The 143,699-nt window shown below is 40.5% G+C and overlaps 8 protein-coding genes and 3 pseudogenes across 16 annotated transcripts; 8 read left to right on the forward strand and 3 right to left on the reverse strand.

Annotated features, from left to right (window-relative positions):
• The first annotated feature begins 3,550 nt into the window (after positions 1-3,550).
• Positions 3,551-9,674, forward strand: LOC143860881 (cytochrome P450 CYP72A616-like; annotated as a pseudogene). Its single transcript, XR_013239825.1, has 5 exons — positions 3,551-4,037; positions 6,943-7,163; positions 7,343-7,587; positions 8,178-8,565; positions 8,849-9,674. The product of XR_013239825.1 is annotated as a cytochrome P450 CYP72A616-like (transcript).
• A 1,342-nt stretch (positions 9,675-11,016) lies between these two features.
• On the forward strand, positions 11,017-16,618 carry LOC143861013 (cytochrome P450 CYP72A616-like). Of its 2 annotated transcripts, none has more exons than XM_077371897.1 (5): positions 11,017-11,449; positions 12,544-12,764; positions 12,898-13,142; positions 15,148-15,535; positions 15,826-16,618. In XM_077371897.1, the coding sequence occupies exons 1-5, from the start codon at positions 11,176-11,178 to the stop codon at positions 16,249-16,251; spliced, it is 1,554 nt and encodes a 517-aa protein (XP_077228012.1). In that variant the 5' UTR covers positions 11,017-11,175; the 3' UTR covers positions 16,252-16,618. The 2 variants fall into 2 exon arrangements, with proteins under 2 accessions (XP_077228012.1, XP_077228013.1); XM_077371898.1 differs by lacking the exon at positions 11,017-11,449 and adding an exon at positions 12,196-12,271.
• Positions 16,619-18,719: 2,101 nt separating this feature from the next.
• LOC143860376 (CDPK-related protein kinase-like) lies at positions 18,720-43,228 on the forward strand. The gene is made up of 5 exons (XM_077370963.1): positions 18,720-18,968; positions 21,209-21,271; positions 21,376-21,543; positions 22,010-22,099; positions 42,680-43,228. The coding sequence occupies exons 1-5, from the start codon at positions 18,720-18,722 to the stop codon at positions 42,728-42,730; spliced, it is 621 nt and encodes a 206-aa protein (XP_077227078.1). The 3' UTR covers positions 42,731-43,228.
• A 1,898-nt stretch (positions 43,229-45,126) lies between these two features.
• On the forward strand, positions 45,127-46,831 carry LOC143860709 (rosmarinate synthase-like). Its single transcript, XM_077371501.1, has one exon. It carries the CDS (start codon positions 45,241-45,243, stop codon positions 46,603-46,605), a length of 1,365 nt encoding a protein of 454 aa, XP_077227616.1. The 5' UTR covers positions 45,127-45,240; the 3' UTR covers positions 46,606-46,831.
• A 3,240-nt stretch (positions 46,832-50,071) lies between these two features.
• LOC143860670 (cytochrome P450 CYP72A616-like) lies at positions 50,072-54,686 on the forward strand. Of its 2 annotated transcripts, none has more exons than XM_077371438.1 (5): positions 50,072-50,462; positions 52,195-52,415; positions 52,548-52,792; positions 53,167-53,554; positions 53,849-54,686. In XM_077371438.1, the coding sequence occupies exons 1-5, from the start codon at positions 50,189-50,191 to the stop codon at positions 54,272-54,274; spliced, it is 1,554 nt and encodes a 517-aa protein (XP_077227553.1). In that variant the 5' UTR covers positions 50,072-50,188; the 3' UTR covers positions 54,275-54,686. The 2 variants fall into 2 exon arrangements, with proteins under 2 accessions (XP_077227553.1, XP_077227554.1); XM_077371439.1 differs by lacking the exon at positions 50,072-50,462 and adding an exon at positions 51,436-51,669.
• A 1,307-nt stretch (positions 54,687-55,993) lies between these two features.
• Positions 55,994-73,408, forward strand: LOC143861998 (cytochrome P450 CYP72A616-like). The gene is made up of 5 exons (XM_077372987.1): positions 55,994-56,409; positions 71,148-71,368; positions 71,504-71,748; positions 72,132-72,519; positions 72,815-73,408. The coding sequence occupies exons 1-5, from the start codon at positions 56,136-56,138 to the stop codon at positions 73,238-73,240; spliced, it is 1,554 nt and encodes a 517-aa protein (XP_077229102.1). The 5' UTR covers positions 55,994-56,135; the 3' UTR covers positions 73,241-73,408.
• A 2,123-nt stretch (positions 73,409-75,531) lies between these two features.
• LOC143861997 (pentatricopeptide repeat-containing protein At5g46460, mitochondrial pseudogene) lies at positions 75,532-77,871 on the reverse strand (annotated as a pseudogene).
• Positions 77,872-83,166: 5,295 nt separating this feature from the next.
• LOC143861999 (cytochrome P450 CYP72A616-like) lies at positions 83,167-92,662 on the forward strand. Its single transcript, XM_077372988.1, has 5 exons — positions 83,167-83,567; positions 90,286-90,506; positions 90,642-90,886; positions 91,267-91,654; positions 91,944-92,662. Exons 1-5 carry the CDS (start codon positions 83,294-83,296, stop codon positions 92,367-92,369), a joined length of 1,554 nt encoding a protein of 517 aa, XP_077229103.1. The 5' UTR covers positions 83,167-83,293; the 3' UTR covers positions 92,370-92,662.
• Positions 92,663-93,033: 371 nt separating this feature from the next.
• On the reverse strand, positions 93,034-97,815 carry LOC143862345 (pentatricopeptide repeat-containing protein At5g46460, mitochondrial pseudogene; annotated as a pseudogene). Of its 4 annotated transcripts, none has more exons than XR_013240268.1 (3): positions 94,558-97,815; positions 94,346-94,433; positions 93,034-94,259 (listed from the first exon to the last, which is right to left on the reverse strand). The product of XR_013240268.1 is annotated as a pentatricopeptide repeat-containing protein At5g46460, mitochondrial pseudogene, transcript variant X4 (transcript). The 4 variants fall into 4 exon arrangements; XR_013240266.1 differs by having other exon boundaries at positions 93,035-93,401; positions 94,094-94,433; XR_013240265.1 differs by having other exon boundaries at positions 93,035-93,621; positions 94,094-94,433.
• An 11,982-nt stretch (positions 97,816-109,797) lies between these two features.
• On the reverse strand, positions 109,798-111,806 carry LOC143861158 (eukaryotic translation initiation factor 3 subunit D-like). Its single transcript, XM_077372086.1, has one exon. The coding sequence runs from the start codon at positions 111,718-111,720 to the stop codon at positions 110,026-110,028; it is 1,695 nt and encodes a 564-aa protein (XP_077228201.1). The 5' UTR covers positions 111,721-111,806; the 3' UTR covers positions 109,798-110,025.
• A 12,312-nt stretch (positions 111,807-124,118) lies between these two features.
• Positions 124,119-136,593, forward strand: LOC143862666 (solanesyl-diphosphate synthase 2, chloroplastic-like). Of its 2 annotated transcripts, XM_077373736.1 has the most exons (7): positions 124,119-124,409; positions 124,587-124,927; positions 125,119-125,243; positions 129,193-129,320; positions 129,439-129,542; positions 135,557-135,684; positions 135,774-136,593. In XM_077373736.1, exons 2-7 carry the CDS (start codon positions 124,690-124,692, stop codon positions 136,320-136,322), a joined length of 1,272 nt encoding a protein of 423 aa, XP_077229851.1. In that variant the 5' UTR covers positions 124,119-124,409; positions 124,587-124,689; the 3' UTR covers positions 136,323-136,593. The 2 variants fall into 2 exon arrangements, with proteins under 2 accessions (XP_077229851.1, XP_077229850.1); XM_077373735.1 differs by having other exon boundaries at positions 124,119-124,927.
• Positions 136,594-143,699: the final 7,106 nt, after the last annotated feature.

Genomic DNA, 143,699 nt, shown 5'->3' on the forward strand with positions numbered 1-143,699 from the left:
GTGAGCTCTAAAACCCAGAAGTGCAAACTTGGGCCGGGCTCAAACCGAAACCGAATGGTTCTTCAAACCACAGTTTTCGGCTCCAGTTGGTCTGGTATATTCCCAGATTGGGTTAGGATTGGGAAAAACAACCTGAGGTTGGATTAGTGTTGAGGACTTGGACAATGTTACTGTCCAAGTAGTGTCCTATATGGATATGAGACTATGTGGGACCCAACTTGGTATGGGACCCATCCTGAACAGCAGTGGTTTAAGTTACAAATTGCAATAATCAAGTTCCAAATGGGTGGCAACATCTTTGTGGACCTGTCTTCTAAGTGAAGGACAAACAGAAATATAGAAAGACTTCTGTTCTGAGGATTACAGGCTACAAGTTCGAAACTGCGTGACTTCAGCCATGACGTGTGTTCGAGTGCTGTTTTCGAAAATATTTCGAAAATATCAAAATCGATATTTCAAAACCATGGTTCGAAAACGATAATTTGAAACCGATCTTCCATAACGGAGATACGTTTACAAATTAAACACTATGATTCGAAACACCCAGAGTGATCGGGTATGAAAAACAGCAGCCAATTAGCTGTCGACACGTGACCCCAGAGGGCCCACCACAAATCCAGCGTCAGCCCAGGGGTAGTCTGGTAATTACCTAAGAGTAGGTAAACTTAAACCCGTAAGAGGCCGACACGTGTCCTGGGGTAGGTAATCCAACCACCCTAAGCCGGACAGAATATGACGCATCCGCTACGCGACAAAAATCTGTCCGGCCCAAGCCAGACAGAATATGGCGCATCCGCTACGCGACAAAAATATGCCCGGCCCAAGCCGGACAGAATATGGGCGCATTCCCTAAACGACAAAAATCTGTCTGGCCCAAGCCGGACAGAATATGGCGCATTCGCTAAACGACAAAATTTCCGGACTGATTTCCTGGCCGAACAGACAAAATTTCGGGATTGATTTCCAGGCCGGACGAACAGAATTTCCGGATTGATTCCCAAGCCGGACAGACAGAACTTCCGGACTGATTTCCTAGCCGAACAGACAGAATTTTCGAACTGGTTTCCAGGCCGGACAGACAGAATTTTCGGACGGACTCCCTAGGCCGGACAAACGGCTTCGCCGGACAAATTTTCCGGACAGACTCCCCCCGTTCAGGATAACTCATCACACTTCCCCAAATCACTGCAATGACTTGGAGAACTGGGGGGGCAACTGATGGAGTTTGAAAAACAGCAGCCAATTAGCTGTCGACACGTGGCCCCAGGAGGGCCCACCACAAATCCAGCGTCGGGCGAGGGGTAGTCTGGTAATTACTTAAGAGTAGGTAAACTTAAACCCGTAAGAGGCCGACACCTGTCCTGGGGTAGGTAATCCAACCACCCCAAGCCAGACAGAATATGGCGCATCCGCTACACGACAAAAATCTGTCCAGCCCAAGCCGGACAGAATATGGTGCATTCCCTAAACAAAAAAAATCTGTCCGGCCTAAGCCAGACAGAATATGGCGCATTCGCTAAACGACAAAAATCTGTCCGGCCCCAAGCCGGACAGACGGCTTTGCCGAACAAAATTTCCGGACTGATTTCCTGGCCGGACATACAAAATTTCGGGACTGATTTCCAGGCCGGACGAACAGAATTTCCGGACTGATTCCCAAGCCGGACAGACAGAACTTCTTGACTGATTTCCTAGCCGAACAGACAGAATATCCGAACTGGTTTCCAGGCCGGACAGACAGAATTTTCGGACGAACTCCCTAGGCCGGACAAACGGCTTCGCCGGACAAATTTTCCGGACAGACTCCCCCCGTTCAGGATAACTCATCACACTTCCCCAAATCACTGCAATGACTTGGAGAACTGAGGGGCAACTGATGGGGTATGAAAAACAGCAGCCAATTAGCTGTCGACACGTGGCCCCAGGAGGGCCCACCACAAATCCAGCGTCGGCCCAGGGGTAGTCTGGTAATTACCTAAGAGTAGGTAAACTTAAACCCGTAAGTGGTTGACACCTGTCCTAGGGTAGGTAGTCCAACCACCCCAGGTTTCCCTCTATAAAAAGCCTTTCAGGGCTCAGACCGAAGGGTAATAACCTCTCGACTAATACTCTTAAAAACTCGCTCTGCACTCTACTCGTACTGACCTGAGTGTCGAAGGGCCTGTCCGGAGTAACGACTCCGGGTTGGTCTTCTGACCTCGTGTGCTTCTGTGCAGGGCTCAGCTCCTTCACTTCGGCTCCTCGGGTCCTCTAGCTCAGCTCTGACGTCACTGCCTTATCTGTTACCGATTTTAGGCGTAACACCCAGGATACCCTTGGATATCAAGCAAACAGCACTGTTCCCCGGACAGACTCTCGTTGGAACAGGGGCATTTTGGTTATTTTCACAAACGCTCCTTCGACCCCAACTTTTATCTCAGCTTTGTAGCCGCTAATATTTGCACGGCCCTATTTTAGTAAGGGAAGTGTTATCAGCACTACTGTATTTTGATAAGGGCACTCCTCAATTTCTTAAAAGTACCGTATGGCCCGCACAATAGGATGATCCAAACCGTCCATTAGATGGGCCACAACCTAAATAGGTTGTGCCCCATAAATCATTTCCATAGGTTGATCTTAACCCTCTGTAGATCGGAGGGTATTTAGGTTGTGGTCCATCTAAAGGATGTTTGGATCATCCTATGGTGCGGGTCATACCGTACTTTTAATAAATTGAGGAGTGCCCTCATCGAAATACAGTAGTGCTGATAAGATTTCCCTTTAGTAATGGGGCTAATTAACCTTGGTTTACATTGTTTAAGCAGCGGTCAAAGGCTATTACAATTCCCCTAAAGCTCCCAGGGAAGTGTAAAATAAAGTGAGTCATCAATAGAAAATAATACAGATAAGTCATATGTAAAACAGAGATTTATGTGGGGTACGCCCATATAGCTCATATTTTCAAAAAGAACTGTATGGACCACACTATAGGATAATCCAAACTGTCCATGTGATAGGCCACAACATAAATAGGTTGTGCCTAAATAATCATTTATATAGGATGGTGGTCCCAACCCTCCGATCTATATAGGAACTGCGTATTATGGAAACCTCTTCTATAAAGGGCATGGCCCCTCTGTTTGGTTGCCGGGTTTTTTTTGGTTCCTGGGATTTATGTGGGAGAAAAAAAATCCAAGGAGATTGGTGGGAAAAAAAAAGTCCTAGAAGTATTCTGGTAAAATAAAAATCCCATGTTTGGTTGACCGGACTATGGTGAGGAAAAAAACTTTTGTTTGGTTACTTGAACTGTTGGGAAGAAAAAAATTCTTCTCAAGCTTATTTTTGGTTCCTGGGATTATTTTGGGATGGGATGAAAAGGCAAGCATTACAAGAGTGGGATTAAAAAAATTCACCACACAAGCAGTCTTTACATGAGTGGGATTAAAAAAATTCTAGTGCTAAAAGGCAACCAAACATGGGATGGTACTAAAATTTTACTTAAACCTCCTAGGACAAAAATTTTACCGGCAACCAAAGGGAGATATATATGTGCCCGTTTTCTATTTCTATGACTGCAAAGACGCAGCTGTACATCACATGGGATTATGGGAAGGATTGAGGGGCCTTTATTGGCATCTTACACTGCACCTTCCAGAAAGGGCATGTCCTTCATTTAGTGAAAATGGAGAGCTGTTTTCATTGCAGTCGATGCTTAAACACAGAGACCAACTCATGGTTATTTAATTCGGGTGTCCGTTGGGGATCTTTCTCTTCTTAAGAAAAGATGGGTGATTTTCTGTTCATTTCTCTGTTGATTTCTTGTGTTTTGCTGGTTTCATGGATCTCGAGATTAGTTTACTCGATTTGGTGGAAACCCATGAAGCTGGGGAGGTATTTGAAGGAACATGGGATCGAAGGCCCTCCCTACAAATTGTTGTACGGCAACATGAAGGATATCCTCAGCACTAGGATGAAAGAACAATCAAAACCTATGAATCTGTCTCACCAGATCGCTCCACGTGTCTTTCCCTTCCAATATGAAACGATGAAGAACTACGGTAATCTTTCTATTTTTCTTACTTTTTTATTTAAATTTTTTATGGGTTTGTTTGATTTCTTTCATTAGACTCATTTCCATTCTTAGACTCCTAATTTCAATTTGTGGGGTTTTATTGGAATCTGCTATCTGGTCCACTACTTTTGTTCTTGTAATATGTTATTTTGGTGAGCATAGGATAGCAACTCTAACCAAGCATACGAATTGAAGAAAAAACCAATTTGCTAGCTATAATTGGGGAAATATTTTGGTGTGAAACACCCACAGTGAAAGCTTTCTATGTGTGAATCTGATCACCGTCCAATCAAACCTAGAGGGTAGAATTTTATAAAGCTTGGAGCCATGGTTTTAGAGACATTTGATGATTTCCTTACTCAATTTTCAACCATCTTAAAATCACTCAATAAGATGGGTGATTTTATTAACTTTGTCTCCACCTTTAGTAAGCAAAGGTGGGTGTGTTCCGCACATGGTTTTAAATTTCGACCGAAATCCGGATTTCGGTGGGGACCGAACCGAAATTGACCGAAATTTGATATTTTGCGAAATACCAAATTTGAGTCCCAAATTTTGAAGCTTAATACCAAATTTAGGACCGAAATTTCAGATTTAGCCGAAATTTTGGATTTCAGTGGGGTCCAAAATAGGTACCGAAACTGAAATTTAAAACTTTGGTTCTGCACCCATTATTAAAATGGTCTTTTCCGCTTTTCGGGTTGAGGGCTTGGGCAACCTGACCCAAGTGAAACCCGATATTGCTTATCAATTTTATTTTTGTAAGCTTAAAAACTCATACAGGGTTGGGCTCAGGTCGGAAAAAAGGGTTCCTCAAGTTGGGTCGGGTTGGAAATCTTGTCAGTTTCGGGTTGGCCTCAACCGGACCCAAGTTGCAACCCTACTTGCCGAAGACGCCCAAAAGGAGTGGAAAACTGGAAAACAGGGTGCAACCATTATCATTTTCCTACAATGAATGATGTACTGCTTCTTTGCTACACAATCCAAAAAGAAGTGTGGATCTAGATAAAATGAAAGGGAACTGATATATTTTCCCATTTTCCTAAAATGAGCGATGTAATGCTTCTTGTCATAAATAAATGATGTATTGGTTTGCATTATTTTCCTACTCTACCCCACACTAGCAGAGTGGGGTAGCCCGGGAAACAGGGGAAGAAAAGGGGCAAATATATCCATCACTTTCCAAAATGAAATTATTGAAAATAATATCTTTTTTGAAAAATTATTCCATGGAAACTAAACTTCTAGGGCCCAGTAGGTTTGCAGTTTTCCTTGAAAAATTATATAAATTTTCAATTTTAGATAAAAAAATCTTGGAAAATGATTTACCAAACGCTGGCAAATTCATTTTCCATGGAAATTGCAAGAAACAAAAGCAAAAAATAAAATAAAAAATCCCTACATCCAAGCAGCCACTAAAAGGCATGTTTGGTCATATGGAAAATTTTTGTCGTCAGCATTTTCCTTAACGAAGATTTATTTAAGCAAATTTCATTCCCAAGAAAAAGAATGACCGGTAGAGCATAGATTGCTTTCTTTAGGCGTAAAACAAGCTTTATACCTATTTTTAAGTGAAAAAATGGGCAAAAAAATTGTTTTATGCCCATTTTACATGGAAAACATTGAAAATTTTCCTAGAAAACTTACCTAAAAAAGTGCATCAACAAGTACTTCAATAAATGGCCCGGCCTATTTAGATTGCACATCTAAACTAGCCATTAGGCTTTGTTTTGCCTTCTTTTTTAAATTGGATGGATAGAAGTTTCTTGGTGGGTGATTTGGAAAGAGAGAAATTCTAGAGTTTTTTAAGGGATTGCCAAATCGCCTCATTGTCTGTACATGAAAATTATTGCACTATCGATATCTTGGGTAAAATGTCTTCCATCCTTCCGCTTTGTATCGGCATTTGGTCTATGGGAGGGATGGAGGGTAGTTTGCTTCAGTAGGGAAAATCGACCTCGGATTATTCAGCATTGGGAGGCTCCTACTTTTAGGAAGTGGAAATTGAATTTTGATGGTTCAAGTATTGGAAATCCGGGTCCGGTTGGGGTTGGCGGTTTGTTCCGTAATGACAGTGGAGAGGTTGTGTGGGCCTATTAAGGTCCTTTGGGGAAATGTGATGCTTCGGAGGCAAAATTGATGGCGGCATATCATGGTATCATGAGATTAGATCGAGAGCGCTTAGATAATACCATTGTGGAGGGTGATTCACTCAATATGATTCGTTGGTTGAAAAGGGTGGCATTGCCTCCTTGGAGATTTTTATCCTTTTTGATGAAATTGAGGATCTAATATTGAGTTTGTCTATTGCCTTTGATCACGTGAGGAGGAATGCTAATGGGGAGGCGGATGGGGAGGCTAGAAGTGGAGTTGGTCATATGGAGTTGGAGTAGTTTGATTTTCTCCCTCCGTAGTATATTTTGTATTTTTGTTTTTTGCTTTATTATATTTTTCTTTCCTTTTCCTTCCCTGTACATTTGGGTGTGGTCCATCTTGGTCCCCCCTTATTTTATAATATATCTTTGCCATTTCAAAAAAAAAAAAAAAAAAAAGGTTGGATAGTTGATTAATTCTGTAATAGCTTATTCTGTTCACTCAAGTTAGATTTTGAAATGGGTTTTGATTTTTAAGGTCTTGCCCATATGACAATGTTATCTGTTCTCTTCCACTTGAAATGGTTTTCAACATTCTCTATTGCATATTATGTGAGCAGAACTTCAAAGAAAAGGATTTGTTCTGATGTCTGATTGTGTTGGGCTTTCTTACTTTCCATCGCAGTTGTACTAGAAGTCTCTGTCTTTTAATATAATGAGATTTTCATCAGTCTAAGTAGTAAAACTCTTCTTCTTTCATCGGTCCAATTACTAAAATTCTTAGACCGTAAAGTGCAGGTAAAATGTCTGTTACTTGGATGGGAACAACAGCCAGGGTGAACCTCATGGATCCAGAGCTGATAAGGGAAATTCTGTCGAACAAGTTTGGTCACTTTGGGAAGGTAAAAGCAAACCCAATCACAAAGTTGCTGGCAACAGGGCTTGCAAAATACAATGGTGAGAAGTGGGCCAAACACAGAAGGATCATAAACCCAGCCTTCCACCAAGAGAAATTGAAGGTTATTTCCCATCTCATAACATTAACATTCCCTGGAACATCTACCAAACAAGACTTGTGATGACAAAAATAAAACTTGAAGAACAAGCGACTTGCTCCACACTTTGTGGTTAATGACAAACCACACATTCTTGTTAGTTTTCGCCTGTGGTTAAATTTTATGTTTTTTGTTTGTTACAGCGGATGCTACCAGCATTCTCCACTTGCTGTTGTGAATTAATTAGCAGATGGGAGCAATCGGTTGGTTCTCAAGGTTCCTGTGAATTAGATGTGTGGCCAGAACTCCAGACTTTAACTGGAGATGTGATCTCTCGGACGGCATTTGGTAGCAACTACAAAGAAGGAAGGCGGATTTTCCAACTCCAAACAGAACAGGCTCAGCTTGTGATCGAAGCAGCCCGGTCCGTATACATCCCTGGCTTCAGGTTTGTTCCTTTTACTTGCTCTCTCTTACAGTCTTACTCATGTTCATAAACCATAAGAAAAGCACATCAATAACACAATTTCATGGAATAGGAATCCTAAACTAAAGTACCATATAATCTCTTTGAACTACTCCAGAAGGTAATGACAGGAAAAACTTCCAGTCCTATCATTGGATTTTAGTGCTAAAATCCTCTATATATGATTGTTGACAAGTGATACCTTTAGTTTTAGAAGCTGTATGATGTCATCTCCAATATTCCCAGGATTGATTGAATCTAAACCTTCATTTTACACAATATGTTTCCGAATTAATTATCTCTGTTACTTCTGTTCCAAGGCTGGTCCCATTGACAGTACTAGAAACAGCAGTAGGGGTAGCAGCATTGTAGCAGAGGCAATAAATGCTATGGTTAAGGTAAATGAAGTCAATGCAGATAGGGCCTTCAACTTCTAGGCTATTCTGAGGAACCCTTCTAATTCCATTATCAATGGAAAATAGAGAGGTATAAAGGGTGAAGTAAGAACTCTATACGATAATTATCATAAACTGCATATTCTATTACTTAACCAACATTATCTATTCATACAGGTTTCTGCCCACAAAGAAGAACATTAGGAGAAAAGAAATTGAGAAAGAAGTGTGAGCTCTGTTAACGGGTATTATCAAGAAGAGAGAAAAGGCTATTAAATTAGGAGATACCAATAATGATGACTTACTGGGAATTCTGATGGAATCCAACTTTAACGACTCTCAGGAAAATGGGAACTCCAAGAACAGTGGAATGACGACTGAAGACGTGATAGAGGAGTGCAAGCTATTCTACTTTGCTGGGCAGGAAACGACTTCTGTTTTGTTGGCTTGGACAATGGTTGCATTGAGTATGCATCCAACCTGGCAACAACAAGCAAGGGAAGAAGTTTTACAACTCTTTGGGAAAAATAAACCAGACTTTGATGGCTTAAGCCACCTAAAGATTGTGAGTAATTGCTTGGTACATTCTCTTCAATATTTTAACTAACACTGATAGCTGCAAATCCCAGTCTGATGAATTTAATCCCATAGACTAAGAGGAGAAAGGATTTGCTTTCCTTACCCTAATTTGTTAAATGCCACCTACTTGTTTAGTTCTTCCATTGAATCTAGACATATTAACATATTAGATGTTTCGGCATACAATGTCACAATGATGTGTAACACTAGGATGTGTAACACTAGAGGAAGCCATATGGTGTCTGAAATTCTTGAAATCTCTTTTGCAGGTAACCATGATTCTGTATGAGGTTCTCCGACTATACCCGCCTTTCACTTTACTTATTCGGCGCACTTACAAGAGAATGATACTCGGAGGAATCGACTTCCCACCTGAAGTAGAATTCTCTCTGCCAACGCTCTTTATTCATCATGATCCTGAAATATGGGGCGACGATGTGGATGAGTTCAAACCAGAGAGATTCTCAGGTGGTGTTTCAAATGCAACGAAGAATCAAGTTACATTCTTCCCCTTTGGTTGGGGCCCACGTATATGTATTGGGCAGAGCTTTGCCCTAATAGAAGCTAAGCTCACTTTGGCCATGATTCTACAACACTTCTCGTTTGAGCTGTCGCCCACATATGCTCATGCACCTTACACTGTCATAACACTTCAACCCCAACATGGTATTCAGATTATCTTAAAAAAACTCTGAGATCATCTTTTCCATCAACATCCTTGATTACTGTCAGAATCACTTATCATTATTATGAACAGTGTTATTTCATATGGGTATCCTTCAGCGGAGTTGAATTCAATGTCTATTTGGGATGTGTTGTAACCCAACTTCATGTCATAAAACTTAGTGCAGAAGGAAGATACAATTATCTTAGTTTGAGGAACGAATTTGCTCGTAGACATTGTATGAGGTAGATATTCTAGCCTTGGGTTGAACCCAACACATCTGCTGTGTTGTTGCTGTACTTCCATTTGTGGGCATTGGTAACTTTGTTAAGGGTGTAGCCTGCACTTGTGTTCCTTCCCTAATAGTTATATTGGGTGTTGCTCTGTCTTTGATTGTCTGTCAATATATTCCTTCTATGGCTTTTTGTTTATTGAGTTTGTAGCTCTGTCATTGTAAAAGCTATCTTGGGAGTGCCTAGTTTCTACTAGTTGAAGTAAGTTTGGTAGCTTAGACTGTTACCGTTTCATGCTTAAGAGTAATTTCTGTTACTTGATGACAACTCATCCTTAGTAATCTGTAATTTTCAGTTGCCATGTGATTAGCTGTCTCAAAAATAAAAAGAACAGCAAAGTCCCCTTGTAAAAGGAATAAAATGTTATTCATAAGGAATTTAAATTCAAAAAACCAATCCAAACTAATTGAACACAGCACAAAAATTTTGTTCTGCCGATGGTCTGCAACAATACCTTACTCCTTACTATATTGATTTGGGGTAATATCATTGGAAAATTAATTTATGGTAGAAGGTGTAACAAGGAAGCCAGGGGGGTAATTGCAGAATCGTGTACATCTTAGAACAAATGCCCTCCCCCATGGGCTGAAGGAGTGGGTAACTTTCTTTCACTGGTAGTGGACGGAGAAAAGAGATGGATTTTCACGTCTTTTTCCCTCTGAAGTGCATTTTTCTCTGATCATTACAACAATCCCACATTCAATTCAAAATACAATGTGTTATAGATTGACCTTCTATGTGCAAATGTCGCTAAATTGCGTGTTTCTTTTGTATAATTCGTTCTTTTCATGAAAGTTTTTGTTGGCAAACTTTTTTATGGAAATTTTTTATTGGAATTTTTTCTATGATTGATTTTTTAAACATTTCTCGCATAGCATGGGTGGAGGCAGGCACACATTTTAAACCTCATGTTTTGATACGGTAGGACCCACCATTTTACACCCATTAGTGGGCCCACCATCTCTATCCAAATCCTTTCATAGAGTGGGGCCAACAGTTTTACATCGATATTTTATTAGGGTGGGTCCCACCAACTGCACTCAAACTTAACAACTTATGCATAGGGCGGAGTCCACCACTTTACCACAAGTTTTGATAAGTGGGGTCATTTAACCTCATGTTTTGATGACTGGGTTCCAGGATCTCCACCCAAGCCAAGTATAAGAGGGGGGGGGGGGCACCATTTTACCTTTACACTGCAAGAGGGAGGCCCAAGGAAGAAAAATGAGCCAATATATCATTTCCCCACGCTTTGATGAGTGGGGCCTATTATTTTACACTCATGAGTGGGCCCCTATTTAAGAAGTAATGTAACCGCCCCTTTTTTTAGTTGGACAGCCAGCTGCAGTGTATCTATTACTGGAGTGGGGCTGATGTACTTCACATGGGACGGATTCAATGGACCTGATCCTGATGTCTCCTCCCATTTAGAGTTTGATTATTGCGACATAAAAGACAAATGCAACAAATACCCCATTAGTAGTATCATCCATCTAATGAAAAGGAAGAGCTGTTTCATTGCAATTGGCACTTAAAGTCAAAGAGACCGACCCATGGCTATTTATGTCGGCTGATCTGTTCTGATTTTTCTCTTCTTAGGAGAGAGCACTGAGCAGAGACTGTAAAAGAAAAAGAAAAAATGGGTTATTTTCTGTCCATTTCTCTGTTGATTTCTTGTGTTTTGCTAGTTTCATTGACTTGGAGATTAGTTTACTGGGTTTGGTGGAGACCCATGAAGGTGGAGAGGTATTTGAAGGAGCAAGGGATCAAAGGCCCTCCCTACAAATTGTTGTACGGCAACATGAAGGATATAATCAGCTTCATGATGAAAGAACAATCAAAACCTATGAATCTGTCTCACCAGATCGTTCCACGTGTCTATCCCTTCCAATATGAAATGATGAAGAAATACGGTATTTTTCCCATTTTCTCTTACTTTTTTATTTTATATTTTTATGGGGTTTCTTTGATATATTTTCAGTCCTGTCCTGCCTCATTAAAATTATTTCCGTTTGTGGGTTTGCACTTTTCCTTGAAAAAATTAGCTTTCTACTTGTAAATTTTATCACTGTCCAATCAAACTGAAGAATCCCTTATACAATATTGGAGCCAGCCATGGACGCTTGATTATTTCCTTTCACAATTTTCTTGTTTCTGATTTTGTTTCAGAAGCTGTTATTTCTACCTTGTTGCTTTGATCGATACACCCCTTCTCTGTACATTAGAAATGATAGCTGCTAGAAAGAGAACAAACAGCATGGATAAGCCATTTTCCACCCTATGTATTGATAAAGAAAATGACTAGGTGGATAGTTGCGGATGGGGATCAATTCTTGGGTCCCACATTAGAAATTTACGTGCATTCTAGACCGTTGATCTTGTAGAACATAACTACGTCTTTGTCCCACGCGAAATAGACACGTGATACCATGCATAAGATAAAAGGAATACAAAAATCTACGGTTGATCTTAAGACAAAAGATGGAAACAAAGTTAATAAAAAATTATGACTGCCATTTTCACGAAAAGTAAACAAAACACGTGTTCCGTGAGTTCCGTCCAAGGGTAATTCCGTGACTTCCGAAAATGGATGGATTGAAGTTGGATAGTTGGTTAATTCTGTAATATCTTTTTATGTTCACTAGAAATAGATTTTGAAATGGGTTTTTATTTTTAAGGTCTTGCCCAGAAGATAATGTTATCTGTTCTGTTCTACATGGTTAATTCTGCAATAGGTTTTTCTGTTCACTCAAAGATAGATTTTGAAATGGGTTTTGATTTTTAAGGGCTTGCCCAGATAATAATGTTATCTGTTCTGTTCTACTTGAAATGGTTTTCAACATTCTCTATTGCATATTATGTGAGGACTTAAAAGAAAGGATTTGTTCTGACGTCTGATTGTGCTGGGCTTTCTTAGTTTCCATCGCAGTTGTACTAGAAATCATGTCTTTTAATATAATGAGTTTTTCATCAGTCCAAGTACTAAAACTCTTACTGTAAACAACAGGTAAAATGTCTCTTACTTGGTTTGGAACAAATCCCAGGGTAAATATCATGGATCCAGAGCTGATGAGGGAAATTCTGTCAAACAAGTTTGGTCACTTTGCGAAGCTGAAAACAAACCCAATCACAGAGTTGCTGGCAAAAGGACTTGCGAACTATGAGGGTGAGAAGTGGGCCAAACACAGGAGGATCATAAACCCAGCATTCCACCAAGAGAAATTGAAGGTTATTTCCCATTTGATAACAGTAAAAAAATGACTTTTTCCATCCTTTGTGGTTAATAACAAACCACACATTCTTGTTAGTTTTCACCTGCATTATCGCCTACAATTAATTTTTATCTTTGTGTTTCTTACAGAGAATGCTGCCAGCGTTCTCTACTTGTTGTAGTGAATTGATTAGCAGATGGGAGCAATTGGCAGTTTCCCAAGGATCCTGTGAATTAGACGTTTGGCCTGAACTCCAGATTTTAACTGGAGATGTGATCTCTCGGACGGCATTTGGTAGCAACTACATAGAAGGAAGGCGGATATTCCAACTCCAAACAGAACAGGCTAAGCTTCTTATCGAAGCTGCTCAGTCCTTATACCTCCCTGGCTTCAGGTTTGTTTCTCTTTTTTACTTGCTTTCTCTTACCCATTTACATTAACAATAAGAACCGCATATCAATAATGTAATTTAGTGGAATAGGAATCTGTAAACACCTAAAATTTACAAAAATGGATTCTTTAAATAAAAATTAAAAAATCTTGCAAACATTTGAAAGTATTATAATATTACCAAAATAATTTATTTCCTTCCATTTGATGATTAAAATGTCTACTTAATTTAAATTTGAAAAGTTTCCTTACATTTTTAGTGGTCAACTATGTCTTTCTCATTTTCATTCAAGTGTCTCTCTTTTTTTAGCATTTCATATCTCTTCCTCTCTCCTAGGGGTGCAACAGGGTCGGGTTTTTCAAAACCCTAGCCCAACCCTGGATCCCATTATCTCGGCCCTGACCCTGAGTCAGGGCCGGAAAACCTCAACCCATTACCCGCCCTATAGGGTATTGTGTTGGCCCTGGCCCGCCCTGATTGGGCAGGGCCGGGTCAGGTTAGCCCTAATTGACCCTAGTGCAAATACCTGTTAAGAGTGCCAAAAATAAAGCAACCACTTATCATATGGAACAAAATGATCAATAAACAGAGAAAGGGAACAAAATAAGACAATATGAATTCAACAACATGTGGGCAACATAGACAATTAATAATAATAATCTAAAGAAACATCAATCCAAGATAATAGAAAACATTAGCAAAAGAAACATGCACAGATGGATCAATTCTATAATAGAAAACTCAGGGTCGGGCCGGGTCACGGTACCCGAGGCATTAACCCAAAACCCGCCCGACCTAAGTCAGGGTAAAAAAAAATGAACCCTGACCCGCCCTCAGGGTTAGAAAATCCATCCCTGACCCTGTTCGGGTCAGGGCGGGTCAGGGCTGACAGGGCCAAACTTGCACCCCTACTCTCTCCCTTTCCAAAAAAAGCCACACAAAATCCAATTTCAAGAGGGATCTTTTTCCTTGATTTCTCCTTTCCCTTTTCAAGAAAAGGATGTCAACCAAAGTGACTCTCTCTACCTCCAACGCCTCTCTTCTCCCTCTTCCTTTAAAAAAAAGCACAAAAAACACTTCTAACACACTCTTCTCTCTCATTCTCACAAGAAACAAAGTCTCTTCTTCCAAGACTCTCTTACACACTACTTTTCTCATCTTCCTACAAGAAAATATATCTTCTATTTTCCTCATTTTTACAAAGCATTTTCTCTACAATTCTCCCTTCTCACCACCAACAAGCATTTTTCCCAAAGGATTCTCTTCCCAACAACTTCACATATTTCTCCTCTCTCAATTCCACTCATTTTCTCTTAAAAAGACACAAGAGAAAAGAAACAAACAAAGCTCTCTTCCTCATATCACTTTTCTCACCTAACTCCAAAGCCATACACTTTTATTTCTCTTTTATTCCTCAAAAAAAAAAAAAAAATGCATTCTCTCTATAGTTTCACCTCTTTCCAAGTACTTTTTTTACCGGGGCAACAGACCGACTGCCGGCATCCATCTTGGTCTTCTCATAGGGCCTCCACGGTCCGCCACCACACTTCCCCCTCCGCTTGCAACGGCTCCGCCATCAACAATCGGAACGAAGGATCGCAAAAGCAGGGAAGTTTTAATTCCTTTTGTTTATTTTTTTTTATATTTTACTTATAAATTGATCATATTCACTTTTCTTGCCCAAAAACAATATTTTATATTTTTGGTATTTTCAAATCCAACACTAAAGTTCCATAGAATTTCTTTGAACTACTCCATATGTTAATGAAAGGAAAAACTTCCAGTCCTGTCATTGGATTCAAGTGATGTATGAGTGTTGACCAGCTCGATCCGCAGGGCTCCTCCTTTTTTCTATGATATTTACTAGAACTTCTTCCTTCAACTTCTAGGTTATGCGGAGCAACCCTTCTAATTCCATAGCAAGGAAAAACAGAAAGGAAGAAATACATATGACTATTATCATAAACTGCAAGTTCTATTACTTAACCAACATTATCTATTGATACAGGTTTCTGCCCACAAAGAAGAACCTTAGGAGAAAGGAAATTGACAGAGAAGTGCGAACTCTCTTGACGGGTATTATCAAGAAGAGAGAAAAGGCTATTAAATTAGGAGATGCCGATAATGGTGACTTACTGGGAATTCTGATGGAATCCAACTTAAACCACTGTCAGGAAAACGGGAACTCCAAGAGCAGTGGAATGACGACTGAAGATGTGATACAGGAGTGCAAGCTATTCTACTTTGCTGGACAGGAAACGACATCAGTTTTGTTGGCTTGGACAATGGTCGTGTTGAGTACGCATCCAAACTGGGAACAACAAGCAAGGGAAGAGGTTTTACAAGTATTTGGGAATAACAAACCAGACTTTGATGGCTTAAACCACCTAAAAATTGTGAGTAATTGCTTGGTACATTCTCTTCAATATATTAACTTGTGCAGAGGCATAGGTAACCAATCACTAAAACTGGTAGCTGCAAATCCCAATCTCATGAATTTAAACCCATTGACTAATAGGAGACATGATTTGTTTACCTAACCCAAATTTGTTAAAAGCCAGCTACTTGCTTATTTTTTCCATTGAATCTAAACATATTAACATATTAGATGTTTTAGCATGCAATGCCACAATGTTTTGTAAAGGAAACCATATGCTGTATGAAATTTATGAAATCTCTATTGCAGGTAACCATGATTCTGTACGAGGTTCTCCGACTATACCCGCCTTTGACTTTACTTCTTAGGCGTACTTACAAAAGAATGACACTCGGAGGAATCAACTTCCCACATGATGTACAATTCTCTCTGCAAACACTCTTTATTCATCATGATCCTGAAATATGGGGCAACGATGTTGATGAGTTCAAACCAGAGAGATTCTCAGGTGGTGTTTCAAATGCAACAAAGAATCAAGTTGCATTCTTCCCCTTCGGTTGGGGCCCGCGTATATGTATTGGGCAGAGCTTTGCACTGATAGAAGCCAAGCTCGCTTTGGCCATGATTCTACAGCATTTCTCATTTGAGCTGTCGCCAGCCTATGCTCATGCACCTTGCACTGTCTTAACCCTTCAACCCCAGCATGGTGTTCAGGTTATGTTACAAAAAATCTGAATTCTGCAGATACAAGGAACTCCCTTGTAAAGTGGTTTAATTTCATAGGAGTATCCTTCAGCTGAGTTGAATGTGTATATGGGATGTTCTATAACCCAACTTCACGTAATAAAACCTTGCGCAGAAGGAAGATACAATTCTCTAGTTTGAGTAAGGAATTTGCTTAGGTTAAACGCAACACATCTCCTGTGTTGTGGCTAGACTTCTATTTGTGGGTGTTGGTCACTGTTTAAGGGTGTAGCCAGCACTAGTTTCTCTTTGGGCGTTGGCTATATTCGACGGAATGTATGTTGCTTTGTCTTTGATGGTCTGTCAATTTCTTCGACGGCCTTTTGTTTATTTAATTTGTTGATCTATCATTGTCAAGGTCATCTTAGAAGTGGCTGGTTTCTTCTAGTTGGCGTAGCTTTCGTAGCTGAGACTCTTATGCACGGTTGTTGCAAACACAAATCCCAATCAAACTAGAAGTAGTAAAGAAAATAAAGGAAAAAAAACAACCAGATTTATGTGGCTTGACAAACTAGAGTGCTACTTGCTGGTTTTCACTAGGGGTGGAAAGTACCACTTGAGTTGTGTTTAGAATCCCTCACAAATCTATCGTGTAACTGAAAACACAAAATCTCTGTAGAATACACCATAACATGACCCCCTCGAGATACCTTTTCCTGCACAGTTCCTGCGCAAGTGAACAAGCGCGGGAAACCTTTTCCTGCACAATTTTCCTAGATTTCTTTTCCTAATGCCATGTCAGATTCCCAAGAAACCTTTTCTTTTCCTTTTCCGGGAAAACAAGTGATCAGAGACTTAGGGTGCCTACGATTTCTACCCAAAACTATTCATAGCGTGGGGCCTAACATTTTACACCGTGTAGAGGGTGGTTCCCACCAACTCCATCCAAATCCTTGAATAGAGTAGTCTCAATATTTTACACTTTGGTTTGATAGGGTGGGGCTCACCATTTCACCTCATGCTTTGATGGGGTGGCTCTCACTATCTGCCACCAAGCCACACATGGTGGGGCCCACCATTTTACAACTCATGTTTTGATAGTGGGGCCAATTATTTTACACTCATGCCACGAATGCTAGTATATACGAAGCTTGTTTCTTTTCCATCATTCGTTCTTTTCATGAAAGTTTTTGTTGCTCGACTTTATTTGGAAATTTTTTATTGGAATTTTTTCTATGATTGATTTTTTTTAACATCTCACGCATAGCATGGGTGGAGGCAAGCACACCATTTTAAATCTCATGTTTTGATATGGTAGGGCCCACCATTTTACACCCATGAGTGGGCCCACCATCTCCATCCAAATCCTTTCATAGAGTGGAGCCAACAGTTTTACATAATTTTTTGATAGGGCGGGTCCCACCAACTCCACTTAAACTTAATCATGGGGTGGGTCTACCATTTTACCTCATCTTTTGATAGGTGGGTCATTTTACCTCATGTTTTGATGACCGGGCTCTGTGGCAATTCTATGTGGTAATTCAATATATTTCAATTCGTATTGAGTGGCCAAGAAACTAGGAAACTCACTTCAACTATGTTTGTTCACTTTGCAATTTCCTAAGGAACCATAATCTCTCCAACCTTAGGTTGGTCTATAACATGTCTAGACTCTCATATATAAATTTGAGGGCAACTCACTCTAGAGTTTGTTCCTTCGCTCTTTACTATACAATACATCAATGGTTGAGTTTATTGACATTTCATATTATACTGTTCATAGGATATTTCAAACCAATATGGGTGCACTTTTACCTAATTAAATTGTCACATCTTAACATGTCTAGAAACGCTTTGCATATCTTTATCCCTTTTGATAATGGATCGATGTTGGTTGTGCTAGATTTATTTAGCAATAACCTTTCGGGAAAAATACCACTTGAGTTGCTGATAAAAAATATTGTTGGAATATCTAGCCTTATCAATCAACAGATTAGATAGTGATATATTTTCAGCATGCAACAATATAACAAGCTTGAAGTATTCACTTCTAGATGGCAATGCTTTCAAAGGCACAATCTCAGAGGGATTATCTAATATCACATCCTTAATAGGGCTAGATGTTAGAAGGAACTTTTTGCCTGGAACTATCTCAACTTGGTTGCCTACCCTTAAAAGTCTTTCATTACTTATCTCGAGTGGAAACAAATTATTTGGCTACATTCCCAAGGAGTTATGTCAAATGAAAAATTTATATTTGCTGATCTTTCAAATAACAATATTTTTGGCATTATTCCCTCTTGCCTTAACAACATATTATTCATTGGAAGGAATAACATAATATCGAATCAAGTTACAAGACTGAGATCAATTCAAAGGCTAGAATGTATCATACTTAGACTATTGGCGATTTTAAGTATGTGTTTTATACTGAGTTCAAGGACATGATCAAGGTTAAGTTTACTACAAATGGTGTAAAGTACAATTATGAAGGTATTCCACTTTCCTTAATGACAAGAATGGATTTGTCTGTGAACCAATTGATAGGCAACATTCCATCAGAAATGGGGCATTTGAGTATGCTTCGCTCGTTGAACATATCCTACAACCACATAACTTGTCATATTCCTGAATCCTTTCAAAACTCGGAGAGTATTGAGAGTTTGGATCTCTCTTATAATAGGCTAACCAGGCATACGCCTGATGTGGGACATGGCTCCCATATAAACAATTCTAGCGTGAAGACAAGGCAGAAGCATGACTTCGAGGTGGAAGATGCTATGATTTGGCTTGGACAATGAAGCTATGAGGACAACCATGCTGTACGGCTTGGAATGTTGGGCCACCAAGATGCAACATGTGCATAAGATGAGTGTAGCAGAGATGCGAATGCTCAGACGGATGTGTGGCCACACAAGGTTAGATCAAGTTAAAAATGAAGACATCCGTAAAATGGTGGGAGTGGCACCAATTGAGGAGAAGATGAGAGAGCACCGCTTAAGATGGTTTGGGCATATCTAACGTAGGCCTTTGGATGCTCCAGTGAGAATAAGTGACTCGTGCCAAGTTGATGGAATAAAAAGACGTAGGAGCAGACCGAAAACAACTTGGGTAGAAACAATGAGGAATGACTTGAGGGCTTGGAACATAACATAGAACATATCCCTTGATAGGATAGAATGGAAGAAAATGATCCATGTAGACGAACCCAACTAGTGTCAGGATTAGACTTAGTCAATTTGAGCCGGGTAGATCCTTTTACCTTCTTCATGAAAATTTTCTAAAGGATTCATTAGCCGACCCCAACTAGTTTGGGACAAAGGCTTAGTTGAGTTGAGTTGAGAATGAATCTATGATGTGGTGTGGTAGCGGTGGATATGTGTAATTGTGTTTTAAAAATGTAAATGTGCGCAAGCAAGTGTGTGGATTGCTAATATGTGGGCCACTTAAAGGGGCTAAAATGTCTATAAATAGGGGTTGGGATAGAGCTTAGTTTACAGTTTTTGAAAATGTAATTTTTGGAGATTTTGGAGTTTGGAGGGGGGGTGGAGGTGTTCAAAGACAGGAGATGGAGGTTTCATCCGTTAGAGATTTGCATAGTCCTGGAGTGCTATGCATTTCTTCTTCAGATTGTTGGTTCATCTGTAAGATCCGACACCTTCAAGTGAAAATCTTGTCGAGTGCAAGATCACATGGAGAATGTAATTTCCATTTCATGTGTTGGGAATTTCTATCCAATTTTCTGCGTATTGTTCTTCTTTACTGCTCTTTAATTTCTACTCATAGATCTCATTTTTGATTCATAGTTTGTTAAGAATGAATTTCCAAATCTTTATTTTAGACATTTTTATTCCTAAATTTCTTGCAAACCAGCCATCTTTTCATGAAATTTCTTGTATATTTGCCCGGAAATTTCAGATTTTAGCTCATATTTCCAAACCTAGATCGCAGCATAAATTTTTATTTTTCTGATTGCTTTCACCGCTTGGAAATATAGAATTTTTTAAATAATAAAAAAATAATATTTTAATGAAATTTCGGTTTCGGATTTAAAACCATGCTTATACGGCTGAAGAAAAACGTCAAGCCATAATGAAGGGATTGAAGGGTATAAAACGTCGCTAGCAGATAATAACGGATTGGAAAAAGCTTTCAAAAAACGAGTACAGCAAAAAATTAGAAGCAGTAGGAAGAACAAAATGGCCAATTTCAGCTTTATATTAAAAGGGCGGCCCAGTGCACGAGGCTGCCGCCATTACGGGGTCTGGGGAGGACTAGATGTACGCAGCCTTACCCCTTCTTTGCAGAGAGGCTGTTTCCGGGACTCGAACTCGTGACCACCAGGTCACAATGGAGCAACCTTACCATTGCGCCAAGGCTCGCCCTCTAATTTCAAATTTATATTCAACTTGGAAAATTTAGACAAGCTCGGCTGATTTGTTATTTGTTGTGTCGGATGAATAAAGAATTATTATGTTTTAATCTATTTGTTGGTTATATATTTGTGTGCACATGTAAATTTTATTTCTTCCGCATCTTTCACAGGCTTTGTCAAAGACGTTAACTGCAGATGAGCTCGTTTTTCTGAAGGAGCAGTACACACTATAGGAGCCGAATAAAAACGGGTGCATTTCTATAGAGAACATCAGGATGGTTAGTTCTTTCACGAGGAAGTCTAAACTGAAGGGTGCCCTTACAAATATAACGTGAAAGCCGCCACCCCCACGACACCCCCTCCCCCCGCCGCCCTCCTTCATGGTTGAAATTTGCCAAAGTGCATTTAATGCGTTTGACTTTTAAATTTCGATGGTATTGTAAATGTGCTTTGGTGAGGTTCAACCAATGTGAGCGCCCTTTCACCGTGTTTATGCAAGGGCACCGTTCAGTTTAGACTACCTGTTCTTTCACATACTGTATAGATTTTGTTACTGCATATGAATGCTGTTTTCTTTCACAACTATGGTTCTTAGCTACTGCTTTTGATGATTCAAACTATTAATTCTGTCAGGCCTTGATGAAAAACGCAACAGATGCAATGAAGGAATCCAGCATTCACGATTTTCTTGCCTCGGTATCTACTTTGTTGACACCATCTGGAGCTAATCTCGAATTTGACATGATTTTAGCTTGTACAATTTGTAACTCGTGTCAATATCTGTTCCTCATCTGTGACAGCTGAATGCTCTTCAATACAGAAAAATGGATTTCGAAGAATTCTGTACAGCCGCATTAAGTGTGCACCAGCTTGAAGGACTGGATAGGTGGGAGCAACATGCTCGTTGTGCTTATGAGTTTTTCGAGAAGGATGGGAACAGGGCAATCATCATTGAAGAACTTGCTTCGGTATTTTAATTTTTTCCTCAGTTGTCATTTGAAGTAGTTTCTGATTCCCAAGTATCGGATAATTTGAAAGAACGCTAGATGCTATAAAGGCAAGTGAATGTAGAAGGGCATGATACAGTAATTCACAATTCCACTGTTGTCATTTCATTTTTGACACATAAGGATAGGAATCAATCAATAAAATTACAATAAAGTACTAATTTGTGAATCCTTGCAGTGTTACTTTGGCAAAGGATGCAGTCATAATTAGTGAATCCATACAAAAGTACCATATTTACCAAATTTGCAGACATATTTTTAAAAAACAAGCAAAATACCAAATTTCCTTTTGTTATTTTTTGTTTTTTTCCCGTTTGTGTGCGCGCGGGGCATGGATATCAAAATTAGTATCCTTCCTTTTATTGTCAAACCATGAACGCTCATGCTAATTTGATATTTTCGGGTGTTGGCTTCTGGGTTATTTCAGGAACTTGGGCTTAGCCCTTCTGTCCCTGTTCATGCAGTTCTCCATGACTGGATCAGACACAATGACGGGAAGCTGAGCTTCCTGGGATTTGTTAATGTTAGAGGTAATTAGGTTTAAGCAAGGATGCTTGAAGCATTACCCCCAAGGTATCTAGTTTGGAATACCAAGTTTGTTGCCTCCAGCCCCTATATATATTAGATACACTAGGGTTTTAATAGGTTAGTGGGCTCTAGCCCAAGTAGGCCCACTACACCGGTCCATTATCTTATTGGGCTTATATTAGAACATACATGGGCTATATTATATACCCAACAATCTCCTCCTATGTTCTACATATAGCACAATCCAATAGATAGATAGTGTAATGTTCAAAACAAAATATTGAAACATCCACATCACCATATGGTGTATATCATAAAAGATCTGTAATCCAAATGAAAACATGAATCCTTTTATGACAAACCAAGAGTTCTAGATATACAACAAGCTAAACTCAACCAAAAGGTAGTTTCACATATAAGTGAACCCCACTAATCTTAGATGAATTCATTCATGAGGTATGATTCTCATCGAGATCCAAAATAAAGTTCCACAAAAAAGTGAACTCTATGCATACTGAAATGTAAGCATAGTCTTTATGACTTTAGAAGATTTACTCATCAAGTAAGTCATCTTCATCAAAGTCCAAATGAAGACAAGCTCCTCCTTTTTGCCAATCCCTGTGAATTACCAAATATGGATTTCATGAAAATGAATCCAATCATTTGTGTAAAACACTAAAGTGTCTAGTTCTACCAGAAGAAGAACTTAGTACAATTCCATAATTCACGAAAGTATCTAGTTCTACCTGAAGAAGAACTTAGTACAATTCAAATGGCTGAAAAAGTATCAGTATCACTCTCACCATAAGCATCATTGTCAAGTTTCAATAAAGAACAAGACCTAAACAGCTTCTTTTGCAAATAATCATTCCTAATTGTCAAGTTTCATTAAAGAACAAGACCAAATAGTTTCTTTTGCAAAGAACCATTTCATGTTTCTTTTTGGAATGTTATAGTCATCTTATCCATATTTGAGTTAAGCTGTATCATCAAGTTTGGAATGTACAACCTTTCCCAAAAAGGACATGTCATCAAATGTGGAATGACACACAACAACTGTAAACATCGTCGAAACATATCAAGTGCTTATCTTGGCCAAAAGGGAGATTCGAAAATTCAAAATAACATGAATGTAGGTTAAGTCATGTCTATAAAGACTTTAACCCCATCTCCCCCACAGTTTTGAATATTCGATCTTTGTTCAGTCCCTTTGCGAGAGCATCGGTCATATTATCCTTCGATCTCACATCAATCAAAGTGATAATCCCGTGTTCAATGAGATAATTCAGCATGGCATGTTTTAGCCTAAGATGTCTCCTCTTACCATTAAAGAGTGAGTTCTTCACAATCGTAATTGTAGCTTGATTATCACAGAACATACTTAAGGAACTAAACCTTAACTGGGTTAGTGGAATGTCCATAACCATAATCAGAATCTTTATCTCCTCTGCTTTCATTTGTAACTGTGGTACCCTGATCCCGCGAGAGGGGTGTGGGGCGCGAGCCGCCGCTCTCTCTCTCTTGGTCTCTCGTATCCACGCGATTGGCGTGTGTTTTTAATTATTGATTTGAATTCGTCTTTCATGTGAACTTGGGATCACTAAGGCAATCCGAATTCCACACGAAAGAGACTGACAGAGTCGCCACCTAGATGTGGGATCTAGGACCCGAAATTAACCAGAAATCTAGACTCGCTACCTGGTTACGAGAATGGAAGGTATGGGGAGTTATCCGCCACATGCACCATTCCTGCCCGATAATCGGTCTTCGATTCCAAAAGCTAACTCTTTTAAATTTATTTTAAATGGCTCATTCAACTCTATGTTAATGTGCGAACTAAGTGACATGCATCCTATGATCTAATTTCAATGTGAATCCTAAATGTGTATCTTGATTTATTAATTTGTCTGGATTCAATCTAAGTGAAAGTTCTCCTAAAATTCTAATTTCATGGAAAGTCCTAAGTGATTTGATTAAGCATTTACAAGAAAATTAATATACAAAACACCACAATTTGTTTGTGGTGCCGACTCGCGGGTGGTATGCCATCAGACATCCAAGCTGCCTACGTACCCAAGCCTCACTGGGATCAGAGTCGACGTAGTTCGGTGCACCTAAGCTAAGCTACATATGCCTAACTCAACTAGGACACCGATCTAGACGGGATTGACTGTTTCAACAGTTTTAAGAGAAGTTATTTAATTCAAGTTGAGGATTTTATTATCTTAGGATTTCATCGAAGATGCTATATGATTCTTATCTAAATGCAAGTTGTCCCTTAAACTAATGCAGGTTAGCCTACATCCTAGTTTACTAGGCTTGTCCTAGGGAAAGATCGGGTGACTAGTGTAACTAGACCTATGGCACGGTTGCTATACATAGCAAACGTCCGTGATGAGGCTGGACTCCTAACTCTAGGACTCCCTAAAACTTAGGACACGACACGACACCAGTGTTCCTAAAGTGGGCTCTAATGGTTCTTAAGACGGAAACCATAATCCAATGGTTCCGAGAGACACAAGACAAATCGATTTAAATTCTCGAGGTTAATGAATTTTAGATTTCAAGGATTTTCAGTTTTTGGACATTCAAGGATTACCAATGGTTCTAGGGTTCACCAGTTTCGGCCCAGGATAGCATCCAAGGAAGGGAATCGTGCGCTCTTTCCTTGCGCAATTTAATACTTAGGTTATAGCATCTTATTGCCTGGCATATCTCAGGATTTTCGTGGACAGTGAACCTCGGAGCCAACAACGTGCTATAGCTTAAGTATTCAAATTGTCAAAGATCGGTTGCAATTGGGATACGATTATGGATGCATTGGCCATTTTTCCAGGGAAATCTAAAGATCCTAAGATTTCTGTTTCAATGGATTAAGGATTTAATATATGACAAAGATTTAAGGTTCTTTAGAGATTTTCAGGTGATTTTCAATTAATTTCGGATTTTCAATGGATTTTATCAATTTTAAGCATATGAGTGATTTTACAAGTGAAATTGTTGCAAACGAATTCGAAATGAGTTGAAACTTATACAGAAGCAAGATATGATGAGATGTAGCTTGCTGGAAGATTTTTACAGATTTTTACATTAAGCTCATATTTAATTTTGATTTAACAATTAATTGACCAGATTGCAAAAATAACACAGAAACTACTAGAAATAGAAATCTAAATTCCATGAAATTTCTACATTAGTAAGATATAAGTGAAATTAGCATGCTGTGAGATTTTCATGAATTTAAAAAACTATTTACTATCAGTTTCGGATTTTTCAATTGTTAGACCAGATTATGAATTAACACTACATCCCATGTAAAACAAGATCCAAAGTAATTGAAACTTTTATAGAAGCAAGAAATTTGAAATATAAGACTACTGTAAAAATTTTAAGAATTTTCTTTGTGATCTGATGTCAGTAAAAATTCCCCCAAAATCTGCTGATTTTCAAAGAAAGCATAAAATTATATACCAAACAAAATCCAAAAATTCTCACAAATTCATGGTAGAATGTATCATTATCATATTATTTTCCCACGAAATTTCATTATTTTTGGAATCTGTTTAGTATAACGTTTAGTTTTCTTTGTTAAAAATCATGCAAAAATCCGAAAATATACCAAATAATTCTAAAAAAATTCCGAGAACGGTGTACCTACCTGTGATCGAAATCCTCGCCGAATCCGAGAGCCGAAAAACTCGAAAATCCCGCCTCCGTGCGATCGCTTCCGCTTTCTTTCTCTTTTTCCTTCTTTTTTGTTTCTTTTTCTTCTTTTCTTGTTTCTTTTTCTTTCTTTTTTTCTTTTCAACCCCACATAGCCACTTTGTTAGAACTCATGATAGAAGAGAAATGAGTTCTCTCTCTTACTCACCCTCATTGAACCATTTATAGCAAAGGAATGGGAGGGTGGTGGCCACCATTGTGGACTTATTCCATGGTAGGTGGCCACCATTGTGGACATATTCCATGGTAGGTGGCCACCATTGTGGACATTGAATTTTGACATGTGTGTGGCCCCATGCATGTTTTTTTAAAATCCTTTTGAGTAGGTAAAAGATAACCCAAGTGGGTCCCATATGTGACCAAATTCCCAATTGTGCATAAAATCATATGCCCCACTCCAAAGTATGATCGGAACCGTTCATTTGATGGGCAACAATGTGATTTAATTTGTGCTCCGCTAATCAATCCTATGGGCTGATCCAAGCCATCCAATAGATCAAAATGTGAATATGTTACCCCATTTTTAAATCACTCCCATTTGATGATCCGAACCGTCCATTTGATGGGCGACAATTGATGATCTTGACCGTTCAAATAGTGGGCTGCGATGTGATTTAATTTGTGCTCCACTAATCAATCCTATGGGCTGATCCAAACCATCCAATAGATCAAAATGTGAATATGTTACCCCATTTTTAAATCACTCCCATTTGATGATCCGAACCGTCCATTTGATGGGCGACAATTGATGATCTTGACCGTTCAAATGGTGGGTCGCAATGTAAATTGGTTGTGCCCCCTTAAATCATTCCTCTATGACGATCCAGACCATCCAATTGATGGGTCCCCTACCTAAGTAGGTTGTGTCCTCCTAAATCATTTCAATGGGCTGATCCGAGTAACTCAACCTGATGATCGTAACAAAATTGGTTGTTAAAACGACTTCTCTGAGATCTTGACCGTTCTCTTGATGATCATCTTTAGGTGTTGGATCGAAGTAGGTTCAAAACTCATTTTTCACTAAAACAATGCGCGGGCCACCCTGTTTGATCCAAATCTAAACAAATGCTCAAGACGGGCCCATCAATCGGATCCAAATTCTCTCTTGCTCGGATTCTTGGGAATAACCTTTCTCAACAATTATCAGGACGACACAAAACATGACAAAAATAACCAAAAAGATCGAGAAAACAAGAGGAGCGGACACGGGAATGGAAAACACTAAAGGAGACTGATAACAAGAACACTAACTTCTTTGTTGATTAAAACAAAACAAAATGGGGTGTCTACAGATGCCCCTCTTTGGTAGAGATGACGTAGTCATTGAATACCAAAGTTAAAAATGACAGAACCATTTTGCGTAGCTTTAATCGACAAAGGACTCTACACAAAACGGAACCGACGCAAACATTTACTACCTAATGCAAGACCCTAAACGAAGTCCTAGAATTGGAATGCAATAAAAAAAAATCCCGCTGCGGTGCCGCTCACAAACGGGCAACGAGAGAATGAGATACCGCTCACAAGCGGGCTCAAGGAGAAGACGAGACCATTCGCAAATGGACTCGAGAAATGAGGCACCGTTCACAAACGGGTTCAAAGAAAAGACGAGACCATTCACAAATGGACTCGAGAAATGAGGCACCGTTCACAAACGGGCTCAAGGAGGACCTGAGACCATTCACAAATGGACTCAGAAAATGAGACACCGTTCACAAACGGGTTCAAGGAGAAGACGAGACCATTCACAAATGGACTCGAGAAATGAGGCACCTTTCACAAAAGGGCTCAAAGAGGACCTGAGACCATTCACAAATGGACTCAAAAAATGAGACACCGTTCACAAACGGGTTCAAGGAGAAGACGAGACCATTCACAAATGGACTCGAGAAATGAGGCACCTTTCACAAAAGGGCTCAAAGAGGACATGAGACCATTCACAAATGGACTCAGAAAATGAGACACCGTTCACAAACGGGTTCAAGGAGAAGACGAGACCATTCACAAATGGACTCGAGAAATGAAGCACCTTTCACAAAAGGGATCAAAGAGGACATGAGACCATTCACAAATGGACTCAGAGAATGAGACACCGTTCACAAACGGGTTCATGGAGAAGACGAGACCATTCACAAATGGACTCGAGAAATGAGGTACCTTTCACAAAAGGGCTGAAAGAGGACATGAGACCATTCACAAATGGACTCAAAGAATGAGACACCGTTCACAAACGGGTTCAAGGAGAAGACGAGACCATTCACAAATGAACTCGAGAAATGAAGAACATTTCACAAAAGGGCTCAAAGAGGACATGAGACCATTCCAAATGGACTCAGAGAATGAGACACCGTTCACAAACGGGTTCAAGGAGAAGACCATTAACAAATGGACTCGAGAAATGAAGAACCTTTCACAAAAGGGCTCAAAGAGGGCATGAGACCATTCCAAATGGACTCAGAGAATGAGACACCGTTCACAAACGGATTCAAGGAGAAGATGAGACCATTCACAAATGGACTCGAGAAACGAGGCCCCATTCACAAATGGGCTCGAAGAATTTAGAGAATTTTTATGAACTTGAATTTGTCGTAGGATTGGATTTTTTTGAATTAAGGATTTGGATTTGATAAATTTTTTATTTTTGGGAAATGAGGTACCGTCCGTAAACGGGCTCAAGGAGAAGACGAGACCATTCACAAATGGACTCGAGAAATGGGGCACCTTTCACAAAAGGGCTCAAAGAGGACATGAGATTTTTCGTAGGATTGGATTTTTTTTTTGAAGTAAGGATTTGGATTTGCTAAATTTTTTTATTTTTGGAAAATGAGGTACCGTCCGTAAACGGGCTCAAGGAGAAGACGAGACCATTCACAAATGGCCTCGAGAAAAGAGGCGCCGTTCACAAACGGGCTCAAAGAGGACATGAGATTTTTCGTAGGATTTGAATTTTTTTTTGAAGTAAGGATTTGGATTTGCTAAATTTTTTTATTTTTGGAAAATGAGGTACCGTCCGTAAACGGGCTCAAGGAGAAGACGAGACCATTCACAAATGGCCTCGAGAAAAGAGGCGCCGTTCACAAACGGGCTCAAAGAGGACATGAGATTTTTCGTAGGATTTGAATTTGACGTAAGATTGGATTTGTTTTTTATTTTTTTTTTGAATTGGGATTTGATTTGATGAATTTTTTATTTTTTGGAAATGAGGTACCGTCCGTAAACGGGCTCAAGGAGAAGACGAGACCATTCACAAATGGCCTCGAGAAAAGAGGCACCGTTCACAAACGGGCTCAAAGAGGACATGAGATTTTTCGTAGGATTTGAATTTGACGTAAGATTGGATTTGATGAATTTTTGATTTTTCAGAAATAAGGCACCGTCCACAAACGGGCTCAAGAAGGACATGAGACCATTCACAAATGGACTCAGAAAAATGAGACACCGTTCACAAACGGGTTCAAGGAGAAGACGAGACCATTTACAAATGGACTCGAGAAAAGAGGCACCGTTCACAAACAGGCTCAAAGAAACAAGATAGCTTTGATTGATGAATTCAACAACGAAGAATTTAGAGATTTTTCATGAACTTGAATTTGACATAGGATTGGATTTGATGAATTTTTGATTTTTCAGAAATAAGGCACCGTCCACAAACGGGCTTAAGGAGGACATGAGACCATAAATGGACTCAGAAAAATGAGACACTGTTCACAAACGGGTTCAAGGAGAAGACGAGATCATTTACAAATGGACTCGAGAAAAGAGGCACCGTTCACAAACGGGCTCAAAGAAACAAGATAGCTTTGATTGATGAATTCAACAACGAAGAATTTAGAGATTTTTCATGAACTTGAATTTGACATAGGATTGGATTTGATGAATTTTTGATTTTTTGAACTTAATGAAATCGGGGATGTTATAGATCGTGCCTGACAAAGATATCGGAAACTAGGACTTTGACGAATGATGAAACGGCAAACCTTAGGAACGAAGAACCATTACTAACAAGAATGGATCAGAAACACTTTTATGAAACTTCAACAAGATTTTTCTCAAAGAGACTGCTGGTCTTGTCTTCTGGGGATTTTGATAACTGAAACCTTGAAGAAGATATTTGAGATTGGTAATCTAGAACAACGGCTCTCTTGGATATAATCAAACTAACTGGAAGGAAATTCTGAATTTTAGCGGTTCATCTTTCTGAGAAATTGGCTCAACCATCTTTGCATCTGAGGTTCTTCCAAGCTTAAGGTGCCTTCCTGGGGTATGATCTTTTTACGGAAGCTGGGCTTTCTGATGTTTCTACTTCTGAATTTTTCTGAGCTGATCTTCTTTGAAATGAAGTTGTTTGACTAAATTCTCGAGCTCTTTCAGGTATAATTGCAGGGAGCTGCCTAGGCCTGGCCTCCTTCACCAAGACAGTTACATCATTTGGACATAGGAACGACAATTGACTCTTTCTAAAGAGAAAACTTAGATGAAAGGCACTACTCAAAGGATTGAGCAGCCCTGAAGGAGTGAACTTAGAATAATAAAGATTGACTGACTATACTGACAAACATAGTGATGCTTCTGACTTAGTTAATGTTTTGTTTGGTAAGTCTATCCTTGCAAGGAATAGTTTTTCAATTGGTAAACACCGGACTTCTTCCTCGAAACAGTAATGCCTCAAGAATTTAATTACGACCCCTAAGATTGCTTAGCTTCAATGCCCCCAGTTTTGAGGATATCACTTGAATTTGCTTGAACTTCAGTTGATCTTCAGTCTTGATACCGGCTGTAGCCTTCTTATAATGATTCTCTTACCGTGACCAAGTCACCTCTTCAGGGTTTTTAACTTGGCGGACCGCGCTAGCCTTAACTTTTGCCTGAACCACCTTTCTAGGTTTTCGATCCAGCAGGCTATCCCCTTAGCTTTTGCCTAAGCCGCCCTTTCGGGTTTTCAACTTAGCAGGGGAATGATCTTAAATTTTGCCTAGACCGCCCTTTCAGGTTTTCAGTCTAGCAGATCTTCAAACTCCGTTATTTTTCTTATTCATCATCATTTCATTTTTTTATTGTATCTCAGGACCTAGCTCATTAGTTCTGAACACCAGAAGGACTTTTATAGGTAAGATAGGGCTTTTCAAAGAATGGCTTAAGGCTCAACAAAGATTTCGACCGAACCTGTGAACAGGTCGCCTACATATCCCAAGGTAGGAATCAGGTCGTGTGTAGTTCAGGGCGAATGCCCCTAGTTTGAAGATAAATTGTTTGATTTTTTTTTCCTTTTTTCTTTTCTTTCTGGAACAATTAACTTCTCTTCTTTTGGAACTTGTCCCTCTCTTTTTTTTTTTGAAAGGATTGAATTTCTTTTCCTTTTTGAATCGACCGAACTCGGTTCAACCGAGTTGCCTACGTACCCCAGTATAGGGATCAGGTCTCGCGTAGTTCGGGGAAATGCCCCTGGTTTGATGGGTTTTCAAGAAAATTTTACTCAGGCTCGAAGGGTTTGCAATCGGTATTCTTTTGACGTTGGGTTCTGATTTTGGGATTTATTCGGCCAAAGGAGGCCTTCTGATGTTCAAATTGGGAATCGATCTAGGTTACTAGAGTCCCTCTGGTACTGATTATTTTTTTTTCTCTTTTGTTTTTTTTTTCGCGGAGTTTGACGGCATTTCCAGGTAAGAGATAATGGATCTTCTTCTTTCAAGATTCTAATACGTGCTTTTGACTTTCATAGAGCGAAACTTGTTCTTTGACATCCTCCATCTATGGATTCGTACTCTCGATATCTGATGATCACTTTTCATTGTTTGCTTTTGAACTTTTCATCTTGAATTTGTTGGCTTTATGAATTTGAGAACCAAGGTCATTGATTGGAAATATGAAAGTTGTTTCCACTCTATGCCCCTTGTATAGCATATATCTTCTCACTTTCTTCATATTCTTTGAGCTTTCCATCTATGTCTTGCCCCTGGTATCGGTTGTAGCTTTTCTAGACAATCTTCTTATTCTTGAAATAATTTTATCAATTCTTCACACTCTTTAGAGGGTAATGTATTTTCAATCGGCATTTACTGGATCAAGGTTTTAGTGCCAGTGTTTACCACTTCAATTTCATCTTTGAAAGGCTGAGATTGGCGCTCCTCCTCTTGTTCAAGTAATTGCTGTGACTCAAGTGGAGTTTCGTCAATTTTGTCCTCATTTGAGGAGGGAGTCTTACTTTAAGATCAGAAGCATACTTAAGAAACAGACACAAGTGAACTATTGAAACTTGGAATTTTATTTAAAGGAAAGGCTGTTACATCTGACGACCTATCCTGAACATGCTCAGGATTCACAACTCTGAATAAAGAGAAAAGCAAACGATAACTTGCCTGGACTAGGCATTAACCTTGAACTGTAAAACCGGACTCAACAATTGCACTGACCATGATGACTGACTCAACATAAAATAGTAAACGACTAAAACTTTAACTGCCGCAACTGTCTAGCTCCGGAGGCTCGGCGAAAGCTGGCTCATAAGTGGTACTTTCAACTTCTGATTCTTTTCATGGCAACCGGGCCTGTGCTTCTTTGAACCCTCAGTTATCTAAGCATTGCGATCGGCTGGCGGCAGTACTGCATGATTCGGGTAGGCTAATTTTTTTTCATCAATCAACTTTTGGATCCTGAATTTTAAGGCAATGCAATTATCAGTAAGGTGGCCAGGGCCTCTATGGTATTCACAATACTGGTCCATTCTCCAATTTGCTGGTAAAGGATTAGGAGGAGCCCTAATGCCGGGTAGGGTAATGTGACCTGAAGCTAACCCTTGCTGCAAAATGACTGATGGTGGAAATGGGAGAGGGGTAAATTCCTTCTTGAGCGCTTGCTTAGGTGTTGCCGTTAACTGATTGTATTTGAATACCATAGGGTTTTGTAACTCCTTGATTTTTTTCGAAGTAAAATTGCCTCTGTTATAAACCCCATGTATTGTGGCCACTTTGATTTCCTGACCTATGGAGACCGGGCTCATCACTGTACATTGCTGGTCGTGATTATCGTGAGACTTTCTCTTCATTTGCTCAAACCACGGTTTGTGGTCATCAGGAAAGGATGAAGCTTCGCCGCTTGACAAAAGATTTTGAGGGTCGAGGAGCCCCATGTCTATAAGGTCTTGAATATCATATTTCAAGCTGAGGCATTTATCAGTTGCATGACCATGACGTAAATGATAATCACAAAATTCTTTCATTTGGAAGGTCCCAGGACTGGGAAGAGGATTAGGAACAGGCTCTGATTCCAATAGTGTTATCATTCTTTCCTTGAGCAACCATTTCAAAGCATCAGGTCGCGAGATCGGCAAGTCAGTGAATTCTCTTTTAGTAGTCTCAGATGGTGGCTCTTGGTTATATTCAAGAATTAAGGGCCCAATAAAATCCTGCTGGTGCTGAGAGATAGAGTTTCTGGTAACAACACCTTGGACTTTGGTATTTTTGTCAGCGAAATGCTTCGAACTTTGGGACTGACAATACCAGGTTTGCATTTGTTGCTTCATCTGATGAACTTCTTCTGTTAGCGCAGCCATTTGTCTAGAGAGATTCACAATTAGTTCTTCCAAACCCATAACCATGGAGAGGCTCGGATTTTTGCCCTTAGAGACAACAGTGGTTGGACCAAATTTCTCAGTAAGTTGAGCTTTGATGAATTGATTTTCTTCCTTCAATTCCTTCATCAGTTGGACGAGCTGGGCCAGGGTTTCTGTGACATGAAAGAGCTGAAAATTTTCCATAGAATCGGCCATCGGTAGGAAAAAGTGGATAGAGAGACTTCCAAAGAAAATGGGGAAATAGCTTCTTCACTGGCCACGAATAGATTCAAACCCAAGAAGCTTTCCTGGATTTTCAGCAGTGAGCAATCCTGACATAGGAACAATAAACACGAGATGCGAGCTTGAAATTCAGGGAATTTCTCCTTTCTATGATTGACATGATAATTATGATACGACTAGATAAGGAACGAGAGGTAAAATGATGGTTCCTCAAAACAAATACACACAGCAATGATGACATGACAGCACGCGGGGAATGCCCCTCGTTCAAGGATTATGAGAGTAAACTCTGAAGGATTCAGCAGAAATATTCTTGAAAAAGGTATCCCCTAGAGGAGGAAGAGACCAAGGGTACAGGCAAGATTGGATCATCAAGATTGCATGATCAAATGATTGAGACACAATTTCCGCCAATGAAGACACAATCGAATCCCACAAGAGACGAATGATAGACACATGATCAAAATGTGAGATTGCATAGGATTACTTTCAACGGGTAGATTAAGAATAACTAATCCTATGAGATCTTTAGAAATGATGGGATTTATATCCTAACCCCAAAGGAAAAGTTTTTAGTCTTCGCACATTTTAACAGTGTTACCTGAAGGCATCAACCCTAATCCTAATCTAGCGGAGTGGAGAGAGGATCTCGACTCATGACTTTGTTTGTGTACCTAGGACCGATCGTAGCCATTGGAAGATGGACTACGGCCTAATCTAGACACAAATAGGTAGAATATCCTAAACTAGGCTCACACACGTGATGCACATGTGTTCGTATATTACATGCATGTGTGGGTTAATCTAGGGGTAAGGCCAAGAGTTCCCTTAGCGCGAATCCATGTTCGATATACTGTACCAGTGTCCGGCGTATCAGTACGTGAACAAGGGATCCGTTTACGTACCATAAAGGTACTAGGCTAAGGGTGGAATGCTTCTCTAGCACAGAGGCACCAGGTGATGAAATCCCAGTCAACCATGCTAGATAACACTCCGGGTTCCTAAAATAGGATGTGTGTGCACGTGAGATGCATGGTTTAGATGCAAGTGATGTAAGTGTGTGCAATATGTTTGCGCAATCTATGATGCCTTCAGGTTTTGTTAAATTAAGTTTGAGTAAAATGTGATGAGAAAATAAAACAAGACAAACTAATCTAACAAGTATAGAGTTTTTATGAGCCATTTAAAATTAAATTCAAATGAATTATCTTTTGAAGTTTTAATGAAGTTAGGTGATCCCCAGCAGAGTCGCCAGACTGTGGTACCCTGATCCCGCGAGAGGGGTGTGGGGCGCGAGCCGCCGCTCTCTCTCTCTTGGTCTCTCGTATCCACGCGATTGGCGTGTGTTTTTAATTATTGATTTGAATTCGTCTTTCATGTGAACTTGGGATCACTAAGGCAATCCGAATTCCACACGAAAGAGACTGACAGAGTCGCCACCTAGATGTGGGATCTAGGACCCGAAATTAACCAGAAATCTAGACTCGCTACCTGGTTACGAGAATGGAAGGTATGGGGAGTTATCCGCCACATGCACCATTCCTGCCCGATAATCGGTCTTCGATTCCAAAAGCTAACTCTTTTAAATTTATTTTAAATGGCTCATTCAACTCTATGTTAATGTGCGAACTAAGTGACATGCATCCTATGATCTAATTTCAATGTGAATCCTAAATGTGTATCTTGATTTATTAATTTGTCTGGATTCAATCTAAGTGAAAGTTCTCCTAAAATTCTAATTTCATGGAAAGTCCTAAGTGATTTGATTAAGCATTTACAAGAAAATTAATATACAAAACACCACAATTTGTTTGTGGTGCCGACTCGCGGGTGGTATGCCATCAGACATCCAAGCTGCCTACGTACCCAAGCCTCACTGGGATCAGAGTCGACGTAGTTCGGTGCACCTAAGCTAAGCTACATATGCCTAACTCAACTAGGACACCGATCTAGACGGGATTGACTGTTTCAACAGTTTTAAGAGAAGTTATTTAATTCAAGTTGAGGATTTTATTATCTTAGGATTTCATCGAAGATGCTATATGATTCTTATCTAAATGCAAGTTGTCCCTTAAACTAATGCAGGTTAGCCTACATCCTAGTTTACTAGGCTTGTCCTAGGGAAAGATCGGGTGACTAGTGTAACTAGACCTATGGCACGGTTGCTATACATAGCAAACGTCCGTGATGAGGCTGGACTCCTAACTCTAGGACTCCCTAAAACTTAGGACACGACACGACACCAGTGTTCCTAAAGTGGGCTCTAATGGTTCTTAAGACGGAAACCATAATCCAATGGTTCCGAGAGACACAAGACAAATCGATTTAAATTCTCGAGGTTAATGAATTTTAGATTTCAAGGATTTTCAGTTTTTGGACATTCAAGGATTACCAATGGTTCTAGGGTTCACCAGTTTCGGCCCAGGATAGCATCCAAGGAAGGGAATCGTGCGCTCTTTCCTTGCGCAATTTAATACTTAGGTTATAGCATCTTATTGCCTGGCATATCTCAGGATTTTCGTGGACAGTGAACCTCGGAGCCAACAACGTGCTATAGCTTAAGTATTCAAATTGTCAAAGATCGGTTGCAATTGGGATACGATTATGGATGCATTGGCCATTTTTCCAGGGAAATCTAAAGATCCTAAGATTTCTGTTTCAATGGATTAAGGATTTAATATATGACAAAGATTTAAGGTTCTTTAGAGATTTTCAGGTGATTTTCAATTAATTTCGGATTTTCAATGGATTTTATCAATTTTAAGCATATGAGTGATTTTACAAGTGAAATTGTTGCAAACGAATTCGAAATGAGTTGAAACTTATACAGAAGCAAGATATGATGAGATGTAGCTTGCTGGAAGATTTTTACAGATTTTTACATTAAGCTCATATTTAATTTTGATTTAACAATTAATTGACCAGATTGCAAAAATAACACAGAAACTACTAGAAATAGAAATCTAAATTCCATGAAATTTCTACATTAGTAAGATATAAGTGAAATTAGCATGCTGTGAGATTTTCATGAATTTAAAAAACTATTTACTATCAGTTTCGGATTTTTCAATTGTTAGACCAGATTATGAATTAACACTACATCCCATGTAAAACAAGATCCAAAGTAATTGAAACTTTTATAGAAGCAAGAAATTTGAAATATAAGACTACTGTAAAAATTTTAAGAATTTTCTTTGTGATCTGATGTCAGTAAAAATTCCCCCAAAATCTGCTGATTTTCAAAGAAAGCATAAAATTATATACCAAACAAAATCCAAAAATTCTCACAAATTCATGGTAGAATGTATCATTATCATATTATTTTCCCACGAAATTTCATTATTTTTGGAATCTGTTTAGTATAACGTTTAGTTTTCTTTGTTAAAAATCATGCAAAAATCCGAAAATATACCAAATAATTCTAAAAAAATTCCGAGAACGGTGTACCTACCTGTGATCGAAATCCTCGCCGAATCCGAGAGCCGAAAAACTCGAAAATCCCGCCTCCGTGCGATCGCTTCCGCTTTCTTTCTCTTTTTCCTTCTTTTTTGTTTCTTTTTCTTCTTTTCTTGTTTCTTTTTCTTTCTTTTTTTCTTTTCAACCCCACATAGCCACTTTGTTAGAACTCATGATAGAAGAGAAATGAGTTCTCTCTCTTACTCACCCTCATTGAACCATTTATAGCAAAGGAATGGGAGGGTGGTGGCCACCATTGTGGACTTATTCCATGGTAGGTGGCCACCATTGTGGACATATTCCATGGTAGGTGGCCACCATTGTGGACATTGAATTTTGACATGTGTGTGGCCCCATGCATGTTTTTTTAAAATCCTTTTGAGTAGGTAAAAGATAACCCAAGTGGGTCCCATATGTGACCAAATTCCCAATTGTGCATAAAATCATATGCCCCACTCCAAAGTATGATCGGAACCGTTCATTTGATGGGCAACAATGTGATTTAATTTGTGCTCCGCTAATCAATCCTATGGGCTGATCCAAGCCATCCAATAGATCAAAATGTGAATATGTTACCCCATTTTTAAATCACTCCCATTTGATGATCCGAACCGTCCATTTGATGGGCGACAATTGATGATCTTGACCGTTCAAATAGTGGGCTGCGATGTGATTTAATTTGTGCTCCACTAATCAATCCTATGGGCTGATCCAAACCATCCAATAGATCAAAATGTGAATATGTTACCCCATTTTTAAATCACTCCCATTTGATGATCCGAACCGTCCATTTGATGGGCGACAATTGATGATCTTGACCGTTCAAATGGTGGGTCGCAATGTAAATTGGTTGTGCCCCCTTAAATCATTCCTCTATGACGATCCAGACCATCCAATTGATGGGTCCCCTACCTAAGTAGGTTGTGTCCTCCTAAATCATTTCAATGGGCTGATCCGAGTAACTCAACCTGATGATCGTAACAAAATTGGTTGTTAAAACGACTTCTCTGAGATCTTGACCGTTCTCTTGATGATCATCTTTAGGTGTTGGATCGAAGTAGGTTCAAAACTCATTTTTCACTAAAACAATGCGCGGGCCACCCTGTTTGATCCAAATCTAAACAAATGCTCAAGACGGGCCCATCAATCGGATCCAAATTCTCTCTTGCTCGGATTCTTGGGAATAACCTTTCTCAACAATTATCAGGACGACACAAAACATGACAAAAATAACCAAAAAGATCGAGAAAACAAGAGGAGCGGACACGGGAATGGAAAACACTAAAGGAGACTGATAACAAGAACACTAACTTCTTTGTTGATTAAAACAAAACAAAATGGGGTGTCTACAGTAACCGAAGCTAGAGCATAAAGTTCCAATTCGACTTCCACACATCAGCAGTAGATTTGCTTTCCCCTAATTCTGATCCCCATGACGCATCAGAATATTCTTCCACAACAAGTGGATGGCCATCATAATTTAGAGTATACTCTTGAGTACACGAAAGGTATCTCATCTGCCTCATAAGGGCATTTCTATGCTCATGGCTAGGATTGCTAGCAAAACAACTCAGCATGCCAACTATAAAGGCTATGTCTGGCCTAGTGCAACATAAAACATACATGAGACTACCAATCAGTTTAAAATAATCGAACTGACTCACACTGTCTCTTCTTTAGAGATCAGCTTCTTGGTATAATCAAAATGGTGTCTCAATCGGTTTGCACCCACTGCATCCTCAAAAAAAAAAAAGTAGTATTTCATATAATGGGCTAGGCCAAGGGTGATTCCTTGCCTTTCAAAAAACTTACTTTCAAACCAAGAATGGTGTTTACAACACCCAGGTCTTTTCATGTCGAATTCTTTACCCAAGGTTAGTTTCACATAACTCACCACAGAGAGATTGGAAACAAGAATCAACAGCTACATACAAGCAAATAAGCATAACCTTATTCCACACAAAACGATAGTAAAGGCATTTATCCGAGTAATTGATCAGAAAACCCAAAGCTCATTACTACTTTGTCAAATTTCTGATGTCACAATTTAAGTGCTTGATGAAGACCAATACAAGGATTGTTAGATCTTAACATCCATACGAGCTGAGTAGAATCACATACAAACAAATATCTACTTACAACCCATAGTCTTAGCCTCATTTTGGCAAATCGACTAGTTGCCAAGTTAGATTTTCTAACAGAGAGCTCATTTCATCATGAATGACTTTTGCCCACAACATAGAGTCCTTAGATCTCATCACGTCCTGATAGGATGATGGATCATTCTCCAATTGGTAGGTCACAAAGTCCTCACCAAATTCTTGGGTACTCTATCACATGGAGGAGCATATAGAGATTTAGGATGTGATTTGCAGTCAAAGCTGCCTCTCCCCAAATGCAACTAGGCATGCCAGCTAACATTAACATGGAGTATAACATTGAAGTTAACGTCATGTTCTTACACTCAGCTATGCCACATGATTGAGGCGAATGAGGAACAACGGTTTCAAGGATTACGCCCTGAGAGGCACAGAATTCTTTGAACCTTGTCAATGTGTATCCTCCTCTTTTATCACTCCTAAACTTACACTTCGTCAAACTTAATTGACAACTTTGATGGTATCATTACGAGTGTTAGTAAGTTGGATCATTTTCTGATAGTTCACGTGTCCTAATCGGTTGTTTAACAACTTAGGATCATCAACGGTGAACTAACCTGACTAACAGTCTCAATTGCTAAACTCAACCTATACATACCATTTATCAAATATGCACAACCAAAATAGTATGAGTAAACAGCCAACTTTACTCTACCATACAAACAAAAAATGCATATATCACCATTGTCAAGCAGACTAATGGAAACCAAAATAGTAGTAACTACTTTAACATCTTATAAAGTAAGCTGTTCATCTGAAGAAAGGGGCAAGGTCTCAGTACCAGTGTGAGTGACCTATATGTCTACTCCACTAGCCACTATACCTGTCTCCTTTGCTTCGGTAACATAGTAGTAAAACTTGTAGGCTCAGCCTTATCCACAAGCTTAGTAGCTTCCTTATATGGTGTGTCAGGGTTAACCAACTTAGGTAGTCTATAATCTGCAACAAAGTGACCATATCTCCCACAGTTGTAGCACTTGCCCTTCTTTTTCTTAAAGATAGTCTTTTTGGCTTCCAACTTAGGGATATCACTTTTAGGTGACTTAGATTTCTGAGAAAATTTCTTGGGATATATCACCGTTGTTAGCAGCAGTTTGTTGCTGTCTAACCATCTCCAAGTTATTCCTAGCTCTATTCTCATCTTCGATTCTAATGAATCGTTTGAGATCATCCAGTCCCACTTGCACCTTCTTTCTATACATTTCTGTTTTGAAAAAGGGCCATGCAGATGGTAACTTATAAATGAGTGGCTACTATTTTCTCACAAGAAACGGATCACACACTACTATTTTCACATTGGCTAATTTAGATCTCAAATTCTCTAAATCAGTTACTTGAGAAGTGATTTCCATATCCTCCTGGAACTTGAAATCCATGAATTTGTCCACTAAATGAGACTTGGACAATTCCTCCTCCTTTCTCAATTGAGAATCTAAATTATCCAAAATCTCTTTAGCAGTGTCAAACTTGCTATAGGTTTCTGCAAGACGGTTTGACAGACAATTTAACAAATAGTCTTTGCAGAAAACCTCATTTCAAATCTATTGAGATTCCTCAACACCTTCAATCGTATAAGCAAAGGTACTCAAAACGGTGTAGAAAACATTTAAGTACTTCAGACTGAATTGAGTCTTTCACTTCCAGGAATAAAATTTTGAGCCTCCAAACGATTGAAGTTTGACCATCTCAAAGAGAATTGCAGTCTTTTCCATTTTATTTTCAGATTAAAACACAAAGTGGAAAGAGTGCACCTGATTTGCGAAGCGCGAAAGCCAAAGCCAAAGCCAAGAAAAACCGCAAACCAAATCTAATACCCGATTCCGAGATAATAGCGAACCAGCCAAGACGAAACTCGAGGCATGGTGATTGCGATATGCAAATCCAATAGCCAAGGCGACACCCTTCAGCAAAAGATTACCACCAAGGTAATAACCCAAACCCAACCTATTGGGATTTACAGGGGGTGAACCAAGAACAAAGAACCAACCAAGGCAAAACTGAGGCGAGGAACTATCCAGCCAAAAATTGGTTTCACGTCAAGAACCGAACCATTGCAAGAACTCCAAATTGATTTCTCACAAGTAACCAGCAAGAAATGGCCCAACCGTCGGCAAACCAACCAAGAACCGGTTCAAAATATCAAAACCAGTTGCAAGATTTCCCAACCGACAAGGACTGATTGGTGAATCACAAGAACCCAATCCGAGAGTCAAAGCCGAGAATCGAATCGAACCGCAAAGAACGATGGCGAAACAATTACCAAAGTAATCAGCCCCAAAGAAATTCGGCTCCAAATGACTTGATGTCGGCACCCAAGAACTGAATCCAAGAGAATTTCAGGACTACCTACTGCCCAAGAGGGTTTCAACAAGAATTTCGAGTCAAAACTAGGATGAAATGTTACGAACCTCAACCAAAGAAAAAGAGATATCCAATTTCACCGACCAAGAGAGAGGGAATTACACCCTACCAGTGTGTATATTCTTCTCTTCTTGATTCCAACTGTGGAATTTACCCACGCCCAATCGATTCAATAACTCAGGGAGAAACCCAGTTCAATCACGGATTCTATGGGTGAATAAATTCACACCTAGAAACTAACGTCTTCAGTGAGAAGGGAAAGAGCCATGTTAGATCCTTCACAAAGAGAAAAGCAGAGAGAAAGTGAGAAACCCACTCCAAAACAAGTTATGTAATTAGAGAAAAACTCTAATCAAATTGGCGTGCCCTTTTTCTCTTCAAGCAGATATGATTCGAATCAAAAAGAAAAACAACAGTGGCTATCAAGATGGATCCCTCCCCTCGAAATCAAAAACGAAAAACCAAGATTTCCAACGTCCAAATTGAGCGATTTAACAGAGGAATCAAGAAATTTCAAGAAATAGAAAGTTAGCCCTCAAATTTTGGCTTAATTTCGATTCAAATTTTCCAACCAGACCCACTTTGCAAGCAAGGATTGAAATCAAACCCTCACTGTTCGGAGTTTTAGGAACACCGATATTCCTTCACCACCATGCTCCGAATGGATGTTGCAGAGAATACCAAGCAAGAGGGTAGAAGCAAACGCTCCAAGCTAAATTCTTGGACAAGAAACGAGATAGTAATGTTGCTGGGAGAAGAAACTCACGACAATTCATGATCCAAAATATCAGCCGTCCTTCTTGATAGAAGCAGACGTTCCCAAGAGAAACCCTAAAAAAAAATTGTGATGCTTCAAGATTGTTAGAGGTAATTAGGTTTAAGCAAGGATGCTTGAAGCATTACCCCCAAGGTATCTAGTTTGGAATACCAAGTTTGTTGCCTCCAGCCCCTATATATATTAGATACACTAGGGTTTTAATAGGTTAGTGGGCTCTAGCCCAAGTAGGCCCACTACACCGGTCCATTATCTTATTGGGCTTATATTAGAACATACATGGGCTATATTATATACCCAACAGTTAAATTATTGCACGGCGTATCCAGTCGATCTTTTGCAAAGTCTCAATAGTTTTCGCTACGGTACTGTGGGGAGTCTCAAGGAACCTATCCTTCGCCTCAGAGTCAAATGTGCTACAAAGCCGGTGAAGGTGACCTTACATTTGCGGCCATATGTCGGGGTATTCCGCATGGGAGCATGTCTCACTATCTATTTGGCATTATCAGGTATGTAACAAAAGTTTGCGCTCACCGGAATTGTTAGATTAGATGTGGGGAGATTCTGCTCATCCAAATCTATATTTGCAGTCTCTTTCACATCTTTGAACTTTGAAATCCATTGTTTCCGTTGTCCGGTGTAAAATCAAAGCGCAGTCCCGTGCTTTTGCTGAATATATTCCGCTGCTTATCCGATGTTAAAACAAGTTTTCAGACCCCTTTATCGGATAGTTGACAACATTTACATAGCACTATTTATTGTTGTTTACCACAAATTTTAAGAAATCTTCTTGTATTTGCTACGTTGCCTTTGAAAGGCGATTCAATGAATTTATCTCTATGTTTTCATGTATTCTGGAATGGCTCTTCATGGCTTCTTTGGGGACACCAGTTTCGAAGTTCCAACGGTTAAGATCGGATCTCTCCATCTTTAATTTTGGCAGCAGTATATTTTGTTCAATCTGGAGTTTTTTTTGTGTGTTTGTGCAAATGGGTCTGTTTGCATGGGAATAGCTATCTTTGCATGGGAATAGCTATCCTTGGCAGCAGCTCTACCCTGTTTACTGCTCCGCCTTGTTTTAGTTTTCACAGAGCTTAATGGTACTACAACTGCTAGTAAGAGAAGTCAAAGACAGGATGCCAATATCAAAACAAGCAGTTGTGAATTTCATTTTCCTAAAAAAACAAGTGGGTGCGAAGGGTGTCAATATCTCGCACGATGAAATTGTAAGTAGGTTCATCGTTCATTGCGCCTCCTCTTCTGCGGTATAGAGGGCTATCATCAGAAGTTTTGGATTCTCTTGGGTTTTTCGCAGATCCATCACAAGAACTTTATTATATTGGCCTGGTAGCTTCTTTGGAGAAATGGACCGATCTCTTTGGAAATTAGTACCCCACGCTATATTGTGGCATATTTGGCTAGGAGAATATTTGAAGAAATAGAAAAAGCATATCAATATTGATCTCATTGCATGGGCAAAAACAGAAGACATCTTAGCAACGTACTCAGTGGCCAAGATTTTGAGGAATTGGCAAGCAATGACTTGGGAGAGAAGTGCTAAAAATCGTCCTGCCCTATCTTGGAAGCGTCCCCTAACAACTGGCTCAAACTCAACTTCGACGGAAGTGTGAAAGGCAAACCGGGCCCGGCCGGGTTTGTAGGGCTTATTTGGGATGTTGAGGTCAACATACTATTTTCGTATTCCGGTCCGACTGGGATATGAAGTCTAATGAGGCGGAAGCAAGAGCTTTATTGCATGGCCTTAGACGTGAGGTGGTTCATTACTCATCTATGCGGCCCCTTGATCTTGGAGGAGACTCAGGACATCAATTTTGAAAGTCAAGATTGCTGTAAGTTCATTTACCCACGTTTCTTGCATATGTACAGGTCTGCTAAATGGCATGGATGGTCCCCGTTTGATAATTAAAGTCTCATAACTCCAATCCACTGTGGTTGAGATCAAAGGAAATTGCAGGAAGTATCCAGTAAATGACTTCGTGTGTAGCACATGGTTGGGTTCCCATTTGGGAATCCTACTCGCTCCATTTCACCTAATACCACCTTTTAACCAATATTCAGTTCCCTTCGGATTTTTACTCTTGTTTGTAAATGCAACACTGCCTTTTATATGGCGTGGAGTTTCATGAAATGTTATTCCCCTGTATACTGTTGAAGTAAAAATAATTAAATAACACACTCCAACAGCTTAAGCTTTTGGAGTATTTGGTTGTTCACGTGAGGGGGCATGTTGAAGTAAAAATAATTATAGAACACCAACTCCTAACAGCTTAATCTTTTCGAGCAATTGGTTGTTTCAAATACACAACCGCCAGGTGTATAGTGATCACAGCCGTTGATCCGATGGGCCACCTGATGGACGTCTAAAACTGCAATCCGAACGACCTGATCAGTGTAAATTTCGCCGTTGGATGTTTCCAACTGCTCATTCCTTACTGAATTCCTCTCCAGCCATCCACTAGTGGCCCTCTGATTGTGGCTAAGTTAATTCAATGGCTGTGATTTTCAAATTACGGGCCCACCCCAAGTGGGTGCTCAAAAAATCAATGGCTAAGATCACCACACACATGCTGACAGTGGAGAGATGGTTAGAAGTCAGAGCACGGTTCTTTTTTTATTCCAGCCATTTTCTTTGAATCCCATATTCTAAAAGAATCAAAACAATAGACAAAAGACATTTGCCAAAGATAAGCAGCTCATGGTTGAAGCTTCGTCAACATTAAGAAAAAAGAAATATAGAGAATTCACTTGGCCAACTATCAGATGACTACATATAAGAAACACTCATCACTAGAAAAGCTTACAGAAGAGAGATAAATAGAGAGAAGAAAGAAGCTCTCGCCCAAATGGAAGAGATGGGAGCTTGCTCAAAGCCTTCATTGAAAGTGAATTTAGTAAGCATTGAAACTATTACACGCATTACTCCCTCATCTAATGATTCTCCCCATCCATCTCGCCTTGATCTCTCCAACATAGACCAAATTCTCTTCAACCATGAATTGGGTCTGCTCTTCTTTTTCAACAATAACACTCTCCACTCACAATTCATGGACCCCAATCTCTTAAAACCAGCTCTCTCCAAACTTCTTTCTGAATTCTACCCCTTCGCCGGAAAGTTAGTCCCGGCCGGCCCACGAAACCGCCTACATGTAGAGTGCAACGACGAAGGCGTCGAATTCACAATCACCAAAGTCGAATGCCGATTATCAGACCTCCTACTCGAATCCGTCCAACCTGATTTCTCTCCCCTCCTCCCACCCAAGTCCGCCGAGCTCAAGCCGTGGGAGGGTCCGATCTTTCGTTGCCAAATCAATTCATTCGAATGCGGAGGAGTTGTCTTAGCTGCAAGTGCCAATCATTCTCTTGTAGACTTAGAAGGAATGCTCATCTTTCTAAGCCGTTGGGCCGATCTTGTCCGAAACCGAGACGATCATGCCAACCCAATCAAAGCAAAATCCCCGATCTTTGATCGGACTTTCCTACTCCCAAACGACACCCCGATTCGTAATTCGAATTTAAAACACATTGATGATCCACAAACAGACCATGATATCATCCAACTGAAGACTGTGCTACTAGAAATTACTAAAGAGAGAGCTGAAGCACTAAAAAATGAAGTGAAAGCCCAGAAACCAACACTCCCCGCAACTACCTTTCAATGCCTAGTTGCACTTCTATGGCGAAGTGTGACCCAGGCACGAAAATTCGATCCTTCAAAAGAGATTACACTTATTATGCTAGTGAATTGTAGGAAGTTCTTCTCAATCAAACCTCTCACATTTTGTGGTAATTGTTTTACTGAAGTTCGAGCGCGAATGAAAGCTGGGGAAGTCGCGGAGGGAGCTTTATGGGAGGTGGTGGAAAAGATAGGGGAAGCATTGGGAAAAGCCGACAAGGAGGTGGCCATGTCGGAAGTGAATTGGCTAGAGAGTCAGGATCAAACTCCCTTCGATTCGATTTCGATCCGTTCTGAGGGGGCGGCGGACGAATTTCGTGTGGCTAGCCTTATGTTTCCACTTGTTTATGAATTGGATTTTGGTTGGGGTAAACCGAGCGCGGTGAAGCCACTTAGCCAACAGAATGGTGTGGTTGTTATGTTCTATGCCCCGCCTCAGAAACCGGCCGGAATTGAGATGGTCCTCACTCTACCAGATGAGCATATGGAAAGTGTGGAGAAGGATGAGGAGTTGAGTGCCCACATCCATGGATGATCTACGCCGTTGGATCGGATGGAAATGTTGAATAAATGAATGTGAAGTGTTTTCAATATTTCATGGTTAGTAGGTTTCTATAGAGAGTCTCTGTGATTGTTGTGAGTCTGGTAAAAGATCCATTCTTGAGGGGTCTTCTTTACCTCCTGATGTGTACTTGTAAAGTAAAAGTACTTTTTACTTTTATAAAAAAAAAAGTCCAAAAAAGGATCCATTTATTAAAAAATTTATGCTAAAAAAATTAATGATTTGCTAGCATTGATTGCAAAAGGCATTTTGCAGATGGTCTGTTGCACGTGAGAGCAGCCAGACAGGTTCACTTTTCAGCAGATTTTGTCTTCATTCACTAGGTGAGTGCTCTCACATGCAACAGACCATCCGCGAAATGCCTTTTGCGATAGACACTAGCAAATCCCAAAACATTAGGGGCCGTTTGGATGTACGGATTTTAGAATCCGGAATTTCTTCAAAATTGTAGGTAAAAGACAAGAGAAGAAGCAGACCAGCCGTCATTTTTTACTCGTGTCTGACTTCTCGCCCTCCTTTCCGTCAACAAGAGGGTAGCAGATCCTCCCATATTTTCAGCTTTTAGAAATCTCAGGATGCAGGAGAGATTTTTAAAACCTGAATTTCTCACTTAAAATCCAAGAAACGTTGTCAAGACAACATGCATCAACTTGATCATGAACCCTCTTTTACACTGTTTTCAAACTAAAAACCTGGATTCTAAAATCCGCGTATCCAAACGGCCCCTTAAAGTTAAAAGGTGACCTATACGAAACAAGGGTATGTTGAAATAGATAATAGAACTATGAGACTGTTTGAAATGGATAATGGATACCTTCTATCTCTTTGTTTTGGTGTGGGACCGATACCGATTGAGATGTATCAAGTCCTGATTTCTTTTTTGAGGTGTCCAATAGATTAATAGTCCAACTTGGGGTCTCTTTCCTTCGTTGATTTGATGTGTCCCAAAGCCACCACAATTGATTAATTTTTTCCGACGTCATTTTCCTAGCTCCAATTCGTGCATCTATGACTATGACTTGGACTTGAATAGTTGATTTATCTATTTGACAAATGAGATGAAAAAGGAAAATGTTATCAGCACTACTGTATTTTGATGAGGGCACTCCTCATTTTATTAAAAGTACAGTATGGCTCGCACCATAGGATAATCCAGACCGTTCATTAGATGGGGCACAGCCTAAATAGGTTGTGCCCCAAAAATTATTTCCATAGGTTGATCCTAACCCTCCAATCTATAGAGGGTTAGGATCAACCCTCTAACATTCAAATCGGAGGGTTAGGATCAACCTACGGAAATGATTTTTGGGGCACAACCTATTTAGGCTGTGGCCAATCCAATGGACGGTTTGGATCATCCTGTTGTGCGGGCCATACCGTACTTTTAATATAGTGAGGAGTGTGCTGATAACATTTCCCTTTATCTAATTAGATTTATTTAAAGGGCAGTGATAAATCGACCCCCCGAAATGATAAATCGACTCCCCATGTGTCTATCTCTCTCCTCTTTCTCTCTCTAACCCAGAGGAGAGAGAAAGACACATGGGAAGTCGATTTATCATATTTGGGAGTTGATTTATCACTCTCCTTATTTAAATTAACCGACTATAGGATTTGTAAATATTTGCATTAACTAACTTATCAAAATAACAATAATAATACGCCTAGACAAATAAATTTAATTCATAGAGAGGTTTAGGCCATGTTTGGCAACCATGAAAACAATAATATTCCATGGAATATATATGGGGCCAATTGTTAGAGAAGGGCATTGGGCCCACTAATAGTGAGATGGAATAGTTTTTCATGGTTGCCAAACATGACCGTTGCTTTGCCTGTTGACAATGGAATCCTCCTTGTTGATAGAAATGGAGAAGTCAGGTGAGGATGGGCTGCAAAAGTCTTGTGTGAGGGTAGCCGTGTGGATGCCGATAATACGATGTGATGAGTGAAAGAGAGAGATGGCCCCATCAATAGTTTTGAGCTTTCGAATGGCATAGATGCACCTACCTGAGTGCTCACCCCTATTAAGTAATTCAACAACCTGACGCGCTTCGGCCCTGCCTGAACGGAATGGCATTACGTGGTCCTCAGAATTACCTCCGGTCAAGTCGGGTCTAATTTTTTATAAGAAAACTCGAGATTCGTAAACCAAACCCTACCCAAGGTAGTTTCTGGGGTTGGGACGGGTTTTCATTTTCAACGTAGGATAGTGACTAATTTTAAAGATTGTAGGAAAATAAAAAACCAATCTTCACACCAAAAATTTCTAAATTTATACTATCAAGTGTATAAATTTAAGGACACTATTTTCACATAAGACCTCAATCAAAGCAATTGTATTAATTCATTGGAAAATAATTTGCTACGCTATTCAAGAGATATTTAAAAAAGTCACAATAAATCCATGAGTCAGGTGGGGTTTCGGGGTTTGTTTTTTCTTTAAACCCGGCCCTACCCAAGATTGAGTTGGGTTTTCCAGTTTAAAACCTGACCCTTTTTAAACCCGACCCATGTTATTTTCGGGTCAGGTCAATGCGGGTCGGGTTTTGCCTGATCCAAGTTGCAGCCCTAAATGACCGGTTGTGGTTGTTAGCAGATAAAAACAGGGATACTGGAGATGGGAATGCCGGCTGCTGAAATCGCAATCCTGGGATAGCAAACCCAGTGCCGAACAGCCCCTTTTGTAATGCCATGTCCGTTCTGCATAGGAGAAAGGAGGTGGGATGTGGGTTGCCGCATGATGGTCAACAAGATCAATGGCCACGATTGCAGCCTATTAGTGAGACCCAAAAATTGATTGTTAGGATTGATCCCAACATTGCAGTGGGACCCTGTCTCATACGTATCCCAAGCGGTAGCCTACTACTCTTAGCCAATAAGAGAAGACTCCGAAGTAACTGTTAGAATCATCCGATCAGAACAGTAATTCAACTAAAGAGGGATCACTTATCATCACCGCCCAATCTTGATGAGATGGTGATATCAGATGTGTGTGCTGTGGCGGTGGGGGCGTCGAACACCCTTGAGAACATTTATGACGCGACAGTGTATCTATGACGGTGATGTATTTCACATGGGACGAAGTCGACCGACCTGATGTCTCCTCCCATTTGGAGTTGAATGTAAGACCAATGCCACGAATACCTTTCCATTAGTAGTATCATCCATTCAAAGTGGGACCCACGATCGTGAGATGTCAGTGGTGTTGGTGTAGTTTGTAACATAGTGTAAACTATAATGTAGGAATTCAATCGCACATCGAAAAAGAAAAGATTTTAGGCATTTACAATTTCTTTTACTGTATAGACATGACGCAGATAGTGATTAATCATGCCTCGGAGTCTTTGTTTTGTTTCTATTTAATTTTATTCCAACAAGTGGGACCTATGAGACGGATACTTGGGCCAATGATATTAGAACTCACCGGGAGAAGGGCCTATCCGTAGTTAATGAAAAGGATGAGCTGTTTCATGGTTATTTATGTAGGCTGAGATTTTCCGATTCTTTCTTCTTAGGAGCAAGCACTGAGCAGAGAGTGTAAAAGAAAAAAAAAATGGGTTATTTTCTGTCCATTTCTCTGTCCATTTCTTGTGTTTTGCTAGTTTCATGGACTTGGAGATTAGTTTACTGGATTTGGTGGAAACCCATGAAGCTGGAGAGATATTTGAAGGAGCAAGGGATCAGAGGCCCTCCCTACGAATTGTTGTACGGCAACTTAAAGGATATCTTCAGCGCCAGGATGAAAGAACAATCAAAACCTATGAATCTGTCTCACCAAATAGCTCCACGTGTCCATCCCTTCGACTATGAAACGATAAAGAAATACGGTATTTTCTCCATTTTCTCTTGGTTTTTTATTTTATATTTTTATGGGGTTTCTTTGATTTTTTTTTTTTTCATTCGCGTCCTGCCTTATTTCTCTTGATAAAAAAATTATTTACATTTTTAGACAATTTTCAATTTGTGGGCTTTTCCTGGAATCTGCTATCCTGCTTCATAATTTTATAATGAAATTCCACCAATTTTGTTCTTGTAATATGTTTTTTTCGTGAACATAGAAATAGGATAGCAAGTCTAGCCAAGGGAAGAAAACCCAGTTTGCTATAATTGGGGAAATAATTTGGTAGATTTTCAAACTTAGAGGTAGAATTTCATAAATCAGACATTATCCAATCTCGGAGCCTTGGTAGATTTTCAAACTTAGAGGTAGAATTTCATAAATCAGACATTATCCAATCTCGGAGCCATGGACGCTTGATTATTTCCTTTCTCAATTTTCTTATTTCTGATTGTGATTTGTTTCAGAAGCTGTTATCTGTACCCTGTTGCTTTGATAGATACACCAAAATGATAGCTGCTAGGAAGAAAACAAACACCATGGATAAGCAATTTTCCACGACGAGTAGGGCCCTATGTATTGATAAACAAAATGACTCGGTGGATAGTTGCCGATGGGGATCAATTCTTGGGTCCCACTTGGAGAAATTTTCGTGCATTCTAGACCGTTGATCTTGAAGAACATAACTACATGTCTTTGTCCCACGAGAAATAGACACGTCATGCCCATGCATAAGATAAAACAATACAAAAATCTATGGTTAATGGATCTAGGGCTGAAGATCATACGGTCAAGATTGTGTTTCAAAAAGCAAATGCGAATTAAAATACAGCCAGAGCAAATCCTAGTCTCTGTTGAGGTCTCCATTTACGTGATGGAATACTCAGTTGACTACGCAGTCATTATTTTTTATTAACTGTGTCTCCATCTTTTGCCTCTAACCATTATTATAATGGTTTTTACCGCTTTTTTCTAGGTGGGGGAAACGAGAGAAACGAAAAAAAAAAAAAAAAAATGAGAGAGGGAGAGAGAAAAAGGGAACTGAACATAACCGATTTCCAAGGAAAAAATTGCAATATAGTTGCATCGACTGGGTATGCAATCTGATGGGATTGAGGGTGCAATTCATGTTAACTTATTGCAACTTTACAAGCAAATTGCACTTGAAATCTGATTAGATTGCAGACCTAACCCAGGTGTGCAATCTGGTACAAGTTTACACAAATTATACCAACCATTCTATTAGATTGCACATGCAAACTAACAATTAGGCTTTGTTTTGCTTTGTTTTTTAAATTGGATGGATTGAAGTTGGATAGTTGGTTAATTCTGTAATATCCTTTTATGTTCACTAGAAATAGATTTTGAAATGGGTTTTGATTTTTGAGGTCTTGCCCAGAAGATAATGTTATCTGCTCTGTTCTACCTGGTTAATTCTGCAATAGGTTTTTCTGTTCACTCAAAGATAGATTTTTAAATGGGTTTTGATTTTTAAGGGCTTGCCCAGATAATAATGTTATCTGTTCTGTTCTACCAGAAATGGTTTTCAATATTCTCTATTGCATATTATGTGAGCAGGACTTAAAAGAAAGGATTTGTTTTGACGTTTGATTGTGTTGGGCTTTCTTAGTTTCAATCCAAGTTGTTCTAGAAATCTTTGTCTTTTAATATAATGAGTTTTTCATCAGTCCAACTACTAAAACTCCTACTGTAAACAACAGGCAAAATGTCTCTTGCTTGGTTTGGAACAAATCCCAGGGTGAACATCATGGATCCAGAGCTGATAAGGGAAATTCTGTTAAACAAGTTTGGTCACTATGCGAAGCCAAAACCAAACCCACTCACAAAGTCGCTGGTACCAGGACTTGTGACCTACGAGGGTGAGAAGTGGGCCAAACACAGGAGGATCATAAACCCAGCATTTCACCAAGAGAAATTGAAGGTTATTTCCCATTTCATAACAGTAAAAAATGACTGTTTCCATGATTTGCGGTTAATAACAGATCACACATTCCTGTTAGTTTTCACCTGCATTAGCTCCTACAATTAAATTTTATCTTTGTGTTTGATACAGCGGATGCTACCAGCATTCTCTACTTGCTGTAGTGAATTGATTAGCAGATGGGAGCAATTGGTAGTTTCCCAAGGATCCTCTGAATTAGACGTGTGGCCTGAACTCCAAACTTTAACAGGAGATGTGATATCTCGGACGGCATTTGGTAGCAACTACGAAGAAGGAAGGCGGATATTCCAACTCCAAACAGAACAAGCTAAGCTTCTGTTCGAAGCTGGTCGGTCCGTATACATCCCTGGCTTCAGGTTTGTTTTTCTTTTTACTTGCTTTCTCTTACTGATCTTCATTAACAATAAGAACAGCATATCAATAACGCAATTTAGTGGAATAGGAATCCTACACTAAAGTACCATAGAATCTCTTTGAACTACTGCATAGGTTAATGACAGGAAAAAATTCCAGTTCTATTATTAACCATTGGATTCAAGTGTTGTATGAGTGTTGACCAGCTCGGTCCACAGGGTCCCCCTTTTTCTGTCATATTTAATAGAAATTCTGCCTTCAACTTCTAGACTACGCTGAGCAACCCTTCCAATTCCATAGCGAAAGGAAGAAATCCATATGATAATTATCATAAACTGTATGTTTTATTACTCAAGCAACATTACTATTGATACAGGTTTCTGCCCACAAAGAAGAACAATAGGAGAAAGGAAATTGACAGAGAAGTGCAAGCTCTGTTGACGGGCATTATCAAAAAGAGAGAAAAGGCTCTTAAATTAGGAGAAGCCGATTATGATGACTTGCTGGGAATTCTGATGGAATCCAACTTAAAAGACTGTCAGGAAAATGGGAACACCAAGAGCAGTGGATTGACGACTGAAGACGTGATACAGGAGTGCAAGCTATTCTACTTTGCTGGTCAGGAAACAACATCCGTTTTGTTGGCTTGGACAATGGTTGTGTTGAGTATGCATCCAACCTGGCAACAAGAAGCAAGGGAAGAGATTTTACAAGTTTTCGGGAAAAACAAACCAGACTTTGATGGCTTAAACCACCTAAAGATTGTGAGTAATCGCTTGGTACATTCTCTTCAATATATTAACAACTTTTGCAGAGGCATAGGTAACCTATTACGAAAACTAGTGGCTGCAAATCCCAATCTCATGAATTTAAAAACCCTTGATTAATAGGAGAAATGATTTGTTTTCCCAACCCAAATTTGTTAAAAGCCACCTACTTGCTTATTTCTTTCATTGAATCTAAACATATTAACATATTAGATGTTTTAGCATGCAATTTCACAATGATTAGTAAAGGAAGCCATATGCTGTATGAAATTCTTGAAATCTCTATTGCAGGTAACCATGATATTGTACGAGGTTCTCCGACTATACCCGCCTGTGACTTTCATTACTCGGCGCACTTACAAAAGAATGACACTCGGAGGAATCGACTTCCCACCTGATGTACAACTCTCTCTGCCAATACTCTTTACTCATCATGATCCTGAAATATGGGGTGACGATGTGGATGAGTTCAAACCAGAGAGATTCTCAGGTGGTGTTTCAAATGCGACAAAGAATCAAGTTTCATTCTTCCCCTTCAGTTGGGGCCCACGTATATGTATTGGGCAGAGCTTTGCACTGATAGAAGCTAAGCTCGCTTTGGCCATGATTCTACAGCACTTCTCATTTGAGCTGTCGCCCACCTATGCTCATGCACCTTACACTCTCATAACCCTTCAACCCCAACATGGTGTTCAGATTATCTTACAAAAACTCTGAGATCATCTTTTCCATCAACATCCTTGATTACTGTCTGAATCGCTTATCATTATTATGAACAGTGTTAAACTCTACGGATCCAAGAAACTCCCTTATAAAGCAGTTTAATTTCATACAGGTATCCTTCAGCAGAGTTGAATTCAATGTCTATTTGGGATGTGTTGTAACCCAACTTCATGTCATAAAACTTTGTGCAGAAGGAAGATACAATTATCTTAGTTTGAGGAAGGAATTTGCTCATAGACATTGTATGATGTAGAAAATCTAGCCTTAAGAAGAACCCAACACATCTGCTGTGTTGTTGCTATACTTCCATTTGGACCATTTGTGGGCATTGGTAACTTTTTTAAGGGTGTAGCCAGCACTTGTGCTCCTTCCATAATAGCTATGTTGGGTGTTGCTTTGTCTTTGATTGTCTGTCAATTCATTCTATGGCTTTTTGTTTATAGAGTTTATAGCTCTTTCATTGTAAAAGCTATCTTTAAAGTGCCTGGTTTCTACTAGTTGAAGTAACTTTGGTAGTTTAGACTGTTATGCATGGGTGTTGCAAACACAAATCACAATCAAACTATATGTAATAAAAACAATAAAGCAAAGATACAGAACACAATAATATTTAGGGAAAAATACACTTAGACCCCCTGTGGTTTCTGACACATTCAACTCAACCCCTAATGTTTAAAAAGTTATAAGTAGACCCCCTGTTGTTTCAATTTGTGTAAGGTAGACCCCCTCAGTTGACGATTCGTCCACATATTGAAGGGTTAGGATGATCTGGATGGAGCTGATTTTTTAGGCACACCCTATCTATGTCAGGGCCCATCAAATGAACACTTTGGATCATCCAAACAATGTGGGCCCACAGTGTTTTTGGTAGTGTTTGGATTTGGGTATGGGCCCACATTGTTTGGATGATCCAAAGCGTTCATTTGATGGGCCCTGACATAGATAGGGTGTGCCCAAAAAATCAGCTCCTTTGGATCATCCTAACCCTTCAATCTGTGGACGAATTGTCAACTGAGGGGGCCTACCTTATACAAATTGAAACCACATGGGTTTAGTTGTAACTTTTGAAACATTAGGGGTTAAGTTAAGAATGTGTCAGAAACCACAGTGTATTTTTCCCTAAGATTTATGTTGGTTGACAGTGGGGGAAAAGCTAGAGTGCTACTTGCTGATTTTTACTAGGGGTGAAAGTGGGGCCATAAAAGTTGGTAACTATCATCGTGGAAATTTCAGATGCGTAAAGTGATCAATCCATATCTACAAAACCAAGGGCATTATTAACAGCAATGTGCTAACTACAGTGGAGTTTTTTGTTCCGTTTCATGCTTAAGTGTAATTTCTGTTACTTGATCACAACTCATCCTTACTAATCTCAAAATTTTCAGTTGCAATCCAGACTAAAAAGAACAGCAAAGTCCCCTTGTAAAAGGAATAAAATGTTATTCATAAGGAATTTAAATTCAAAAAACCAATCCAAACTAATTTGAACACAGCATAAAAATTTTGATCTGTTGATTATTGCGATTTGTAAGTTTCACCAAAAAAAAAATGAAAATTTCCCGAATAAAAGACAGAAATGCTACGAATACCTTTCCATTAGTAGCATCATCCATTAAAAGTGGGACCCAGCCCACAAGATGAACGATCGTGAGATGTTCAGTGGGACCTAGGAGAAGGATACTTGGGCGAATGATATTAGAACTCACCTGTAGAAGGGCCTACCCGTAGTTTAATGAAAAGGAAGAGCCGTTTCATTGCAATTTGCACTTATGTCGGCTGTCCTGTTCGTTGGGGAGCTTTTCTGATTTTCTCTTCTTAGGAAAGAGCACCGAGCAGAGACTGTAAAGGGAAAAAAATGGGTGATTTTCTGTCCATTTCTCTGTTGATTTCTTGCGTTTTGCTAGTTTCATGGACTTGGAGATTAGTTTACTGGATTTGGTGGAGACCCATGAAGCTGGAGAGGTATTTGAAGGAGCAAGGGATCGAAGGCCCTCCCTACAAATTGTTGTCCGGCAACTTAAAGGATATCTTCAGCGCCAGGATGAAAGAACAATCAAAACCTATGAATCTGTCTCACCAGATCGCTCCACGTGTCCATCCATTCCAATATGAAACGATTAAGAAATACGGTATTTTTTCCCATTTTCTCTTAGTTTTTTATTTTATATTTTTATGGGGTTTCTTTGATATTTTGTTCCATTCGTGTCCTGCCTTACTGTTCTTGAAAAAAAAAAATTGTTCCCACTTTCTGGTCTAATTTCAATTTGTGGGTTTTTCCTGGAATCTGCTATCCTGCTTGATGATTTTATATTGAAATTCCACCAATTTTATATGTGTTTCTTAAATCAAACGTTATCCAAACTCGGAGCCATGGGTTTTGACACTTGATTAGTTCCTTTCTCAATTTTCATGTTTCTGATTTTTGTTTCAGAAACTGTTATTTGTGCCCTGTTGCTTTACGCCTCTTCTCTCTTCTTTAAAAAAAAAATGAGTTTCGGAATGTGCCAAGTTTTCTAATACAATTAAGGGTGTCAATTTTCGCTGGGCTGGGAAGCTTCGCTCGAGCTCGGCTCGAATCCTTAACTAGTAGGCCGGCTGGCCAGGCTCGTTAAGCTTAACGAGCCGAGCCCGAGTTAGGCCAGGCTCGGCTCGTTAAGACTCGTTAAAAATTTGATATATTTAAATATATATATACTAAAAAGAGTTGTCCAGGGAGTGAAAAGGGGAGGCAATATATGTCACTTTTTTTTGAAACCCCATATGACTTGGACTATCCCCTAGTGTAAAAAGAGTAGTCAAAAAATACTAGGTAGGGCTCTTCAGGGAAGATGAGGGGTGTGAAATTAATATAATCCGAGCTCGATAAGGCTCTTATCTTGCGAGCCTGACCGAGCCTGAGCTAGGCTTTTGAGCTTAACGAGCCTAGCCGAGTAGGGTCCTGTGATAAAGAAAATGACTAAGGCTGGTCGTTGCGGTGATCAATGCTTGGGTCCCACATGGAGAAATTTACGTGCATTCTAGACCGTTGATCTTGTAGAACATGCACATTTCTTTGTACCACGCAAACATGTCATGTCATGTCATGTCATGCCATGCGTAAGATCGCTGAGGATTATCCGATCAAGATTGTGTTTCAAAAAGCAGTTGCAAATCTAATGGCTGTTGATGTCTGCATTTATGTGATTGAACATTCGGTTGACTCATGACTCTGAGTTTTTGTAGGTGGGGTGAACGAAAGAAAGGAATATATATATATATATATATATATATATATATATATATATATATATGAAAAACAGGGAGGAAATAATCATTTTCCTAGAATCCATTTGAAAAATAATCATTTTCCTAATTTGTTACACAATCCAATAAGAGGATGGCCGTTTGGGACAATCCTGAAAAAAAAATCCCTACATCCAAAACAGCCCCTGAAAGTGCATGATAGGGTCCGGACTCAGCACTGAGGGAATCCGAACTCAGCATCCAATTAGCTGCTGGCACGTGGCCCTCACAAGGACCGTTGGAAGGCCAACACCTGTCTCCACTAGGTGTGGCACCTGGACCAATCAGGGACCTCCACCTGCCCTCCTTAGGTATGAAACCTGGTCCATACAGAGGCCACCACCTGGCTCAGAACTACCACCTGTCCTAGACAGGTGGCTCAGAATCACTATAAATAGCCTTCACTTGTGCTAAGGTGAGGGTCCTGAAAAACTGAGAACCAAAACTCTAAGCTTTTTGCTCTGACATTGCTCTGCACTCCTGCTCATACTGACTTGAGTGTCGAAGCGCCCGTCCGGAGTATCACTCCGGGTTGGTCCTCTGACCCTTTTCTTTCTTGTCTGTACTCTTGTGCAGCGCAGGACTCAACCAGCCCCTCAGTCGTGGCTCGTTAGTTCGGACCACCCAGCCCTACCATAACCTGTTACCGATTTTAGGCCTAACAGAATTGGCGCCATCCGTGGGACCACGCAACAAAAAGCTGTTCGAAATCTCACCCAGATAAAAATGGTAGGACAGACCGGCAAGCGAGCACCTCCGACTTCTCGGGCTACCCGGGCTACGGCCCCCCGTGAAGGACAAAGTGAGCGTCTGGCCTCACAGGTGGAGGTCGGGGCGGCCGTGGAGCGAACTTCGCCCCACTCGGACCACTCAGACCCTACCCCAACCCCAAGGGAGATGCGGGCCCTTTTTCAGGAAATGACTGCCGTAGTTGCGCAGTTCAGGAATGCGGCCCCCGCACTCCAGCAACACCCAGTCGAGGTTTCTCGACCCGTTCAGAGGGGAGAAAGCTCCCGCAGAGAACGCGCGTCTCCACCCCGCGACCAAACTCGTCACTCCACAAGAAGAGACCACCGCTCGCGGGACAGGAACGTGCGCCCTGAGCCTCGTCAGCATCACCGGTCACGATCTCCCTCCGTGCAGAAACGTGGCAGCAAGAGAGACCCTATGCACGGAGAGGGATCGCGGCACCGGCGAAGGAGTCCCCTCAGCCAGTCCGGATCCGCAAGGAGCCCATCAGCCGTAAGGAGTAGACCTGCCCGTCTGGCCGAACAGAGGGATGATCCGATGTTACTGAGAATCCAGAAGATCGATAATAGAATCGAAGAGCTGGCTAGAGATCATGGCCGCCCTGCTTCAAGGATCTTCAGTAGCAATCCCCCTTTCACAGACAGGGTACTCGGTGCGGCAGTCCCCTTGGGCTTCAAGATGCCGCAGATCCCGCAGTACGATGGGACCACCGATCCCGTGGATCATCTGCAGACCTTCAGGACTACGATGCTTCTCCACGGGGCGTCGGACGGGTTCCTTTGCAGGGCACTCCCCACCACATTAACTGGAGCCGCGAGAGACTGGTACTCACGGCTGAAGCCCAAGTCTGTGGACAATTTCGACGACTTCGGGGACGACCTGGCCCGGCATTTCATGAGCAGCAGAAGACCTCGAAAGACAACGGCTTCACTGATGGCCCTGAGGCAGGAAGACGGCGAGGCCTTAAAAGCGTTCGTTGGCCGGTTCAACAGGGAGGCCCTGCAGGTGCCCAACCTGGATCCCTCCGCGGCAACGAATGCTCTTCTGGCCGGAGCCCGGTCCACCGACTTCAGAAGAGCAGTCGCTCGACGCAATCCGCAGTCCTTGGCAGATCTGATGACCGGGGCGGAAGAGTACATCTCCGTCGAGGAGACTCTCGCTGCCCTGGATTCCGTCAGCAAGAGAAGACCAGAGGAGAAGAACCCCGCCAAGCAGCGTAGGGATGACAGACCCCAGAGGAAGGAGAGCAGCCCGTCCCGGAAGGAAAGGAGCTCCCCTCGGCCTCGAAAGGAGAGGAGCCCCCCGACGAGGGAGCGCTACACGCCGCTCACCGCATCTAGGGCTCAAATTTTGGCAGCCATTCGGAAAGAAGACTTCATCCGATGGCCGAAGAAGCAGACGCCAGAGGCGGGCACCCAAGATATGTCCAGGTATTGCCGGTTCCATAAGAGCCACGGCCACGACACCAACGCCTGCATTCATCTCAAGGAGGAGATCGAGCAGCTGATAAGCAGAGGGTACCTTGGGAGGTACTTAAAAAATAATGACAACAGAAGGGAGCGCCAGGACAACCCGAGGCCCAGAGACCGAAGCCCTCGAGACGCCCAACCCCTGGGCGACCGCCTCCAGGCTCCTGCCCCGGCCGTTCTCCCTCCTCAGGTACCTCAACCTCAACTTCAACCTCATGGTGTTATTGGTACCATTTCAGGAGGGCCGACCGCGGGAGGGACCTCTTCATCGGCCCGCAGAACCTATGCCCGGCAGGTCAACGCCGTCCATGCCTGCAGCAAGAGGGCCGAGCCAGAAAATGAGATATCCTTTTCGGAGGCAGATCTTGACGGTCTGATCCTCCCGCACGATGATGCCCTGGTCGTCACAATGCTAGTGGCGAACTGGGAAATGAAGAAGATCCTGGTCGACAACGGGAGCTCCGCCGACATCCTCTACTATCACGCCTTCGAACAGATGATGATCGGAGCTGACCGTCTGAAGCCGGCCAACTCAGATCTGTTCGGGTTCTCAGGAGAAGTTGTCAAGGTCGAAGGGCAGATTGAGCTTCCAGTTCTTATCGGGGAGCCGCCCCGCCAGTCCTTCGCAATGGTGACCTTCCTGGTGGTTAAGGCCAAGTCGGCCTATAATGCCATTCTAGGACGCCCCGGCCAGAACCTCCTCCGAGCTATTCCCTCCGCTTATCATCAGAAGATGAAGTTCATTACGCCAGGAGGCGTAGGTGAAGTCAGAGGGGATCAGCCTCAATCAAGACAATGCTATGCGGCAGCGCTGAGAGGGAAGAATGCGTCTGAGTCTCTTCCAATCGAGCTGTACGATCTGAGAGACGAAGCGCAGGTCACAGTCAACGAGCCCGCAGAGGACCTCATCTCTATTCAATTGAACATCGATGACGAACAGAGGGTTTTCCAGATCGGCTCTGCCCTGCCAGAGGCCGCGCAGCAGGATCTCGCTCAGTTCCTCAGAACCAATGCAGATGTCTTTGCCTGGGCTCCTTCAGACATGCCCGGCATTGACCCGTCGATTAGCACCCACGAGCTCGGTGTCGATCAGACCTGCAAGCCCGTGAAGCAGAAGCGGAGACACTTTGCGCCAGAAAGGCGGAGAGCCATCAGAGAAGAGGTGGAGAGGCTTTTGAAGGCCGATTTCATCCGTGAGATCCAGTATCCGGACTGGCTCGCGAATGTGGTGATGGTGAAAAAGTCCAACGGGAAGTGGAGGACCTGTATAGACTTCACAGACCTGAACAAGGCCTGCCCAAAGGACAGCTACCCACTCCCAAAAATAGACCAGCTCATTGACGCTACAGCAGGTCACGAGCTGCTCAGTTTCATGGATGCTTTCTCAGGATACAATCAAATCAGAATGTACGAGTCAGACATCCCGAAGACATCATTCGTTACCGACCAGGGGACTTATTGCTATCGGGTGATGCCTTTCGGACTGAAGAATGCAGGAGCCACTTACCAGCGTCTCGTCAACAAGCTGTTCAGAAATCAGATCGGTCGGAACATGGAGGTCTACGTTGATGATATGCTAGTAAAGAGCAGAAGTGCTTCCAACCACGTCTCCGACCTCGAAGAGGCCTTCCAAGTCTTGAGGGAACACAACATGAAGCTTAATCCGACCAAGTGTACGTTTGGCGTCGGAGCAGGCAAATTCCTGGGCTTCATGGTAAGCCAGAGAGGAATAGAGGCGAATCCGGAGAAGATCAAGGCAGTAATGGAGCTGACTCCTCCCAACACTATCAGAGAAGTACAGCGGCTGACCGGGCTGGTGGCAGCTCTGGGGCGGTTTATTTCAAAATCCGCCGAGAGATGCCTCCCGTTCTTCAATGCGATCAAAGGTATAAAAACCACGCCCTGGACTCCGGAATGTCAAGCAGCGTTCGAGGAGTTGAAGCAGTACTTATCCTCCCCCCCCTTGTTGTCCACGCCGGAGCCAGGAGAAGAGCTGATTCTGTACCTCTCAGCGGGACCCTTGGCAGTTGCAGCAGTACTGATCAAAGAAGAGCCTAACCAGCAAAAGCCGATCTATTATGTCAGCAAGGTCCTCCACGATGCAGAGACCAGATATCAGCGAGTAGAGAAGCTCGTGTGCGCCCTCATTATGGCGGCCCGGAAGCTAAGGCCGTACTTTCAGGCGCACACAATCAAGGTCTTGACAGGGCAGCCTCTCAGACAGATCCTCCACCGGCCAGACACTTCGGGCCGACTTGTCAAGTGGGCCGTGGAGCTCAGTGAGTTTGATATCAAGTATCTACCCAGGCCGGCGATCAAAGCTCAGATTCTCGCTGACTTCATAGCCGAGTGCACAGTTCCGGACCCAGACCCCGGGCTGGTAGCAGTTCCATCTCCAGAAGCAGAGCTGGCTGTACCGGAGCCTCGAGTCGTCTCCAGAGCATCACCGCCCCCCGGGACTGAGTCCGTCATCGCGCACCCAGTTTTTGATGAAGAGCCGCTCTGGGAAGTTTATGTGGACGGGTCATCGAACAAGACAGGGTGTGGTGCAGGACTAGTTCTCACTGGACCAGAGGACTTCGTCCTGAACTACGCCCTGAGGTTTGGTTTCCGTGCGTCCAACAATGAAGCAGAATATGAAGCGCTCATAGCCGGGATGAATCTCGTTGTGCAGACCCGTGCTCAGAGGTTAAGGGCGTACTGCGATTCACAGCTGGTCGTCTGTCAGATCCAGGGAGTATACGAAGCCCGTGAAGAGCGAATGATCAAGTACTTGGGAAGGGTTCGCAGTCTGGCCGTTCATTTCAAGAGCTTTGAGGTCGTCAGAATCCCCCGAGCAGAGAATGTAAAGGCAGATGTGCTATCAAAGCTTGCAGCCTCAGGTTACACCGCCCTTAGAGAAATTCGCATGGAGTTTCTGAAGAGGTCCAGTATCGATGCCCAGTCCGTCGTGGTGATGCAGATTGACGATAAGCCGTGCTGGATGGATGAGATAATCAGGTATCTGCGCAGCGGAGAGCTCCCTGGAGAGAGATAGGAGGCCCGTAAGGTCACGCAGAGGGCAGCGAGGTTTTCACTGGATGGCGAGACTCTATACAAGAGGTCGTATACCCTCCCGTATTTGAAGTGTCTTCGCCCCAGTGATGCCTTGTTAGCCCTGCAGGAAACCCATGAAGGAATCTGCGGAGAGCACCTCGGGGGCAAGGCCCTCGCCATTAAAGTCCTCCTGAGAGGTCTGTACTGGCCTACATTGAGGAAGGACGCGCTGAGCCTTGTGAAAAAGTGTGAGAAGTGCCAGAAGTTCTCTCCGACTGTCCACCAGCCACCCGTTCCGATGGCCCCGATCATCAGTCCTCTTCCCTTCGCAGTATGGGGAATGGATATTCTGGGCCCCTTTCCGCCGGCCTCGGGAGGTCGTGAGTTCGTCGTTGTCGCTATTGATTATTTCACCAAATGGGTAGAAGCAGAGCCTCTGGCCAAGATCACAGAGCAGAATGTACAGAACTTCTTCTGGAAATCAGTGGTGTGCAGGTTCGGAATCCCCCGGGTCCTCATAACGGACAATGGCAAGCAGTTCGACTCGAGGAACTTCCGAAAGTTTTGTTCTGACCTGCACATAGAGCAGAGATTCACATCTGTGGCACATCCTCAGACGAATGGGCAAACAGAGGTGACGAACAGGACCCTCTTGCAGGGGATAAAGAAGAGACTGGATGGCAAGGCCGGGCGTTGGGCAGACGAACTGTATCATGTGCTCTGGGCGTATCGGACCACTCCGCGTACGGCCACAGGCGAGTCGCCCTTCAATCTCTCCTTCGGAACAGAAGCAGTGATCCCGGTTGACATCGGCGTCCCCTCCCCAAGGTTCGTCCATTTCAGTGAGCAGCTCAACGGGGACGGACTCCGTGCCAACCTTGACTTGCTTGAAGAAGTCCGTGAGGAATCTCAGATCAGGTCGGCGGCCTATAAGCAGAAAATATCCAGATATCACGACGTCAAGATCCGACCAAGAGAATTCCGTGCCGGCCACCTAGTCCTGAGGAAAGCCTCCGTTTCCCAGCCAAGAAGCGTGGGCAAGCTCTCTCCGACTTGGGAAGGACCATACCGAATCAAAGAAGTCATCCGCCCAGGAAGCTATCGGTTAGAGTCCCTCGACGAACAGATGCTACCACACGCCTGGAATTCTAGAAATCTTCGGATCTACTATCAGTAATTTTGTTTGCCTTCATAGGCTTGTAAAGAACTGCTGTAATCATCCAAGTTCTGGAATGAATAAAATAAGTTTCCCGAACAAGTGTCCCTCTTTGAGTAACTTATGTAGACATCAGCATATAACAGCAGTGGTGCACTCCGGCTCATCCTAGTGGCTTGGAGATCAGTTCCAGCCAGGACGCCCGCAGTGGAAACCACCTTCAAATATTTCCTAAGTGTTTGAGTACCAAGCTCCCAGCTCGGTTCTCGCAGACTTAGGACGAGCAGTAGTGGTGCACTCCGGCTCATCCTAGTGGCTTGGAGATCAGTTCCAGCCAGGACGCCCGCAGTGGAAACCACCTTCAAATATTTCCTAAGTGTTTGAGTACCAAGCTTCCAGCTCGGTTCTCGCAGACTTAGGACGAGCAGTAGTGGTGCACTCCGGCTCATCCTAGTGGCTTGGAGATCAGTTCCAGCCAGGACGCCCGCAGTGGAAACCACCTTCAAATATTTCCTAAGTGTTTGAGTACCAAGCTTCCAGCTCGGTTCTCGCAGACTTAGGACGAGCAGTAGTGGTGCACTCCGGCTCATCCTAGTGGCTTGGAGATCAGTTCCAGCCAGGACGCCCGCAGTGGAAACCACCTTCAAATATTTCCTAAGTGTTTGAGTACCAAGCTCCCAGCTCGGTTCTCGCAGACTTAGGACGAGCAGTAGTGGTGCACTCCGGCTCATCCTAGTGGCTTGGAGATCAGTTCCAGCCAGGACGCCCGCAGTGGAAACCACCTTCAAATATTTCCTAAGTGTTTGAGTACCAAGCTTCCAGCTCGGTTCTCGCAGACTTAGGACGAGCAGTAGTGGTGCACTCCGGCTCATCCTAGTGGCTTGGAGATCAGTTCCAGCCAGGACGCCCGCAGTGGAAACCACCTTCAAATATTTCCTAAGTGTTTGAGTACCAAGCTTCCAGCTCGGTTCTCGCAGACTTAGGACGAGCAGTAGTGGTGCACTCCGGCTCATCCTAGTGGCTTGGAGATCAGTTCCAGCCAGGACGCCCGCAGTGGAAACCACCTTCAAATATTTCCTAAGTGTTTGAGTACCAAGCTCCCAGCTCGGTTCTCGCAGACTTAGGACGAGCAGTAGTGGTGCACTCCGGCTCATCCTAGTGGCTTGGAGATCAGTTCCAGCCAGGACGCCCGCAGTGGAAACAACCTTCAAATATTTCCTAAGTGTTTGAGTACCAAGCTTCCAGCTCGGTTCTCGCAGACTTAGGACGAGCAGTAGTGGTGCACTCCGGCTCATCCTAGTGGCTTGGAGATCAGTTCCAGCCAGGACGCCCGCAGTGGAAACCACCTTCAAATATTTCCTAAGTGTTTGAGTACCAAGCTTCCAGCTCGGTTCTCGCAGACTTAGGACGAGCAGTAGTGGTGCACTCCGGCTCATCCTAATGGCTTGGAGATCAGTTCCAGCCAGGACGCCCGCAGTGGAAACCACCTTCAAATATTTCCTAAGTGTTTGGGTACCAAGCTTCCAGCTCGGTTCTCGCAGACTTAGGACGAGCAGTAGTGGTGCACTCCGGCTCATCCTAGTGGCTTGGAGATCAGTTCCAGCCAGGACGCCCGCAGTGGAAACCACCTTCAAATATTTCCTAAGTGTTTGAGTACCAAGCTTCCAGCTCGGTTCTCGCAGACTTAGGACGAGCAGTAGTGGTGCACTCCGGCTCATCCTAGTGGCTTGGAGAACGGTTCCAGCCAGGACGCCCGCAGTGGAAACCACCTTCAAATATTTCCAGCTCGGTTCTCGATGCAGCACAGAAATAATGCGTACAAAAAATAAGAATGCCGTACAGACAGTTGAACAAAAATGTATTTGTATTCAGTATTCATATTACAAAATTGCTCTCTTCGTCGAGCTGGCTTACAAAGAATAGGCATTACAAACTGTGCAAAAAAAAACATATCACCAAAAAGAAAGAAGGCGGCTACTCAGGCCTCCTCGTCTGCCACCACCTCGGTGACGACCTCTGTGGGAGTGAGGGTTGCAAGCTCGCCGCCCTCCGCAGAGGAGACGGCGGCCACAGTCACCTCCGCATCTAACTCAATAGGCCGGGAGGAGTCCGGTTCGTCTTCCTCCTCATCTTCCTCCTCCTCCGGAGGTGCATACGGGACGGTTAGCCCGTCCAAGGAGATGTCGGGGTGAAGCTTCTTCACCTGCTCGGAGCAGAGAAGGAAACCCGCCCTGTAAGCCTGGAGGCCTAAGTCGAAGTGCTGAGCCTCCTTCCTCTCCTCGGTTTCCTTCACGGCCTTCTCCACGGCCGCCTTCTCCTTCCTTCCGGCCCTCTCTGCCGAACTTAGGAGATCCTGCACGGCCTGATTTTTGACCCTCTGCAGTTCGTCCTGTAAGCTGTTGAGTTCGGCTTCTTTGATCTGGACGGCTTCAGTGAGCTCGCCGTTCTCCTTCTGGAGCTGGGCCTTTTCGGACTCGATCCTTGTGATCGTCTCGGAGAAGAGATATCGCTTCTTGGCCATATCCCTTGAGTAGACCTGGAGTTGATAGAGGGCGGAGCTGATTGCCGCTTCGCAGGTCTCCGGCACCTCTTTTTCGACTTCTAACCGGTCGCGTGGGAGGACGCCCTTGTACATCAACTCTGTGGCCACCCGGGTATCCCCCAGGCCGGTGTCCGTTTTCTGCACGGCCCAGTTCGGGCGGAAGACGTTGTCGCCTCCAACCGATGCGGTGGCCGGGATACCCAGTACTGCCCCGCCGTGTTTTGGCCCTGTCGCCGCTCCGGACTTGGAGCTCTGACCCGTGGTATCTGCCCGGCTCGATAGGGCAAGCTTATGCGTCGCCCGGCTGCTTTTCAGAGGCTTAGCCAGTGCGACCATCGGCGGAGTCGACTCCGGCACCTTCCTCTTCTTGCCCTTTGCCTGGGGCTGCTCCTGCGCTGGGGACGCGCCCGAGGACTGCTTGATTCTGTCCAAAAGGGACATCTGCTTCACCATTTCTGCAAAAGAGAACGGAGCGCAGTCAGAAATATGAAAATTGAAGAACACTTCAGAAAAACAAAATGTTATCCTAAAAGATCTACGTACGTGCCGGCGTCGCACGACTGACCCCGAGTGCGACCAGCTCGGCCTCTTCCTCGAACTCTGAGCAATGTATTGGACCTCGCTTGAGCTCTTCTTTGATCAGAGCGAAGGTCATATGGTCATAGTCCTCGAGGGCTGGTTTCTTACTAAGGCGGCGAGTGTCCGGCGTTCTCCATTGTAATGAGAACGGCCAGTGCGAGCCCGGCACGGTGTCCTTTACATAGAAGAACCTGTTCTTCCATGTGTGAATGGAAGAAGGTATCCCAGTGATCATTTTCATTTCAGGCCTCTGGCTAATGTAGATCCAGCCGCCGTCCTTATGCCTCTTCAGGTGCGCACACATCCTGAAGACGGGCACGGTGGGGTTCCTACGGAGCCGGACTTCAAGAAGGTACAAGAAGCCGATCAGCGTTCTCCAAGAGTTTGGGACGACCTGTGTAACTGCCAGCCCGTAATAATTCAGTGCGTCCGCAAAAAAGGGGTGGAAGGGGAGCCTAAGCCCGGCCCGTAAGGCCTCTTCATATACGCAGAGGTCTGCGCTATCGTTGCTGGCCCGATCCCCTTCGACAGCCGCCCTCAGAATGTACCGGCTAGGAATACAGTATTTGTCCCTGACGATCTGAAGCCTGTTCGGCCACAGATGGTTCACCTCGTATAGGGCCCCGATGTTATACTGCGGGTTGGCTTCCATCTGTGCCTCCGCTATCACCTCGACTGGCATGCGCGACGATTGAGGAACTGCCGCTTCGACGTCCTCATCATCGTCGCTGGTTTCTACCCGGTCCGGTCCGTCCCCACAGGCCGGGATTGTGTCTAAGTCCACACTCATTTCCTCACCGCTCTCCTCGTCTATTACAATTACTAGCTCTTCGCCCTCAATACCGGCCTCCACTATAGGTGAGGCCGGCACCGCCCTCTCCGACGCCCCGGACCCCGTGGTGGTACTGGTCGAACCGGACTCCTTTGAGCTGGAGTCCGTCTCCGAACTAGTGCTAGACATAAAAAAGGGAAGAAAAGAAAAGCTAGAAAGATTACCGAACTGAAGTGTTGGACGAGGACCTCCGGGCTCACTGATCCGAAGCGGGCAGAAAACTTGAATGGCCGAACAGAGGAGGAGGAGAGTAAAAGATGAAAAGTAAAAGATGAAAAGTAAGAAATGAAGAGTAAACTTCAGTATTTATAGAGAGGCTGGGAAGAGCGGGAAAAATCCCGCCCCTTTCCGCCAGCCGGAGTGCGCCACGTCGCCTGCCGCATTAAATGCGCCGTTCGCATTAAATGCGCCGTCCGCATTAAATGCGCCGTTTGCATTAAATACAAGGCACAGGTCCCAAAGCGCCAGAAGACAAAAGACCTGTCCGGCTGTCCGGACAGGATATGGCGCATTTAAAAGACAAAAGACCTGTCCGGCTGTCCGGACAGGATATGGCGCGTTCGCTAGACGACAAAAGCGCTAGAAGACAAAAGACCTGTCCGGCTGTCCGGACAGGATATGGCGCATTTAGAAGACAAAAGACCTGTCCGGCTGTCCGGACAGGATAATTCAGAAGACAAAAGACCTGTCCGGTTGTCCGGACAGGATATGGCGCGTTCGCTAGACGACAAAAGCGCTACGCGACAAAAGACCTGTCCGGCTGTCCGGACAGGATATGGTGCATTCAGAAGACAAAAGACCTGTCCGGCTGTCCGGACAGGATATGGCGCGTTCGCTAGACGACAAAAGCGCTACGCGACAAAAGACCTGTCCGGCTGTCCGGACAGGATATGGTGCATTCAGAAGACAAAAGACCTGTCCGGCTGTCCGGACAGGATATGGCGCGTTCGCTAGACGACAAACGCGCTAGACGACAAAAGACCTGTCCGGCTGTCCGGACAGGATATGGCGCGTTTGCTAGACGACAAAAGCGCTAGAAGACAAAAGACCTGTCCGGCTGTCCGGACAGGATATGGCGCGTTCGCTAGACGACAAACGCGCTAGACGACAAAAGACCTGTCCGGCTGTCCGGACAGGATATGGCGCGTTCGCTAGACGACAAAAGCGCTAGGCGACAAAAGACCTGTCCGGCTGTCCGGACAGGATATGGCGCGTTCGCTAGACGACAAAAGCGCTACCAGACAAAAGACCTGTCCGGCTGTCCGGACAGGATATGGCGCGTTCGCTAGACGACAAAAGCGCTACGCGACAAAAGACCTGTCCGGCTGTCCGGACAGGATATGGTGCATTCAGAAGACAAAAGACCTGTCCGGCTGTCCGGACAGGATATGGCGCGTTCGCTAGACGACAAAAGCGCTACGCGACAAAAGACCTGTCCGGCTGTCCGGACAGGATATGGTGCATTCAGAAGACAAAAGACCTGTCCGGCTGTCCGGACAGGATATGGCGCGTTCGCTAGACGACAAACGCGCTAGACGACAAAAGACCTGTCCGGCTGTCCGAACAGGATATGGCGCGTTCGCTAGACGACAAAAGCGCTAGAAGACAAAAGACCTGTCCGGCTGTCCGGACAGGATATGACGCGTTCGCCAGACGACAAAAGCGCTAGGCGACAAAAAGCTTTACCAGCAAAGACCTGCCCGGCTGGCCGTTCACAGCCTTAACCGAACAGGACCACATAACTTCCTGAACCAAGGACGTCCAGGACGCCTGGCCGCCCAGACCTCTGGTCAAAAATTTAGCCGTACTGGATAGCCGAATGCCTTCTGCCCGGTCGTACTCCTTCAGGCCAAACGCCAAGGCCAGGCCAGGGCGCCCGGAGTCTCCTGTCCGGACACTATTTCTCCTAGCTGAGTCTGAGCCTGGCCTAAGCTGCCTGGAGGTCTTAAGGCCGGCCCGACGCTGTCTTTACCTTCTCTTTGCTTCTTCTAGCCACTTTCATGGCTTGAAGAACCAGGGGGCAACTGATAGGGTCCGGACTCAGCACTGAGGGAATCCGGACTCAGCACTGAGGGAATCCGAACTCAGCATCCAATTAGCTGCTGGCACGTGGCCCTCACAAGGACCGTTGGAAGGCCAACACCTGTCTCCACTAGGTGTGGCACCTGGACCAATCAGGGACCTCCACCTGCCCTCCTTAGGTATGAAACCTGGTCCATACAGAGGCCACCACCTGGCTCAGAACTACCACCTGTCCTAGACAGGTGGCTCAGAATCACTATAAATAGCCTTCACTTGTGCTAAGGTGAGGGTCCTGAAAAACTGAGAACCAAAACTCTAAGCTTTTTGCTCTGACATTGCTCTGCACTCCTGCTCATACTGACTTGAGTGTCGAAGCGCCCGTCCGGAGTATCACTCCGGGTTGGTCCTCTGACCCTTTTCTTTCTTGTCTGTACTCTTGTGCAGCGCAGGACTCAACCAGCCCCTCAGTCGTGGCTCGTTAGTTCGGACCACCCAGCCCTACCATAACCTGTTACCGATTTTAGGCCTACCAGTGCAGAAGTGCTGTCAGAAAGGGTTAAAGAACATAACCATTTTCCAAGGAAAAAATTGCAATATAGCTGCACCAGAATCAGATTTTTACAAGTTTACATACAAATTGCAGCCAAAATGCAATTAAACTACAGTCCCGGACTGGTTATGCAATCTGATGGGATTGAGGGTGCAATTCATGTTAACTTATTGCAACTTTACAAGCGAATTGCACTTGAAATCTGATTAGATTGCAGACCTAAGCTAGGTTGGCAATCTGGTACGAGTTTACACAAATTATACCTACCGTTCAAATAGATTGCACATGCAAACTAGCCCTTAGGGTTTTTTTTTGCCTTGTTTTTAAAATTGGCTGGATTGAAGTTGGATAGTTGGTTAATTCTGCAATAATAGGTTTTTCTGTTCACACGAGATAGAATTTGAAATGGGTTTTCATTTTTAAGGACTTTCTCAGATGATAATGCTATCTGCTCTGTTCTACTTGAAATGGTTTTCAACATTCTCTATTGCATATTATGAGAGCAGGACTTAAAAGAAAGGATTTGTTCTGACGTCTAATTGTGTTGGGCTTTCTTAGTTTCCATTTCAGTCGTACTAGAAATCTTTGTCTTTTAATATAATGAGTTTTTCATTAGTCCAAGTACTAAAACTCTTACTGTAAAACACAGGTAAAATGTCTCTTACTTGGTTTGGAACAAATCCCAGGGTGATCATAATGGATCCAGAGCTGATAAGGGAAATTCTGTCAAACAAGTTTGGTCACTTTGCGAAGCTAAAAACAAATCCAATCATAAAGTTGCTGGCAACAGGGCTTTTGAGCTACGAGGGTGAGAAGTGGGCCAAACACAGGAGGATCATAAACCCAGCATTCCACCAAGAGAAATTGAAGGTCATTTCCCAATTCATAACAGTAAAAAAAAGCGACCGTTTCCATGCTTTGTAGTTAATAACAAACCAGACATTCTTGTTATTTTTGCCCACATTATCGCCAGCGGTTAAAATTTATCTTTTGTGTTTGTTGCAGCGGATGCTACCAGCGTTCTCTACTTGTTGTGGTGAATTGATTAGCAGATGGGAGGACTTGGTTGGTTCTCAAGGCTCCTGTGAATTAGACGTGTGGCCTGAACTCCAGACTTTAACAGGAGATGTGATCTCTCAGACAGCATTTGGTAGCAACTACAAAGAAGGAAGGCGGATTTTCCAACTCCAAACAGAACAGGCTAAGCTTCTTATCGAAGCTGTTCAGTCCATATACATCCCTGGCTTCAGGTTTGTCTTTCATTTTACTTACTTTCTCTTACCCAAGTTCATTAACAATAAGAACATCATATCAATAACGTAATTTAGTGGAAAAAGAATCCTACACTAAAGTACCATAGAATCTCTTTGAACTACTCCATAGGTTAATGACAGGAAAAACTTCCAGTCCTATCATTGGATTCAAGTTCTGTATGAGTAGTGTTGACCGGCTCGATCCGCAGGGCTCCTCCTTTTTCTGTCATATTTAATAGAACTTCTGCCTTCAACTTCTAGGCTATACGGAGCAACCCTTCTAATTCCATTGCAAGGGAAAACAGAAAGGAAGAAATCCATATGACGATTATCATAAACTGCACATGCTATTACTTGACCAACATTATCTATTGATACAGGTTTCTGCCCACAAAGAATAACAATAGGAGAAAGGCTATTGATAGAGAAGTGCGAGCTCTGTTGACAGGTATTATCAAAAAGAGAGAAAAGGCTCTTAAATTAGGAGAAGCCAATAACGACGACTTGCTGGGAATTCTTATGGAATCCAACTTAAACGACTGTCAGGAAAATGGGAACACCAAGAGCAGTGGATTGACGACTGAAGACGTGATACAGGAGTGCAAGCTATTCTACTTTGCTGGTCAGGAAACAACGTCCGTTTTGTTGGCTTGGACAATGGTTGTGTTGAGTATGCATCCAACCTGGCAACAAGAAGCAAGGGAAGAGATTTTACAAGTCTTCGGGAAAAACAAACCAGACTTTGATGGCTTAAACCACCTAAAGATTGTGAGTAATTGCTTGGTACATTCTCTTCAATATATTAACAACTTGTGCAGAGGCATAGGTAAAACCTATTACGAAAACTAGTGGCTGCAAATCCCAATCTCATGAATTTAAACACGTTGACTAATAGGAGAAATGATTTGTTTTCCCAATCCAAATTTGTTAAAAGCCACCTACTTGCTTATTTCTTTCATTGAATCTAAACATATTAACATATTAGATGTTTTAGCATGCAATTTCACAATGATTAGTAAAGGAAGCCATATGCTGTATGAAATTCTTGAAATCTCTATTGCAGGTAACCATGATATTGTATGAGGTTCTCCGACTATACCCACCTGTGACTTTACTTACTCGGCGCACTTACAAAAGAATGACACTCGGAGGAATCGACTTCCCACCTGATGTACAACTCTCTCTGCCAACACTCTTTATTCACCATGATCCTGAAATATGGGGTGACAATGTGGATGAGTTCAAACCAGAGAGATTCTCAGATGGTATTTCAAATGCGACAAAGAATCAAGTTTCATTCTTCCCCTTCAGTTGGGGCCCACGTATATGTATTGGGCAGAGCTTTGCCCTGATAGAAGCTAAGCTTGCTTTGGCCATGATTCTACAGCACTTCTCGTTTGAGCTGTCGCCCACCTATGCTCATGCACCTCACACTATCATAACCCTTCAACCCCAACATGGTGTTCAGGTTATCTTACAAAAACTCTGAGATCATCTTTTCCATTGCCATCCCTGATTATTGTCAGAATTGCTTATCAGTATTACGAACAGCGTTAAACTCTACATTTACAAGGAACTTCCTTGTAAAGCTGTTTAATTTCATACGAGTATCCTTGTGCTGAGTTGAACCCAATGTGTATTTGGGATATTATGTCTATTTGGGATGTGTTGTAACCCAACTTCATGTCATAAACCTTTGTGCCGAAGGAAGATGCAATTATCGTAGTTTGAGGAAGGAATTTGCTCATAGGCCTGTATGAGGTAGATATTCTAGCCTTAGGTTGAACCCAACACTTCTGCTATGTGTTGCTAGATTTCTATTTGTGGGCATTGGTAACTTTTTTAAGGGTGTAGCCAGCACTTGTCTTCCTTTCATAATAGCTATATTGGGTGTTGCTTTGTCTTTCATTACCTGTCAATTCTTCTATGGCTTTTTGTTTATTGAGTTTGTAGCTCTATCATTGTAAAAGCTATCTTTGAAGTGCCTTTTTTTTAAAGGCAACGATTATCATTCCTATGTAAACAAGGGATTTACAGCAAAAGGGGGGAAAACATTCCCCAACCAGAAAGCAAGCCGAAACGTAGATACACGACTACAAAGGGAAAAACAAATCCCCAAAAGTCCCCAAACAATACAAGAGTAGAAATACCAGACCCACCAAGATAGCGTTGACGAAGAGACGGCCAAACCTCCTATATGACACCATTCGATGTAGGAACGAATCCACAATGATAGATGCCAAGTTGACCCCATCCTTAGCCAAACGATCTGCCCTCTCATTGGCAAACGTTCTCATATGATGGATTTGAGGGCAAATGATGTGGAGCAAATCCCGAATTTCAGCAGTGATGTGCTCAAGCGTCCATGGACCCCTACTCTTATTAGATGCCCGAGCTAGTGCATTCAAGGAGTCCCCCTCAATAATAAGAGGACCCAAGTTATTGCTCACATTCCATCTTAGACAAAACAATAAAGCCCTCACTTCTGATTTATGAGCATCGCATACACCAGCCGTGTGCGAGAATGACATCAATACCCCACCATTAGCATCTCGAATCAAGCCACCAATCCCTGCACGACCCAGGTTACTGATAGAACTCTCATCAAAATTCAACTTGACCCAACCCACCGGCGGCGGTTTCCATTTAGTGGTATTTTCATCTTGTTTTTCCTCTCCCAAATGACAGAGTGCCAATTTCTAGGTGTTTCCCTAACTGCATATGTAAGCCCGCTTTTGACTCTAGTCCAAGCAATCAAGGCCAACTTAATTTCAAGAGCAATCTCACACCACGGCCTCTCCTTTTCTTCAAATATCCTCCTATTGCGCTCATTCCATATGTTCCAAATCACAACGTAAGGAACAAGCTTCCACATAGCTTGTCCCGTGCTGCCCAAAGAGGCCGCCGTCCCAAGAGAGTGGAACCTTCTTAGACTGTTATGTAGGGTTGTTGCAAACACAAATCACAATCAAAATATATGTAGTAGAGAAAATAAAGCAAAAATACAGAACAAAATACAATTTATGTTGATTGACAGTGGGGCAAAAGCTCGAGTGCTACTTGTTGGTTTTCACTAGGTGTGAAAGTGAGGCCATACTAATTGACACGCACACCAGCACACACCACCACGCACCCTGTAAAAACTCCTCAACACTCATGTTACGGGGATCCATCCAGCTGTAAATATGTTCACGCCACAATTAGCTGCCCTACAAGGATACGAGGAATTAGACCAGCCAATTCCTTGAGGTTGGAAAGAGAAAGTAAAATTACTAGATAAATTGGAGACAAACTGATCGAATATGTAACTTACCACTAACAAAAGTGCCACGATGATTGTTTAATTGGAACCCTCAGATTAATTTTAGATTCATCATTTTATCCTTCCATCTGTCAACATATGTTGAGAAGGCTTCGAAAATTCAGCAACAGGCACACCCGAAAAGAAATCCAAGCACGTGATATTCAAGAACTAGAATGAGGTACTGGTGAAATTAGTGGAGCTAGTGTGCAAGAAATTTACAGTAGGATGAGAGTTTGTACTTGTCGTTCCAATGATCCAGATACCAAGCAGTGGCATTCTTGAGAGGAAAATTCCTACTGTAGCTGGATCTTTATGTCTTTTTTTTTTTCTTGAATGGTAGTCCTGCATTCAAAAGCATTATTATGCTTTTGAATAAGCCTGTACTCGTACAATGGCGTGTATAATTCCAAGAACTGGTAGGAATGTATGGACTCCACAAAAGTTCAAAATTCCAAGAACTTCCAAAATCAAGATCACAACCAAATAGCATGTGATAATTGTCACAGCCATCACTGATCCAATCTCATTATATTTGCAGAAAATTCCAATCCCAGTTCAAATTTGTTGTAGGCTTAACAAAGAGAAAAGAATAACGAAGAAACACCATCATCTCCATCACGGTCCTCCATGAATTCTGCTCTTCGATCCTCCAATGGTATCCCAATGAGAAGATTCTGTGTGTTACTAATCTCGCTTTGATGTTTCAAAAGCACATGTTGACAATCATCTCAAGCATTATCAACCTCCCCATGAATCCGAATTTCTACCAATAACCCCCACAAGAACAAGCACCATTTTTAAAATGATGGAAGCGACTCGAATCTATCACAATGATCTCACGATCAACTATCCCAGATATAAGCTTTATAGCCGAATAGCAATCACCACATACATGGAGGTTCTTCATCACCCTTAGTGTGCTCCCCTCTACAGTAGATACAAGCCCAAGTCCAATAGCAAGCCTTTCACTATGGTAAGCCAACATAACGTCCATCTGTTCATCTTCCACAGCATGCAAGGCAAACCTTTTATCAGAAACACAACCAAATTCCTTCAATTTACCACCCAACGAATCCAGCTTTTTGTAAATCTCTTTGCACATTGGGTGGTCCTATCCCCACTGACAAATTCATGCCTCGATCCCTTTAACATAATCCAATTGCATCCTGGCTTCTTTATTATTCCTCTCTCTTTCATCATCCCTCTAATTTGCGAGACATCCATCCATCTACCAGATGAAGCATATATATTTGATAACAAAACATAAGCCGCACTATTGAGTGGGTCTAAATCAAAAATATGATTTGCAGTTCTACTAGCCACTTCAAGATTTAAATGCACCCTACAAGCACTGAACAAAGCTAGCCAAACTATGGAGTTTGCTTTCATGGGCATGTTATTTATGAAATCCTCTGCCTCCTCTAGGTTCCCGGACTGACCCAAAATGTCTACCATACATACACAGTGCTCAAGCTTCACTTCAATGGACGGATCTTGTTTAAATAATTTGAAAAAGTGTCTCCCCTTGTCAAGCATCCTTGAATGGCTGCAAGCATTTAGCAACCCAATGAATGTAATCTCATGAGGCCGTACTCCAGCATCTGCCATCAGATCAAAGAACTTGAGGGCACGTGGGCCACACCCGTATTGTGCACATCCAACTATAATAGAGTTCCATGAGACAAGGTTCCTCTTGCTCATGTTGTTAAACACAGTCACTCCATCATTAATATTTCCACATTTTTTAATACACGACAATGAGCGAGTTCCCCACAAACACATCAATATTCAATCCTAGCTTAATAGTTTTTGTATGGATTACTTTTCCTCTATCAAGAGACTCTAGCCCACATGATGAATTCAGGGACTAGTAAAAGTGGCTGGTTGGGCTGGACCCCAACCTTTGTCATGTTATAAAACACTTCCAATGCCTCTTCATGCCTACCATTCAAACCATAGCCTGTTAGAAGAGATGTCCATACAGCCACATTTCTATGCACATTTTCGAGGAAAAACTAGGGAGAAATCTCAACTTGCTTGCAACTAGCATAGAGAGTAATAAGCAAAGTAGAAACAAACATGTCAAAGATGTAACCCGATTTTATGAGATGGGTATGAATTTGAACAGCACAATGTAGTGCTGATATATTAGCACAAGCTGTTGGTACACACGTAAAAGTGCTTGAAGTTGGTTCAACCCCTGAAACCCACATTGTTTTGAAGAGAGACAATGCTTTATCACTCTCCCCATTCTGATCAAGCCCACCAATCATTGTAGTCCATGAAATCACATTGCGGCAAGGCATTTCCTCAAACAATTTATAAGCATCTTCAGTTCTACCATTACTACAATACCCAAATATCATTGAATTTCAAGCAGCAGTATCTCTCCAAGGCATCTTATTAAACAATTCCTCCGCAATTTCGATTCTTCCAAACTGCGCAAACCCATCAATCAGCGTAGTCTAAGAGATGACATTTCTTTTTGGCATTTCATCAAAGAATCTCCGAGCCATATCTAAGTTCCCACAGTTCAAACACCACTTGATCATTGAATTCCAACAAACAACATCGCGTATGGGCATTTCATCGAACAGTTGGAGAGCTTCATCAATTCGATTGATTCGTGAATACCCATTGATCATCCTAGTATAAAGATAAGTATCAAGATATGGGATTTTGTCAAAAACTCGACGAGCATCCCCCAATCTTTCGTTTCGTAGGTGATCCAATATGATCGAATTCCATGAAGAGGCAACCATCTTGGCACTATTTTTCGTACCGATGAAGGAATAACCAGTAATTGAAAACCCAGATGAAAACATAACGCAAGCTCCGTTTGGTTGCCAGTAAAAAATTTATCCTGGGAGCTTTTTAATCCAAAGTAAAGTCAACGGGATTTGCTAGGTTTTTTTTTTCCTACAATTCCTAAAATCCCCATAAAAAATTAGGGGTGTTATTACCAAATATGGGAAGGGAGAAGAGATGGAAGAGAGAGAAAGAGAGACGACATCATTCCCTAAGAAAGAAAAAGAGAGGAGAAGGAGTCAATGTCATACTCATAAGCAATTATTACAAGAGTGAGATTAAAAAAATTCTAGTGCTAAAAGGCAACCAAACATGGGATGGGGCGAAAATTTTACTAAAAACTTCCTAGGTTTTAAATTTTACTGGCAACCAAACAGATTTATGCATCAGAGCAACGGCCTCCAACGAATGTTAGGATCACTTTCCCTTTTTTTAGAAGATTTTAATTAAGCTAGATTTCCATATTGCACTATATTTCTATTTTCTTATTTCCTATTTTGCTAATCTATATTTCCTATTTTGCTATCCTTATTTTCTATAAGATGTAGATGCCGTATGGCTTTTTGAGCAAGAAATAAAATCACGTTTAGTGCTTGGCACGTTGGAGGTCGAGTTTCCTCGAATTAACTCATTGAAGGCCTGAGTTTCCTTGAATTAGCTCACTTTCTTCTCTCTTTTCCTCTCAATCTATCAATATTCTTCTTTATTTTCTATCTAATAGAACGGCGTTCTATCAACGAACTAAAGTCTTTGTTATGTTTTTACTTCGTTTTATGATAAATTCTATGGTACACATTTCCGTGGAAAAAAAAAAGAACAGCGGGGCTAACTGATTTGGATTATCTAAACCATTCATTTGATGGCCTCTACCGCAGACAGGCCGTGCCCTAAAAATCTTCCACATAAGATGAACCTAACTCTCCAGTATATTTGGTGTAAAATGAACAGCTTAGTAAGTGTAAAGACATATAAAAGCATCTACAAATTGAAGGGTTAGGATCATAGGATCAAGAGAACATTTTGAGAACATTTTAGGGGCACGGCCCTTCCGGGGACCAACAAAAGACTAGCCTTATCACTTAGTCACCCACAACAGGTGATAAGCAGTCCAGCCCAGCTGCTAGAAAACCAATCCATAGTCTCCAAACAGCGAAAAGTGGTTCCCCAGCTGCTAGAAAACCAATCCATAGTCTCCCTTAGATTTTGGATCCTTTTTTTCTTATCTACAATATAGGGGATCCACGCCTAATCTTGCACACTAGAATGGGGCAACCCACTTGGTCATGAACCCATGTCCACGTGGCATTCTTTCCATAAGATTTAAGGCCTACAAAAATTAAGGCCATGTTTGGCAGCCATGAAAGTTTTTTCCATGGAATATTGGTTTATCAGGTGGGACTGGGAGATGTGTGAGGATAGGTGGGAGAGAAGAGAATTGAGACTCCTGCTCCCAAAAGAATAGATGATGTTAGTGGCAAAAGATGGCAGCCTGTTTAGACTCCTGCTCCCACATAAATCAAAGATTTCCAATGCAGCCCTACCGACCCTAGAGCGGGCTAACATGCTGAAAATCGAAGTAATTTGTAAGCATAGATCATTTACTTAAAGAAGGTGTACCAGTGTTTAAAAACTCGTTGACACGACAAGGAACTTACCCGAGTCGATCGACAAGGATTTTTCTTGGCAGCGTTCTGCATTGCACCACATCAGCATTCCGTGTTTTTTTCCTAGAGAGTCAATAAAAACTCCTTCAACTCTCCCGAGTGACTGCGTAAATCGCGTCAACCGTATTCTTGGCCGCATCCGTGCTGAGTCGACAAGGTTTTTTCCTGGCCGCATTCCGCGTCCCATCCGCATTTTTAAACACTGAATATGTATATGGGATGTTCTTTAACCCAACTTCATGTAATAAAACTTTGCGCATTAGGAAGATACAATTCTCTAGTTTGAGGAAGGAATTTTCTTAGGTTGAACCTAACACATCTCCTGCACTTTTATATGTTGGTGTTGGTAACTATTTAAGGGTGTAGGCAGCAATAGTTTCTCTTTGGGCATTGGCTGTAGACTTTGAAGGAATGTACTTGTGTTCCTTCCATAGTAGCTATAATATTGGGTATTGCTTTTTCTCTGATTGTCTCTCAATTTCTTTAACGGCCTTCTGTTTATTTAGTTTGTTGCTCTATCATTGTAAAGGCCATCTTAGAAGTGGCTGGTTTCTACTAGTTGGTGTAGCTTCAGTCGCTGGGACTGTTATGTATGGGTGTTGCAAACACAAATCCCAATCAAACTACTAGTAGTAAAGAAAATAAGCAAAAACACAACCAGATTTATGTGGCTTGACAAACTAGAGTGCTACTTGCTGGTTTTCATTAGGGGTGAAAGTAAAGCCATAAAAGTTGGTAACCATTATCATGGTAATTTCAGATCTGTGTAAAGTAATCCAACTGTCACCAAGCCCATTAGTACCAACCTAAACATTTGATAGGAAGGGCCCTATTAGTAAGGCCCTCATAACCCAAATGGCTCCCTGTTCTAATCACAGTATACATTTTCTGGCTGTGCTAATCATAGTAGACTTTTTCATAATGTTGGACATAGATTAGTTTTCTGGTTTGACTAGCTTTATGACTTGGCTATTGGCCTGGCCACCTCATAGCTGGGAAATTGATTGTTGTGAACATCGCCTACATGAATGGAGGTCGGCCAAATCAGAAGCAGATGTTATGGCTACACAAGGCACAGAACGAATGGCATTATAATCAGTCATGTGGAGTTTTTTTGTTCTGTTTTGTGCTTCAAGTGTAATTCCTGTTACTTGAGGAAGACAAATCTCTTTAGAAATCTGTAATTTTCGGTTGCAATGGTATTACTTGCTTCAAATATAAAAAGAATGGTGAAGTACTCTTGTAAAAGGAATATAATGTTATTCGTAAGGAATTAAAACTCACAAAAATTGAACACGGTACAAAAATTTTGATCAGCTGATGGCCTACAACAGTACTGTACTGTTAATATTTTGGGTAAGAAGATTGGAAAATTAGGTTATGGTAGAAAGGTGTAACAAGGAAACAAGGGAGTAATTGCAGAATCATGTACTTCTAAGAACACATGGTAAAAAGATTGGAAAAACAAATCTGCCCTGTTCCCAGAATTTTCTATAGACCCTATCTCCTCAAATTAGCTGAAGATATCTATTTCTTTCTTTTTTCAGTTAATGAACGTTAAAAATGAAACAAAACTGTGATTCTAGAGAATTTGATGCTTTTCTTCAATAAAAAAAAAGGAAAAAATACAGATACACCCCCTCAGGTTCCAGATTAGAGATGATCTCAATGTCTTTGAATCTTGGAAAATATCCCACATTTGGAGAAAAGCAAACGCTCCAGCTGATATTTTGTCCAAGAGATCGTGGATGTGGAAGGGAGATCGGATTCCTCCCCCTCTTTGCTCCCCAAATCTGCTTTCATGCCTAAATTCAGATAGGGAAGGCACCTTTTATGCTAGATTGTAATGTTTCCATGTTTTCTTTAGCATTGTTTTGGTTGTTGCTTTGTTGGGAGTTTGTTCGCTTCCTCTTGGCCTTTGAGCCCCTTTAATTCTCTGTAATTATATTTCATCAATGAAATCTGGTGGGGGTCCTGCCTAGGCCCAGCTTACTCAAAAAAAAAAAAAAACTTTCTAACACATTCAACTCTAAACCCTGACTTTCAAAACGTAACAAGTATACCCCCTCAACTTTCTGACACATTTAAGTAGACCCCCCCCCCCCGGTCGACGGTCCGTACTTTAACCTGACGGAATGACTAAAACTTACTTGGGTTAATATTTTGAGGACAAAAATACCCTCTTTACTGGTTTTAAGCCATTTGCAAAGGGACTAGGGTTACGCCATTTCCTTCCAAGCTTGTTTCTTCCTTGTTGATAGTTCCTCCTCCTCAATGGCATCAAGTGGCTCTTCTTCAAGACATCCTCCACCACAGACAACGGACCCCAGTCTGTGGCTACATCAAACCCCACATTTCAAGGAAAAAACACTGATAAAGACAAAAAAAAAAGAAAAAAGAAAGAAAGATAATTATGTGAATGAAGACAAATAAAACCCTTACATTGAGGGTTTGCGCTGTTAAATAAACGAGGGTTTGAATCAAACCCTAATTTTCAGTTTTTAAGTATGAAAACCCTATGTTTTAGTTGGGGAAGACGAGGGTATTATAGTCATTTCCTCCTCTCCGTCCACTTCGCCACATTAAAAAAATCCATTTAAACCTCAAGAGGTGTACTTGTTACATTTTGAAAGTAATGTGTCAGAAACTAGAGGGGGTGTAAATGTGTTTCCCCCCCCCCCAAATAAAAAAGGGGAAATGATATCACCACTCAAACGTTTTATAACATGCGATCAACTCCCTTGTCTCGTTTAGTATTTTTGAGAACTTTAATATCCTTCAGACAGCCCTTTAAAAGCTAAACTACAAGAGAGTTGAGCATGGATTATTAAAACATTTGAGTGGTGATATCATCTCCCCAAAATATGGTAACATTAAACTCGCTCCAATTATTTTACACTCATGCCACGAATGCTAGTACGTAGCGTGTTTCTTTTCCATCATCACTCGTTCTTTTGCATAAAAGTTTTCGTCGGTCAACTTTTATATGGAAAATTTTATTGGAATTTTTTCTATGATTGATTTTTTTACATGTCACGCATAGCATGCGTGGAGGCAGGCAATCTCATGTTTTGATATGGTAGGGCCCACCATTTTAAACCCATGAGTGGGCCCACCATCTCCATCCGAATCCTTTCATACAGTGGGGCCAACAGTTTTACATCATTTTTTATAGGGATTGTCCCACCAACTCCACTCAAGCTATATGCAGAGGGTGGGGTCCACCATTTTACCTGACTGGGTTCCAGGATCTCCACCCAAGCAATGTATGAGTGTGGCCCACTATTTTACACCTTTTACATATCCGGCCCCTTTTTTTACTTGGACAGCCAGATACAGTGTATCTATGACTGCAGTGGGGGGCGGGGGCTGACCGATGTGCTTCACATGGGACGTGTTCAATGGACCTGATGTTGCTTCCCATTTGGAGTTGATTATTGCGATTTGTAAGTTTCACCAAAATGAAAATTTCCCGAATATAAAAGACAAATGCTACGAATACCTTTCCATTAGTAGTGTCATCCATTCAAAGTGGGACCCAGCCCACAAGATGAACGATCGTAGGATGTTCAGTGGGGGGACCTAGGAGTAGGATACTTGGGCGAACGATATTAGAACTCACCTGGAGAAGTGCATGAAAACTAAAGGAAGAGTTGTTTAATTGCAATTGGCAAAAGACCGACTCATGGTTATTTATGTGGGCTGACGCTTTTCTGATTTTCCGTTCTTACGAGCGAGCACCGAGCAGAGACTGTAAAAGAAAAAAATGGGTGATTTTCTGTCCATTTCTCTGTTGATTTCTTGTGTTTTGCTAGTTTCATGTACTTGGAGATTAGTTTACTGGATTTGGTGGAGACCCATGAAGCTGGAGAGGTATTTGAAGGAGCAAGGGATCAAAGGCCCTCCCTACAAATTGTTGTACGGCAACATGACGGATATAATCAGCTTTATGATGAAAGAACACTCAAAACCTATGAATCTCTCTCACCATATCGCTCCTCGTGTCCATCCCTTCCATTATCAAACGATGAAGAAATACGGTAGTTTTTTCCATTTTCTCTTACTTTTTTATTTTATATTTTTATGCGGTTTCTTTGATAATTTTTTTTTTTTTTCATTCGTGTCCTGCCTTATTTCTCTTGAAAAAATATTATTTCCATTTTTTGGACTAATTTCAATTTGTGGGTTTTTCCTGGAACCTGCTATCCTGCTTGATTATTCTATATTGAAATTCCACCAATTTTGTTCTTGTAATATGTTATTTTCGTGAACATAGGATACTGGATAGCAACTCTAGCCAAGGATAAAAAGAAAACCCAGTTTGCTACAATTGGGGAAATAATTTGGTGTGAAACACCCACACTGAAAGCTTTCTACGTGTGAATTTAATCACCGTCCAACCAAACTTAGGGGTAGAATTTCTTAAATCAGACAATATCCAATCTTGGAGGCATGGACGCTTGATTATTTCCTTTCTCAATTTCTTGTTTCTGATTTTATTTAGAAGCTGTTATTTATACCCTGTTGCTTTGATAGATACACCCCTTCTCTCTACATTAAAAATGATAGCTGCTGGGAAGAGAACACCATGGATGAGCAATTTTCTGTTAGAGGTTTTGGATTTTCAAAATCTTTGTTTTTTAGTGAAAAATAGCACTTTGGAAAATGTTTTTCAAAATTGTTTGGGCAAAATAAAAAGTTTTCTTGAAAGAGTTGCTTTTTGCAAAGTAGAAGTGTAGGGGAAAAAATAGCCATAAAGAGATGGGTTTATAATTTAACTTACCAACTTCTCCAATAGCTTAAGCTGTTGGAGAAAGGCGTTATTTATCTTGTATACTCTAACACTCCCGCACACGTGTGGCCCACTCGGCAAAAACGTGGCGCTCACAAAACATAAGGGGCCCACATTTTTGGGGTGATCGAAACCACTCATTTGAAAGGCCCTTAGATGGATATGGTGCCTACAAAAAATAGGTCCATAGGATCATCCTAACCCTTCCATTTATGGAGGTTAAAAATGGGCATATTTATGGAGGTTTCAACCTCCACAAATGGAAGGGTTAGGATGATCCTATGAAGTTGATTTTTTGGGCACACCCTATCTATGTGAGGGCCTATCATATGAATGCTTTGGATCATCCAAACAAAGTGGGCTCCTTATGTTTTTAAGCGCCACCTCATATAAGCTATATGAGGTGAAACCTTAGGAACTCTATTATATATATAAGGATTGTACGCTCGAGCGTACCAAGGTTATGGTACGCTCGAGTGCCCAATCACATGTGGGCCCACTTTGTTAGGATAATCCAAAGCATTCATTTGAAAGGCCCTTATATAGATGGGGTGTGTACCAAAAATCAGCTCCATAGGATCATCCTAACCCACCCATTTGTGGAGGGCAAAATGGACAGACCACAAATCTGCCCATTTTTGCCCTCCACTTTTGGAGGGGTTAGGATGATTCAATGGAGCTAATTTTTAGTACACACTCTATCTATGATAGGGCCTTGCAAATGAATGCTTTCAATCACCACAAAAAAAATGGGACTCATGTGCTTGGGCACTCAAGTGTACCATAAGCTTGGTACGCTCGAGCGTACAATCCTCTCTCTCTCTCTCTCTCTCTCTCTCTCTCTCTCTCTCTCTCTATATATATATATATATATATATATATATATATATATATATATAGAGAGAGAGAGAGAGAGAGAGAAGGGTTCCTGCTAACGTTAGCAGCTAGCTTAGCTGCATAGCGTAAAACAAGGGTGGGCCACATTGTTAGGCTGATCCTAAGCATTCATTTGAAAGGCCCCATCATGGATGGGGTGTGTACCAAAAATTAGCTTTATTGGATCATCATAGGATGTCCATTTGTGGTGGTGAAAATGGACAGATACTATTTGTCCACTAATCTGCCCATTTTTTCACCTCACAAATGGAAACATTAAGATGATCCAATGGAGCTGATTTTTTATGGACACCCTATCCATAAAAAGGCATTCCAAATGAATGATTTGGATCCCCCCAACAATGTGGGCCCACCTTGTTTTACGCTAACGTTAGCAGGAACCCTTTCCTCATATATATATATATATATATATATATATATATATATATATATATATATATATATATATAGAGAGAGAGAGAGAGAGAGGCAAGTGAAGCTACACCGCCGGTGTAGCTAACTTAGCTACACCGCCGGCTTAAAATACAATGGGCCCACATTATTTTGGTGATCCAAACCATTCATTTGATTGACCCTCACATAGATAGGGTGTCCACCAAAAATCAGCTCCATAGGATCATCCCAACCCTACGATTTGTGGAGGCAAAAATGAACGTGTAAAAACCTTCACAAATTTGTCCATTTTTGCCTCCACAGTTTGAAGGGTTGGGATGATCCTATGGAGCTGATTTTTGGTGGACACTCTATCTATGTGAGGGCCAATCAAATGAATGGTTTGGATCACCAAAACAATGTGGGCCCATTGTATTTTAAGCCGGCGGTGTAGCTAAGTTAGCTACACCGGCGGTGTAGCTTCACTTTCCTCATATATATATATATGAGAGAGAATATACATATTAGAGAACGGTTTCTACACACACAAGTGTAGATAAGTTTTATATATATATATATATATATATATATATATATATATATATATATATATATGAGAGAGAGAATATACATATTAGAGAACGGTTTCTACACACACAAGTGTAGATAAGTTATCTACACAGTAGCTTAAAATACAGTGGAGGGCATATTGTTTGGGTGATCCAAACCATTCATTTGATTGGCCCTCACATGGATAGGGTGTCAACAAAAAATCAACTCCATAGGATCATCCCAACCCTACGATTTGTGGAGGTAAACTGAACGTGTATAAACCTTCACAAATCTGTCCATTTTTTGCCTCCACGGTTCAAAGGGTTAGGATGATCCTATGGAGCTGATTTTTTGTGAACACCCTATCTATGTGAGGACCAATCAAATGAATGGTTTGGATCACCCAAACAATGTGGGCCTCCACTGTATTTTAAGTTAATATGTAGATAACTTATCTACACTTGTGTGTAGAAACCGCTCTCTCTCTCTCTCTCTCTCTCTCTCTCTCTCTCTATATATATATATATATATATATATATATATATATATATGTGTGTGTGTGTGTGTGTGTGTGTGTGTACGCGCGCGTGCGCGCGCGAGCGTGCTTAGGGAGCTCCCTAAGGACAAGTGGCTTAAAAAGCCACCGATTGGTTCGTATGGCGGTCCACCTCTGTGGGGTCCACAAAAAGCAACCGATCAGTGGTTTTTAAGCCACTTGTGCTTAAGGAGCTCCCTAAGCATGTGCTTAGAAACACTTTTCTATATATATATATATATAGGAAAGTGCCTCTAGTCTCTCCCCTAGATAAGCTTATCTACTCCTCCCTTTAAAAAAACACAGTAGGCCCACGCTGTTTGGATGATCCAAAGCATTCATTTGATAGGTCCTAACATAGATAGGGTGTGCCCAAAAAATCAGCACCAAAGGGTCATCCTAGAATTTCATTTTGTTTGGCACACCGTGTCCAAAATGGACGCATATAAACGTGGACGTTTATATGTGTCCAAAATGGGTACCACAAGGCACCACAAAACGAAGTTCTAGGATGACCCTTTGGTGCTGGTTTTTTGGGCACACCCTATCTATGTTATGACCTATCAAATGAATGCTTTGGATCATCCAAACAGCGTGGGCCCACTGTGTTTTTTTAAAGGGAGGAGTAGATAAGCTTATCTAGGGGAGAGACTAGAGACACTTTCCTCATATATATATATATATATATACACACACACATACTAGTAAAAAAACCCGTGCGATGCACGGATCGCACGGGCCGACAAAGAACTGTACGGACCACATCATAGGTTGATCCAAACCGTCCATGTGATGGAACACAACATCAATAGGTTGTGCCCGTAAAATCGTTTCCATAGGCTGATCGTAGCCCTCCAATCTATAGAGGTTTCCATAATTAAAAAAGCATAAAATAGGGGGTAGGATTGAAATTATGTGGCTTTAATGGGTGCCTTTGTTAAAAAGCAAAAAGGAGAGGGTAGGATTGAAAACATGTGGGTATAATGGGTGCATTTATTTAAAAAAGTCAAAAAACGTGATGTGTAATTCTCATAGAATTTTGAGAGAAATTCAAATGATTCTCTCATTTTCTCTTATGCTATATATATATACTAGTAAAAAACCCGTGCGATGCACGGGCCGACAAAGAACGGTACGGACCACGTGATAGGTTGATCCAAACCGTCCATGTGATGGAACACAACATAAATAGGTTGTGCCCCAAAAATCATTTCCATAGGCTGATCCTAGCCCTCCAATCTATAGATGTTTCCATAATTCCTTTTATCTTAAATCGGATGGTTAAGATCACCCTATAGTTTTTTAATTAAAAAACCATAAAGGAGGGGGGTAAGATCGAAATTATACGGCTCTAATGGGTGCCTTTGTTAAAAGCATAAAGGAGGGGTAGGATTGAAATTATATGATCTAATGGGTGCCTTTGTTAAAAGCATAAAGGAGGAGGGGTAGGATTGCAATTATATGAGTTGAATGGGGGCATTTGTTCAAAAAAGTCAAAAAATGTGAGGTGTAATTCTCACGGATTTTTCAAAAAAATAGAAAAAACTCTCTCTTTTCATCCCGGCTTATTATAGTAGATATATATATATATATATATATATATATATATATATATATATATATATATATATATATATATCTAGAGAGAGAGAGAGAGAGAGGAAAAGGAGTGTGCGGTCGAGTGCACCTAAGCTTAGGTGCGGTCGAGGGCCCAAACACATGGGTACCACATTTTTTGTGTTGATCAAAACCATTCATTTGCAAGGCCCCATCATAGATAGGGTGTGTATAAAAAATCAAGTCCATTGGATCACCCTAACCCCTCCAAAAGTGGAGGGAAAAAATGGGCAAAGTTGTGGCAAACGGTGTCTGTCCATTTTGACCTCCACAAATGGATAGGTTAGGATGATTATATGGAGCTGATTTTTTGTACATACCCAATCTATGTAAGGGCCTTTCAAATGAATGCTTTGGATCATCCTAAAAAAGTGGGCCCACATGAGTTTGGGGCCCTCGACGGCACCTAAGCTTGGTGCGGTCGACCACACAATCTTATTCCTCACATATATATATATATATATATATAGAATATATATATATATAGAGAGAGAGAGAGAGAGAACGGTTTCTACACACAAGTGTAGATAAGTTATCTACACACTAGCTTAAAATACAGTGGGGGCCCACATTGTTTGGGTGATCCAAAGCATTCATTTGATGGGCCCTCACATAGATAGGGTGTGCCCAAAAAATCAGCTTCATAGGATCATCCTAACCCTTCGAACCGTGGAGGCAAAAAATGGACAGATTTGTGAAGGTTTATACACGTCCATTTTACCTCCACAAATCGTAGGGTTGGGATGATCCTATGGAGCTGATTTTTTGTGGACACCATATCTATGTGAGGGTCAATCAAATGAATGGTTTGGATCACCCAAACAATATGCCCTCCACTCTTATTTTAAGCTAGTGTGTAGATAACTTATCTACACTGGTGTGAAGGAACCGTTTTCTCATATATATATATATATATATATATATATATATATATATATGAGAAAAGATTTCCTACACATTAAGCTTAAAATATAGTGGGGACCACATTGTTTGGGTGATCCAAAGCATTCATTTGATTGGCCCTTACATAGATAGGGTGTGGCCAAAAATCAGCTCCATAGAATCAATTTTGAGGAAAAATCATGGAAAATGAGTTTACCAAAACACTGTCAGTCATTTTCCATAGAAAAAAAATCCCTACATCCAAACACCACTAAAAGTGCAGAAGTGCTGTCAAAAAGGGTTAAAGAACTTAACCAATTTCCAAGGAAAAAATTGCAATATAGCTGCACAAGAATACAATTTTCACAAGTTTACACACAAATGGCAGCCAAAATGCAATTAAACTAGAGGGTGCAATTCATGTGATGGCATTGAGAGTGCAATTCATGTGAACTTATTGCAACTTTAACACCATCTTGCATTTGAAATCTGATTAGATTGCAGACCTAAACCAGGTGTGCAATCTGATACAAGTTTACACAAATTATACCAGCCATTCAATTAGATTGCAGACCTAAACCAGGTGTGCAATCTGATACAAGTTTACACAAATTATACCAGCCATTCAATTAGATTGCACATGCAAACTAGACCTTAGGCTTTGTTTTGCCTTGTTTTTAAAATTGGATGGATTGAAGTTGGATAGTTGGTTAGTTCTGTAATAGGGTTTTTCGTTCACTCGAGATAGATTTTGAAATGGGTTTTGATTTTTAAGGACTTGCCCAGATGACAATGATGTCTGTTCTGTTCTACATAGTTGGTTAATTCTGCAATAGGTTTTTCTGTTCACACGAGATAGAATTTGAAATGGGTTTTCATTTTTAAGGACTTTCTCAGATGATAATGCTATCTGCTCTGTTCTACTTGAAATGGTTTTCAACATTCTCTATTGCATATTATGAGAGCAGGACTTTAAAGAAAGGATTTGTTCTGACGTCTAATTGTGTTGGGCTTTCTTAGTTTCCATTTCAGTCGTACTAGAAATCTTTGTCTTTTAATATAATGAGTTTTTCATTAGTCCAAGTACTAAAACTCTTACTGTAAAACACAGGTAAAATGTCTCTTACTTGGTTTGGAACAAATCCCAGGGTGATCATAATGGATCCAGAGCTGATAAGGGAAATTCTGTCAAACAAGTTTGGTCACTTTGCGAAGCTAAAACCAAATCCAATCATAAAGTTGCTGGCAACAGGGCTTTTGAGCTACGAGGGTGAGAAGTGGGCCAAACACAGGAGGATCATAAACCCAGCATTCCACCAAGAGAAATTGAAGGTCATTTCCCAATTCATAACAGTAAAAAAAAGCGACCGTTTCCGTGCTTTGTAGTTAATAACAAACCAGACATTCTTGTTATTTTTGCCCGCATTATCGCCAGCGGTTAAAATTTATCTTTTGTGTTTGTTGCAGCGGATGCTACCAGCGTTCTCTACTTGTTCTAGTGAATTGATTAGCAGATGGGAGGACTTGGTTGGTTCTCAAGGCTCCTGTGAATTAGACGTGTGGCCTGAACTCCAGACTTTAACAGGAGATGTGATCTCTCAGACGGCATTTGGTAGCAACTACAAAGAAGGAAGGCGGATTTTCCAACTCCAAACAGAACAGGCTAAGCTTCTTATCGAAGCTGCTCAGTCCGTATACATCCCTGGCTTCAGGTTTATTCTTCTTTTTACTTGCTTTCTCTTACCCAAGTTCATTAACAATAAGAAGAGCATATCAATAACGTAATTTAGTGGAATAGGAATCCTACACTAAATTAACATAGAATCTCTTTAAACCACTCCATCGGTTAATGACAGTAAAAACTTCCAGTCCTATCATTGCATTCAAGTACTGTATGAGTGCTGACCAGCTCGGTCCGCAGGGCTCCCCTTTTTTCTTCCATATTTAATAGAACTTCTGCCTTCAACTTCTAGGCTATGCGGAGCAACCCTTCTAATTCCATAGCAAGGGAAAACAGAAAGGAAGAAATCCATATGACGATTATCATAAACTGCACGTGCTATTACTTGACCAACATTATCTATTGCTACAGGTTTCTGCCCACAAAGAATAACAATAGGAGAAAGGCAATTGATAGAGAAGTGCGAGCTCTGTTGACAGGTATTATCAAAAAGAGAGAAAAGGCTCTTAAATTAGGAGAAGCCGATAACGACGACTTGCTGGGAATTCTTATGGAATCCAACTTAAACGACTGTCAGGAAAATGGGAACACCAAGAGCAGTGGATTGACGACTGAAGACGTGATACAGGAGTGCAAGCTATTCTACTTTGCTGGTCAGGAAACAACGTCCATTTTGTTGGTTTGGACAATGGTTGTGTTGAGTATGCATCCAACCTGGCAACAAGAAGCAAGGGAAGAGGTTTTACAAGTCTTTGGGATAAACAAACCAGACTTTGATGGCTTAAACCACCTGAAGATTGTGAGTAATTGCTACATTCTCTTCAATATATCAACAACTTGTGCAGAGGCATAGGTAACCAATTACTAAAACTGGTAGCTGCAAATCCCAATCTCATGAATTTAAACCCGTTGACTAATAGAAGAAATGATTTGTTTTCCTAACCCAAATTTGTTAAAAGCCAGCTAGTTGCTTATTTCTTCCATTGAATCTAAACATATTAACATATTAGATGTTTTAGCATGCAATGTCACACTGATTTGTGAAGGAAGCCATATGCTGTATGAAATTCTTGAAATCTCTATTGCAGGTAACCATGATATTGTACGAGGTTCTCCGACTATACCCGCCTGTGACTTTTCTTATTCGGCACACTTACAAAAGAATGACACTCGGAGGAATCGACTTCCCACCTGATGTACAACTCTCTCTGCCAATACTCTTTACGCATCATGATCCTGAAATATGGGGTGACGATGTGGATGAGTTCAAACCAGAGAGATTCTCAGGTGGTGTTTCAAATGCAACAAAGAATCAAGTTGCATTCTTCCCCTTCAGTTGGGGCCCACGTATATGTATTGGGCAGAGCTTTGCCCTGATGGAAGCTAAGCTTGCTTTAGCCATGATTCTACAACACTTCTCGTTTGAGCTGTCGCCCACCTATGCTCATGCACCTTACACTGTCATAACCCTTCAACCCCAACATGGTGTTCAGGTTATCTTACAAAAACGCTGAATTCTACAGATACAAGGAACTACCTTGTAAAGTAGTTTAATTTCATAGGAGTATCCTTAAGCTGAGTTGAATGTGTATATGGGATGTTCTACAACCCAACTTTATAACTTTGCGACAATTCTCTAGTTTGAGTAAGGAATTTGCTTAGGCTTGTGGCTAGACTTCTATTTGTGGGTGTTGGTAATTACTTGATAGTGTAGCCAGCACTAGTTTCTCTTTGAGCGTTGGCTATAGACTTCGACAGAATGTACTTGTGCTCCTTCCATAATAACTATACTGGGTGTTGCTTTGTCTTTGATGGTCTGTCAATTTCTTTGACGGCCTTTTGTTTATTTAGTTTGTTGCTTTATCATTGTAAAGGCTATCTTAGAAGTGGCTGGTTTCTACTAGTTGGCGTAGCTTTTGTAGCTGAGACTGTTATGTATGGCTGTTGCAAACACAAATCCCAATCAAACTTTAAGTAGTAAAGAAAATGAAGCAAAAACACAGCCAGATTTATGTGGCTTTACAAACTAGAGTGCTACTTGCTGGTTTTCACTAGGGGTGAAATTAGGGCCATAAAAGTTGGTAAACAACATCATGGTAATTACAGATCTGTATAAAGTAATCCAACCATCACCAAACCATAGTAGACATTTTCTGGCCGTATTAATCATAGTAGACATTTTCATTAAAAGAATGGCGGAGTCCTCTTGTAAAAGGAATATAATGTTATTCATAAGGAATTTGAACTCACGAAACCAATCCAAACTATTTGAACACCGTACAAAAATTTTGATCGCTGATGGCCTACAAGAGTATCTTACTGTATGTATTTTGGGTAAAAAGATTGGAAAATTAGGCTATTGTTGAAAGGTGTAACAAAGAAAACAGGGGAGTAATTGCTGAACCATGTACTTCTAAGAATAAATGCCCTCCTCCATAGTCTGATGGACAGTGCTAACTTGCTTTCACTGGTAGTGGGTAGACAAAGGAGATGCATTTTCGTATCTTTTCCACCTTTCAGACAAGACCTCTGAAGCCAATTTTCCTCTGATCATTACAGGAGTTCAATCCAAAATAGCATGTATTAGAGATTGACCTTCTATATGTAAATGGCACCAAATGAGGTATCCTTCTTTTAATCTCAACTGCAATGCATATACATCTGAACAACATATCTCTATCTTTATAAAGCATCTAGCATGTTCACTTAGTTTCAAAATCTCTGCTCCATAAACATCATCCTCAAGCAAAGAAGTACGCTTACTATCTGATTTAACATCAATAAATACTTTAATATCTTCCTCATGAATCAGAGGAATTTATTTTCAACAAAATCTCAACCAAATAATATGTCAGAAAATTATTCATGAGACTCCTGTTCCCACATAAATAGATGATGTTAGTGGCAAAAGATGGCAGCCTGTTTAGCTGTTGCACTTAGGAGTAGACATTGTGAAGATAGTTTTTGTGCGGAAAAACCCCATCAGACAATGAAATAAGACGTTTTCCACAAATAAACGGAGTTTTTTTCACTGTAAAATTTTTAAACGGAGTATTAAACGGCACACCAATAAAAACCATTTTTTCAGAAAAAAAAAATGTTTTAAACACCGTTTTGCTAACTATAGGTAATACCCGACATCCTAGACCCGACACGAAAATATCCTGGTTTGGGGGTTCATAAATCATGTGGCTCTTGGGTTGGGTCAATTTTCAAACTGATCGAATATGGAACTTACCAGTAACAAAAATGTCACAACAATTGTTTACCCTCGGATTAATTTCAGATTCATCTATTGTCTCCTTCCATCTGTCAACAGATGATGAAAAGGCTTCGAAAATTCAGCAACAGGCGCACCCCAAAAGCAATCCAACCACGTGATATTCAAGAACTAGAATGAGACACTGTTCCATTTCAAAAAAGAATGAGACACTGATAAAATTAGTGAAGCTAGTGTGCCAGATATGTATAGTAGGATGAGAGTAAGCACTTGTTGATCCAATGATCCAGATATAGCAACGAAGCAATGCCATTCGTGAATGAGAGGAAAATTCATACTGGGGCTGGATCTTTGTACCCTGCATTCAAAAGAATTATTATGCTTTTAAATAAGCATGTAATTTTACAATGCGGTGGATGATGAACAATAAAGCTACCATTTCAAAAAAAAATGAACAATAAAGCTAATTATTGGTTACTAACCTAGTAGGAATGTATCAGAGTATTGGACTCTCCACAAAAGTTCAAAATTCCTAGAACTTCCCAAATCAAGATAACAATCAAATAGCATGTGATAATTATCACAGCCATCAATGATCCAATATCATTGGATTTGCCGAAAATTCCAATCCCAGCTCACATTTGTTGTAGGCTTAATAAAGAGAAGAGACATACGAAACAATACCATTATCTCCATCCTGGACCTCCATGGATTCTGCTCTTCGATAGTCCAATGGTATTCCAATGAGCAACTTCTGTGTGTTACTAATCTCGCTATGATGTTTCAAAAACACATGTTGACAATCATCTCAAGCATTATCAACCTCTCCAAGAATCCAAATTGTGATGCAAGTGTCTTGTATTCTGGCAGTTTGTTGATGTAGTGGCATTGATATATAAGCCACATATTAGGGTTACGATTTGCAAGGTTTTCTTTGTGATTTCTTGGCCGAGAAGGGGAGATTTTTTTGTTATCCTGAAACTGAAATAGTGAAACTCTTCGCCTGTGGACGTAGATACACTTCTGAACCACGTAAATCTTGTCTTTTTCTTTGTGTGATTGTGTTTCTCAAATCTTTTTCTTGTTGCGTGCAGCAAATCATGTTTGATCCTTGTTTGAGAAGGCATTTCTCGGGTTTCCATACAAATTTCTACCAATAATCCCCACAAGAACAGGCACCATTTCTAAAATGATGGAAGCGACTCGAATCTCTCACAATGATCTCACGATCAACTATCCTAGACATAAGCTTTATAGCCGAATGGCAATCACCACATACCCTGAGGTTTTTCATCACCCTTAATGTACTCCCCTCTATAGTACATAGAAGCCCAAATCCAATAGCAAGCCTTTCACTATGGCAAGACAACATAACGTCCTTCTGTTCATCTTCCACATCATGCAAGGCAAACCTTTTATCCGAAACATAACCAAATTCCTTCAATTTAGCACCCAATGAATCCAGCTTTTTGTAAATCTCTTTGCACAGTGGGTGGGTCCTATCCCCACTCACAAACTCATACCTTGACCCCTTTAACAGAATCCAACTGCACCCTGGCATCTTTACTATTCCTCTCTTTTTCATCGTCCTTCTAATTTGTGAGACATCCATCCATCTACCAGATGAGGCATATATATTTGATAATAAAATATAAGCTGCACTATTAAGTGGGTCTAGATCAAAAATATGCTTTGCAGTTCTACTGGCCACTTCTAAATTTGAATGCACCCTACAAGCACTGAGCAAAGCTAGCCAAACTATGGAGTTTGCTTTCATGGGCATGTTATTTATGAAATCCTCTGCCTCCTCTAGGTTCCCGGACCGACCCAAAATGTCTACCATACATACACAGTGCTCAAGGTTCACTTCAATGGATGGATTTTGTTCAAGTAATTTGAAAATTTGTCTCCCCTTGTCCAGCATCCTTGAATGGCTGCAAGCATTTAGCAACCCAATGAATGTAATCTCATCCGGCCGTACTCCAGCATCCGCCATGTGATCAAAGAACACGAGGGCACGCGGACCACACCCATGTTGTGCACATCCAACTATAATAGAGTTCCATGAGACAAGGTTCTTCTCGCTCATGTTGGTAAACACAGTCACTCCATCATTAATATTTCCACATTTTGAATACATGACAATGAGTGAGTTCCCCACAAACACATCAATATCCAATCCTAGCTTAATAGTTATTGTATGGATTACTTTTCCTCTATCAAGAGACTCTAGCCCACATGATGAATTCAGAGCACTAGTAAAAGTGGACTGGTTGGGCTTGACCCCAACTTTTGTCATGTTATAAAACACTTCCAGTGCCTCTTCATGCCTACCATTCAAACCATAACCTGTTAGAAGAGCTGTCCATACAGCCACATTTCTATGCACGTTTTCTAGGAAAAACTTGTGAGAAATCTCAACTTGCTTGCAACTCGCATAGAGAGTAATAAGCGAAGTAGAAACAAACATGTCAAAGATGTAACCTGATTTTATGAGATGGGCATGAAGTTGAACACCAGAATGTCGTGCTGATATATTAGCACAAGCTGTTAGTACACAAGCAAAAGTGCTTGAAGTTGGTTCAACCCCTGATACCCACATTGTTTTGAAGAGACGCAATGCTTTATCACTCTCCCCATTCTGTTCAAGCCCACCAATCATTGTCGTCCATGAAATCACATTGTGGCATGGCATTTCCTCAAACAATTTATAAGCATCTTCAATTCTACCATTACTACAGTATCCAAAAATCATTGAATTCCAAGCAGCAGTATCTCTCCAAGGCATCTTACTAAACAATTCTTCCGCAATTTCGATTCTTCCAAACTGTGCTAACCCATCGATTAGCGTAGTCCAAGAGATGACATTTCTTTTGGGCATTTCATCAAAGAATCGCCGAGCCAGATCTAAGTTCCCACAGTTCAAACACCCCTTGATCATTGAATTCCAGGAAACGACATCTCGAACCGGCATTTCATCGAACAGTTGGAGAGCTTCATTGATTCGATTGATTCTTGAATACCCATTAATCATCATAGTATATAGATAGGTATCAGGATATGGGATTTTGTCAAAAACACGACGAGCGTCGCCTAATCTTTCGTTTCTGATGTGATCCAGTATTATCGAATTCCATGAAGAAGTAACCATTTTGGCACTATTTTTCATACCCATGAAGGAACAGTAGGATCTCTTCCTAGTAACTGAAAACCCAGATGGAAAACACAAGGTTATCAGCCAGGATTTGAAATGCGGAATGAAGGCGGTAAATCTCTTCATGATTTTTCATCAGATCAACGGTCTCCAACGACCAAAGTCTTTGTTATGTTTCTACTTCTATGGTACGCATTTTCCGTGGAAAAAAAGTATAGCGGGGCAGGGATAAAATGTTCAGCTCAGAAAGTTAAGAGGTCGTATAAAAGCATCTACAAATTTAAGGGTTAGGATCATAGGATCCTATGATCCTAACTCTCCAGTACATTTGAGGTAAAATGTACATTTGTCAGCCATGAAAGGTTTTTTCATGGAATTTTGGTTTATCAACTGTGCGAGAGGTGCCACGGCGCAATGAGGGTAGGAGAGGAAGAGAATTGAGAGTAGGAGTGCAACTTGGATCGGGCTCAACCCGATTTTGGCTCAGGTTGGGTTGGCATTTCCGCATGTTGGGTTGGGTTAGTGTTGGGAAAAGACAACCCGATTTAATTTTGGGTTGGGTTAGGGTTGAGGCTCTGGCGACCCGACCCAACCTCTGTCTTATAATTTTATCTCAGTTTTCTTTTAGTCATTCCACTTTTCTGTTTGGCCTGAGGTGAACCCGAACCCAACCTGACAACCAGACCCAGTTTCGGGTTAGATGGGTTGGGTTCGGGTTGAGGTAATGCTATCTCGGGTTGGGTTAGGGTTGGCCTCAACCCAATCAAACCTGCCCGAGTTGCACCCCTAATTGGGAGGGCATGAGTGACAAGAGGATGAGAAAGTGGCTAAAAAATAGGGTTTTTCTTTTCCTTATTTTTTGCCACGTAGCATATGCCCTCTCAAATCTTTTCCTCTCCCACTCTCCTTACCCTTCTCTCAACACATAGCTCATACTTTTAGTAAGCTCACATTCCATTAAAAAAATTATGGTTGGCAAGCATGGCCTAACAATTTATCGTTTCTTGGATGAACTTTGAAGGAGGGATTGTTATATGAGGGATATGTGAGGGCAAAAGTTCAAGTGGGGCCAAAAGCTCAACGATTGGACCCATTTATTTCTTAGGCCTTGCTATGGATGAGCCATCAAGGTTAATTCAACCCCATCATACCCGCATCATATCGACAATCCCTTTGTTTTACAATGGCACTCGATACTTCAGTAACCACTTTCTAATTGGGATCGGGAGCATCTTTAACAGCCTTTTAAAGTAATTAGAGAAGTGCAGAGCAAGGAATGAAGTGCTATAATTCCTTCAAAGGATTTCAAAGCTCCTGGATACTATGACAACTTTAGTTAAGCTGTTAGAGTTGGTGTTATTTAATAATTTATATTTCAACACTCCTCGTCACGTGTGGCCCCTCTTTTTTGGGTTACCCTACTCTTTTTTGGGTTACCCTACATGTGGATAGTTGTTGGGTTTTGAACCCAGGACCTACAGTGAGGCAAATTGCTCTAATACCATATAAAACTACCAATTACTCCAAAAGCTTAAGCTGTTATAGTTGTCAAGACATTTGCCCCCAAAGACACACCACATACCCCTTTGGAGATGGTAATTAAAAACACGATAAGTCACATATTCGCACGCCTGTCTGATGCTTAGAATGGATCATGCAACGGGAACCACTTATTTTCATCATCTAAACCATTCATTTAGTGGTTCTGACCGTAAATTGATCGTAGCCCAAAAATCTTCTCGAGAAAATAATCCTACCCTCTCAGTTACCCCCACGCCCTAATGGAACTTAGTTTTTGTAATTAAAAATATGCCAATAATGATGAAAATGCCTTCCCGCCACTAAAGCCTCCAAAGGCTAGTGTCCAAGTAGACTCCGACGAGTAAAAACATGGCCCATCAGTAACCGGAAAACCGAACCATAGTATACATTAGATTTTGAGTCTGTTTTCCGGCCTTCGGAGTGTCATCATTATGGGCATGGATATCCTTTCCCTACCAAAAAAAAAAGGACGGCCGAGTGCATGAGGCTCCAGCCATTGCGGGGTTTGGGAAGGGCTAGATGTACACAGCCTTACCCTACTTTGCAGAGAGGCTATTTCTGACTCAAACCCGTGACCAATGGATATCCTTTTCCTACCAACAAATGTACAAATAGTTTCACCTGTTAATTGATTAGTTTTATTTTTTTTTGGTATACGCCCACATAATTTTGTATCTAGATCCAGATATTGCTTTAATTTCTCATCCTCTAACTATTGGGCTAATCGGGAAACGTGATCAGGGTTTGCAGCTCTTACCATTGCCTGCATATACTGTTTTTGAAAATGATTACTGGTTACCAAATCACACACACCTGATCGAACGTGAAATTTGCAAACTAAGAGTTATTCCCTCCCTCTTCCCCTCTCTGAAAAACAGAAGGGATTTTCTGAAGCATTCAATAAAAATATGGGGGTTAATGAGGAAAACGATCATCTAAAACCAGTGTATGTGGAACATCTATTGTAATTGGGGGAAATGATATGATAAGTCGCACCATACCATGACATAGCTAATGATCTACATTGAAATATCACCATGCATTTGTTCTATAAGTATGATAGCCCAAGACAACATTTGATCAAAATGGCCTAAGAATTTTTCATTTTCATGATTTTTTAAATAATAATTATTCATGACTTTCTTTTATTTTATATTTCTAGAGAGAAATAAGGAGGTAAAGGTGATGACACGATTTACCAAAAAAATTCGAGTCCTAGAACATTTATTTTTCGCATATTTCACTTTTTTCCGTGTTGCTAATTTTTATGTTTTATTGGAAGCCAGACTCTGTTCAAGTCGGTATTTCTTGATCTTTAGAGGAATTTATAATAGGATTGAAAATCTAGATATATTTTGGAGCCGTTTGGATACCCGGATTTTAGATTCCTTGATTTCTTCTAAATTGTATATTGGAAACCAGTCATTTTCTGATTACTCGCCCTTCTTTCCGACAGCAAAAAAGCAGCAGTTCATCCCATGTTTCCAGGTTTTAGAAATCTTAGGATGGGGAAGAGATTTCTAAATTTTGGATTTCTTACTTTAAATCCAAGAAATGCTGTCACGACAGCATGCAGCAGCTTGATCATGAACCCTCTTTTACACTGTTTTTAAACTAAAACTTGGATTCTAAAATCCATGTATCCAAACGGCCCCTTACATTCTAGAAAAGGATCAAAACAGTCAAAACTGAGCGGCAACATGTAGTTGTGTAACACAGTTAAAAAAATTCGCACGGACCACAACCCTTTTCCAGTTCAAAGAAAAATAAACAAAAAATTTGGATGTGGAAAATGAGAAAAATAAAGCCCACTAAACAGAGAAAAACACACCAAAGGCAGCCATTGAGAAGTCATCCAGATTCAATAACTTGACGGGAACGCGAATCCGGCAATCTAGACTAGGAAGTCTAAAGCAGTGTCCTTCAAAGCCTTCGGTTCCTTCCAGACTATCCGATTTTTCAGCTGCTTCTGGCTAGTGATCTAGAGAAACAGACAGAACAGGCAGCTAATAGTAGAGAACACCATTCCCCGATTTTTTTTACCATTCTCTCAAATGGGGGAAAAGCAGAAACACTTTAAAGAAGGTGACATAAGGATCTGCAATACGCCCATGGAAGAATAGGGCAGAGAGATCAGGAAACAAAGCTGTATGAACTGCTACTTAATCATGACCCACAGCATTGTATATTATGAAGTTGAATGCCTAGTGAACCCACAGCTCTGTTAGATAACCGATGTTTCAACAGAATGCCTAGTGAACCCATTTTCGCATTGTTTTCTCCAGCATGGGAGAAGGGGATCAATCATATTTATTATGCCTGGGGCAAAATCAACACAAGAACTCTAAAACAGGATATGCAACCGAGACAGCCAATCCCTATTTTACAAATTGCACCCATCTCGTGGAAGTTCAAGTTGAGAGAGAACTGTTAAGGGCCGCAACTCAATTAAATAACCAGTCATTTCGAAAGATATTATTTCGCGAGGCAGTCACGTAACAACTTAAAGGGATTGAATTTCAATATTGAGGTCATGCATCCAATCCCATCCTTTACCCACTAAAGAAGAATAACTGCATTGACATACTTGCGCTATAAGTTGGACAATGATCATGGGAATTCAAACCCTTGGACCTTGGTGGGTTGCTTCCGTTATCTTGAAGATTATCGATTGCTGTAAGATGATAAATTCACACATTTACACAATGCCCTAGATCATAGATCAGCAACTGAAGAACCAGATAATGTCTACAAGTCCTGTCTTTGGACTTCTTGCCCGCCCTTTGTACTATTTTCATCTAGCTTCAATAAAAGTTAGTGTTCTCAAAAGACTTACCATTAACTCCAATTAAAGCTTCAAGCATGAGAGAGAGAGAGAGAGAGAGAGAGAACTTTTAAGTTTTAACAGACACTTCAACTCTTCAGTCCACATCAGAGCTCTTGAATAACTAACAGATGGACAATCTTATCCAAAATAGTTCTGTTTGTTTTCACAAGGTTGAGCTTAATGCTGAGCTACTAAAAGGCATCCAAATACATTTATCCTATTAACTCTCACCCAGCTTTAGAAGGCGACAGTCGAGGTGAGGCATTTAGTGAGGGTGCTGTAGTAGGGTTGTTTTACCAGAAGGTAAGACGCAGGTAACACATCTTGGGGGAAGGGCGAAGGATAAGGTGGACTCATTCTACTTATTTATAACCATGTTCTGTCTTTGGTTCGGCTGATATTACTGATTTGTCAAAAGAATTCTTACCCCAGATGCTAATGCATGTTGCCAAACAGCTTTTTTCTGTATACTTTGTATATTTATTCAAGAAATCAATTCAATGACCAAGCACTTTGTTGACTGACTCAATTCAGTAGGCATAATTTCAAATCCTCCATCACCTCCAACCAAATGCATTAGACCGAAAGCAGTCACATTTTCGGTCTGGTTTGAATAACCCACTCCTAATGAAAAGACTACTTTTTAGTTTTCAGATCAGGCTGTCTTGCATGGTGGGTACTCACCAGAGCCTTACCTTTAAGTAAGGTTAAACCTATGTTGCATGGATTATTTGCCCCCTTATGCCGAATCCGTGTCGGCACGTCTCCGCATCCGAATTGGACATGGATTCACGTGGGACACACCCGGATTCTTGTCGTAGCCGTGTCCCACACGAATCCTATTTTTTTCGGGCGAATCCAATTCATCGTTGTCTCTTTTGAAATGTGAAACCTGTATATTTTCCCTTTAAACATATTTTCTTCTTAATTTTTTTGATATGAAAGCACAACCCGTACTCTGTTAATAAAAACCCTAGCACCTCGACCCCCTTCCTCCTTGAACTCTCTTAATACAAAACTCGCCTCAACCCTCTCTACCCTCAAATTTTTCATGAATATATGAATATATATATATATATATATATATATATATATATATATATATATGCACACACACACACACACACACACACACACACACACACATATATATATATATATAGAAAAAAAATTTATTTTATTTAAAAATCACCGAATCTGAATCCTACTTTTATGGGTTTACCGAATCCGACACCTCGAATCCATGTCGGATCCCAACACACGAATCCGAATTCATGCAACACTGGGTTAAACTATTCTTTGTATTCTTCTTCAAAATAACAATGCACTCTGTTTTTTTAGGGGTGCAACTTGGGTCGGGTTCAACCCGATTTTCGGGCAGGTTGGGTTGAACCTTTTCGGGTCGGGTTCCAGTCCTGGTTGAGAATTGTCAACCCGACTGCAAATCAGGTTGGGTTGGGGTACCGGGCAACCCGACCCACCTGTAACCCGACTAATATGCTTCAGCTTTCACATTTTATTTTATTTTTAAACTTTTAACACCTTTTTTCACTTTCCAGTTTCCAACTTTCCATCAGTACTTGAAGTTTCCAGAAAGTCTAAAAGACTAAAAAAACAAAGACCTAAAAGCCCTAACCCTCTTTCTTCTCTCCATACTTCTGCTTCACGAAGGAAGCACTAAAGCAGCGGCCTTCATCTTCTTCCGGCTTCTGCCGACCGTCGTGCCTTCTCTCATGCCTCTCTCATTTCGTTTATTTTCTATCTTCTCTGCTCCTTACTTCTTCTTGAAATAGGGTTGGGGTACCGGGCAACCTGACCCACCCGTAACCCGACTAATAATATGCTTCAGCTTTCACATTTTCTATCTTCTCTGCTCCTTACTTCTTTTTGAAACAGGGTTTGTCGTTTCTTTTCATGCTCGTCGTTTCTTTTCATGCTCGTTCCTTATATCTGTTTAGGTATTTTTCTTTCTTTTTCCCGAGTTTTGTTGGATTCTTCATTGTTATCATGTTATGGAAGGCGTGCCTTTTCTTCACTGAATTCTTCATTGTTAATCTGAGAATGCTTGGATATGCTAGATTCTTTACTAACTTCTTTTATCATCACAGTTTGATTTCTGAAATCTGAAATGACAGAAGTCACAAAACCCGACACAACCTGACCCAACCCAATCCGAACTGGGAAATTGGGTCGGGTCGGGTTCGGGTTGGGGAAAAACAAAATTGGATTGAGTTAGGTTAGGGTTGAAGGTTGAGATTTCCGGGTTGGGTTGGGTTGGCCTCAACCTGACCCAACCCGACCCGACCCGAGTTGCACCCCTAGTTTTTTTTTCCTATTTTATTTTTTTTCTTAGCTTCTAGGTTTTTATATTTTTTTAAATCATTAATGACATCATTGTGATCTTTTTTCCTAGAAAGAAAAATATTAAAGCACTTAATCTTAAAATATATGTACTTGTTTATTTTATTTTTATTTTTTGAAATGATATATGTACTTGTTTATTATAGATCAATAGTAGCTGATTATTTTCTTTCTTTTTCGTTTTACATTACATTTATAAAATGAGTCACAGATGAACTGTGGTCGAACCATTGTCAAATTCGTTTCAATCGAACCAAGGCCTTTTCTAGTTCAATGCCTTTTCCAGCTCAATCACCGTTCCAGTTCTTAGCATTGCTTCCAACCGATCATATGTCTAACTCAACCAATCCATCACCAATTCAGAAAAGCTCAAGTTTACATGCAATCGCTTGATTGAAAGATTAAATGCCACTATAGACCAGCGATATAATGCACATGCAAATGATGCAGATGACCTTCGTTTCGAAGCCTAGCAGAATCAGACTGTATTCAAATGAAATCAGTGATGCTACCATATTAACTGCACATTCATTACTAGATCAAAGTAAAGAGGCCAGTGAACTTCTATCTTCCAAAAGGCAAACAATATCTCTTCTGCATGAATCTCCGTCCTACAGGTATCACAATTATGCAACAAAATTTCAAAGTTTGGGCAGCAACAACTGACAACTAGTCGATTTTCCAGCAGACGCGGTTTCTTAAGAAGCTAATTTAGGGGATCCATAGCAACAATATGACTGGGTGACCGACCATATAATATATCAACCTTCAAGTATTGCAATTTTCAAATGAATCAGTAATTCTAAACATAATCTTCTTCCGTACGCATATCACCATACTAGTCACCCAGGGACATACATCTTGGATGTTTTTGTAATCAATATGTAGAGGAAAACGTGGAGGGGCCTGGGACATGTAGAACCATTACCCGCAGATTCACTAAGGTTTTAAGCAATCAAAGTCCCATTGCAATATACATCCAAATATACCATCCAAAGCCCAGCGAGCAATTTAAAGACTAGTTTGCGTACCGGTGTCAATTAGTGAATAAGATGTTTGATGGATCAAATTCAACCCAAGAACCAGTACTTCAATTTCAGTGGGGCCAACAAGAATTGTATGATCACCTATCAGAGTAAATTTGAATCCCCCTCTACTAACAATGACACCCGCAAGTTCCCCTAAGGCTCCAAATACACTTATTTGTGTTCAGCCGTGTTTATATTTCCTTAGCTGACCAATCTGTTTCTGCAAGCTAGTGAAAGGGCAACTACGCTCGTGCAACTAGGTCTAGGATCACGTGGAAAAATCTTCACTTTTCTTTTCCCACTTCAGTTACCTTGCATTTAATTAGGGTTCACAACAAGATTGACTGGCAGCAATCAACGAATTTCCAAGCCATCAATGGCTCATTAACAGTGGCCCCACAAATTCTCTCATGAACGTCCTTCGTTATGGGTAGGATAATGGGATCTCTTCTATAAGATATCGTCGTTGATTAGAAAATGGTTGATCTTTTGCCTGATCGGTCAATTCATTTTTTATTTAATCTTAATGTCCAAAAAGACAGTGATAAGTGAAACTTCATGTTTAAGCCCAGCTTCCACAACAAATTCATGCTTACTTTTATTTTAAATATTTCCAGCACAGTTTGTTTAACAACATTTGTGTTTAATATTTTTCATATGACTTATAATCTTTCTAGCGTGGTAAGACTAGCCTGTTTTGTATAAAAATGTAGAAACAAGTAAACAACGAAGGAAATGAACAATATGAGCTGGAACATTGAAAAATGGCACCATGGAAAGGGAAAGGGGAAATTCTTTGGGATGTATCCTTTCTTGCAACAATATGGGTTCTATGGAAGGAAAGAAATTCAAGGATCTTCAAAGGCTTCTCTAAGAGACCACTCTTCCTAGTTTTGCTCTCGTGTCTGCATATGATTTATGGTACGGGTGGCATGTGATATGCAATGGCACAAGGAAAGAACTACGGGTGAAATGTGATAAGCATGGGAACCACCTATTCAAGGGTTTCTGAAACTTAACTTCGACTGATCTAGCATGAAAAATCCGGGACCTTCCGGAATTGGGGGAGTATTAAGAGATGATCAAGGAAATGTAACTTGGGTCTATTCGGGTCCCATTGGAGTTTCGGATGCAAATGAGGCGGAAGTGCGAGCCGCTCATCATGGTATCGAAGTCTTAAACAATGGCAACTTGGAAAAGGTGGAGATAGAAGGAGACTCAAAGAATGTGATAAGTTGGATTAATGGGACACTCATAAATGCCTATCATGTGAAAAGTTCCGCAAATGGCGTAGCGGATGAGCAAGCCAAAGATGGGGTATCTAGGGATAGATTGGAGCAGTTTGACTATTTGCCCCCTTGATATTTCCTTCATCCTTTATATTGTATTGTAGTCTCTCTTGTATTTTACAAGACCGCCTCGGTCGTTTTCTTTATATATATATATATATATATATATTCTCTACCTACCATTCAAAAGAAGAAAAAAAAGAAATGAACAATATGAGCATATTATACTAACAAGAAAATGCAAGTATAATATACTAACAAGTACATATACTAGAAGGCACACTTATACAAAAGTACTACAGCATACAGATGGTAGTACACCACAATATTTTAGTTTGTATATTAGAATAAGTTATAGTCCATTGTAGTATTAGAAGATGAATGTTAAAAGTTTCTAATAGTAAATTAGCAATAGCACTAACAATCTATATATTAGTGATACTAACACCGATATGGAATAGAAAAGAAAAAAAGAAGGTAAAGAAACAACAACAAAAAAGAAGAAAACAACGCAAATAAACTAATCTACATCGAATATATTAGCAAGGTTTTAAATTACGGTTTCGAACAGCATGGAAACGGAAGATTTCAGTTTTTTTTTAAATGTTCGAGAAAGAGAAGAAATTGAAATTTACCAGAGCAGGAAAATCCAGAGTAGAAAAGGCTACACCCGGTAAGTCCAAGATCCCTGGGTAAAATATATGCCCCCTGAACAAAGCCATCAAGATACAGATGCAAAGGCATCTTCTCTCTTGCAGCCGAAAGGGGAGGCAACAAACAAACAAAAAAAAATCTCTAAACAAAGGAGTGTGAAGGTTAAGCCTAGTACAGACTACGCCTAAGTTTACAGTGTAAACGGAAACATTTCAGTTTCGGTTGGAAATTTCGATGGAAATCTTGTAAAATCATGAAAAGTGAGAAAACATATGCAAATGATGAAATTTAAAGATGAAACTTCGGGAAACGGTAGAATGAGCACAAATACATACTTAGAAATCATCACATAAGGAATGGCTTGATCACATTGAACACCTAGTGGCATGCATTGTCGCACATGTCCGGAACAGTAAAGCCAATAAAGGCCAAGGCTTTGTTCTCCAACCTGGAGGCAGGAGGTTTAATCCTAGCTTACCTACCAAAAAACACCCAAATTGCCATGACTACTAGTACTACCACCCAATGATTTGCATACCTCGACGAGGAGTCACTTCCTACCATTCCAACAACTTCAATGGAGTTGGAGCCAGGCAGACAACACACTCAAAACAACTATAAGCCAATCTCACAAAAGCATTCAATTTAATGCACTGTAGACAAATAGATAATGTACCTTTTTATTGTATCAACAAGGATGTTCACTTCAAATCCTCTAAAGATTATATTCTTCCTATTCTACTTTGGTTATGTACTTCTCTGGGGTGGACTATCTCGGTCTTCCCCCTATTAATGATATTTTACCATTCAAAAAAAAAGATTATATTCTTCCTCTCCTCACAAAAGCCACAAGATATTACTCGTAAACTGAACGAATCAACCCCCACTCAAAACAAAGATGGTAAGGCCAACTATACACAAACCAGAATAGATGTCAACAACACCGACACCACACCAAAGACTTATGTCCCTTGATTTGAAAAATGTGTTCATTTAATGCAATAACAATGTCTACTGGAAAGCAAAGGAAAAATATAACAGAAGCCACAAGGAAATTAGAACAAAAGTTTAATCTTAATTATCTGGGAATTGCTAGCGTCCATTGCAAAAGGCATTTTGTGGCTGGTCTGTCGGACGTGAGACCAGCCGTGAATGGATACAAAAGATGTTGTCTTCATTCACGAGGTGGTTGATCTGACTTGAGACAGACCAGCCACGAAATGCCTTTTGCGATGGACCCTAGCAAATCCCTAATTATCTGGATACTCTAATCACATGCTCTTCAGCAAGAACATCCAAGGACATCCATTTAGCGCAATATAAATCCCCACACAAAGTGCCCTACTCTCCCAACATCCACGGGTGATGAAATTAGAAAAATTACCTTCAACAATTACCAAACCTAGAAAAGAAAGGTCAAACACACAGATCTCTTGAAGAAATATGAGCACATCTGCCATATTCAAAACTCTAAAACAATGTAGGGGCAAGAAATCCTCGACTACATAGATAAAAAGGAAAAAGCGTCAATCTTAGTGGGGGGAAGAAAGGCATCCTTAACCATCTAGATAAACACGAAAAAGCATCATTCTTAATGGACACAATTAACTAAGAAACTCTTTTAGGAGGACTGCCACCCCTTTAAGATCCATCTATTAAGAACTTGCAACTATCAACAATTTATGTTTCGTAATTAAATTTTGGAAGGAATAAGGAAAACAGCTTAAGAGATTGACTCCAATCATACTTTATCTAAAAGATTCCAATGACATAGAAGATGGGTCTCTAGCTCCTACTAGTTATTAAACAAAGTTCTCACACAAAAATCTTAAAATGTAGTCAACACGCTCACTACTCGCTCATTTCTACATCATCCTAGCAAAGTATCTATTTGAAGAAATACTATGAGATTCACATTGTTCAACACCATTTTGTACATAACGTAGCAAATATCTGGTTTTTGCTAAGTAAGGACACATAGCTTAGCTGTTCTTATCGATGAACGCCTCTAGAACCCAAATGCCTCACCAAATACCCTTACACTCATAAGTGTACTGCGAGCACCTTCCCCTTGTGTTCAATTGCATAGTGAACCTCAATACATCCCCTACAAGCCCATCCCAACTAAAGGAAAAGCTTCCCTTTCCCATCCGAAACATTAGCTTTTTCACTTTTAAATTAATAGAACTACGTTCATGGAAATTCAAAAAGATATAGATACTCTTAGTATCAAAAATGTACCATGAGTATCTTCCCTTTGTGTTCAATTGCACAATGAACCTCAATACATCAACTTCAATTCATTCCCAACTAAATGGCATGCTTCCTCTGCCTATCCTAATAACAAAGTCTAGCTTTCTTCTTTGGAATTAATAAGAGCTAGCTTCATGAAAAGTCAAAAAGAAATGAACAAATAAACTAGAATAAGTCCATAACCAGCAATAATCAAGGGTCAGAACTTCTTTCCTAGTACTTGAATTCCTATAGGCAATACAACTAATCTAATGTCACATGTCAGTTTTTAAAATTTTTTTTTTTTGGCCGACACTGACATCTCACTAGGATTAAGTATAGGTATAGGATACATCTCATCTCCACCATTCTTCAAATAACACATAGTTGAGTGGATGTGCATGGTTATAAGCTGTTTGCTTCTGACTACTATTAAGTTATCATCATAATCAACCTAATATGAATAATAGAAGTTAAGAGAAGGCCTACTGTACAACAAGAAGCATGTAAAGAACATAACACGAAATAGCAATTGAAACAAGAAAAACCTACATCACGATAGCATCCATGAAAATAATAAAACAAAGCTACAGCCTACAAGCATAACTAATAATAATAGAAGAGGAAAGCACAAATTAAATAGAAGCATCTCTCATATTGGAAGATAACCAACTGCTACAAAGTAAAAACCTCTTGCTGGTAAAGAAAAAGATTTGTCCACAGAAGCATTAACTCATTTCCTCGAGCAATAAAATGCCCTCAGAAACAAGGAATTATAAAGTTAGGAGGAATATTGAACTACATTAAGGCATTAACTAAATACTCAATGTCCAAAACTCAAAGGAATAGAACTCCATTACCCTTCAAACATCAGCATCAATTGTCTTCTCTCCGCCATCATCCACAGTAGCAGCAACCGCCTCGCCTTCTGCATCGTCCTCCGCAGGTGGCTGCACCTGTTCATCCTCAGGCAACGGCTCCTCCACATAATCATTCTCAAATGCATCCGCAGGAACCTCATAAATCCTAACTTGTGGCTTCGACGGATCCTTCACAAGAACATACTTTCCCTCATTCAGCTTCATACACAAATCAACAATCGACTTCACAATGCCCCACATATTCGAAGTGTTCAAATTAATCTGCATCGCAAACTCTCTCGGTTTATACCCAGCCACACTCAATATCACGTGATTAAAATGATCGCGAGGATGAACCCTCGAAACATAACCCAATTTCATCACATCCGCACTCGCCAATAGCGCCTGAGCAGTCCACTTTGCAAGCTTATTCGCATTATTCTTAAGCTCAGTTGCCAAAACTGCACCCTTCTGAGTTTCCAACTTCTGCCTCCAATCAACCCCAGAATACTTAGGATCAAACTCATTCAAAGCATTCAATGTCAAGAAAGACCTCTGCCCTTTCGCCTCCGAAACACTATGAACCTCACACCTCGCAACAAGGAACATCTCATCATCAAGCTTCCACCTACGGTAACGATAAGCCACAGACGCAACCTCTTCTCCTTCAGCCGCAAACGGGTTCGGCTCTTCAAAAGCCACCTTATTCCCATCCCTAACCAAAACCTGCTGAGAGAAATTCTGATTAATATAAGCCGCCTCAACGCTCAAGGAATACGCAGAATTAATATCATCCTTCGCCTCCGGCAATGGCTCCTGCGAAGTCTCATTAACAGATAGCAAATCAAGCTGAGACCCATCTCTCTTATCAAAGAAAAGCTTATTCCCAACGCGCTGAATCACAATATCCCAAGAATAAACAGACCTCGGCGCACACATCAAAGACGAAAGAATCGAGTCCGTGGCAAACACCGTAGCTTTATCCTCATTGGCGAGCCTACGAATAATCGGATCATCAGTAGTTGTAACCTTAAAGAAATTGCGATTCTTAAACCTCTCAAGCCTCTTCTCATTCTTAGGGTTTATACGATCAAAAGACCGATCATAAAATTCTAAACCACCACATAAAAGTAAATCTTCAGGTTCAGGAACTGAGAAAGAGAGCTTTGAAAAAGTAGCGAAAGGTATCTGATCAAGCATAGTCCACTCAGGCTGAATATCAACAGACGATTTGAAAACAGCAGCCTCACGACGAGGCTGATTGCCACCTGAACGGTTCATATTGTAGAGGCGGTCACGGCGAGCCCGCTCCTTGTCGGCCTCACGTTTTTTGGCTTCGACCTCTTCGTCTTTGCGTTGAGGGAGCTGGCGTTGCTGTTGGAATCGCCATTTGGGGCCGAATTTAGGGCGAGGAGGGGGTTTTCCGTCGACGAGGCGGAAAGAGGAGTCTTCGTCGGCGGGGGCGGAATCGTCGAGGGTGAAATCGAAGACGGCATCGGAAGGGTTTCGGTTAGGGTTGGAACGGGAAGGGTTGTTGTAGGTTCGAGTCCAGTCAGCGATTCGGCCGAGTTTTTCAGATCGGGAGAAGGGGGCGAACGGGACGTTTGTTGGGTGGTTTGAGAGGAGGGGAGTGGGGGTTTCTGGTGGGCCCCAACCATCGGTGTTGAAGGGGACTGCGCCGACGTCGAATCCTGGCATGATTGAGAGTTAGGGTTAGGGTTAGGGGTTGGGGGTTGGGTTAGGTTTTGGTTGGAAAGATGAAGGTTTGTTTAGCGAGGAAGAAGAAGAAGATGGAATTTAAAGAGTGAGGAGGGTTAGGGCTTTCGGTTTCTAGGGTTTTAACTTTTAAGAGCATATTGTACGGGCCCATGTCATAAGATGATCCAAACCGTCCATTTGTTCGGCCAAGTTAATTAGTTTCTGCCCCCAAAAATTATTTCCATCCTAACCTTGCAATATATCTAATCTAACTATCTAATCTAATCTAACTACTGATTTTTGGTACACCCCTCATCTATCTATGTAAGGGACTTTCAAATGAATGCTTTGGATCATTCTAACAAAGTGGGCCCCCATGTGATTGGGCAAGCTAGCTCACCATAAGTTTGGTGAGCTCAACAGTTTCCTATATATATATATATATATATATATATATATATATATATATATATATATATATATATATATATGTGTAGATATATATATATATATATATATAGAGAGAGAGAGAGAGAAAACGGTTCCTACACACATGTGTAGATAAGTTATCTACACACTAGCTTAAAATATAGTGGGGGCCACATTATTTGGGTGATCCAAACCATTCATTTTTAAGGCCCTCACATAGATAGGGTGTCCACAAAAAATCAAATCCATTGGATCATCCTAACCATTTGAACTGTGGAGGCAAAAAATGGACTAATTTGTGAAGGTTTAAAGACATACATTTTACCTCCACAAATCGTAGGGTTGGGATGATCCTATGGATCTGATTTTTTGTAGACACCCTATCTATGTGAGGGCCTTTAAAATGGATGGCTTGGATCGCCCAAACAATGTGGGCCCCCACTGTATTTTAAGCTAGTGTGTAGAGAACTCTCTACACATATGTGTAGGAACCGTTTTCTCATATATATATATATATATATATAAGGAAAATTATTGTGAGGTTGAAGCTTATATAACTTATATGAGCTTCAAGGCTCAAACACATGGGTCCTACATTTTTTTATGGTGATCCAAACCATTCATTTGCAAGGCCCCATCATAGATAGGGTGTGTACCAAAAATCAGCTCCATTGGATCATCCTAACCCCTCCAAAAGCAGAGGGCAAAAATGGGCAGATTTGTGACAAACGGTGTCTGTATATTTTGCCCTCCACTTTTGGACGGGTTAGGATGATCCTATGGAGCTGATTTTTTGTACACACCCTATCTATATAAGAGCCTTTCAAATGAATGCTTCGGATCATCCTAACAATGTGGGCCCAAACACATGGGTCCCACATTTTTTGTGGTGATCCAAACCATTCATTTACAAGGCCCCATCATAGATAGGGTGTGAACCAAAAATCAGCTCAATTGGATCATCCTAACCCCTCCAAAAGCGGAGTGGAAAATGGGCAGATTTGTGGCAAACAGTGTCTGTCCATTTTGCCCTCCACTTTTGGATGGGTTAGGATGATCCTATAGAGCTGATTTTTTGTATACACCCTATCTATGTAAGGGCCTTTCAAATGAATGCTTTGGATCATCCTAACAATGTGGACCCACATGTGTTTCGGCCCTCAAGCTCATATAAGCTATATGAGCTTCAAGCTCACAATCATTTTCCTCATATACATATATATATATATATATATATATATATATATATATATATATATAGAGAGAGAGAGAGAGAGAGAACGGTTCCTACACATATGTGTAGATAAGTTATCTACACACTAGCTTTAAAATACAGTGGGGGCCACATTATTTGGGTGATCCAAACCATTCATTTTTAAGGCCCTCACATAGATAGGGTGTCCACAAAAAATCAGATCCATAGGATCATCCTAACCATTCGAACTGTGGAGGCAAAAAATGGACTAATTTGTGAAGGTTTAAAGACATCCATTTTACCTCCACAAATCGTAGGGTTGGGATGATCCTATGGATCTGATTTTTTGTAGACACCCTATCTATGTGAGGGCCTTTAAAATGGATGGCTTGGATCACCCAAACAATGTGGGCCCCCACTGTATTTTAAGCTAGTGTGTAGAGAACTCTCTACACATATGTGTAGGAACCGTTTTCTCATATATATATATATATGATGGGTTAAGTTCTTCCACCCTTTGCCATTATTTCCGCTTGTGTCCCACTGCCATAATTCCAATTGTATCCCACATGTACAAGCCAATATTACACTTTTACCATTAACCCCTTTGCTAATATCTAACATATGTCTCTATGAGAAATTATTTGAGGGTAAAATCGTAATCTACATACGAAAAGTACTGACACGGGTATCTGTCTATGACAATTACGGCTAAAGGTGTCAATTTTGGCTCGGGCTCGGAGGCTCGCTCGAGCTCGGCTCGAATCCTTAACGAGCCGAGCCGAGCCGGCTCACCAGGCTCGTTAAGCTTAACGAGCCGAGCCTAATTTAGGCCAGGCTCGGCTCGGCTCGACTCGGCTCGTTAAGAATTTAATATATTTAAATATATATATTATATATTAATTTATACATTAAAAGGGTTGTCCAGGGAGTGAAAGGGGGAGGCAAAATATGTCACTTCATTTTTGGAACCCCATTTGTTACTAGGACCACCCCCCATAGTGTAAAAAAAGTACTCAAATTACACTAGTAGGGCTGTCCAGGGAAGATGAGGGGTGTGAACATAATATACCCTGAGCTCGGTAAGGCTCGCGAGCCGCTCACAAGCCTGACCGAGCCGAGCCTGAGCCTGGTTCGAGCCCGTGCCGAGCCGAGCCGAGCTTTTGAGCTTAACAAGCCGAGCTGAGTCTAGCCAAGCTCGGCTCGACTCGGCTCGTTTACACCCCTAATTACGGCAAAAAACTACCAAGAAGAGGTAAAGACATATGAAAATGACTAAAGAACTACTCTATATTACTCATGCAGGACACTTGCAAAATATTGATGGATTCCGGGCACCTGAAGAGGAACAACAGTTATGGAAACCCCTATCGATTGGAGGGCTAGGATCAGTCTATATCGATTGGAGGGCTCGGATCAACCTATGGAAATGGTTTTACGGGCACAACCGATTGATGTTGTGTTCCATCACATGGACGATTTAGATCAACCTATAACCCTCTATAGATCGGACGGTTCAGATCAACCTATGAAAATTATTTTTGGGGCACAACCTATGTAGGAAGTGGCCCATCCAAAAGAAATTTCTTTTCTTTTTGTCTGAGATTTACACGTCAGCATTACTCTTTTACCATTAACCCCTTTGCTGATATCTAACATCTATCTCTATGAGAAATTATTTCAGGGTAAAATCGTAATCTACATACGAAAAGTACCGTCACAGGGTACAAGCCATACCGTACATTTTAATAGAGTGAGGAGTGCGATCATCAAAATACGGTGAGTAGTGCCATTATAAAATATGGTAGTGAGAACATTAGCACTATATATAATTTCAAACCGTCGTTGTTAATTGGATGTTCCAACGCAGGTCGGTTTCAACCAGAACTCGACGGGTTCAACCCGAATTTGGGTTGGGCCAGGTTAAGCTTTTTCGCAAATCGGGTTGGGCTGGGTTGGGAAAAATCAACCCCAATTGGAAATCTGGTTGGGTCGGGTTGGGCTGTTGGGCAACCCAACCCGAAACTCGAATTTGGGTTCCATCTGAAGAAGTTCTGTATATGTGTGTTTTTCTTTTACAAGGCCCCATCATAGATAGGGTGTGAACCAAAAATAAGCTCCATTGGATCATCCTAACCCCTCCAAAAGCGGAGTGGAAAAATGGGCAGATTTGTGGCAAACGGTGTCTGTCCATTTTGCCCTCCACTTTTGGATGGGTTAGGATGATCCTATGGAGCTGATTTTTTATATACACCCTATCTATGTAAGGGCCTTTCAAATGAATGCTTTGGATCATCCTAACAATGTGGGCCCACATGTGTTTCGGCCCTCAAGCTCATATAAGCTATATGAGCGTCAAGCTCACAATCATTTTCCTCATATATATATATATATATATATATATATATATATATATATATATATATATATATATATATAGGCAAAATGATGGGTTAAGTTCTTCCACCCTTTGCCATTATTTTCGCTTGTGTCCCACTGCCATAATTCCAATTGTCTCCCACATGTACAAGTCAATATTACACTTTTACCATTAACCCCTTTGCTAATATCTAACATATGTCTCTATGAGAAATTATTTGAGGGTAAAATCGTAATCTACATACGAAAAGTACTGACACGGGTATCTATCTATGACAATTACAGCAAAAAACTAGCACCTGAAGAGGAACAACAGTTATGGAAACCCCTATCGATTGGAGGGCTAGGATCAGTCTATATCGATTGGAGGGCTCGGATCAACCTATGGAAATGGTTTTACGGGCACAACCGATTGATGTTGTGTTCCATCACATGGACGATTTAGATCAACCTATAACCCTCTATAGATCGGACGGTTCGGATCAACCTATGAAAATTATTTTTGGGGCATAACCTATGTAGGAAGTGGCCCATCCAAAAGAAATTTCTTTTCTTTTTGTCTGAGATTTACACGTCGGCATTACTCTTTTACCATTAACCCCTTTGCTGATATCTAACATCTATCTCTATGAGAAATTATTTCAGGGTAAAATCATAATCTACATACGAAAAGTACCGTCACAGGGTACAAGCCATACCGTACATTTTAATAGAGTGAGGAGTGCGATCATCAAAATACGGTGAGTAGTGCCATTATAAAATATGGTAGTGAGAACATTAGCACTATATATAATTTCAAACCGTCGTTGTTACTTGGATGTTCCAACGCAGGTCGGTTTCAACCAGAACTCGATGGGTTCAACCCGAATTTGGGTTGGGCCGGGTTAAGCTTTTTCGCAAATCATGTTGGGCTGGGTTGGGAAAAATCAACCCCAATTGGAAATCGGGTTGGGTCGGGTTGGGCTGTCGGGCAACCCGACCCGAAACTCGAATTTGGGTTCCATCTGAAGAAGTTCTGTATATGTGTGTTTTTCTTTTTCAACATTGAAATAGTCTCCACAGTCCATAATGAACGGTTTGGATAATACTATGGTGAGGGCCATACCGTACTTGAATAAAGTGAGGAGTGTGATCATCAAAATATAGTAGTGCGGATAATATTTCCCTTTATTAATTGGTAGTCCTTGTTTGGTTTGGATTTTGAGAACCGATTGTGACTTAAAAACTGATTATTGGTAACTCACTATTGGTTCTCAAAATCCAAAACAACCTGGCTTGAGTTGAAGACTTGAAGTGGTCAACAATTTGTACCATATCAAATTGGGTCAACCAGACCCAACCCCACCCGAATTGGGTCGGGTTTGACACCCAAGTCGCACCCCTAACGATGATGAAAAAACTACTTTTCCGTATTCACTATGTGTGGGTCAAAATACAGAAATGTTGATATTACGAATGCAGGACACCTGTAAAAATATTGACGAATTCTGGACACCTTAAGAGGAACAACAATCTTGGAAACCTCTATAGATTGGAGGGCTAGGATCAGCCTATGGAAATGATTTTACGGGCACAATCTATTGATATTGTGTTCCATCACATGAACGGTTTAGATCAACCTATGATGTCGTATGTACAATTTTAAATGGATAATTTAAATGGATAGCACATGCATGCACATTTTTACTAGTATATATAGAAGTCCATAATGTGCTAGTCCTTCTATAGATTGGAGGGGTAGGATCATCCTATGAAAATGATTCTTTAGACAGAACCTAATTCCGTCGTTGCTCGACAAATGGGCGAATTGGATCATCTTAATTATAACGTGGGCCCTACCGTACTTTTTGAAAAACACGAAGTTATACGGCCACAAATCATATAGTGTGTTGGTGGGAAGTACAAAATACAAGTTTATACGAGTTTATAAAGCTCACTTCAAAGGATGATCCAACCCGTTCATTTGTTGGACCACAGCCTTGACAGGCTACATTGTAGATCGGTTCCATAGGATGATCATAACCCTTTGATACGTAGAGAGACTGCACATTATAGAAACCTCTATAGATTGGATGGTTGGGATCATACTATGGAGATGATCTGCAGGTTTTTTGCACTGTTGCCCAACAAATGAACGGTTTCGATCATACTATGAAGTCAGCCCCGCTGCAATTTTCGAATAAATATTGGACTCCTCGCACACACAACAAATAGAACTACGAATAGTAAAGGAAAAGGAAAAAGAACAATGACCATCACATTTTGGCTCTCTTCTTGGCCTGAAGACTGTGTAAGCACTTGGTCCCCTTCAGTAAACAACGGAACCCCTTCGTGGGATTTCAATAACCTTGTGGGCCATGTAGAACCCAAAAATGATGCGTTTTTTCTAAGGTTTTGCTATCTCAAACTTATTACTCCCAAAAATCATTTCCAGAGGTTGATCCTAACCCTCCGATCCGAATGTTAGAAGGTTGATCGTATCCCCCTATAGATTTAGATTGGAGGGTTACGATCAACCCATGGAAATGATTTGATTTTTGGGAGGTTGTAGCCCATCTAATGGACGGTTTGGATCATCCTATGGCGGAGGCCATACCGTACTTTTAATAAAGTGAGAGTGCCCTCATCAAAATACAGTAGTGCTGAACATTTTCCTATCTAAAACTGTTATAATAGAAATTTCTTTCAACACATGCATCAGTTTTGTGAAGGAAAGAAACATAACAGACTGACAGTCTGACACCCCACGTGAACACAATTGGATCCAAGATCTCATTGTCCATCACAATTCCTGCCGATTGCCCTTGGTCCCACTCTTGTTGGATGATTCTGGAACCTTTGATCAAACATAATGAAAAAGACTGACCCAGCCATGCCATCTAAGTAATTGGATCTAGAAATCAAGTCACAGAGGCTCTTAGAACTTTAGAAGGACTACCTATTTTGGGATATTGTGTTTCCTAATTTTCCTTTCTATTTTTTATGAGGAAAAGAAGAGAATAGGAAAATTCCTTTCTTTGCTTTTCTTAATAGGTAGGACACTAGTATTTACATTTTAGGAGGTATTAGAAAGTTGGTTTTATTAGGAGACTAAAGGGGCGTTTATTAAGAGACTAGCCGTTTGGATACACGGATTTTAGAATCTTAGATTTCCTCAAAATTGTATATGGGAGGCGAAAGAAGAAAGAGATCAGCCGTCGTTTTTTAATTTCTCACGGTTCTTTCCTACAACAAGAGAGCATGAGATCATCCCATGTTTCCAAGTTTTAGAAATCTCAGGATAGGGGAGAGATTTTTAAGAAACGTTGTCAGCACAATGAACAACATCTTGATCATGAACCCTCTTTTACACTGTTTTCACACTAAAACCTGGATTCTAAAATCTGCGTATCCAAACAGCCCTAAATTGATATGTTTGTTTTAGAGTGTTTTGTTTTTTAGGACTATTCGCTTTGAAATAAGAGAAGTATGTGACCTTGCAAGGAATGATTTTTTGGACGTTTTTAAATAATTCTACCTGTTCTCTTTCTTTGTGTTACTGATTTTTAAAAAAGCATAGGTCAAAATGGTGAATGTTGTTTAGGTTTTGGGTATTGCAATTCCTTCTTTTTCTGCAGCTTTGCTCTGTTTGGTTGCCGGATTTTTTTTGTTCCTGGGAGTTATGTGGGAGAGTAAGTTAAATTTTGGTCCCATCCCATGTTTGGTTGCCTTTTAGCATTAGGTTTATTTTATTCCCACTCTTGTAATGATTACTTGTGGGGTGAATTTTTTAATCCCACTTTTGTAATGATTGCCTTTTCATCCCATCCCAAGATAACCCCGGGAATAAAAAATAAGCTTGAGAAGAATTTTTTTCTACCCAACAGTTCAAGCAACCAAACAAAGGTTTTTTTTTTTTCCACCATAATCCGGTCAACCAAACATGGGATTTTTATTTTACCAAGATACTTCTAGGACTTTTTTTTTCCCACCCATCTCCCAAGGTATTTTTTTTCTCCCACATAACTCCCAGGAACAAAAAAAACCCGGCAACCAAACAGAGCGATGTCCTTCGGCCCATTGATACTTGTACACATCAATCTTGGAACTGAGAGGCATCAAACCCGGACCCATTGTGTTGTCCTATGAGGGAGCCCATCAGGTCAATGGTGCTGGTCAACAAGCAGTCGTGTTTACAGTGAACAGAGTCATTTTCGTTCATCAAGACAAGACCATCTTCCTCCTTGGCCTCTAACCTTACGACACTTACGATATTTTTATTTTACAGAGAGTAGCTTCAACATCAGTTACATAAAAAACGTTGCATTTCATCCCATCTCATATACAAATAAAAAAGAAAATGCACGACCCAACTGAGTTGAGTCTGAGTTGTACATGTAACTCGGCCTAGTCAACCTAGTTAAACTTCTGCCAAAAGAAGTTGGGTGCACAAATCTAATGATCATAAGGCAAATTTGGGCTGATTCTGCCAGTCCTGAGTCAACTCGACTCGTTTTATCCAACAGATAGAGAAGAGTAAAGCTGAGTTGCATTATTCGCATTTTTATTTTTTTTACTTGGGACAACCATCTCTAGATTAAAAGAGTAGTCATAAATACACTAGAGGCGGTTGTTCCAAGTATACAGACATGATTTTTAAGTCAATATCCATATCTTCTGTGGCCCTCTTCAATCAAACTTTTTAAATGGGTTATAAATTTAAGAGAGGGAGTATGAAATGGAATCAGTAGACAAACAGCATTAATAAGAACATCTTCAATCAATTTTATCTCCCAATGGTTAGTTACATCATAATTTCAGACGACAATTTGTAGGTATGTTTTGATAATGTTTAAAATCTTATCACGATTCGAACCTCCCATTATTATTTTCCGCTGTCAAATCCTGTTCCATCACAGAAGGCATTTCACGGATGGTATGTTGCATGTCAGAGCAGCCACCTCTTGAGTGAAGACAAAATCTGCTGAAAAGTGTGCCTTGTAGCTGTTCTGACACGCAACAGAGCATCCATGAAATGCCTTCTGCGATGGACGCTAGCAAATCCCTTTGCAATTTTTGATAATTAGTCAACTTTCGACTTCAATACTGAATTCCACATTCCCAAAAACACGAGAGAGAGAGAGGGAGAGAGAGAGAGGGAGGATAATACAGAACTATTTCTCCGCACTTGATGAGGCATGGAGAAGAATAAGGCAGGCAAGGCATAGCCAAGCCAACACCCATCCGAATTTATCAAGGCCCATCACATTCCAGCCCAGTCCTGTCATGCTGTTTAAGGTTAATTAAGACCTCTTTGGAATTTGGATGATGTCAAAACTGGTCCTTGCTTGTTAATTATATTATATTAATCTAATCATATTTCCAAAATGCTGGGCCTCACCTGTGTACACCCGTCCCCGGCGTCCGTTCCCTACCCGCGTGCCTGTTAGATGGGAATCGGACGAAGGCCTATCAGACAAGATTTTAGGGATTTGGCGATTATTTTCCTTAATCGTCTGACTAAAAGTGAACTTTATTCATAATTAAATGTAAAATTGGTAAAGAAAATTAAAAGTTATTTAAGAAGATTTTATGGTGATTATGGTAGATAAGTTTTGATGTAGGAGTTTTCAGTAGCTAGTTTTTCATAATATATATTTATCCAGCACTCTCACGTTTTGATAATCCGCTTCTATCTTTGTTTATATTGTTCTAATTGGTTATTTTTGGTTGTCACGGTCCAGAAAAGCTAATGCTTTTACTAAATAATGGGATATGGATATCACTTCGTTTTGCCCCATTTGCATTGCAAGATTTTTTTTTTTTTTTTTTCATTCCAAAATTCAAAGAGAAATAACATGATTATGGTTAATTTAGAAAGATATAAATTGAAGGTCCCACTACATAAAAATTGAATAGAGTGGGTTCGAATTATCCTTTTTGGTATGCAAACAAAAGTAGGAAATTTTATAAACAAATTTCATTTCCAAACTTTTCCAGAAAACTCCTGCAATCTCAACAAAAGTAGATGATCCCAACCGTCCAATCTATAGAAGTTTCTATATCTAAGTCCCTCTTTAGATCAGATGGTTAGAATCATCATCTGGAAATGATTTTTGGGGCACAACCTATTTACGTTGTGGCCCATCAATTGGGCAGTTTGAATCATCCTATGGTGTGGGTTGTACAGTCCATTTTGAAAAATACAAGGTGAATTTATCACTGCCGTTCTAGAAATTGTGTTCAATTACATAAATTCGCTTGGCTTTTGACTTGGTAGTAGGGATGACCTATTGTTTCCTCATGAGAAAGAGTTTTTATATGGTGTAAGCCCATATACTCCATCATTTTTCAAAAAGTATTGTATGGCCACACCATAGGATGATCCAAACCGTCCATTAGATGGGCCACAATGCAAATAGGTGGTGCCTAAAAAATCATTTCCATAGGGTGATCCTAGCCCTCCAATCCATAGAGGAAATTCACATTATGGAAACCTCTTTAGATTGAAGGGCGAGGATCAGCCTATGGAAAACATACTCAAAACTTCAAACAACATTTCATGTTCTGTATTTTTGTTTGGATAAAAATTGTCCATCCTCTCGAGTTTCTTTCCACTTTCTCTTGATCCCTAACTATAAGCACTAACTATGTACAATATAAGTAGGACTTACAACACTTTGGTAGATGGTCCCACTTGACTCAAAATAGCTTGTGACCTGAACTCAGAAACCAAGATCCGAAAAGCACTCAAAAAAGGATAATGGATCTAATGAGATACTATTAGAATGTATGAACCACTATTTATACCCTGGAACCACTATTTATAACTCGGAACCACTACATAGTGGTAAATAGTGGTTCCGAGGTATAAATAATGGTTCTCACTGTATAATTAGTGGTTTCGAGTGTTTAAGCCACTATCTATACACTCATTCTCACTTTTTATAGTGGTTTTGACTGTAATTGTGTTCCCAGGAATCTTGAAACCACAATTAGTGCTTGAAATGATTTAATTGTTGTTTATTTCATCTAAATGTGGTTCTGAGTGTTTAAACCACTGTTTATAAATTCATGACAACTTTTGAGACCCAATGAAATAGTATTAAAATGTATGAACCAATATTTATACTCGAGAACCACTATTTATACCTCGGAACCACTACATAGTGGTAAACAGTGGTTCCTAGGTATATTAGTGGTTCTGAGTGTTTAAAACTATATAAATACACCCATTCTTACTTTTTATAGTGGTTTTGAGTGCATAATTTTTTTCAATCTCACCATTTAAACTCTCGGAACAAGTATTAGGCCATCTAAACTATCAACCACCATAAGATCTAAGTGTTTAAACCCTTATTTATACACTGATTCTCACTTTTTATACTGGTTTTGGCTGCATAACCTTTTATTCTCACTATTTATACTCTCGAAACCACTATATAGTGGTTCAGTGGTCTACATGGTGGTTAGGACGGTATAAATAGATTACCTAAGTGTTTAAATAGTGGTTCTGATCTTCTACATAGGGTCCTCATTGTATTTTCACATTCAGAACCACTATTCAAACCATTGGAACCACTACTTAGCGGTTGAGAGGACTAAATACTGGTTCTCACATATTAACAGTGGTTCCGAGAACAAAATATTGCTTCTACACATTTAAATAGTGATTTTAATTGTATAGACATGAGTTTCATCCGGGTTTCCTCTAAATAGAAACATAGAGGGCAATAGAGAGATAGAGAGATGATGACAAAACACTATAGCATTGTAAAGAGGATGATGACAATAGCAAATGGCTATCAAAACCATAGCAAATCTCTAACAAATAAACAAGATGATGACAATAGACGATAGCATTGTAAGAAACATGTTAAACCTAAGAATATATATGACAATGGACCTACGAGAGAACCTTTGAGTTTTATAGCCAAGAAAATAAAGAGATCCAATAAAATCTAGATGTTCTCAAGGAGAGTTTCATCGGTCTACAATGGAGTTTTACAACAGGTAATGGAGTTTTACAACAGGCAATGAAGTTTCAGCAGTTGGCATGGGGAAGAAGAAGGTAAAAAGGTAAAAAAGATTGGTGAAATGCATTGGGATCCGTTTCTTACCTTCTCGGAGGAAAAGCAACTAAAGGGCATTTTTGTCTTAAAACATGCCCTAGGATGCATTTCACCCTTTTTTGAGAATTTAGCCAACTCAACCATTTTTTGAGATTTTCAGTTAAAAAACACATTTTTTTGGAATTTCCCCAAAGAAATTTTACACATGTTACAAAATCAGATAAGCTACATAGGATTTTTTTTTATTTTTTTTTCACAAAATCAGCCCACCAATAATCCCTGTATCTTTCTTCGACTTACAATTACAACTACTTCTATAGTTCTATTAAAGTCTGATAGGTGGGGAAATCTTATCCCTCAAAATCAGATTCTATTTCTGTTTCACTGTCCTGACATTTACATGGCTCTCCTTTGTCATCTTCAAAATCTATGGATATAAAACTCTGCGTATGTTTCCTTCTTTCTAAGGTATCCCAAATAGCCTCTCTTAATCCCCTGTTTTTTGGTACAAAACTCTTCCAACTAGTCGTTTCCAAAACTAGTCGACCTATTGATATTTGACAAGAACAACCGAATCAACAGCACTTCTTGTGGACCTCAAGGATCCACTTCTGAAGCTTTCTCACAGTCAAAAGGTACTCAAAATACACTCATTTCGTACTTTTCATCTCAGGGGTTTTGTCTCAGTTCAAAGCTTTTATTCAAATCCGTACTAGATCTGTTTGGGTTGCTATCACAGCTTTAAATATTGCTTTAATGTTATATGTTTCATCTCTGAAGGATTGTATTGTTGGGTGTTTGATATTTGGAAGTTCTAGGATTTTCTTGAACTTGGGTTCAGTTGAGAAGAGGGGTGTTGTTTTGTTCAAGTGATTTTGTTCAAGGGGGTTTATTCGGTTCTGGGTTTTGGAGAGAATGATGTCATTGACATGCCCAAATGTTGATCTAAGTAGAGGAGGGTTTGATTTAACTGGTTGTGGGTGTTCTTTGAGTCGATGTGGCATACCGCTCGTTTGGTTTTTGGCAAGGAATTATGCGAGTTTGGTTGGTAAGAGTAATGCAGGATGCAAATCAGAGAGGCTTTTTTATAGGAGGGGAAATGTTTCTCATTGTGTAATGTCTTCAGCGCAGACTCCTGAGAAGGTTCTGAATGGTAAGGTCTCTGTCATTATGATTTAGTCACTGATATGGAAATTGAATTGACTTATTATTCTGTTTTGATTTTACCAATTCAGTGAGCACTTTATATGTCTAAATTTTCATTAGATTATATCATGTCCACTCCAAGCAGTTGTTCTTAGAATTATAATTTCATGTCTCATGGATTTGTCTCATGTTTTTCAGTGGATTTTCAAGATCCTAAATCGACATTACATGTGAAGTCGAAATCTAGCAGCCCCATTTCAGTATCTTCTTTATTGGAAGTAGTTGGAGATGACCTGCAAACTCTGAATCAAAATCTCAAAACTGTGAGTAGCCACTTGATAATTCTGGGATTGCTTTACTATGAGCTTTATAATATTGCTTTTGTCTTTGATTACTTCTGTATACTGGAATTGTTTGTATGTTTGCATCATTAAGTATCACTTTTAATAGACGATGAAAGAGTTATTCCCGCATCACAGCTGTCTCCATAGACGCATGGATGGATAGCAAAATTCTGTAAAATCTCATGGATCGTATCACCTATTTGATGAAATGCGACAATTGGAAGCAAGATTTGATGTCAGTAACCCATCATCTATTATCTAAGTTCATTCATCAGAGGTGTGCAGAAATAAGCCTTCACAAAAGAATTGAATACAAGGCATATAAGATATCATCCTCACGAACCATTTGTCTGTAAATGAAGAAGTATTTCATAATATAGGCAACCTAATGAAACGTAAGTTATTTTATTGTGTCTGCGCTCATTTTCCAACGAAAAAATATAAAAAATACAAGCATGAAAAATATAAATGGATACCACCTGTTTGATGATTGAAGCTGTTCATCTATTGGACTCCTTTATGGACAGACCGTGCTTTGAAAGGTCTGATCTGTGGCCTCAAACGGACGGATCATCTATTGGTTAAGTTTCTGTGCATGTCCTATCCATAGAGGGACCTAGCATATGAACGATCTCAATCATCAAACAGGTCCCTCCACCTATACTTTTGCCCACTCATATTTTTTCATGGGAAAATATGTCTGGACACCACACAATATGACATATTGAATAAGTTTGTGTAAAGCTTACTTGAATGCAATATATAAAGTAACATAAGATTTGTTGCTAACATAATTTTGCTTGATAACTTTTCTTAATTCCAGTGCACATATAGGCAAGTAGTTGAAAGCATGTTCTGATCTCTGGAATTTGAAATACATTCAGTTGTGTTTTTTGATAAGAAAGCACACTAAAACATAGAATCACTCTTGATAGTGCTCTTCGTATATTAACTGGTAGTCAATTTCATTTTGGAAAGACCAGATCCTAAGGGATGTGAATCATCAACCAAGCAACCTCCGTTGTAGATAAATTCATGGTGTGGTGCTTTGATCATTTTTTTACATGGAATTTGTTTCAATGAAGTAAAATCTGAGTAAGTACTCATTTTATTGTCTGAGATGAATTATAGATGGATTTTATAAAATTTCTGGAGGTTATGCGTAGTCTCAGCCATCTATGTTAGTTAAATATCCAAGGTCTGCTAATTGTGTCTGCAAAGGGTAACCGGCTAGTAAGGGCAATACTGTGGTTGTTGTTCCGATTATCCTTTGTATTGGGGATGTCTCGTCCCCTTGTACTTTTGTGATTTATTGGAATGAAATCGTTATCTTTCAAAAAAAAAAAAAAATGTAAGATATACAGTCTCTTTTCACTATACTAAAATATTTACGCTTTACAAGCAGGAAGTTATGGAGGAAACTAGATGTATCATGTGGCATGTGTTAGTAAAGGTGCCCTAAATAAATGAAATTTCTTCTAAAGATCAAGGGTTAGATAGGAAAGAAATGATTATTAAAATATATCTTAATATTTAAGATAAAATTTGTTAAAGTATAAAAGATAAATAACGCCTTTCTCCAACAGCTTAAGCTATTGGAGAAGTTGGCAAGTCAACATGGTATCAGAGCCAAAGGTCTCGAGTTCAAACCTCCCGGATAGCAAAAGTCCACATGCGATGGACTTTTGCTACGTGTTTGCCAAGTGGGCCACACGTGCAGGGGAGTGTTAAAGTATAAAAGATAAATAACGCCTTTCTCCAACTGCTTAAGCTATTGGAGAAGTTGGTAAGTCAACAAAATTAAAAGGAATACAAGTTGCACAAGGAAACTTATTTCCTTGGAGATAAAGAGAGAGGATCTTATGGGAGATATTTTAGGAGATTATTATGGAGTTTTTAATGCAAACAAATTTGTGTTTAACAAATCACACGCCCAACTTGGGCAAGCAAAAACGTCCAATAATGATTGGACTTTGTATTTTACAAAGTTGGAAAAGTTGCACACAATTTTTGATAAATCTTATTTGAGAGATTTTAGGATAAAACATAGTAGAATTGGATTTCTATAAAAGCCATACATGGGGTGGACGTTTGTTTTTTCATAGGACAAGAATTGTTTTTGGAAACCCTCCCATAAGTGAAAAACCTCTCTCTCTCTCTCTCTCTCTCTCTCTCTCTCTCTCTCTCTCCATTACTTCTAGTTGATCACCATTAAAACTCCATCCTCTACTATTGGATTTCCCATCCAAAGAACTGATTTGGATTAGTTTATAAAAGTTGAACAAATGTTGTTCTATTTCTTGTGCAAAATCAACGGATCCCATCGGATCAACTTGCGGCATTCGCGAAGAAGAGTTCGTTTGTGACGATTCAGGAGTAGATCAAGCGGACGATCTTCTTCGTGGTAACTTCTTCAAAGGTAAGATTTTATCTATTTATTTTATCACCAAAATATAATCTAGTTCCTAGAAATCCTGGGCTAAGGGCAAAATTGAAGTATAATTTTTATACTATGCGATTTTATTCCGCTCCGCATGGTGATTTTGCCCGGGGGTTATACGACCCTTCTAACAGCATGTTCCTGACCTATGCAACTATTTTTGCTTGGGCATCATTCTGAATTCAGCCACCCAAAGTGAACCCTCTTCTAGTGCATAGCGAACTCAAATAGAATATTAAAACGGGTCTAGCGAAGAAGTAGAAACTCGATGCCAATGCTATGAAAATTAACATTTGAAAGACTAAAAACTTGAATGTGTTCTCCTCCTTATGGACCCGGTCTGTTCTTAGCTTATGGAGGAATATGATGTGTGTATCTTACTTAGACATGACAGTGGCAATGGGTACAATGAAATATCACGTTTTAAAAAAACAATAGTCATAATATGGCTGTTCACTCACAAGCCACTTGATTAATTTGAATCTTTCATTTATCTCTTTGCAAGCCAAATGAGCTAGGTGACCTTTTGGCTGACCACAACCACCTTCAAGTAGTCATTATTGGATTACCATGATTTTAAATTTTGACAGGAATCTGAAATTTCGGATTTCGGTCAACCCCGAAACTGAAATCGGCAATTACCCGAAACGTTACAGGATTTCGACTGAAATTTTTCCAAAAATTTCGGCCGAAATTTCGGTTTCGGTGAGGACCGAAACACGTTCCGAAGCCAAAATTTGAAACCATGACTGTAACTAAATTGTAGGCCGCTTCTTTCTCCACCATGACAATTCATGTGAACCAGCAATGGAATGCAACTATAAGTGTATCTCACAGATGTTTGGTATCTTGTCCAATTTGCATATATCTACCTAGAAACCTCTGTGCAAATCGATTCCAGTGCTTTTCAATGCATGTGTAATTTGGAAACAATATATATCCCACTGAAGGTGTGTTAGGTACCATGGTTTGAATGCTCAATCTAGATCATGGCTCCTTATTGAATACTAAAATGTTGCGATGATTATGAAATGAAAATTCTCTGACATTCAGTAGGAACAAATATACAATAAAAGTAATAGTAAAAAATGAGTCTCTGATATTCAGTACTTATAAAGGAAAAGAAGGTGATATTAACTTCTTCAGTTTCAAGGCCTTTCAGTTCATTTTGATATTTGTAGGAGGGGTTTCTGTCTATTTGCTTCTCTATGTATTTGGGAGCAGTCTGGTGTACTCAATTTTGGTCTCTGTGGATGAATCAATTTTTCATTCCAGTTGTTCTTACAAAGGAGGGAACTTTTTCTTTTAATATTATTTTATTTGCTGTCTTGTTTTAGTCTTTAATGCTATTTCTTTTATATGTAATAGTGTTACTTATGATCATGTCTTCCTTTAGGAATGCCTTATTCCATCACTCGTTAGTTTGAATCAATAGTAAACTTATATGCTCCTTCGCACATTTACTATCTGATAAAGTTTTTGTTGTAGATTGTTGGCGAAGAAAACCCAGTCTTAGTATCTGCGGTGGAACAGATATTTGGCGCTGGTGGGAAGAGATTGAGACCCGCTTTAGTATTCCTAGTGTCCAGAGCCACGGCAAAAATAACAAGCTTAAAGTAAGTATTTCTGATTTTATTTCAAGAGGTATGTACAAGCTGTTGCCATTTAAAAAAAAAGGTATGTACAAGCTGTTAAGCCAGATGGAGGCTTCACTCATACACTACTTAAATCCAGGGATCTTACACCACAACATCGGCGCTTAGGAGAGATTATTGAGATGATTCATACTGCAAGCTTAATACATGATGATGTACTGGATGACAGTGGCATGCGAAGAGGTAAACCTGCATTCTAATATGAAAGTCCCCTGTTATATATTTCCAGTTTGTGTTCTGGTATGTGAAATTGTTGAAACTATTTCTTAGTGGTCGTAGAAAAGAAAGATTAATTCTCTCTCTCTCTCTTTCTCTCTCTTTCTGTTGTTGTGTGCTTTCATGCTTTCATGTGTGTGTCTGTATATAATATTGAACATAAAGACCACGTATGTTATTGGCAAGGTTTTAAATCTCGGTTTCGGTTTCGGTTTCGGTCATCACCGAAACCGAAACGTTTCAGTTTCGGTACGAAATTTCGGACGAAATCTTGTAAAAATTTCACCGAAATTTCCGAAACGTTTCACCGAAATTTCCGAAATTTCGGGTGAAATTTTGTACTTCACCGAAACGTTTCACCGAAATTTCCGAAATTTCACCGAGATTTCCGAAATTTCCGAAACGTTTCGGCGAAATTTGGTACTTTTCCGACTCACTGTGAATTTCGTTTCGTTTTCCACCGAAACCGAAATATTTCGGCCGAAACGAAACGTTTCGGCCGAAATTTAAAACCATGGTTATTGGGAGTTGATGTCGGAATACACACCCTTTTGGACCGGAACCATAACTTGTCACCTTTGATGTACTCGTCCATATCAACTTTGTATATACACCTGTACTGATTACCTACTTATTTAATACACATAACACATGCTCACACACATACATATATATGAGAGACGCACTTGCTTTTTTAAAATGACACCTCTTTTATTAAACATTTCTTTGATTGACTGCAATTTTTTTTTTTTTTTTTGTGGGGTGGGGGGGGAGGGGTTTGAAGCCTTTAACAACTAGTTGGAGAAGTGTAAAATATAGAGTGGAGTGCCACTATCAAACAAGGGAGTGCAGGTATCTTTCCTGCAAATTATTGTGTAATCATATAGTAGAAAGAGACAGAGGACAGAAATCTAATTGAGTGCAAAACTTAATTCATTCATCTATGTTTCGTCAATACAAGCCATATCAATGTAAATATGGGTTTGGGTTTGGTCAATTGACCAAAATACCCCATTACTAAAAGGACTCCTTTTTAGATCCCCGTCAAGCTAACATGGTCTAAGAGACATGTTAAGCATGTCTACTCAGTAGTGATGATGATGATCAGCTGGGAGTCCTTTAGTGGAGACGCCTGCAACTTGCTCATGAATTGTAAATTATATGGAAAAGCTTTTACATTTCAACCTCTCCGACGAAATGGAAGTTGATATCAATGTGTTCTGTCCTGGCTTGGAAGACTGGATTTTGTGGCATCCTGATGACGCTTTGATTATCACAATACAACACATGAGTTTTCGTCCCTAGGTGAAGCTCCGTAGGAAAATGTCTAAACCATGTGAGTTTTGCTGCAGTCGAGGCTATGGCTCTATACTTAGCTTCGACGCTAGATCATTGTCTTTTGTTTCTTACTACCCCATGAGATTAAACAATCTGAAGGGTTGGGATGATCCTATGGAGCTGATTTTTGGTGGACACCCTATCTATGTGAGGGCCAATCAAATGAATTCTTTGGATCACCAAAACAATGTGGGCCCATTGTATTTTAAGCCGGCGGTGTAGCTAAGTTAGCTACACCGGTGGTGTAGCTTCACTTTCCTCATATATATATATATATATAGATCCTTGAGTATCAGGATTTCCAGCCTGATCTTCATCTAATTAGCCATAGACCTCAACAGACTTCCCATGAGAAGCTATGTAAAATAATCTGAGATCTGGGGTTCCTTTGAGGTATCATAGGATGTGTTTTGTATCCTGCAGATCTAAGGTCATGTAGATATTGACAGAATTGGTTCACTCAGTATGTTATATCTGGTTCTGGTCTAGTAAAGGTAGGATATTGCATAACTCCTACAATGCTTCTATACATGTAAGGATCCTTTATTTTTTTACTCTTCTTTTCCGCTAAACTTTTTATTGTAGACCGTGAGAGAATCAATAGGTTTACAATTCAACATGTTGAACCTGTTGAGTAGATCTAAGGGGTACTTTCTTTGAGATAGCCACATTCCATCCTTTAATATTTTGACTTCAACTCCAAAGAGGTACTTAAGTTCCCCCAAGTCCATATCAAAGGTTTCCTTTTGGCTGTTTTGAGTCTTCAAATATTGTATCTGTCACTCCCTGTAATGATGATATTATCTATTGTTGGAAATAGTAAATCAAAATTAATATTTGTATGGTTTTGTGGAAAGTTTATGTAGTCTTCTAGGTTATTTATTGTGTGTGGAAAATATAAAGTGTCTTTTGTGTTTCCTAGAGTTCTTAAAGTCTAATTGGATTAGCAAAGAGTCAAATGGTGAGTTCCTATGTAGTTGCTTTGGATGCCTAGATGACTCATGGGAACTACAACTTTGCGGTTAATGTATTTGCTATTTTTAGGTGTCTCTTTAGTCTATAAATATGGAGTCTTTGTGCAGATATGTTAAGCTTAAGAACTTCAAGGGAAAGATTAAAGAGAAGCTTCAAGGGTTAAGGTTCAAGGGAGAACAAGTGTAGTAATCTCTTGTATGGTTTAACAGAGAGGACTTGTTTAAGGTTTTTTTGTTAGAATAGAGAACGATTCTCTTCCTTATATCTATTTCTGGTGTTTCCATTTGGGTGGTGCAAAATTTTAGTTTTGTGAATATGAGAACGATACTCTTCTCTTGTTTCCCAAAGAGTTGTTGGATGGACAAGTGTCCTCTACTCTGTGCCGGGAAAGAAAACGAATTTCTCTTATTGTCCCGATGAATGTTGGGAAAAAGAACAAATTTCTTTTTATCCCATTGGTGTTGCAAAAAGGCAAAGATAATGATTTTTGCTTATGCATTTGCACCATGGAAACCATTGTTGTGAAAGCTTCGTTCAAAGTATTTCTAATGGAAGATTCGGAAAAGTTGAAGCTAAAACCTCCCATATATGCTGTTTGGAAAGAAGGACCGGACCACAAACCCATTTTCAAAGCCTCGGTTGAAGTTGGAAAGGTGGCAAGCAAAATGAAAGAAGCTAAAGAAAGTGAGGCACATGTTGCCGTTCATTCCTTGCCGACATGCTATCCTATCGTCTTTGTGGATGCTAATCATCGTAACTTAATGGAAGAAAGAGAACGTGTGGCAAATTTGAAGAATCAGATGGAGTTGGTTGAAGGAGAAATTGCTATGTTGAAGATGAAGATTTCATCAAGATCAGATGATGATCATGTTAATCAAGATTAGAAACTATTTGGGATTTTGATTTGAAGAGGGATGTTGGAAGTAGTAAATCAAAATTAATATTTGTATGGTTTTGTGGAAAGTCGATGTAGTCTTGTAGGTTAGTTATTATGTGTGGAAAATATAAAGTGTCTTTTGTGTTTCCTAGAGTTCTTAAAGTCTGGTTGGATTAGCAAAGAGTGAAATTGTGAGTTCCTAAGTAGTTGCTTTGGATTCCTAGATGACGCATGGGAACTACAACTTTGCGGTTAATGTATTTGCTATTTTTAGGTGTCTCTTTAGTCTATAAATATGGAGTGTTTGTGGAGAGATATTAGGCTTAAGAACTTCAAGGGAAATATTAGAGAGAAGCTTCAAGGGTTAAAGTTCAAGGGAGAACAAGTGTAGTAATCTCTTGTAAGTGTGTCTTTATATGGGGGCGCGGTATCTGAGCTCAAGTTCAGACATTCTATCTGAGGTAGAGTTTTTATATAGGGCATCTCCTATGTTGTTTGACTCATCCAAGCCATTCATTCCATAGAAGGTGACATAGATAGGTTGTTCCTAAGAAACCATCTCCATAGGATCCTCCTAACCGTTCGATCTGTAGAGGCACAAAATGGACCATTTTGTAGACGTCCATTTTAAATCTCCACAAATCAGAGCCCTCTGCCCATGTATCTCCCAAGCTCCCTTCACCTTCTCTTATGATCACGACACGGCATATCGATCTATCTAATTGGGGCCCGCAAGAGCAATTTTCTTCTTTTGAAACTCATCTTCTCCCTCCATCCCAGTTGGTTTCATTCCAACATCTACATATGCCAAGAATAGGACCATCTTTGACCACATGTGCTTGATCAACAATGAATTATCTGATTTGCTTCTCTTATACCCACTGTCTGTTAGATCTAGATTAAGCTTGTTAAACCATGCTCTGAGCACGTGCTTCAACCTGCTGATTGTATTCCTGTGCATGCACACATAATTGTCAACTTCAAATCCTTCTAGCTGTTCCATGTAGTTCCTCTTTGAGTGTTTCATAAAAAAAGTTTTCTTCTCCTTATCCGACTGAGAATTCACCAAAGTATGTTTGCAAAGATCTAAATTGAACGTGTTTCGTATAGAAAGCGTTCTTTATATCTATCCGACTGAGAGTCCACTAAAGTATGTGTTGAAGTATAAAAGATTAAATAACGCCTTCTCCAACCGCTTAAGCTTTTGGAGTAACTGGTCGTTTCACAGTATGTTTGCAAGATCTAAAATGAACCTTACAATGTTTTCTGGACTATTGGATTGAAGGTCTCATCATAGTCCAATCCATACCTTTGATTATGTCTTCTTGTACCTATCAATGGTTCTATCTAGTTTCTGCTTCAGTTTGTACACCCATTTTCAGCCTACCACATTGCTATTGTCCAGTCTCACTACTATCTCCCAACTGTTACTCTTCTTTAGGCTCTCTTTTCACCTTGCATTACTTCATCCATCTTTCATTAGTGACTGTCTCAATAAAAGTTGCTAGTTCTACAGTGCCTTTCTGTGACCTTTGTTGCTAACTCTTGTTTTTGCCTTTGTCTACCATAGTGCTTGACATAGGGTAGCTTGAAATGATCAGGAAGCTTTGTGTCTGTTGCATGTTCATGCGCCACAAATAATGGGTTGTGGATATCAAAATCAGCACAATCTATATTAGAATCGTCAACATCATGATCTGTAAAACTGTCCCCATTAAGCTGACATCAAATGTTTGGCAAGTCGTAAAAATCCATCTCATCAAAGGAGACATGGCATGAGATTATAATCTTCTCGGTGAACAAATATGCATGTCGTAGCTTTGGGAGAATTTTCGATGAGTGCTGCACGGAACATGTACAACAGATGCACGGAACATGTACAACAGATGCAACCCTAGAACGTAGATGAGAGTAATCAGGATCCATACCAGTAAGGAGCTGTGTAGGGGATGCATGGCCAAGATGTGGCGACAAAAGAAAATTAATAACATGAACTGTCGCGTGGAAATCTTTTGTTCATAGATGCGTTGGTGCACCTGAGTGAACAGGCATTAAAAGGCCTGCCCCTGTGGCATGCTTGTGTTTTCTTTCAGCTACCCTATTTTATAAAGGAGTGTGCGGACGAGAAAATTGCTGATGAATGCCATAGATGAAGTAAAAATCTCTGAATGTTTGAGAGGTATTCTCACCACCTCCATTTCTTTGCATGTAGGAAATGTGAGCATCATGATTCTTGGTAACAAGAGTATAAAAGGTGGTAATTGCAAAGAGAACATTGGACTTATTTTCGAAATTATATCCACATGAAAGCGAGAATAATCATCCAAATATTACATATTACATAAAAATGAGTGCTAGATTGAGATGCAATAACCATAGGCACTCATTGAGAGCATTGGCAGGCACTCAAACATCAAAAGAATTAGTTGAAAAGGAAAAGAAGTTCCTTTATTGTTTGTATTAAATGGAAGTTCACAATATTTACTAAGTGTATAACTAGTACACGTATGTAACTCGGTACTTTTATTACAAGACTAAATAACTGACTAAGAAATTCAAAAATTCAAAATACTAGATTTGTGTGTAAGTCGATGATGCCACGCAGACAAGGACGTTGTGGGGCGAGCATGGTTTGATCCAAGGATCAAGAGGATAAAAGTCAAGGATCCACTTGATCCTTGGATCAAATATCGACGGCAGCTGCCCTCAACACTAACGAGAGAATGTTTATGCTTGTTATATGCCTGAATTTATCCATCATCACTAGCAATAATGCCTGTATCTTTCACAGGAAAGGAAACCATTCACCAACTGTATGGTACTCGTGTGGCAGTACTAGCGGGTGACTTCATGTTTGCGCAGTCTTCTTGGTACCTAGCGAACCTCGAAAATATTCAAGTCATAAAGCTCATCAGCCAAGTACGTATGGCACCATATCTACCCTTTTTTCAAGCTCACATATGCTGAACATTTTGTAGTTTTTGTCTCAATTGTTCTTGGTATCGCAGGTCATAAAAGATTTTGCAAGCGGTGAGATAAAACAAGCATCGAGCCTCTTCGACTGTGATGTTACACTTGAAGAGTATTTGATCAAGAGCCACTTCAAAACAGCTTCCTTACTCGCAGCAAGCACGAAATCTGCCTCTATATTTAGTGGTGTAAGTGACACCATATGCGAAGAGATGTACGACTACGGAAAGAACCTCGGCCTATCATTCCAAATTGTGGATGACATACTTGATTTTACCCAATCTTCAGAGCAGCTCGGCAAACCTGCCGGCTCTGATCTTGCAAAAGGGAATCTCACTGCTCCTGTCATTTTTGCACTAGAGAAAGAGCCAAAGCTTAGAGAAATCATCAACTCGGAATTTTTTGAAGCTGGTTCTTTGGATGAAGCTATTGAATTGGTTCACAAATGTGGTGGGATCAAGAGGGCCCAAGATCTGGCGAGAGAGAAAGCTGATTTGGCGATCCAGAACCTTCAATGCCTTCCTCAGAATGAGTTCAGATCCTCGCTCGAGGGAATAGTGAGGTATAATCTCGAACGGATCGACTAAAATAATGCAATAGACCTGTCGTTTATTGACTCTGGTTCTAAGACTGCCAGAGTTGATCTGTAGTCCTTATTGGTTATAATTATATAGATAAAGATTGTTAGGCTCATTATTTCAACACCTTAATGCAACATTGCATTATGCCTTATTATGTATATTTGATAGAGAATAATGCCTGTTGGCTCATGAGTACCTAATAATTTGAAAACTTTCGCCCTTGTAATGGATATATTTTTTAAAAATCTATTGAAGCCATGGATCTTCTTTAAAACTATCATCTTAATGGTTTGAAAATTGGGTTTGATCCATTGTGAGGTAGTACTTATCAAGCCTATCATATCTATGGTTTTCTTGGGTTGCTGTGACAATATTTAGGGGCAATACCAATAAGAGTGCCATTATTAAAACCAGGGAGTGCAGATATCATTTCCCAATAATTTATGCATTTCACATGCAAAATGCAACTAAACAAATTTGTATTCAGTTATTTTTCTCTCGACATTTATCATCTGTGGGTCATTTCATACTCGTCCCACTTCCCTGCAATAAGTACACAGAGCATTGCTAGTATGCTTGCTTTGCTTGGAGAAAAATGCAGCTTCCTCGGAGGAGAAAAAGTACAGTTTCTTCATGAACTCGCTCAAATTCAATTTTATTTCATTACTACTATTCTGGAACGAAGGAAACATATGAAGAAAAGAAGATTGAGTCAAAACTTTAAGTTTGATGGATCTAGTCTTGGAAACCCTGGTCTGGCTGGTATAGAATGTCCCTTGAGATATAAGTAGGGGACTACTAGACGGGCTTTCTCGGGCCCTATTGGAATCACAAACTCAAATGATGCCACCGAGGTAAGGGCGGTGATTCTCTCAATGTAATTAGATGATTGGGAGGCTGGACCCCTCTCCTATCGATGAGATCTTGGATTGGGTGTCAACTTTTGACCCCTCAGCAAATAGCTAGAGCGGGAGTCGAAAGAGATAGTATGGAGTTTTTTTTAATTTTCTTCCTACTTGAAGGGGGCTTGATTGTATTCATTTATGTACTTTCCCTCTTGTGTGCTCGTATTTCATTAATCCGCCCATGTTGGTTGGCTAAGTTTGCCCTCGCTTGCTTCTTAATAAATCTTCTACCACTAAAGAAAAAGATTTTAAGTCATTATTATAGATTTTAGTTGCCTGTTCAAGGTTCAATGTTCCAAATCCTGTATAAAATGGTTAAGTTCGATGCTTCTTTGATCCAATTTGGCTCTAATAATTGGTTCTGAAGGACCCATTTTAAAAAGAAGCATGTGTGACATCTTTTCCGGCCACCATTTTTATAAGATTTTCTCATGGTTAGAGTGTGAGATGAACAATGGGTGACTCATACTATTCAAGTGTAGGCCCCATTCTATCTTCAGCCGTAGCCCAACAATAGCAAGAGCCATATGATCTGGACCATCCGATTAGGACTTCTACATATCAAAGGAGAATTGTTGCAGTTCTCTTCAACTGATGATTTGCAGGTCACTTAAGTGGATGGTCAGGATCATCTCACAAGAGGTCTAAATTACACGGACACCGTTTCATATTCTAATTAGGACTCTTGAAAATAGGTTTTATAGATAGTATAGGAGTTTTCATATGGGGCACAAACATGCAATAGCTCCTGCATGATAGTAGGGCCCACTTAAATTGATGATCTGAACCGTTTAATTTTGGGCCCGTGCTGATGAGCCGTGCCCCCAAGAATGTTGCATGATTGGATGATCTTAAACCCTGGATTTGAGAGTTTCATTACCATTGCATCCTAAAATGAAGCAACAAATCAATAGGTTAAGGCATCCGAAGTCCTGCAACTTGGTGCGGGCCCAAGAAACGAACGGTTTAGACCATCTATTTAATTGGGCCCACTCCCTTTTTTTGGACTGCACATTGCACAAGCAGCACTGCACTCACGTGCAACTCTACAAATATCATGCCCCAAAACACTAGTCTAGTAGCCTTTCGGCCCTTTCAACAAGGACTACAGTCCGCAGAAGCACACTTTTCCGCTATTGCATAATTTCTGAGTAGCTATGAAACCTTTGAAACGGCTATGGATATTGACGTTCCCACCACCATATATCAATAATCAATAATTGGACCAACTCACCTTGTCTCTTATTATTTAATCAGCTGTCTTTCAAAAACTCCTAGGCAGTGAATTAAAAAGAAAAGACAGGGTGAGTTTGTCTCATTATCGATATGTGGTGGACTCTTACGAGAGTCATTATTTTCTGAGTCCGCATTTTACCCTACAAAGTCAATCAGAACTCCTTCAACCTACCGACTTCTCATCCGCATTGTGCTGAATCAACTAGGATTTGCTTAAGTTGATTTTTTTACCTGAAGCACTGACCAAATCATAGCTAATCTTTACATAGAAAATAATGTAAAAGATGGAACAGCCTCTGACTCCACCATTCTTTCACTCCCCTATTTTATCATACATGCATGAATTTCCATGTGGGTCACTTCAAATACCATATGATTTTGAATTTTATACTTGTATTTTTCTGACTCCGGCGATTTGTTCCCTTCGACACCGGCCAAACACTGCTACGAACTAATATCATTTTCATATGGGCCAAGATCCAAGAAAGTATTTCTATATTTGGATGATACAAATCAAATGGATCAGACTTGGTGAGATGAACGGACCTGATCAAATCTACACCGGGATGGGCCCCAAAAGATATCTTTTAATAGAAGAACCTAAGAACTTGGATTTTGAAAGTGCCCCAAATGGGCAACAGGATCTATACAGAATCGCTTTCCGGTCTGAGTAAATCCCCACGATCCGTTTCTCTCTCCGAAACAGGGCCTTCCGTTATGGACTGATCTAGGTGGATGCGTTCTAATTGGTCCACGTGTAATAAGTAGCTTAGCTGGAATGCTGACATTGGCACACGTGGCAGTCTGGTAGATCGAGAGAGAGCGAGCGCACATGGGGCGGTGGGTTGAAGGAAAAAGGAATCGTGTGAGAGCATGTGCTTTCCGTGCCTTCGGGTGGGGCCCACCGTCCTTGATAGTAGAGTCCCTCTGTACTTGCAGTTGCGGGTTCCGTTTGGCTTCGCTCCTCTTATGTGGTTAAATTATTTTGTGCTGTCCATCTTTGGTTCATCTTTTTTCATGTCTAACCATATATGGCAAAACTTGAAATTATGGAAAAGTTATCTTTCCAAATTGTTCTGCAAGATTATTGCAATCCAAACAAAGCCTTTCTGGGCCTTTCGGAGACGCGGATTTTAGAATCCGGGATGTCTTCAAAATTGTAGCTAAGAGACAAGAGAATAAACAGACCAGCCGTCGTTTTTTACTTTTCGCCCTTCTTTCTGTCAGCAAGCGAGTAGCAGATCCTTCCATATTTTTACGTGTTAAAAATCTTAAGATGCAGGAGAGATTTTTAAAACCTGAGTTTCCCACTTAAAGTCCAAGAAACACTATTAAGACAGCATACAACGGCTTGATCATGAACCCTCTTTTACACTGTTTTCAAATTAAATACATGGATTCTAAAATCTGCCTATCCAAACGGCAGTGATTTGATTTAGGCCAGGTTTGGCAACCATGAATTTTTATTTTCTGAGTTTGCCAAGTGGTGAAAAGGGTTAGGAGAGTAAGAGAGGGAGAGAATTGCGAGAGGGGGGGGGGGGGGGGGGGGGGGGGGGTATTTGGTGGTGTGTGGAGTGAGAAGACAAGAGTAGCTGAAGAAATAGGGAAAATTAAAAAGTAGCTAAAGCATTCAACTTAACTCAACTCAACTCAACTCAACTCAACAAGGCCTTTGTCCCAAACTAGTTGGGGTCAGCCAAAAAAATAGGGAAAATTAAATTCTATTTTGAGTAGTTTTTCTTTCCTTGTTTTCAGCCACGTACCCTTTCCTTACTCATATCCTCTCAATTCTCTTCCTAGCCAATCCTCTCAATTCTCTTCCACTACACTACACGGACTAATATTCTATGGAAAATGTTTTCATGGCTGCCAAACATGGCATTAGGAATGGTGTAGTCTTGCAATTTTCGTTGAAAATAGGGAAATTTCTTGGAAAAGAATTAAGCCAAGCCAAGCCAAGCCATAAACCCACATACATACAATATGTCGTATCATGGGGTGGCACAGGTAATCCAAGCACAGTTGTTGGGAAGCCAAAATACGTGGCCCAGCTTAGTTGCCATTGACATTTCAAGAATTTCCCCACAATAATTTAATCTTGCACAAACACCCTCTCTAAATACCTCTCTTTCACTCAACTCTCAAGTCTCAACAACACCATCACCACCCATGGAGGTTGAAGAACACCAAGCCAACTTCATTTCTAGCCATGCAACCTTGAGCCCATTTCTTCCCAAAAGTACTAGAATCAAAATCCCAACTGAGACAAGTATGCCTCAATCCTCTCATCCCCACCGTTGGATTCCTACACTCAGACGTAAACTCCGGAGAGGGAGAAGAAATGGTAGATGTTGCAGGAAAGAAGGAATGGATTCTATAAAGAAAGTTGAAGATGATGACAAGGAAGAAGTTGAGAAGAAGATTGAGGCCTTACAGAGGCTTATTCCTGGAGGAGAGTCTTTGGGCCCTGAGAGGTTGTTTGAAGAGACAGCTGATTATATAGTGGCTCTGCAAGGGCAAGTCAATGCTATGAAGTTTCTTGCAACTTCTTTTGATGGCTTGGAGAGAGAGAAAACCAAGGTAGGAGGATGATGATTGGTTCATTGTGAAACCCAATTTTATATCTATTGGGTTTCTTTCCTCTTTTTTTTTTTTTTTTTTTGTTTAGTAGTGAAAGAAGAAAGAGAGATTAATGACTAGTGATTTTAATTTGTTTCTGATGTTAGTAAAAGTCTAATTACATATTGGGATGTGATAGGATGGATGCGAATATTTTCCCAAGGAAAAATATGAGGGGTCAGAAGTACAGTGGGGCCCACTTGTTCTATGATCCAAACCATTCATATGTTATGCCTCGCTGGGCATCGAACGATTCCAACGCCCAATTTGAGGGCGTTAATATAAGCCATTACTTCTTTGTTTTCTAACCGTGCATTCAGTAGATAGAGTAAGAATTGTCCAATAAGAGAGAATTTTGACTGTGAATTCAATGGATACAGATCGAGGGTTAGAATTGTAAGATTTGATTTTGATCCATAGCAAAGACCTAACAGGTGAACGATGGAAGGAAAAGAGGGTCTGGAAATTGTCCGGGCGTTCGATAGATGGAATAGTAATCCGAGCTCCAATCTCTATCTTAAATGTGGCATGTCTAGATGTTGGGACTGGCCACGGATCATGTATCCATAGGAAAAAGGGGAACTCACCCATTTGTAAATTATGGGTTCGTGAATCTTTTCTTCCAACTTAATACCCATGCTCCCACCCTCATGGGGTCATCGTAGATCCTTGATTAAAGGTAATGGGAAGACTTTCATTAAGATGTATTTAAGCTCTTGATCCTTGGCACACCTCAATCTTGTGAATGAGATCTATATTCCTCATTAGACCTGGTGATTACCCATCAAATCAATGGTCTGGATTTCCAAAATTGTCGCATGTACGGTGTATCTATGGCTGTTTTGCTGATAAGACAATTTCATCTTTTCTTGTTTTGCCTTCTTATAGCGTTAGTAATAGTACCTTTGATTTTGGTACATTTGTTTCTAGGTCAGTGGCATCGGTTCCGATGGAAGTGATTAAATTGTAAGTATAAGCAAGATTTGGTAGGGACCAACGCAGAAGGCATTTCGCCTGGGCAGTTGCATGCGAGAGCAGCCATCTCACGTGAATTAAATGAGTAAGACAAAATCTGAGCCTGTGTGGCTGCTCTCAAGTGCAACAGCTCAGCCACGAAATGCCTTCTTTGATGGTCTCCAGCAAATCCCTTGAATTAAAGGGTATAATGAATGTCGGTGATGCTAAGTGCCAGCGTGATTGGAAGTGGCCACTTAGAATTGATGTATCCCATGGATTTTCTATAAAAGGGATGATCAATCGTCTCTGTTGAGAAACCTGCCCGACAAAGCCGATCCAATAGTGCATAAATAAACGGAAAAGTAAAACAATAAAACAAGCCACAAGAGGAACACCGAAATTTTTCTATCCATAAGCGAGAAACATGATTTTTCACTATGGAAAAAAAAAAAAAAAACAACATACAAGAATTACAATGGATTAAACCTAAACTCGCAATCATTTCCTTGCTTCACTCAAACCAAGACTATATAAGAGCAACCTGAGAGAAAATCCAAAGAGAAACCCCAAGAGATAAACCCAAGAAGAAGACCCTAGAGAATCTTGAGAAAACTGGAGAAGAATACGCACTTCTTCTTTGTCCTTCTTTCTCTTGCTCTTTCCTCCCGAACACACCCCAAGCCTCTTGCCATTATCCACTTCATGTTATGTGTATTTATGTCTAGGTTTTCTAAAAAAAAAAAAAACTACAATAGTTTCCTTTTTAGCCTTCTGTCACGTATGGGAAATAAGGCAACTTCCATAATACTCTCAAGGGCGAGTTCGAAAACATAAAAAAGGTTTAACAATGAAATTGGATATCTAACCTTTTCCAACCATCTACAAATTATCTCACCCTTCTCTTCCATTGTCAAACAAGTTTCCATTCTCATGCCAAGTTGATGGAGTAAAAAGAGGTATGGGCAGAGCGAAAACAACTTGAGTAGAAACAGTGAGGAAATACTTGATGGCAAGGAAAATAACAGAGAACATGACCTTGGATAGGACAGAATGGAAGAAAATGATCCATGCAGACGAACCCAACTAGTGTCAGGATTAGACTTAGTCAATTTTAGCCGGGTAGATTCTTTAACCTTCTTCATGAAAATTTTCTAAATGACTCATTAGCCGACCCCAACTAGTTTGGGACAATGGCTTAGTTGAGTTGAATTTTGTTTTCAAATAATACTCTGTTTTGGTCTCAGCCTTACATCATACATTTTTACAAAAACCGACCCTTTTCAAAGTTCCAATAGAATACAAAAGAAATTGTTTTAATGACCAGACAATCGATAGGCCTTCCTGTCATTGATTGACAAGGATGGTTGTGGGCAACTCTATCAATTTCTAAGCCAAGTTGGAAGCTTTAGGTTCTGAAACTAGCTGAGTACTGTTCCCCTTGCACCTTAGTTTTATGGTCTTATGATTGAAGTTCGATAACTTTGATTAGAGGAAGTGGTCGTTCAAAAAATTTCTCCCTAGATCTTTGAACCATGAATATATTACACTTGGATGGTTGTAATTTGAATTCTTCCCTATTCTCCCAGTTAAACTTAGGTGTATTTTTATAATTCTATTATGGTTCCTTAATTCAAATCAATCTTTGAGATTAGAGAGATTAATATCT

This window comes from Tasmannia lanceolata, unplaced genomic scaffold, assembly GCF_043159265.1.
Source record: "Tasmannia lanceolata isolate RefF3 unplaced genomic scaffold, GAP_Taslan_0.1 ptg000037l, whole genome shotgun sequence".
Taxonomy (NCBI): domain Eukaryota; kingdom Viridiplantae; phylum Streptophyta; class Magnoliopsida; order Canellales; family Winteraceae; genus Tasmannia; species Tasmannia lanceolata.

What these genes read in the sequence shown, in the direction of transcription:
- LOC143861013 (XM_077371897.1), top strand. Translation starts at nt 11,176, where the DNA reads ATGGGTTATTTTCTGTCCATTTCTCTGTTGATTTCTTGTGTTTTGCTA. An exon ending in TGAAATGATGAAGAAATACG is followed by an intron (nt 11,450 to 12,543) that starts GTATTTTTCCCA and finishes TGTAAACAACAG; the next exon opens with GTAAAATGTCTCTTACTTGG. An exon ending in GCTTAAACCACCTAAAAATT is followed by an intron (nt 15,536 to 15,825) that starts GTGAGTAATTGC and finishes TCTCTATTGCAG; the next exon opens with GTAACCATGATTCTGTACGA.
- LOC143860376 (XM_077370963.1), top strand. Translation starts at nt 18,720, where the DNA reads ATGGATTTGTCTGTGAACCAATTGATAGGCAACATTCCATCAGAAATG. An exon ending in TTCACGATTTTCTTGCCTCG is followed by an intron (nt 21,272 to 21,375) that starts GTATCTACTTTG and finishes CATCTGTGACAG; the next exon opens with CTGAATGCTCTTCAATACAG. An exon ending in TCATTGAAGAACTTGCTTCG is followed by an intron (nt 21,544 to 22,009) that starts GTATTTTAATTT and finishes GGGTTATTTCAG; the next exon opens with GAACTTGGGCTTAGCCCTTC.
- LOC143860709 (XM_077371501.1), top strand. Translation starts at nt 45,241, where the DNA reads ATGGAAGAGATGGGAGCTTGCTCAAAGCCTTCATTGAAAGTGAATTTA.
- LOC143860670 (XM_077371438.1), top strand. Translation starts at nt 50,189, where the DNA reads ATGGGTTATTTTCTGTCCATTTCTCTGTCCATTTCTTGTGTTTTGCTA. An exon ending in TGAAACGATAAAGAAATACG is followed by an intron (nt 50,463 to 52,194) that starts GTATTTTCTCCA and finishes TGTAAACAACAG; the next exon opens with GCAAAATGTCTCTTGCTTGG. An exon ending in GTATACATCCCTGGCTTCAG is followed by an intron (nt 52,793 to 53,166) that starts GTTTGTTTTTCT and finishes CTATTGATACAG; the next exon opens with GTTTCTGCCCACAAAGAAGA.
- LOC143861998 (XM_077372987.1), top strand. Translation starts at nt 56,136, where the DNA reads ATGGGTGATTTTCTGTCCATTTCTCTGTTGATTTCTTGCGTTTTGCTA. An exon ending in TGAAACGATTAAGAAATACG is followed by an intron (nt 56,410 to 71,147) that starts GTATTTTTTCCC and finishes TGTAAAACACAG; the next exon opens with GTAAAATGTCTCTTACTTGG. An exon ending in GCTTAAACCACCTAAAGATT is followed by an intron (nt 72,520 to 72,814) that starts GTGAGTAATTGC and finishes TCTCTATTGCAG; the next exon opens with GTAACCATGATATTGTATGA.
- LOC143861999 (XM_077372988.1), top strand. Translation starts at nt 83,294, where the DNA reads ATGGGTGATTTTCTGTCCATTTCTCTGTTGATTTCTTGTGTTTTGCTA. An exon ending in GTATACATCCCTGGCTTCAG is followed by an intron (nt 90,887 to 91,266) that starts GTTTATTCTTCT and finishes CTATTGCTACAG; the next exon opens with GTTTCTGCCCACAAAGAATA. An exon ending in GCTTAAACCACCTGAAGATT is followed by an intron (nt 91,655 to 91,943) that starts GTGAGTAATTGC and finishes TCTCTATTGCAG; the next exon opens with GTAACCATGATATTGTACGA.
- LOC143861158 (XM_077372086.1), bottom strand. Translation starts at nt 111,720, where the DNA reads ATGCCAGGATTCGACGTCGGCGCAGTCCCCTTCAACACCGATGGTTGG.
- LOC143862666 (XM_077373735.1), top strand. Translation starts at nt 124,690, where the DNA reads ATGATGTCATTGACATGCCCAAATGTTGATCTAAGTAGAGGAGGGTTT. An exon ending in TGAATCAAAATCTCAAAACT is followed by an intron (nt 125,244 to 129,192) that starts GTGAGTAGCCAC and finishes TTTTTGTTGTAG; the next exon opens with ATTGTTGGCGAAGAAAACCC. An exon ending in TCATAAAGCTCATCAGCCAA is followed by an intron (nt 135,685 to 135,773) that starts GTACGTATGGCA and finishes TTGGTATCGCAG; the next exon opens with GTCATAAAAGATTTTGCAAG.